The 144179-nt window shown below is 38.0% G+C and overlaps 3 protein-coding genes and 1 non-coding gene across 15 annotated transcripts; 1 reads left to right on the plus strand and 3 right to left on the minus strand.

Moving 5' to 3' along the window:
• Positions 1-4199: 4199 nt before the first annotated feature.
• Positions 4200-39327, plus strand: LOC104596337 (uncharacterized). 8 transcript variants are annotated; one of them, XM_088895332.1, is made up of 5 exons: positions 4200-4611; positions 4731-4760; positions 4916-5086; positions 19435-19522; positions 39140-39327. In XM_088895332.1, the coding sequence occupies exons 1-5, from the start codon at positions 4327-4329 to the stop codon at positions 39310-39312; spliced, it is 747 nt and encodes a 248-aa protein (XP_088751458.1). In that variant the 5' UTR covers positions 4200-4326; the 3' UTR covers positions 39313-39327. The 8 variants fall into 8 exon arrangements, with proteins under 8 accessions (XP_088751458.1, XP_088751459.1, XP_010255727.1 ...); XM_088895333.1 differs by lacking the exon at positions 39140-39327 and adding an exon at positions 22419-22629; XM_010257425.3 differs by lacking the exon at positions 39140-39327 and adding an exon at positions 36797-36946 and having other exon boundaries at positions 4202-4611.
• Positions 27125-27231, minus strand: LOC148804184 (small nucleolar RNA R71). Its single transcript, XR_016081633.1, has one exon. It is a non-coding gene; the product is annotated as a small nucleolar RNA R71 (small nucleolar RNA).
• A 4954-nt stretch (positions 39328-44281) lies between the features above and the next one.
• Positions 44282-47273, minus strand: LOC104596336 (uncharacterized). Of its 2 annotated transcripts, XM_010257423.3 has the most exons (6): positions 47103-47273; positions 46605-46955; positions 45791-46292; positions 45479-45680; positions 44944-45360; positions 44282-44782 (listed from the first exon to the last, which is right to left on the minus strand). In XM_010257423.3, the coding sequence occupies exons 1-6, from the start codon at positions 47119-47121 to the stop codon at positions 44402-44404; spliced, it is 1872 nt and encodes a 623-aa protein (XP_010255725.1). In that variant the 5' UTR covers positions 47122-47273; the 3' UTR covers positions 44282-44401. The 2 variants fall into 2 exon arrangements, with proteins under 2 accessions (XP_010255725.1, XP_010255724.1); XM_010257422.3 differs by lacking the exon at positions 47103-47273 and having other exon boundaries at positions 46605-47070.
• Positions 47274-56494: 9221 nt separating this feature from the next.
• Positions 56495-120420, minus strand: HGL1 (heteroglycan glucosidase 1). 4 transcript variants are annotated; one of them, XM_088895335.1, is made up of 24 exons: positions 120083-120352; positions 116654-116713; positions 112569-112860; positions 112365-112433; positions 112152-112289; positions 111916-112033; positions 111020-111102; positions 108739-108834; positions 104331-104499; positions 104102-104244; positions 103935-104021; positions 103564-103749; positions 102860-103027; positions 101032-101152; positions 100860-100929; positions 96492-96579; positions 96273-96393; positions 93189-93382; positions 92948-93056; positions 78744-78896; positions 59579-59681; positions 58945-59118; positions 57717-57862; positions 56495-57028 (listed from the first exon to the last, which is right to left on the minus strand). In XM_088895335.1, exons 1-24 carry the CDS (start codon positions 120232-120234, stop codon positions 56835-56837), a joined length of 3234 nt encoding a protein of 1077 aa, XP_088751461.1. In that variant the 5' UTR covers positions 120235-120352; the 3' UTR covers positions 56495-56834. The 4 variants fall into 4 exon arrangements, with proteins under 4 accessions (XP_088751461.1, XP_010255722.1, XP_010255723.1 ...); XM_010257420.3 differs by lacking the exon at positions 116654-116713 and having other exon boundaries at positions 120083-120420; XM_010257421.2 differs by lacking the exon at positions 116654-116713 and having other exon boundaries at positions 112569-112907; positions 120083-120337.
• Between the last annotated feature and the right edge of the window lie 23759 nt (positions 120421-144179).

The following is a 144179-nucleotide window of genomic DNA, read 5'->3' on the forward strand; positions in this document are numbered from 1 at the left end:
TTATAACATTTAAATAGTTTTGATTTTTTTTTAATTGAAACTTTCTTTATATAAAAAGTGGGGGAGAGGATAAATAGGAATTAGAGGTAGTTTAGGAGAGAATCTCTCCACTAAATTAGAGATAATTTAAGAGATAAATAGGAGTTAGAGATAATTTCGGTGATAAATAGGAATTAGGGACAATTTAGGAGGAAGTGGGGGAAGGTGGTGCCACTTGGCTAAACATTAGAAAAGCAAATGTTGTTAGAAATAGTTAAGCATATGTGATTTTCTTATTGGTTTAATGGGTAATTATGTGGAATTAAAAAAATCAAAAAACAAAAAATTAGGAAGGGGGTTTGAAGCAATGAGAGGTATGGTGATGTGGACAGACCAAATTTAATATATATATATATATATATAGCAGGGACCCGTGCGATGCATGGGAAAATCTAAAAGATTTAATAATTTTGTTTTTCATTTAATGTTGATTTATAAAAAAAATAATTATTGTTAATTGAATATGAATAAATATTTTTTAATAAATTGAGTTTTATTAATAAATTGTAGTAATTTTAATAATTTTTATTCTTTTTATTATTTTTAAATGAAATTTTGATTAATTTGAAATAAATAAAAATAATTATAAAAGCTAACATTTTTATTAATTCCACTAATAATTAACAATTATATAGGAATGACAACAAGGTGGGTTCAGGGTAGGGCACCTCATCCCTTTCCCTGCCCCATAGGCCCATAGTCAAGACACTCTACCCCATCCCCGCCCCGTCCCCAGTATTGGGCGAGCTCAAGTAGAGGTGTAAAGGCATGACACGACCTACATGTGGCCCACACAAAGTGCGAGTCGTGACGTGCTAGTCCACAAGGCATCCCGAGCTGTGCCTCCCTCCTCTAGGATAATTGGGGGGTCAGTTCGGCACGGCCCACGGCTCGAGCCCGTACGGGCCCGTGCCGTGCTGTGGGTTGGGCTGGTCCATGGGCCGGGCCTTGGGCCAGGCCATGTCACATACCAAGCCAAGCTCAAGGCAAGGCACCCACTCCCCATCCAAGGTTTTTAAAATTGGGCCGGATAAGGAACTGTTTTTGGGGTCGAACGATTTGAATGTTCGGTCTGAACAGATGACCCACTTTGACAAAAAAAAAAAATAGAAAAAACACAAAAAAGGCCAAAAACTATTGTCCAGGTTGACGGTTCGATTGCCCAGGTTAGCGGTTGGCTAACCAAATAAACGGTTTTTGGACAACAAGTGGTTTTGAGGTAAAACGGTGTCCGGTTTCCAATTTTTCTGGTCTAACCATTTGGTTTGATCCAGTTTTGAAAACACTGTCCCCGTCAAACCAAATATTCAATTTGATGATAGAAATGATCAAAATGATATATTGAGTATCAACCACATGGTAAATTTATGAAAAAATTGGAAAATTTATTATACTTGTGTAATTTTGAAAATTTATTCAAATTTATTTAAAATTTTATTAAATAATTTATTTTCTTTTTAAATGCTTTACTTACAGAATTATACTAATTTATCTTATAATTTATAATATAAACTAACCAATAATTTCCTTTTTCCAATATTATACTAATTTATCTTAATAATTTGTGTAATTATTTGTTCAAATTATAGTTTTCCATTTACCATAGTCATTTATCTTTACTAATTTTCAATAATTTGCAATGAAAATTACATAATTTTTCAATGGTTTTCCAAAATCTATCAAATGTAATAAATTTTCCTAAAATTTCCAAAACATTCTAGTAATTTTCAATAAATATTTAATGCATTTTATATAAAATTTCAAATACTTTATATCTTTTAATTTCAAAAATGTTATTTTACGAAAATGTAGTTTTATGAAAATTTTTAAATAATTTATTACATTTGTATAACTATGGGATTTATTGATTTTTTTAAATTGTTATTAAATATATTTTTTTATTTGGTAGTTTACTAACAAAATTACACTAATTTATTTTTATTTTTTAATATAAATTAATTAATAATTTCATTTTCTAACATTATAATATTTTGTTCCCCCATTTGTATTTGGTTATTAATTATAATAATAACAATAACTAAAATTTTATACTTTTTGATATTTATTAAATATAATTCTCAATTTTATAGAAATTAGTTAAAGAATTTTCAATTTCTATAAAATGTTGTTAATGAGTTATTTAATAACAGTTTATTAATTTTTGGTAATTTATTAACCGTATTTATTAACTTTTGTTAATAACACTATTTAATAGTCATGAATATGGGTGAGATTAAATATTAATATGAATATTTTAAATGAGAGAGAGTGGATATAGATTGGGAGGGATGCATTTTAGGAATTGATTAATTAGAGAGTGGGACAACATGATACTTTCCTATTGGTTTAAATGAGATACCTTAGGAGAGAGATTATAGGAATATTTTTAGATAGTTGGGTGACATGGCTTAATGGGTGTGGTGGGAAGGGGAGATGAGAGAAAGTCAAAGAGAATGTAGGGTGGGGAAAATGGAGCAAGGAGATGCATGGTGACGAGGACTCGTGCTTTGTTAACCCGAGTTGGTGGGTTTTTGGTAATGGTCAATTGGTTTCGAGTGACAAACTGCGGACTTGATCAGATTGATTTGGTTGGTGAAATAGCCTACAAATGAACTGAATCAGTCATTGAACACTCCTAATTTCAACTAAATTTATAGTTTAATCTCTAATAAATAACAATAGTTTAATCTCCAATAATTATTAAAAATTTATAGCAAACGTACACAATCATTGAAAATATAATAGATATATAATAAAAATACAATAATTACAAAAATATAATAAATACTAAATTAGTCAATAAATAGTGTACTCTTAAATAATAGTTTAATCTCTAATAAGTATTGATCTATAAATTATAAAAAATATATAATTACTAAAAATAAATTTATAACAAATGTACAATAAATACGATAAGTTAAATTTCAAAAGTTAAATAATAGTTGTTTAATCTCCAATAATTATTGATAATTTTCTATTAAACAACAAAAAAATAGATTTATAAATAATTATTGAAAGCATATTTATAAAAACAATAAATAATTATTGAAAATAAAATAAATATTAAATATAGTATATATAAATATATTATTGTAAAATTATTACTAATAAATATAATTTTGTTGATAGTTATTTTTGTAATTATTAATTGATATAAGTGAAATTATTTATTTACAATATTATTTAGTTATTGAAATAATATTGTTATTTAAATTCTTAAAATATTAATTAATTATTAATTTAATAATCCATAAAATTATAATTGTACTATTATTCCATAATTCGTTATTAATTTTGTAAAATATTAAAGTATTATTAATATGAATATTATGAATTCTATTATAATTATTTTTGTACTTTTAAGATTTTTTGTAAATTTATTACATAATTTCTTATTTTAACTATTTAAAATTTTGTCATGTTAAATATTTTGTTATTGAAATATTTAAATAATATGTAAAATGTTTAAAAATTTTCATTATTTACTTTTATTTATTTTAATGTTATTATGTGATATTAAATATGAATATTATTAAATCTATTAATTTTCTAGTGTTTTGAATAAATATTTTAAATTTAGTATACAATTTTGTTATAACATTTAAATAGTTCTGATTTTTTTAATTGAAACTTTATTTAGATAAATATAAATAAAAAGTGGGGGAGAGGATAAATAGGAATTAGAGGTAGTTTAGGAGAGAATCTCTCTACTAAATTAGAGATAATTTAAGAGATAATTTGGAGTTAGAGATAATTTAGTAGATAAATAGAAATTAGAGACAATTTAGGAAGAAGTGGGGGAAAGTGCTGTCACTTGACTAAACATTAGAAAAGAAAATCCTTCTTTCCTTATAGTTGTTAGAAATAATTAAATATACGTGATTTTCTTATTGGTTTAATGGGTAATTATGTGAAATTAAAAAAAAATTAAAAAAATTAAAAAAAGGGGTTTGAAGCAAAAAGAGGGCTGGTGACATGGCAGGACCAATTTTAATATATATAGATTGACATGGTGAGTTTTAAACATTTTATGAAAGGTGAATTTTGAAAAATAAGAAGTTAGTGAAATGGTGAATTTTAGACATTTTGAAAAGTTAATGGTATGTTTAAGAGAAATATTAGACACTTTCCCAAAATTTATTAATTAATTATGTTTATGGTGTCATCACCTGTCCGTTGTCCACCGAGGATGCCAGACATGAGACATGGAAATGCAGCAGAAGATAGGCAATCCTCACTCTTCTGTTTCTGAAGAAAAGACACAGACGGCCATCCGTCCCGGCGACAATGTCGATCGTCGCCGCTTCTGTCGTCCCGTGGACTCGAACCCCACTATTTCCTTGTGTCGCCAATAACAATAGCTTCATCACCCTCCATAGAGATAGTAGTATTTCTTGCCGTTTCACTGTTATTTGGCCAGAAAACCATTTTGTCTGCAAATCATCTACATTTCGTCCGACAGGTTACAGGAAATCCCTAATCTCTAACCGCCGTGCGGCTTCTCTTAACTGTTCTGCTAGTGAGGCAGCGTCACCAGGTGAAAACCGTCCGGAGGATAACCAGTACGACGAGGTTTGTTTCATTTCCCGCCAATTTTCTTTTAACTTTTGAGCTTCTTAATGTTCCTGATTGTTCTTCTTTAATTTTTCTTCTTAATGTTTATTTCTGTTTACTCTATTCGATGGAGTCAGCAAAACAAGGGTTTCTGGGCAAAGTGGAAGGTGAGTTTTTCCTCCTGGTTTGTGTTTCACAAGGGTACCCTTTTCTTCTTCTTTTCCTTTCCTCCAGTTTTGTGGTTCTAATAACTAGATCGCAGCAAGGAAAGAAGTAGTGAAGGTTCATGTTAACTTTTCTGATTAACTGCTTGTACAACCAGAGAGATACGGCAGAAATGAGTTCAAAGCTTGCAAAGCTAGGACTTGCTGCTGTTCTGGCATATGGTTTGTTTGACGGTGTCACATATACGACCTTCTTCATCCTCGCCTTTCTTGGATATGAGAAGAGTACGGGAAAGAATCCTGCTGCAAACCTCAAAGCGCTTTTAGGGGTATGAAAATCCTCCATTAATTTCACAATACTTGATAATCAAATTCTGTTACTTTCTTGTCTCATTGTCTGTGGTGTTAGAATTGGTTTTACTTTTCATTTTGAGTTTTTTTTTTCCAATTATTTTTACATTTTTTTGCGAGTTCTTTGTTACTGGATTTTTGGATTTAATTGAAGATTGGGATTACTATGTGCCAACCAAACTAACACTGAGAATTAAGAACGTTCTAGTTACTGTCATTACATACCGGTGTAGATTGTCATGCTGGGGATATTGAAGTCTGCCAATACTCTTTAGGATTTAGTGGTGGATTTCAAAACATTCCTTTGTATATTATTGATGCATGCTTTTGGAAATTATGTTGGCAATTGAACTTAATTCAAGAATGGGGGAAGGTTTGTAATATAATATCACCCTTTTCCTGTTCTCTATGTATAGAATGGGGGAAGGTTTGGATGGAAAGTAATGCATTATGAAGGTGTAATGTGTTTTTTCTTTGGTTGATTAGTTTCTTTTTTTTCTGTTCCATTCTCTAGCCCTCCCTCTTATCCTTTCTCTTTTTTAAGATTTAAGGCAGGCCTGATCAACTTAAAAAGGTAGTTACCACAAGAGCCGATATTTGCACCCTCTTCAATAATACACAGAAGACTAGGCAATTGAGCAATTCATAAGAAAAATATCATTTTTTTTTCTATTACAAAAAGATGACATGAAACAAGATTACTTTCTGTCCTAAGTTATCTAATTTCTTACCTCTCAAATCTTTGAAGTTCTCAGTCACTCTGTATGTCAATCACTTCAGCTTTCTGAAGGTTCTTGTTGGGCTACATAATGCTAGGAATCACTTCTTGAGAATCTGAAACAATAATGAGCCTTTAAATACCATCATTCTTGGTACCCATGGCAGCAATTTTCTACACTTAGAGAGAGTAGCTGTTATAGGAAACCCAAGCCTCTGTGCATCACCATTGCAGACAAATTGCTCAGAGGATGTTGTAGCAGAACCTAGCAAAAATAACATAGATCAAGAAGGAAAAGAATTTGGAATTGCTGATAATCCTTCAATTTTTGAACTAATGCATTGGCATCACATATGTGTTGGGGTTTTGGGTTGTCATTTTTCCTCCTCTTCTTCTGTGAGTGGGACAGAAATTCCTTCCTACCATAGGTGGATCTGTTGTATAAGCTCTGTCAGGACAAATGCTGCTTGAAAAGATATTGATGTAACTGGTAATAAGGGTTTAGCACTGTCTGTCATGGTTGTATGATGTCTCTAGTGGAAAGAATTTACCCCATGTTTGGTGCAAGGTGCCAACCAGCAGGTTGGTAAGGTCTCCTGCTGGTCATAGCGGAGACTTGGGTTGAATCCCGCCTGCACCTGTGTTGGGGGGGGGGATTATGGGTTGGGGGATGGGCTACCCCCCATTGTGTAATCCTTCAAAAGACATAAAAAAAAAAAGAATTTACCCCATGTTTGGATATAGAACCTGCTCCTTCTTGGTGGTTATGTTTTTGTTATCTTTTGAGGGAATCTCTCCTTAGTCTCTTCTTTTGAGTAATGAAATATACCTTATTTATCAAAAAAAACAAAATATATACAATATCAGAATTTCTTTTAAACTCCATTTTAGCAATGAGAAGAAGGGATCTACCATTTAACATTTGTATGGTAGATACAGTTTACAGTGTTAGATATTAATTGGGTGAGTGCCACTGAAATAGGAGGGCCATTGCCCAATGGTTGGCTTGGCTATCCAGGAATTCTGGGAGAGACAGATAGAATTCATATGGATTTGGCAAATCCTTTCATAAAGAAACATACAAACACATTCAAAGGAGAATTCTAGAGATTATTTCTGTTCTACTTTGACAAGAAATGCACTGGTGGAGGCAACTGAACTCTCTTGGACATATATTAAGCTAAAGCATGATTTAGTGTCTGCAAATGTCAATTGGATCTCATCATCCTATGCAAGTCTAGTAAATTACCATTCAGAGATTGGGAGATTGGGGGAAATAAACCAATTCACCACCCAAGACATACTCTGCCCCATTTATTTTGTTTTATTTTATTTTTTGGAAAGAAAATAGATAGTTGCTAAATAAAATATTGATATGCATGTATATATATTAGGGATGATTATGGGCCAGGCTGGAGGGATGCTCACGGCATAGTTTTCAAGGTGCCAAGGCGAGGCTGGGCATCAGGGGGGCACCTTGTCACCTAGTCGCCTAGGCGATGGATTTTTTTTTTTTTATATAGAAAGCATGGATTTTTTTAAGTTCTTCCTTACTTATTGGTTCAGGTTTTAAAGTCTTTGAGGGTTCAATACAGCATTTAGCAGTGTTTGTATTGATTAAATCCTAACAAATAAGAAAATAATAAAAACAAATTAGTATATAAAGAATAAAAAAGTATTTTACAATACATGGTACAAAACTGCTTGGCGATTAGGCGAGGCAAGCCTCAAAGGGCACCTTGTCGCCTAGGCGTCGCCTTGACAACTATGATTAACCGAACCATGGGCTTATTTTTGGAATCGAACTTGTATCACCGGTTTCTGGAAAACTGGGAATCAAAACCGAACTGAAGCCGATCGGTTAACTGGGTTCAGTTTGTCGGTTTTTTAGATTTACAATATATTATAAAAAATATATAAAGATATAATAAAAAATCAGAAATATATATAACATTATATTTGAAATAATAAATAATAAATAATATATTATATATTATAAATATATATTTATATATAATGCACATTTATTAAGTTATAATATATAGAAAATATAAAATATATATATATATATATACCTAAAATATTTAGAATTATATGTATACCGGTTAATTTGGTTAACCACCAGTTTTCTATATTGGTTAATCGAAACTGAACCGGTACCTTTGGCTTTTTAAAAATACCGAACTGATCAGTTTGGTTAACGAAAATTTCAGTTCGGTTTCCCGGTTTGATTCGGTTTTTCTTGCTTACCCCTAGTTTTTTCTAGGGTGTTAATGGCCTTGAGGCCTATTTGGGTCCAAACAGCATCCTGGGCTTGATAATACATGCCCAGGCCCAGTCCTGGGCCGGGCTAGGCTGGACATCTAGGATGGCCCATATGAATCAACAATATCTATATTTTTAAAAAAGTTAAAGTTCTAATTTAACTTTATAATCAAAATTATAGAAAATATATTTATAAATTTATTGTGTGTGTGTGTGTGTGTGTATATATATATATATATATATATATATATATATATATTATTTCTGGGTTGGGCCTAGAGCTTGCTTGGCCTGGGCCTGGACTTGGCTTGCATTCTGTGGGGGCCTGGAAATTTGCGGGTCGAGCAGGCTGGGCTGTGTCATAAATGATCATCCCTAATATATGTACATACATATGAAAAAAGTTCACTAATTGGGTCAAATAGTGAACATCCCCATACTACCAACCCTATTTCTACTACCATGTGGTGGGATCTTGTGGTCAATCGAGATTGTCCATCAGATAGAGGACTCACTGGCTGGCCATATGTTCAATCCCACAGTCCATATCAGTCCACTCAATACTGATTTTTATTTTTTTTTGTTTTTTTGATAAATGGTGTTTGTAAGCTCTACACTGAAAATTGAAGCTCATAAAAATGGGCATAAAATCCATTTGAAGCGCTCAATACTGTTTTTTTTTTTTTTTTGATAAATGGTACTTGTAAGCTCTACACTGAAAATTGAAGTGCATAACATGGGCATAAAACCCTTTTGAAGATTGAAGCGCTCATGTAACACTGCCACCGTGACATCACTATTTTGGACTTTAATTTCCATCAAAACCTAATAGCAACCCAGGCAACTCTAGTTTTCTAATTGCTGATGCTTATATTTAGTATTAATGGGGCCTTCTTCCAAATTTTCCTAGAGAATTTGCACTTAGATTACATTCATATTTCATGTTTCATACCCATGCATACATTCATATATCTTCATACTTATCAAAGTAACATTCAAATATCTTCATGGTAACAGATCAAAGCACATTTTTCCATGGTCTACAATTCTCATTCCTATAGTGTTTTGCTTGATACAAGAACCTCCTGTAGTTAGAGAACAGCAGAAAATGTTCCTAGGTATCCTGCCAACAAATCACACAGATTATCCCATCACTTTCTGTCCGATTTTGGATATTCTTCCAGTTTAAAGTGACTCTTTGCAACACAATCTTCATTCCCTCTTAAATGGTTAATCTTACCTTTATGAGCTTCTCCCAAATGTCATCTGTGCATATAAAGGTTGCAGATGGAAGGTTCGTCAGTTCCACTCAAATCATTTAGGATGAAATATCTGATCTGATTTCTCCTTTTCATCATTAGATCAATTCACAGTTCAATTCATTTCAACTATTTGCAGCTGATTTCCATAATTGGAGAAAGCTGATCCATTTTGGGACCATGGTTTGAACACATATTTGTAGAACATCAATCAAAACTTTGTCAGGAATCTTGACTACATCATTCTCATGCATATGGCCCTTAATTTTGGGACCATGGTTTAAACACAAATTTCTAGAACATCAATCAATACTTTGTCAGGAATATTGACAATACTCCATCATTCTCATGCATATGGCCCTTAATTTTGTATTCTGCCATATTTTGTACTTTAGGCACATACAGGACACCCACTTTGCACAAAATCAGTCCTTAGAAGCAATTTTGCAAAGCAACTTTACAAATTCAGCAGCATTCCAGTTTAACAATTATCATCATCGTTATCTAAGCCTTACCAACTATATGGGGTTGGCTACATGAATCCTGTCACCATTCCATTCTGTTTAATGCATTCTAGTTTAACAATCAATAAAAGAAATCAGCAGCATTCCAGTCCTTTAAAGAATGAGGAAAAGTCCACATTCATGTAATAGCAAAACAGACTTCACCAACAGATTGCATGAAATTCTCTGTCCAGGTCAGTCCCAAGAATAGGAAATCTCAAGATAATCTTTAGTTTATGTGGTATTAACAATAACATGAAAGCTGTATAGCATTGTCTTCACTAGTTCAAGCTGACCCGTATATGACATCAATTTGGATTTCCAGAGCAGCTTGTTCCTGACACCATCTTCACCGGTTCAACTGATTTTTGATAATAAAAAAATCATTTGATGGAAAAACTGAAAAGGAAAAAAAAACTTTTGAAAGTAGGTTCTGAGCTAACACCTGCATACAATTCCTGTGTATCTTTTTCTGTTAAACTTTTTTTTTGATCGATTCTTTTGCTCTTGACCTTCATCTTTAATCTTTTTTTTTTTATCAATAACTTTGAAAAAATTTCATTAATTATAAAACTGTAGAGAACACTGATGTGGGCCCCACTGGCTCCACTGCAGTGGTCCCCACTGTGTTCGTAGGACAGCATGTGTAGTTATTTGTTCCAGTTATAGTAGTGTCAGTTTGAGTCAGTTTGTTAATTCAGTTGTTATTTATTTCAGCTTTTATTTACTTTATTTATTATGTAAGTACTAAGGGCAGATGTGTCCTTTCCATTATGTACTAAACATAACCTATAAATAATAAGAAAGTGGCGGCGGCAGATTAGTAAGAATCTGTCATTCCTTTCAACCACTTGTGTTCTCCTGTTTCTCTTCTATTCTCTCTCCTTTTCTCTCCTTTTCTTCTGTTTTGTAAACCTAAAACCTATTAGGATTCAAGACTGATTACAGTCTTGATCTTCTACTTGGTATTAGAGCCTATCTAGGGCTTCTCATGTGTGTCTAGTCCAGCTGACCACATGAGGACTAGCTAGGCTTGGAAGCTTTGAAGAAGTATTCGGTGGCTGAATCTTGGAGATTTCCAGGAGAGGTTCACAGCAGTTGAAGACTTGCCGCAGCTTGCAGAGAGTTGGTAATCAGGAAGAAGCAGCGAAGGTTAGGGTTCAGGTAACCCTAGAAGACAGTAAACCGAGGTACATAAGTAAGTTTTTTTTTATTGAGTTTCAGAGACTGCAATCAGTCGAGATAGGTTGGACCTATCTAGAAGTAGGGGCCGAACTGTGTTCAAGTTTGTTTCTAGGGTTTGACTTGACGAACTGTGTTTAAGTCTGTTTCTAGGGTTTGACTGTTGGGCCGAACCCCTTCCCTCTCAGAGGTGATTAGTTTTTAGGGTTTCATATTGCCCTACGACAAGTCCCACTTGTGCGGATTGCTTGGAGAGTGCAGCTGAGCACTTATTTCAGACCCATAGTTGAAACCCTAATTTTGCTCTCGCAGCAGTGGGCCCCACAGTAGTGATTTTAGAAAATAGCATCTCAGATTGACAGGCTGCCTGGTACTGTGCATGCCGATTGATTTCAGATCAGATTTGAGTTGATTCCTTGCCTATACTGTGATAGGCGATTGATTTCAGATCTGATTTGGGTTGGTTTCAGATCAGATTTCAGATCAGATCAGATTTGTGTTGGTTTCGGATCAGTTTTCAGACCTGCTTGTTTGACTCTGTTTTCTGGTATAGTGACTCTAACAGTTTGTAGCCACTGAATCTTGATCAAAGATGGAGTTTAAGGGTCAGGGAGAAAGTAGTTTTGGAAACCACAGTTATGGTAGTGTATCTGAAACCGGGTTTCAGATTACAACTATGAGATTTGATGGGTCAAATTATTTGGAGTGGGCTCAATCAGCCATGATGGCTATTGGAGGAAGGGGAAAACTGGGTTACCTCTTGGGAGATGTGAAAGAACCTTCCAAGGAGGACCCAACATACACCAAGTGGGTTCAAGAGAATTATTTGGTTATGGCGTGGCTATGTAATTCTATGCAGCCACATATAAGCCGAAATTACTTGTGGGCAAAGACAGCCAAAGAGATATGGGATGTTGTGAAAGAAACCTATTCCCAACCCCTTAATGTTGCCAGAGCCTATGAACTGAAGTGTGAGGTGAACAACCTTAAACAAGGAGAGAAGCCAGTTTCTGTCTACTTCTCTACCTTGAAATCCTTGTGGCATGAGATTGACCATCTAGAGACCCTTGAGTGGGAGAGTCCCAAAGATGCACAGATTCACAGAAAGCAAGTCGAGACGAATAGGGTATTTGAGTTTCTGGCTGGTTTGAATTCAGAATATGACATTGTGCGACAACAGATATTGATAAGAGATAGTGTGACCCTTTCTCAAGCATACTCCCTGGTGCATAGTGAAGAGACTAGGAGGAAAGTCATGATGCAGCCTCAGCCTTCTTTCCCAGCCTTGACAGCTATTAAACCTAAGCCAGGGGGTGACTCAGAAAGGGACCGGAAGAAGGAAGATAAACGGGATCTGGTATGTGAACATTGCAAGAAACCCAAGCACACAAAAGATACTTGTTGGAAGCTACATCCTCACTTGGTCCCAGCAAAACTAAGAAATAAGAAGGGTAATGCTCATGTGGCCATGAACACTGATTCAACATCCTCATCAGGCACATCCCTAGAGACTTTAGCTGCTGTTCGGGCTGCCCTCATACAGTTGGAAAAGGAAGTTGAGAGTTCATCTCAGCCATCTCAGTCACCATCAGCTCCTGCCACATCTGCATTTGCACATTCAGGTACTCGAGCCTTAGCTTACCATGCTTCAGCTCCAGGTAATACTGATCACTGCTGGGTAATAGATTCAGGTGCATCTGACCATATGACTAGCTTGCCATCTTTGTTCACTTCTTATCACTTGTCCTCTGGCCGAGATAGAGTATCCATTGCTGTTGGCTCTCTTGTTTCCATTTCGGGCAAGGGGGACATCAAGCTATCGGATACTATCTCTTTATCTTCTGTCTTGCATGTTCCTAAGCTTGATACTAACCTGCTTTCAGTTAGTAGTATTACCAAACACATGAACTGTTCAGTAACCTTTTTCCCTGACCGATGTGTTTTTCAAGATTTGGAGACGAGGAGGGTGATTGGGACTGGCCGTGAGACGAACGGGATCTATCTTCTTGGAGAGAGTTCTCGTCAGGAGGAGTCAGTGGATAAGAAGTCTTTTGTTTCCCAGTCTGTGAGTTCGGTTATGCCAAAGCATAACCGATTAGATCATTTGTCTTTTAAGTCTTTGAAGAGTTTGTTTCCTGCTTTATTTGAGTCTGTTGAGTTATCAAAGTTGAGGTGTGAGTTTGCCAAACATTGTAAAACCTCTTATTCTTTAAGTAATAAAATGAGTAATTCCTCTTTTGATATTGTGCATACTGATGTTTGGGGGCCATATCATATCTCTTCTATGGGTGGGTACATATATTTTCTACTGTTTGTTGATGACCATACCCGTTTTTCTTGGGTCTATCTTATGCGTTCTCGGGATGAGGTTCCTGCTCTGACCCAAAACTTCCATCAGATGGTTCTCACTCAGTTTGGGACCAAAATCAAAGTCCTTAGATCTGATAATGCAAATGAATGCTTTGCTCAGCCATTGACCTCCTACCTTCTTAGCCATGAGTTATTCACTAGAGCACTTGCCCTTATACACCACAGTAGAACGGTGTTGCCGAAAGGAAGAATAGGCATATCTTGGAGGTGGCTAGAAGCATTATGTTTACCTCCAATGTACCTATTCGCTTATGGGGTGATGCTATCCTCACGGCAGTTTATCTCATTAATCGAGTTCCTTCCCGGGTTTTTGATATGAGAACCCCCTTTTCCCTTCTATACCCAGACGAGGAGTTGTTCATTGTTCCCCTTAAAACCTTTGGTTGTACCTGTTTTGTTCAGCTTCTCGGGCCTCATCATTCTAAGTTTGAACCTAAGGCCTCCAAATGCATTTTCCTTGGTTATGCACAAACTCAAAAGGGTTATTGCTGCTATGATCCGGTTTTAGGGAAACGGTTTGTCTCCATGGATGTCACCTTCTTTGAGGAGACACCCTATTATCCTAGGGTTTCTCCTCAGGGGGAGAGCAGTGAGAGTGGAAGTGGGGCTGGTAGAAGTGGGGCTGTTCCTTTACCTATTCCACTAGATAATGAAGGCTGTAGTGGTGAGGGTGGTCAGAGGGAGCCGGAGTTGAGAGTCTATCACAGGCGATGCAGGCAGGTTGATCCTAGTCATCGGCAGTCCCGGCCAGCTCCAGTTCCTTCTGCGGCTCCAGATCCAGAGCCTACTGAGATACCTCTTACTGTTGCCACTTCCCCTCTTGTGGATGACCTTGATCTCCCTATTGCCATTCGCAAAGGGAAACGACATTGCACCACCAGGTACAAAGCCGGTGGGATGCAGATGGGTGTTCATTGTGAAGCATAATGCTGATGGCTCTATTGAAAGGTACAAAGCCCGACTGGTTGCAAAGGGGTTCACTCAGACTTATGGTATAGACTACTTGGAGACCTTTGCCCCCGTAGCCAAGATGACCACCATCCGAGTTCTGTTATCCCTTGCAGCAAATCATTCTTGGCCCCTGTTTCAGATGGATGTTAAAAATGCCTTTCTGAATGGAGACTTACAGGAAGAGGTTTACATGCAGTTGCCTCCTGGATTCTATGATACAGAGACATGTAAGAAGGTTTGCCGACTGAACAAGGCATTGTATGGTTTGAAGCAGTCACCTAGAGCTTGGTTTGATAGGTTCAGATTAGCCCTTGGAAAGTTTGGTTATGTACAGGCCTAGTCAGATCATACACTATTCATCAAAAGGGTGAAGTCCTCTCTGACACTACTTGCAGTATATGTTGATGATATTGTGGTGACAGGAAATGACAGTCATGAGATTGAGTCCCTCAAACAGCTCCTTCATCAAGAGTTTGAGGTGAAAAATCTTGGTGCACTACGGTACTTTTTGGGTATTGAGGTTGCTAGATCCAAGCAGGGGATTTTTATCTCTCAGAGAAAATATGTTCTAGATCTGTTGGCGGAAACTGGAAAGTTGGGTGTTAAGCCGGCTGATACACCCATCGAACAAAATCACAAGATTAGTGCAGAGGGCGGGGAGCCTCTTGAAGGCAAAGTTATGTTCCAACGGTTGGTTGGAAAGCTCCTATATCTCTGCCTCACTCGGCCGGATATCAGCTATGCAGTTAGTGTTGTTAGCCAGTACATGCACTCCCCTAGAACTTCTCATCTTCTTGCGGCAGAGAGAATATTAGCATACTTGAAGAGATGCCCGGGTAGAGGTATACTGCTCAAGAATAATAATCACATGAGGGTGGAAGTCTATACAGATGCCGATTGGGCTAGGAGTGTTGATGACAGAAGGTCTACCTCTGGATATTGTGCCCTTGTGGGAGGTAACCTTGTCTCTTGGAGGAGTAAGAAGCAGAGTATTGTTTCCCGCTCCAATGCTGAAGTGGAATACAGATCAATGGCTAATGGAGTGGCTGAAATCTTGTGGCTGAGGTCACTACTTGAAGAGTTGGGTATTGACTATGAAAAGCCCTTAATGCTGTTGATGACAGAAGGTCTACCTCTGGATATTGTGCCCTTGTGGGAGGTAACCTTGTCTCTTGGAGGAGTAAGAAGCAGAGTGTTGTTTCCCGCTCCAATGTTGAAGCGGAATACAGATCAATGGTTAATGGAGTGGCTGAAATCTTGTGGCTGAGGTCACTACTTGAAGAGTTGGGTATTGACTATGAAAAACCCTTAATGCTGTATTGTGATAATCAGGCAGTTATTAATATAGCCCACAACCCAGTGCAGCATGACAGAACTAAACATATCGAAGTTGATCGACATTTTGTGCGAGAAAGGGTCACATCACAAGAAGTGTGTCTTCCGTACATCACATCTAATATGCAACTCACGGATATCCTTACCAAGGCTGTACCAAGGAAGAAGTTAGAGACAGACCTATCCAAGTTGGGAATGATAGATATCTACTCCCAACTTGAGGGGGTGTGTAGAGAACACTGATGTGGGCCCCATTGGCTCCATTGCAGTGGTCCCCACTGTGTTCGTAGGACAACATGTGTAGTTATTTGTTCCAGTTATAGTAGTGTCAGTTTGAGTCAGTTTGTTAATTCAGTTGTTATTTATTTCAGCTTTTATTTACTTTATTTATTATGTAAGTACTAAGGGCAGATGTGTCCTTTCCATTATGTACTAAACATAACCTATAAATAATAAGAAAGTGGCGGCGGCAGATTAGTAAGAATCTGTCATTCCTTTCAACCACTTGTGTTCTCCTGTTTCTCTTCTATTCACTCTCCTTTTCTCTCATTTTCTTCTGTTTTGTAAACCTAAAACCTATTAGGATTCAAGACTGATTACAGTCTTGATCTTCTACTAAAACTTTAGGATACAACAAGAAGTTGTGAAAGAAATCAGCTTTAGTAAGCTGACCCAGGACAGAATTACAAATGTGCCCAAAACATGTGTTTTTTGAACCCCTTGCTTTGCTAAACTATCTGCCAAATTGTTGGCAGATCTCCTAACCCATCCCACCTGGATCGACATGTTCCTTGACATCCATTTAAATCTTCGGAAATCATTCTTCAACTTCCATGTCACCCCTTCCCCTTTCTGCAACTGTTTAATCACAGTTTTTGAGTCTCCCTCGATGATCAGTCTATTAATACCCAACTCTTTAGCCTTCTCAACCCCATATGCTGCAGCTAGAAGCTCTGCCCTTGCCACATCACCCTCCTCCACAGGACCGGAGTATAGAGCAATAATGAGTCCATTTTCATCTCTAATGCCCCCCCAATGCCTAAAGGACCTGGGTTACCCACACAACTCCCATCAAAGTTCTGCTTCTTCCAACCATCTGTTGGAGGAGACCAAGCCTCAAAAAACTGTTGTCTTGTGGATGATGAGGCAGCAACAAGTCCCCAAACCCTGAAAAAGTCTTCGACCTTAAAAGCTGAAAACAGCTTCAAGCTTTTTACCCAATGTGCCACCCTCAATGTTATCGTTTCAATTAAAGCTTCCTTGCATTTTTCTTTTCCTTCAAATATTCTATCATTTCTTTCCACCCAAACGGTCCAAAGTATTGCTGCTCTAGTATACCTCCATAGAATCCTACCCCTCCTTTTCATGCCACTGATACCATTTGGGCTGAATAAACCTTCCACCCTGTCAAGAGAAGACCACTTGTACCCAAAAAGGGAAGTAAACCAATTCCAAATAAAACTGACAAAAGGGCAAGATATTACCTTCATCTTTATGAGATGCAAATGCATGACATTGGTTATCAATTCAGTTTAGTCCTAAAATCATTATCATACCTAATAAGGGCTTGCTGATTGACCTTTTCCTTGCAAGAATTAGCCTTCAAAGGCTTAATGGGGTTCTCATCAATAAGTTTTATGAGACACAAATTTATGAAATTGGGAGTACATTACATCTAAGAAAGAAATCATTCAAATGCAATCTTGAGATCCCTGTTCTCTACATTGAACTCCTTGTTCCATTGGCTTCCGAGACCATCGAATTCTACCATGGATTTTCTTGCTAGAGAGGGAATGCATACAGATAATCTTGTATGGACTGCTATCACCATGATAGAGGTGATTCCTTTGAATATTCTGTGTAGGGGCCAATTTTATTGTGTATATTGATACTTTATGTGCAGCTTAAACTATCTTTGGAAGTTACTATAATTTTATTACTGATCCGGGGGGGGGGGGTTCTCTATAAAACTGGATCATTCCTTCAAAATATCACCCTTTATTGATGTAAGTTTTCGTAGTATTAAGGTTTCCACCTGTGTAGCCAAAATTTGGTTTAGATGTCATTTTTTATTTTTTGAAGTTCCCACTGATAGGCTTTATGCCTTGGGGCTTAAAAGGGTTTTCGGTTAGATGATAATGTTTTTAAAAGCAGATCTTACCAAACACTCAGAGCACTTTTTGGCTCAATTTTGTTTTCCACAGCCCAAAGCTCAAGAGCAAAAGCTTATCCAAATGGAGCCTAAATTTCTTCTGAAAAACGTGGAAAATCATCATATCTAAAAGGAAAAAATATTTTAAATAACAACGACATCATTGTCATCATTATCACCCAAGCCTTATCCCAACTATATGGCATTGACTACATGAATCCTGTTTCACAATTCCATTCTGTTTAATGCCATATCCATTGTTAAATTATTGGCGCTTAAATCAGTTCTTACCAATTCAATCCATACCCATTTTGGTCTAACCATGCCCCTTCTATTCCCTTCAACCTGCAACAGATCACTTCTTCTTATGGATGCTGTCAAAGGTCTTCTATGCATGTTACCAAACCATCTTAGTCTACTATATTAGTTTTCATATTTTCAAAAATAATACTAATATAATAAATATTTGATAGAGTAATTTCATATCAATTAGCAACTAAAGAAGGCTGTAACTTTATATGATAAAAATTCAAGATGGTAAGTAGAAGAGAAAAAGAACAAGGCTGGAGCTGCTGTTTTATCTAATGTAAGAGAGAGAGAATAGAAAAAAAAACTCTCTTTATGGGTCTTTTCTTTCTTTTTCTCAAAACTGTTTGATCTTATAAATTTCAATAGTAAAATTTTAAAACAAATAGAATGTATTAATACACATATTAGTAAGATGTGGCAATATGAATGATATTACAGTACGACATCGACCTTGTAATTTTTTGTCAGCTAGGCTGGTTCAGTATCTAGGTTTTCTTGGTAATTTCTTATCACCGTTTGTTTTAATAAATTTCATCTTTATTCTAGAAAAAAGAATTTCTATTGAGTGGGATTGTCTTTTTATCTATTGCCCAGGCATGAGAATTAATAGATTTTTAGAAAGAAAAATATTTCTGTTTATTGTTGAATAATAATGAGTGGAAGGAGACTCCAAGCTGGTAATAGGGTGGATGCAATCTAGAAACCTGGGAGTGTGGCATCTTAGATAGCCTCTAAGAGAGATTGTAAACTTAGCAAGGGAGCTTGGGGTGCAGTTTAAGTGGGTAAGAAGGTCAGCAAATGGAATGGCTGATACTTTAGCTAAGCAAGGAGTAAATAGGGAGGCTTTGTTTTGGGCTTGTTTATTTATTTTGGGTTTCTCCACCCATCCTATGGGTGGTGTCATTTGTAGTTTTTATTTAAATTCATCAATGAAAGTTACCGTTTCCTATAAAAAAAAAGAAAAAAGAGTTGCACACTATTTCTTTCATGAAATCACATGCCAAAAAACTTTTGGACTTTGTGATGATGGTTGATGCTTTTAAGTTGCATGGCATTAATGAAACCACATGCTTTTGTATATCAACATACATCCTATCATGTCCATATGTTTTCCATCTGCACACACACACAAAAAAAACATAATAATGAACAACTTCACCAGTGGGCTTTGCGGTTCTTTACCTTTCATGTCACTGTTTTTAACTTGGTGAGTCTTTGTTTCTTTCCTTCATATGCATGGATCTGTGCTTTTCATTAATAAAGTTTCCTTGAAAACCACCAGATTGTGATCTTAATGTGGACGGGAAACAATGTTACAAGACCATTTCGAGTAGCAGGGGCAGCTGCACTGGCACCGATTATTGACAAAGGTTTGAAGAGGATTCAGAAATATTTCAACTTTCCTAGTCTTGTTTATGCATTTGCACTAGTTGTATCTTTAGTTGCTGCATCATGTCTCACTGTTGTTGGCCTGCTTATCCTCTCAAGATGGGGAAAATGAATTTTAAAAGGAAACCTGTCGTTTGAGGTCTAGAATTTATTCTTGGTTCCTACTTTCTAGATGTGGATGCAGAATAAAGCAGGTTCTATAGTGTTGTACATGTATCTTCTGTTTTTTGGTTGGTTTCTGAAGATGCTACTGACTGTTTACTTGTACCATGTAGGCATGTACTACATTATTGGAAAATATACTACCTAAGGCAATTCTTGAAAGATGCTCAACCAATTGGTTTAACTCTGCTGGCCTGCCAAATTTTGAATTTATCTTTTTTTTGTTTATTTCCATTACTACCTGGGGGATGAAAAGATACATGAAGCCTATTGCAAGCCACATTGGGGATGAAAATATACTACCTAGGGTAATTCTTGAAATGGTTTAACTCTGCTGGCTTGCCAAAATGTGAATTTATCTTATTTTTGTTTACTGCCGTTCTTCAACCCCCCGAGAGAGAGAGAGAGAGAGATGAATGAAAAGATACATGGAGCCTATTAGAAATCACATTGTCACTGTCTTGGGGATGAAAAGATACATGAAGCCTATTGTAAACCATTGTCACTGTCTTGGGATTCTCCGATTCCCCACTCAAAGGTCTTTTCTTCTCATCTGATTGTCTCAACTTCTGTATGTATATGTAGAGAAAGGTTTTAATGGGTCAAGTAGCAACCATACCTCCTTTTGCTCTATCTTGTAACCATTATACTAGGGGGCTATCTGGACTAGCCACATGTTTCCATCTCTATTCTGCTTCAGCTCTATGTTGCACTTGGTATTGGTTTGTAGTGTAGGTGTTAGGGGGTGGTAAGGCAAAAGATTTAAGAATCTTTTCCTCATCTTTTTGATACATTGTTGACATGTCAATGATATTTGAAATTTTATTAATGAATATATCTAACATTTAAAATTTTAGAATATTACTGAAACTTTTTTTTTTATATTCTATTAAAATTTATTGAAATCTTTTGGACATATTTTTCTTGGAACAAATGGGGATTTAGTGATTAGATGATGGACTTGTTATTTTGAACATGATTAATTTACTAGGTCACTATAATTAAAAAAGGAAAAAAAAATATATGAACCATGAAAGAGAATGCTCGATCCAATCAAAACATACAATGACAAAAGAAATCAAAATGGCAAGTAAATAACATAAGTAAAAAAAGGTGGCCAGAGGATTGAAAGGGAGATGGGGAGAGGTACCTATTCAAGTTTCTTAATATTCTCTTGTTTAATATGTATAGTATTTTGCTATGATTTGTGAGTATGTGCAATTATACCTCTTTCAAGTTTCAACAATCCATGGAATTTTATTGACAAATTCCATGTTTTTAGTACTCTTTCCTGATTTATTTAAATTTTTCAAATGGCTTAATAAAATTAACTAAATATCCCCAAAATTTTCCAATAAAGCTTCCATGTTGAAATTGCGAACCATATTCAATAGCTCCCCTTGGAGGAAAAGAACTGTCAAAACTGAAAAGTTTTAATTAAAAAAAGTCCCAAAAGAATGGCTTGTTTTAGTGATGGGCAAAGCGTTTTAACCATCATTGATCAAGAATAGGGTTTTAACCATTGCCCATGAATAGTGAACGGTGGGAGGAAAATATAGGGCCATTCTGGCCTTAAACATGCAAAGGGTGGCTACTTGGGCATATAGCTATGCTGAAGGATTGAAGATGTAGCCAATCCACTGTATTTTCTATTTGGTGGATGGTTTGGATAAGAAACATTATCTCTCCATGTGGCAGAAATAGGCTACCTCAGTAAAAAACTCTTTAATTGGCTCAATTAGGAAATTTTTATCTAGAATATATTGGGGACATACAGTGAATGGATCCATATAATAAAAAACTTCAATCAGGTTAAGTGAGGGGACCTCCATGAACACACCCATTTCTGCCACATGGAGGGACCTTGTGGTTGATCCAAACTATCTGTCAGATATGGTACCCATTGGATTGGCCATATGTTCAATCTCAGAGTCCATACCATCCATATTCTCCACCTAGTTCTTGATGGTTTTCAGAATTAGTGTTATTATGGTTGTTCGAAGTTTTATTTTAGTATATGAAACCAACCCATAAATTGGCTTTATTTTGCACACATGGAAAGGTGTTTTAGGCTGAACTTTTTCCTATGAGCACAGGACAGGGGTTGGAATTAGAAGTTAGAACTCCTTTTGAGCTGCAAACTGATTTTCCACATGTAAGATTACTTTAATCTCTTTTAGTCTGGAAGGTTGATCAATTGATGCATACAACTTAGGATACTGTTTTCAATGAAAATTTGCATTTCAGTGGCACTCACCTGATTAATACCTAACAGTATTCTATCTATCATGCAAATATTAAATGGTAAATCATATCTCCTCATTCATATAATATATTACTATTATATGAAGATAATTTGCTATATTAATATAAGAACATGACTGTCAAGTGTCAAGAAAGAACTGGTTCTACATCCAATCAAAATATGGGGAATTCATACAACTATGAGGGAATTACATTACAACTTTATCAATTACGCTTGCTTATTTTCAAGCAGCATCTGGCTTGATAGAGCTTGTCCAAACAGAAGGCAAAGCATCCCTCCATGGTGCTGAAGTATTTCTGTCTCCATTTCTGGATGAAGAGAAGAGGGGCAATGACAATTGACACCCCAAAACCCCAACACGTAGGCAATACCAATGCATGAGTAAAAAAATAAGGGATTATCAGCAATTCTTGATTCTTCTCCTTCTTGATCTTCGTTGCTTTGGGTAGGTTCAGGTGGGGCATCCTCTGAGCAATTTGTATGCAATGGTGGTCCACAGAGGCTTGGATTTCCTATGAAGTCGCTCTCTCTAAATGTAGAAAATTGTTGGCCAGAAGGGATCTTGCCTGAGAGATTGTTGTAAGCAATAATGAAAGTAGAAAGAAAGTGGAGCTGATTCATTTCATGAGGGATTGGCCCAGTTAACCTGTTGTATGAAAGATCCAAGCTCTCCAAGCTTTCTAGGTTTTTGAAGGAGACAGGAAAAGAACCAATGAGGGCATTGTTGGATAAGTTAAACAAGCGAAGCATTCTCAAGTCTCCCATCTCACTTGGAATGGTACCAGACAATTGATTTGATGGTCAATACTCAACATCAAGTAAACGGGTTCACCTCTGGAAGAGTATTCCATGCTTTTTGTGGTGAAAACAATTGAGTCTCTTATCGTCATTTTCGAGGTAGTCATTACCTCTTGTATAGAAATTGTATGTTTCCCAATACACTGTAAGGTACATGGAAGAGCCTGAAGCATTTCCATAGTCTTCCTTCCAAAAGGATGTGTTATTAACACAACGAGGGATGCCCCATGAAAGAGAATTACTAGATAAATCTAAGACCCCAAGCTTCTGCATTTCACACAACTGACTTGGGATATGGCCTTCAAAATGATTTCCTCCAAGGAGAAGTGCTCCCAAATTAGAGAATTTGGATATCCAACTTGGGATGATTCCTCTCAATTTGTTCTTTCTGATGTTTAGGATCTTCAAATTGAAACTGTATGATAAGCTAGATAGGATCATTCCTGTGAAGCCATTGTTGTTAAGCTCCATACATTCCAGTGATGACATATTGAACTCGAATGAAAGAATCTCCCCATGCAAGTTATTGTATGAGAGGCTCAAGTATTGCAAAGATGCATCACTTCTGGTCAAGGTACTTGGTATTTCTCCAGTAAGGTTGTTATTTGACAGGTCCAGTATTACTGAAGTAAAAGGTGTAACTTGACCAAATGACCAAGGGATGCTGCCTTGCAAAGCATTAGAAGACATGTTAAAAATCTGCATATTTGGAAAAAGAACACCAATGTTTGCTGGAAGTGGCCCATAAAATTGGTTATCTGAGATGTCAAGACCATAGAGTTTGAAGGTTGTATTCAGCTGTGATTGGAGGAATGGACCAGATGACTTATTGCTCTCCAAGTGAAGGATTTCTAATGTATTGTTGAACAACCAAAACAAGTGAGTTATGGGACAAATCTAGGTACTTTAAGCTGTAATAGGTGGAGATAAAGCTGGGGATACGACTACCATTGTGTTTGTTCACGTTGCAATAATTTTTTAAAAACAATTCCGTTAGCTTGAAAGATAGAATCCAAGTTGGTGATTCAGTTTCAACCTCCAGATTGTAATTGTTTGAGAGGTCAAGATAGTCAAGATTTGAGAGATTGGAAAAAGTGGAAAAGGAAAGCATGCCTTCTAACAGATTGTTGGAAACGTCAATTCTCTCGATCTTCGTTAAGTTGTTAAAAGTTGAAGGAATGCTCCCATCTAATATATATATATATATATATATATATATATATATATATATAATATCAAAGGAATGGTTTCAGGCCAAAGTCCCCTTAGAGTCAGACACTTAGCACTCATATTAAGACATTTGTCCTTCCAGTAACTTGCAAATTCATACCAAGACCACTAACTTGCAAATTCAAACTTGCCTCTATGCAAGTGTCGTGTGTTATTTAAAGTACATGAGAAGTGGAAAGTTCCCACTCTCAATCAGTTCCTAAACAATGGAAGGAGAAGTGGGAAGTTCTCACTCTCAATCAGTTTACACATAGAACTGAATGTTTTGAAATCTACAACTCACTTTGCAACTTAGAGAATTTTTGGAACTTTAGGAACTCAGAGAACGTTGGGAACTCACGAAGCTGAGGTTTGATTGCTTCTTCAGCTTCAGATAAGTTTGGAACTTCAGAGAAGTCACTGAAGTGTGCTATTCACTCAGCCCTGCAATCTAAGGGAATTGTGCAACTCTTCAACTCAGAGAAAACTGGAAATTAGATTCTTTTGAAACTTCACAGAAATCTTACAAGCGAATTGTACATCTCTTAAAGTTACAGAGGTGTTCTATTCATTCAACCCTGCAATCTGAGAATCGGGTCAGTTTAATTTTTTTTTTGGAAAAAGGTAAAATAATTTTATTCAATGAGAAAGCCAAATACAACAAGACTCGGGCCAACTAGGCCTTCCTGAGCCCAAAACATATTACAAGAACATCCATGATTTAGTACAAAGAAGAAGAGAATGTCCTAGATTGAAGTACAAACAAGTTAGTTTCTCTAGATGGATAGGTAAACAATCTTAAAGGGTGTTTGGTATCATGGTGATTGGTGACGCAGGGGAGTTGAGTTTGAACCTAATGCAAGCATTGGAAATCGGAAAAAAAAACGGTTTGGGCCTATAATTGTTTGTTGTTGTTTAATACACTTAAGTTTCACTAAACGCCAGTAAGTGCCACATGGGACACTTGAAGAGCTGAAATGGAAACACCCCCTTGAGCATAAAACATCCAAATGGTGTTTTTTTTTTCCAAGAGAATTTCATTTGACCCAAGGTAATGAACAGTACAAATAGTTGTAATTGAATCAGCCCAACCAAATTTGATTTGGCAAAGTCAAAATGCTTAGTGATGCTTATGTTGCAACAAAAAGGCTCCACAAAATTATGATGCCAAACACACCCTTAATTCACTTGTAAGCTGTAATAGATTACTACTCTTGTTTTGGCTCAAAAAATCATACACCTAACATTTTTTTAGACTTGGCTACAGCCTGCAACCTGGTTAGCGCAGTTGACCCAACTAAGAGATGGATTCAATCACATCTTCCCACGACTTAGGATGGGTTGTGGAAACACTACTTGACTACTATCAAGTAGTCATCTATAGATGAATAATAAGGTGTGGAGAAGAAGATTATGTACCATCAAAATTCACCAGTCTATAGATGCTACTTGAACTTAGATCCAGACTTTTCAGCTGCTTCAATTCGGCAAATAAACTCATTGGGATACCACTTTCCAAATTCAAGTTGTCGATTGCTTAAATCGAAACTAGCTAGTCACTCTTGATGTAAATTTGTCATACCCCTATCTCTTCCCATTGGCAGTAGTCCCCTAATCTTCTGATGTGTGCGCAAGCTATATATCATTCTATTGTTTTATACATGGTTTTGATGATTATTTGCATGATTTCTTACCCTAATTGAGAATGATTTCAGGAATTCAAGAGTGTGGACCAGATTAGGGGGAAGATAGCATGAAACCATGTTGAAAGGGCAAAATGGAAGAAATTCGGCCCATTTAGAAGACAGACTAGTTGGAAATCATAAGGAGGGCACTTTCGGCCCATAAAGAAGCAACAACCCATGCTACACTCCATGGGGGAACCCAAGGAGAGAGCCCAACCAAAGCTCTCCAAGGGAAACCTTTCGGCCCACCAAGTGGGAGGCCCAATTGCAGCCTAAGGGGTCCTAAAAGCAGCTACCTTTTAGAGTTGAGAGGGCTGAAGAGAAAAGTATAAAAGGATAAGAAAAAGGGGAGAAAAGGGTTCAAACCCCCAAAAAGGAGAAAGGAGAGAAGAGAGGCGCGAGAAAGGAGAAAAGAGAAGATCTAGAAGAAGAAGAAGGTTGTTGAATGCGAATTAGAGGAGAATCACATCCAAGAAATCGAAGATTGAAGCAAGAATTCTAGGTTGTCTTCTTCTTTGGTTCTGCGCAATTGTTAACCGAATTCATCTAGGGTTTCATGCAATTTTGTCAATTAATTTTTCTTTCTTGCTTGAATTTGAACCATGTTTAATGATGTTCCAGACCTGTAATTAGTTCTCTAGGGTTATTCGATTGATTGGATTCATTATTGATGTTTATTGGTTAGGGTTTTAATTGCTAGAATAGTTTTGGCCAAATGGTTCTTGATTCTTGGATTGTCTGAATTGCTTGAGAAAGAATTTAGAAAATCAGATATGCTAATCAAGAAATCGAATCCAACACATCTTAGAGATAATTTGTGTGATTCGGTTGGTGTTCATTAAAATCTGAATTGATGCCCTTCGAATTGCTTGTTCATAATGCATCCATGGGGATTAAATTCTTGATAGAGATATAAGAATTGTCACCCATGGATAGGATGAGTTGTGCTCGAGAGAGGCTGCTCATGCCATTAGGGTTTCACCAAACCATGGCTGAATACCAATTCAATTGAATACCTTAGTGATTTAATTGCTGGACCGAATAGGTTAGTGTTCGCATACAACTTTGCGTCTCTTTATATGAAGGTGGCCAAACCAAGAACCATGATGGACTATGTCAAACCAACCCTCACCGGGGCTGCTTCAAGCATTGTGAGACCAGCTATAGCTGCCAATAACTTTGAGATCAAACCAGCCATCATTCAGATGATACAAAACATGGTTTAGTTCTGCGGCATGGCTCATGAAGACCCGAACACTCACATCGCCAACTTCTTGGAAATTTGTGATACATTTAAGCACAATGGGGTTAGTGACGATGCGGTGAGGCTCAGGTTGTTCCCATTATCATTGAAGGACAAAGCCAAGACTTGGCTGAATTCTTTGCCGGCTGGATCTATAGCAACATGGGATGAAATGGCTAGCTGATTCCTCTCCAAGTATTTTCCTCCGTCCAAGACAGCAAAGATGAGGAATGATATCACCACTTTCTTTCAGTAGGATGGAGAGTCATTGTATGAGTCATGGGAGCGTTACAAGGAGCTGTTGAGGAAGGTCCCTCATCATGGACTTCCCGTATGGCTGCAAGTTCAAACTTTCTATAATGGGCTAACCGAAGCCAACAAGACCATTATGGATGCTGCAGCTGGGGCTTCCATCAATAACAAAACCCCTGAAGTTGCCCATGCACTCGTAGAGGAGATGGTTGCTAACAACTACCAATGGCACTCCGATAGTGCACAAGTTAGGAGACAGTTCGGACTTCACATTGTGGACACCTATACAACCCTGTCTACGCAAATCGGTGCACTCAACAAGAAGATAGATGAGATGCAGATAGCAACCATGCATGTTCAGACCGTGACTTGTGAATGGTGTGGGGGAGGTCATATCGGCACTGAATGTCAAGTTGGAAATCAGTTTGTGCAATCCCCCAAGCAGGTAGACTTTGTTGGTAACTTGCAAAGGCAACAAGGTAATCAGTACCCTCGTGCCTTTAACCCCGGATGGAGGAACCACCCGAATTAGTCTTGGCCAAATCAAAATGTGATGTAACCCTTCCCCCAAACTTTCAATCAGCCGAAAAAGAAAACAAACCTAGAGGAGCTGATGACCAAGTTCATAGCAAGTGCAGAAACAAGATTTCAAAATGAAGAAGCATCAATTAAGAACTTAGAGAATCAAGTCGGGCAGTTGGCACAAATGATATCTGCTAGAGTACCGGGCACTCTACCCAACAATACCGAAGTAAATCCAAGAGAGCAAGTGCAGGCTATCACTTTGAGAAGTGGTAAGGAGCTGCAAGAGGTGGAGAAGAAAGCAAGGGCTGAAGACAAGGTGGATGCAACCATAGAAATCGAAAAGGAGGAAGAGCAATCTGAACCAAAGAAAGAGAAAAACCAACAGCCGCAAGTACCATTTCCGAATAGGTTAAAGCAACACAAATTGGAAAAGGAATTCGGTAAGTTTCTTGAAGTATTTAAGAGTTTACATATTAATATTCCTTTTGCTGAGGCTTTAGCCCAGATGCCACACTATGCAAAGTTATTGAAGGAGATATGGGCAAACAAAAGGAAACTGGGAGATGTGGCTACAATTGCACTCAATGAAGAATGCTCGGCTATCCTCCTTAACAAGCTGCCCCAAAAACTGAAAGATCCAGGGAGTTTCACTATCCCTTGCACTATAGGTAGTTTGAAAATTAATAAGGCATTGTGTGATTTAGGAGCGAATATAAACTTAATGCCATATTCGGTTTTTAAGAAATTGGGATTGGGGGAACCCCAACCCACTAGAGTTGCATTGCAATTAGCTGATAGATCCATCAAGCATCCTAAGGGAATCATAGAAGATGTACTTGTTAAAGTTGATAAATTCATCTTTCCAGTTGATTTCATTGTATTAGACATGCAAGAGGACATTGATGTCCCTCTTATCTTAGGGCGACCTTTCCTAGCCACGAGGAAGGCAATGATTGATGTCCAACAAGGGCAACTCAGCCTTAGGATTCAAGATGAGGAAATAATTTTTAAAATGTCTAATGCTATGAAACATGCACCTTCTAGCGGTGATTCTTGTTACATGATTGAAGTTATTGATTATGAGGTTGATGATTGCTTTCAGGTTGGTAGGTTGGCCGATCCCCTTGAGCTATGCATACAAGATGGAGAAGCTACAAGGGAAGAAAATGAAGAGATTCAAAACATGGCAGCATACCTGAATGCCAATCCACAGTTTCAAGGGAAAGGGTTCCTCAAGTTGGAGAGCTTGGACAGACTACCAATGCCAAAAAGCAAGCCTTCAATCCAAGAGCCACCCACCATTGAGCTGAAGCAACTCCCACCGCACTTGGAATATGCTTTCTTAGAGGCACCATCAGCCCTACCGGTGATCATATCAACAGTCTTGACCCAATTGCAAAAAGAAAAACTATTGCAGGTGTTACGGGAACACAAGACAGCTTTGGCTTGGAAGGTAGCAGACATCAAGGGCATCAACCCATCTATATGCATGCACAGAATTCTAATGGAAGATGGAAGCAAGCCCTCGGTTTAGCCCCAAAGATGCCTGAACCCGAATATGAAAGAGGTGGTGAAGGCTGAAGTCATCAAGTTGCTAGGTGCTGGTATCATTTATCCTATCTCTAATAGCTCATTGGTGAGCCCCGTGCAAGTAGTGTCGAAGAAAGGTGGCATGACTGTAGTCCCGAATGCAAGGAATGAGCTCATACCGACTAGGACCGTCACCGGGTGGCGAGTGTGCATTGATTACAGAAAATTGAATGAAGCCACATGCAAGGATCATTTCCCTCTCCCTTTCATTGACCAAATGCTAGAGAGGCTGGCCGGACATGAGTATTATTGTTTATTGGACGGGTATTCAGGTTATAATCAGATTCCGATTTCACCGGAAGATCAAGAGAAGACCACCTTTACTTGTCCCTATGGTACCTTTGCCTACAGGAGGATGCCATTCGGGTTATGCAATGCTCTAGCAACTTTTTAGAGGTGTATGATGGCAAAATTTTCTGATATGGTTGAAAAGTTTATGGAAGTCTTCATGGGCGATTTCTTAGTCTTTGGTTCTTCCTTTGATGCATGTTTGAACAACTTGGAGAAGGTACTAAAGCGGTGTAAGGACACACATCTAATGCTGAATTGGGAGAAGTGTCATTTCATGGTGCAAGAAGGCATTGTGCTTGGGCATAAGATTTCACAAAGAGGTATTGAGGTTGACAGAGCAAAGGTGGAGACAATTGAGAAGTTGCCACTACCAACATCCGTCCGATCTGTGAGAAGCTTCTTGGGACATGCCGGGTTCTACAGAAGATTTATCAAAGATTTCTCCAAGATAGCTAAGCCATTGTCCACTTTGCTTAAGAAAGATGTGCCCTTCAAGTTCACAAACGAATGCCTACAAGCGTTCAACATTCTAAAGGATAAGCTGATCAATGCCCCGATCATTATAGCACCGGATTGGACACTTCCTTTTGAGCTGATGTGTGATGCGAGTGATTCAGTAGTGGGAGCTGTTCGAGGGCAAAGAATGAACAAACACTTTCAGCCGATCTATTATGCTAGCAGAACCTTGAATGGAGCTCAACAGAATTACACCACAACCGAAAAGGAACTACTAGCGGTAATCTTTGATTTTGATAAGTTTCGTTCATATCTGATTTTGTCCAAAGTCATTGTGTATACAGACCACTCGACATTAAGACACCTACTCGCAAAGAAGGATGCAAAATCAAGGTTGATTAGGTGGATCCTATTGCTGCAAGAGTTTGATGTAGAGATCTGTGACAAGAAAGGTATCGAGAACCTAGCTGTTGATCATCTTTCCCGATTAGAGTGTGGATTTAGAAGGGAGGACCATCAGCACCATCCGAGAGGAGTTCTGGATGGTGCTGATGAAGCGGGACCAAATCATAAGGAGGATCCCTTTTTGTATAAGCTATGTGCAGATCAAATCATAAGGAGGTGTGTACCCGAGGAGGAGATGGAGTCGGTGCTCCGGTACTGCCATGATAGGGAAGCGGGAGACTACTTCGGAGCCAACCACACTGCATCCAAGGTTTTGCAACCAGGTTTCTATTGGCCAACCTTGTTCAAGGATGCTCACAGGTATGTGTCCGCATGTGACCAATGCCAAAGAACAGGTAATATCTCCCGACAGAATGAAATGCCCCTCACCAATATTTTAATTTGTAAAATTTTTGATGTATGGGGTATAGACTTCATGGGACCCTTCCCGAATTCTTTTGGTAACAAGTACATCATAGTTGTTGTTGATTATGTGTTCAAATGGGTGGAAGCCATGGCTTTACCCACAAATGACTCTAGGAGGGTAGTACACTTCCTTAAAAAGCTATTCACTTGATTCGGCACACCTCGAGCTATAATTAATGATAGGGGACTCATTTCTACAACACCCAACTTGAGTGGCTTATGCGAAAATATGGTGTTACACACAAATTAGCAACCCCATATCACCCTTAAACTAGTGGCCAAGTCGAATTAGCTAATAGGGAACTCAAAAGAATCTTGGAGAATACGGTAGACTCTTCTAGGAAGGACTGGGCAATCAAGCTAGATGATGCATTGTGGGCATATCGGACTGCATACAAAACACCCATCGGCATGTCCCCATATAGGCTAGTCTTTGGTAAGGCATGTCATTTACCTGTTGAGCTGAAACATAAGGCATATTGGGCACTAAAGTTATTGAATTTTGATTTGCAGGCCACAGGAGCCGAGAGACGACTGTAGCTGAATGAGATGGATGAATTCAGACTTGCAGCCTATGAGAATGCCAAGATTTACAAGGAAAGAACTAAAAGATGGCATGATAATAACTTGTTGATACGTGATTTTCATGTGGGCCAGCAAGTGTTGTATAATTCACGTCTCCGGTTGTTCCCGGGCAAGCTAAAATCGAGATGGTCTGGACCCTTCACCATCACACAAGTTTTTCCTCATGGAGCCGTAGAGGTCACTCACCCGACACAAGGCACATTTAAAGTCAATGGTCAGCGCCTCAAGCCATATATAGTGGGTGGAACATTGCCTACTCAATCCACTGTATACCTAGACGATTGTTGATCTTACTGGAAGGTCGAGCTTCAGACTGAAAACAAGCGCTTATTGGGAGGCAACCCAATACTGATAAGTAGTTTTTATTTTCATTTGTTTCTTTTCTGCTTTTCTTTTCAGTATCATTCGAGTTTCTTTTCTAGGATGATAATTTGGTAGATTGTTAATCTCTCCGAGTGTTTATCATTCTCTTCTCCTAGTTTCTTGTGGTTCTTAGCAACTAGAGTTTCCAAACAACGAAGCCATTCCAGATTTTAGAATGCTCTTCAGGGAAGTCCTCTAAGCCCCGCTCATTACTTGATAATGCCCTTCAGGAAAATACCCTCATTGTTGGATTCATCATCACTAAGAACATTGACGGCAATGTTCATGTTAAGTGTGGGGGAGTTAGGCTGTAGCTATGCACCTCAATCACCCCAATACATACATGCATTGATAGGCCGAACAAACTGAAAATTCCCTCAAGATTATTGTTGTTTATAAGGTGAATTCCAAGAGGGAATGTGATGAGTTGAGGAAAATCACTGTAAGTGTTAGAATTTATTCTTGTGAGTGGTCCAATTTTATCACATTGCATGAGGTTAAGGAAGTCGAATAGGACTTTCATCATGACCAGCCATAACTTTCTTTATGTGTATAATGCACTTGATTGACATCTTAATAATCACTCGAGCTATTAGTCCACATCTGAACTGTTAATGCATGAAGTTCAATAGTGGCAAAAAAAAAAGAGATAAGAAGAGAAAGGGACAAAGTTCAAATGACTCCGCTGTCATGAACTGAATAGTAAAACTAGCGATTTATGATATGAGTTCAGTCCCTACTCCGTTATTCCAAGTTGAATGGTAAAACTAGCAACTGAGAATATGAGTATTATTATCTGCCTCTAGCCTGTGACCAGTGTGAAATGGAGCATAAAATTCACTCACACAAAAAAAAAAGAAAGTGACTAGTGTGAGATGGAGCAAAAAATGCACTCACACCAAAAAAAAAGGGGGAAAAAAAAAGAATTCGGTGATGGCTGAGGTTTAAAGGGACGAAATATGATTGAATATTCAATAAGGTGCATTGACAGATTTGGGAGCCAAGTTCGAAGTAATGGTTAATATTAGCGGTCATGGAGCTACTATACATATTGAACGAAAGTGAATGTTGGAGCATGAAGAAGCTCATGTTCTCCCCTTCCTTTGCTCTTATGTATGTGATAAGAATGGCTAATCATGGGAATAAATCAGAATACTTGTGCGGGTTTCCCGACCACTTAATGCATTCTCATCCTAAAATTCATCCGATAGATGGTAATAATCCAGGGGCTGATCAGTTTATGAGTGATATCTTTGTTTGAGGACAAACAAAAACTTAAGTGTGGGGGAGTTTGATGTGTGCGCAAGCTACACATCATTTCTATTGTTTTATACATGGTTTTAATGATTATTTGCATGATTTCTTACCCTAATTGAGAATGATTTCAGGAATTCAAGAGTGTAGACCAGATTAGGGGGAAGATAGCATGAAACCATGTTGAGAGGGCAAAATGGAAGCAATTCGGCCCATCTAGAAGACAAACCAGCCGAGAATCATAAGGAGGGCACTTTTGGCCCATAAAGAAGCAACAACCCATGCTACACTCCATGGGGAAACCCAAGGAGAGAGCCCAGCCAAAGCTCTCTAAGGGAGACCTTTCGGCCCACCAAGTGGGAGGCCCAATTGCAACCTAAGGGGTCCTAAAGGCGACTACCTTTTAGAGTTGAGAGGGCTGAAGATAAAAGTATAAAAGGATAAGAAAAAGGGGAGAAAAGGGTTCAAACCCCCAAAAAGGAGAAAAGAGAAAAGAGAGGCGCGAGAAAGGAAAAAAGAGAAGATCTAGAGGAAGAAGAAGGTTGTTGAATGCTAATTGGAGGAGAATCACATCCAAGAAATCGAAGATTGAAGCAAGAATTCTAGGTTGTCTTCTTCTTTGGTTCTGCGCAATTGGTAACCAAATTCAGCTAGGGTTTCATGCAATTTTGTCAATTAATTTCTCTTTCTTGCTTGAATTCGAACCATGTTTAATGATGTTTCAGACCTATAATTAGTTCTTTAGGGTTATTCGATTGATTGGATTCATTCTTGATGTTTCTTAGTTAGGGTTTTAATTGCTAGAATAGTTTTGGCCAAATGGTTCTTGATTCTTGGATTGTCTGAATTGCTTGAGGAAAGAATTTAGAAAATCAGATATGCTAATCAAGAAACCGAATCCAACACATCTTAGAGATAATTTGTGTGATTCAGTTGGTGTTCATTAAAATCTGAATTGATGCCCTTCGAATTGCTTGTTCGTAATGCATCCATGGGAATTAAATTCTTGATAGAGATATAAGAATTGTCACCCATGGATAGGATGAGCTATGCTCGAGAGAGGCTGCTCATGCCATTAGGGTTTCACCAAACCATGGCTGAATCCCAATTCAATTGAATACCTTAGTGATTTAATTATTGAACCGAATAGGTTAGTGTTCGCATACAGTTTTGCGTCTCTTTATATGAAAGTAGTTTGTTCCGAATGGGTTAGGATAGTTTTCTAGTTAGGAATTAAGACTTTGATTAGGTTAATAATTCGGTTTATCAAATAACAATTGACTGATTTATTACTAGTAGTTGTTGGATAAATCCTTGTGGGAACGATACTCTATTCATCATTGTATTATTTAATCGGCTAGTGCACTTGCTAGTGTAAGCAATACTCATTATCTTCTCCCACTCAGTCGGTGGCGGCATTTGGACCTATTAACGACCTCAGTATTTCCTAAAGAGCGACTCTTTCTTCTGTTGGACTTGCACACCCTTGGCACCCATCAAGATAACCAATGCCAACTGAATAAAAAAGCAGCAATAGAGAAAAATACCCACTGAACCTTGATGAAGACATCACCAGACTTTCAGTGCAACGAGGGTTGATAATTGTTATCTGGTGTGCAATGTAAAGGAGAAACAACATTCGTTTCAATTATGAGAGTGTAGAGACTGATCTATGTCTCTTACATCTTCTTTCCTTTTTTGGCCCTTGGAACCACCCTTTTATGTTGTAACTTATGTACAATATCTTTTGTTTTATTATTTCTTATGAGACAATGACATAATTGTCCTTTCCATAACATTGTATTATTTCATTTATAAGTTAAATATTTATGGGCATGTGGTTCAAGACAGAACACACCTTTTTCACTCTCAATTCTTTCCTCTCTGATTTGATCCAAGTTGACATGGTATCAGAGTAGGTTTTTCAACCTGTCCTTGATTGACATCCTTTTAGATCAGTGAGATTGACCCATCTTCTTTAGTTTTGGATTTCGTATGTTGTTGTACTGATATGCACATCTCTATTGTTGTTTCTCTAGAAGCTCGTCATCAAAAATAGGGTTTCTTCATTTTTTTCTCAATCGGCTACTCCAATCACTGTGAAACTTCATATCTGAAGTTGCCCAAGTCATATCTATATAGATCTATAATTTTTTTGGTTTGGATTCCTTTTGAAGAGTGTTCTGCCCCTCTTCTTGTTCGATAGTCTAGGAAACTTAACTTTTTTGGACTGTTATTAGTTCAAGAACTCTGTGTGACTGGTTTCTTTATTGGATTTTGATTCCTCTCTGTGACGTATGGTTGGGCACGCTTATTCCATCGAGTTTTGGACTTTCTTGAACCTTCAACTGCTCTATTTTCTTAGCTTTCCTTGCTTACTTTGCTGAAATGGCCATGGAGAAAAGAGATATTCTACTAGTAAAGTTCAATGGAACAAACTATGCTTTTTGGAAGTTCCATTTCTAGTTCTATCGTTGAAGGAAATGGATAATGGGGATTCGTGGATGGTTCCACCAAACAACTAGATGAGTCTGATTCTAAGGGGCTGAAATAGTGGAAAATCGACAATGCTAAAGTGGTGTCTTGGCTTCTCGGATCTGTTGTAATTGAGATTGCTATTCTAATGAGAAGTTATCGAACTGCTAGTGAGATGTTCACCTACATGTAAAAGGTATATCAATAGTCCAACATCTCGCATCAGTATCAGATAGAGATAGAGATATTTTCTTACAGTCAAGGGGAGAAGAAAATACAAGAGTATTATGCTGGTTTCGTGAACTTGTGGACGAAGTATGAATTAGTTCACATGGGTGAAAACACCTCTGCTTGCTGCATCAAAAATCTGAAAGAACACTTTGATAGGAGGAAAATCATGCATTTTCTGATGCATCTGAGACCTAAATATGAAACAGTAAGATCCAACATTCTCAATAGGGGCACTCCTCCCACACTTGACATAGTTTTGGGGGAACTTATCAGGGAGGAAACTAGACTCATTACTCAATTGACCTTGAGGTCGAAATCTAATTTAGGAACAGAGACAACCTTTCTGATGAATAAATCTAAGCCCAAGAAGGACTTGTCTCGTGTACAGTGCTATGAATGCAAGGAATACGAACATGTTGTTTCACACTATCGGAAGAAAAATTCCTGCACCTACTACAAATAGCATGGACATATTATTCCTGAATGTCCAGCAAACCAGCAAAGGGGAATGGTTCAAGCTCTAAGAAGAAACAACACAAGGTTTTCCAAACAACCACTGAAGGTACAAACATAGGGAGTACAATTTCAGCTGGAATGGATGAAAATTCTGGGACACTTACAGAATAAAGAATGCAGTAGCTAGTACCCTTAGCTATTTCCTTTACATTTTCAGCCATCGGTCTTTCGGGTGAGTCATCCTATTATTGTTCCTCTCCTATCCACTTATGGATCATTGATTTCGGGGCCTCTAACCATATGACAAGGGCTCTGGTCAGTTCGTTAAACTCAAATCCTTGAATAAACACATTATTACTACTAATGGAGAGAAACTAGATATTGTTGGTTGCAATGATTTGTCCTTAACCACATTTGTTAATTCTTGTTTTCTTCTACCTAAAACTTTCTTTGTTCCTAAACTTACAACTAATTTGATTTCAGTCGGTCAGTTAGTTGGGATGGTAATATTGTTTCCTTTTCCCATGATGGTTATTTGATACAGGACTAATGCACTGGGATGGTGAAAGGGAAGGGGTGTAGATTGGGTTGGCTATTTGCCTTAGAATTTGAAAAGACACCGGGGCATTCATCCACATCCTGTTTACTTTCTACCACTCCTAGTACTAAGGTTATTTGCAGAAATAATGTATGGCACTTGTAGCATAAGCGTCTTGGGCGCCCCTATGCAAATAAACTCGAGTCTTTATTTCGTAGTGGTTATTTGTCTTCTAAAGCTACTTTTAATAATGTTGATAAGGTTTGCATTTCTTATTGCTTGAGTAAGAGCCATGTTTAACCATTTCCTTCAGTTGTTGAACATGCTTTTGTTCCTTTTAAAATAATACATAGTGATGTTTGGTCACCTCCAGTTGTTTCTAGATTGGGATTTATATATTTTGTTACATTTATTGATGACTGCACTCGCTTTACATGAATATATTTTTTGAGAAACAAATCTAAAGTTTTTTCTACCTTTAAATCCTTCCTAGCAAGAAACAATGAAATGCAATCCCAGAGATCTTGTCCTGGCACTCCACAACAAAACAGAGTGGTAGAGCGCAAGAACAGACATATCCTGAGTATAGTTCGAACTCTTCTTCATGATTCCCATGCTCCTACTTCATTTTGGGTGGAGGTGGCCAGCACTGTTGTGTACCTTATTAACATTCTTCCATCATATGTCTTGCATAATACATCTTCTTTTTAAAGTTTGTTTCATCGTTCACCTGATTTTTCTATTCTTTATGTCTTTGGTTGTATATGTTTTGTTCATCTTCCTCCACATGAACGCACAAAGCTGACTCTTCAATCAGCAATGTGTGCTTTTGTGGGATATAGCCTTGATCATAAGGGCTTCCTTTGCTATTATCTAAAGTTTCGTCGAGTTTGCATATCCCGCAATGTCATCTTCCTTGAGAACATGTCCTTTTTTGCTCACATTGTTAAGTCGCTTGCTACTTCCATTTTGATACTGTATTCTTTTGAATCTATAGGTTCTTCAGATTCACCTTCCATTCTAGAGTTTCTCCGTGTTTATTTCAGAAAGAGGCTAGCGGCTCTAGCTCCTATCGCTCTGCCCCCTTCATCACCAGAAGTTGATCCATCATCTCTAGCCATGAGTTCTCATCCTTCTCTTGATCTTGTAAGTACACCTACACCTATTAGTGATCCTCAACCATCCTCTAATCCTCCTTTACGTCGCTTTTCTTGAATTTCTTGTCCTCCTGAATTCTATGATTTTCCTTCAAACCATAGCTCCTTTGCTATTTTGTCTGCCATAGATATTCCCACATCATACTCGAAGGCTATGGCTGTCCCGCATTGGAAAGAAGCTATGGATACTGAGCTCCAATCTCTTATGGATAATGATACTTGGGATATGGTTCCAACTCCTCTAGATGCCTCTCTTATTGGAAGCAAGTGGATGTATTTAATGAAACTCTATTCCAATGGAAGTCTTGATAGATACAAGGCACGTTTGGTGGCACAAGGATACAAGTAGGAGTGCGGGATAGATTATGATGAGATATTTGCCCATGTTGCTAAGATGACCATCGTCTGTCTGTTGTTGGCCATATCTGCAATTAAACACTGGGAAATTCATAAGATGGATGTCAAAAATGCTTTCTTGCATGAGGACATCAAGGAAACTGTTTATATGAAGCCTCTATCGGGATACTATGATAGTTCCTCCTTGGTATGTCGACTCAAAAAGTCCTTGTATGGTCTTAAACAAGCCCCTAGGGTTTGGTTTGAGAAATTTCATTCAGTGATCACAAATGTAGGATTCACACAGAGCTCTTCAGATTATTCATTGTTCATATCGAGGAGTCCCCAAGGAATTACATTACTACTCCTTTATGTGGACATTCTTATTATCGGTGATGACAATCAAAGTATTTCTTCTTTGAAATAGCTACTCAGCTAGTCTTTCAAGATGAAGGACCTCGGTCATCTCACTTATTTCTTGGGTCTAGAAGTTACTCTCCCCATGGGTATTTTGTTAATCAACACAAGTATGCGATGGACCTTGAGAAATTTGCAAACCTGAGTGATGACAAACAGGTTGACACACCTCTTGAGATGAATCTGAAACTTTCGAAAGATGATGGGGACCTCCTGGTAGATGCCATTCTTTATTGACAGCTTGTCGGTAGTCTGATCTAGCTCACCATGACACGTCCAGATATCTCTTATGTGGTTCAAGTGGTAAGCCAGTTTGTTTCTTCTCCTCAACAATTGCACATGATTGCAATTCTTTGCATTATCAAATACATCTGTGGAATACTTTTACATGGCATTTTCTTCCCTACATCTCCTTCGCTTAGCTTATCTTTATATGCAGATGCTGATTGGGCAGGATGCCTAGACACTAGATGCTCCACTACTGGTTGGATGCCTTTCTTGGCTACTCTCTTATATCCTGGAAGTGCAAGAAGCAACCAACTATTTCCAAATCATCTACTAAGGCTGAGTATAGGGCTATGTCATCTGTCTGCGGTGAGATTATATGGCTGAGAGCCCTTCTTAATGATCTTGTTATCTCCTTGTCATCCCTAATTCCTATTTATGCTGATAATGTGAGTGCTATCAAGATTACATCCAACTCAATCTTCCATGAGCGCACCAAACATATAGATGTTGACTACCACTTCATTAGAGACCGGTTTTCTACTGGACACATATCTCTGCCACACATGTCTTCTGCCCTACAGCTTGCTGACATATTCACGAAGGCTATGACCCGTGCTCGCCACCGGTTTCTAGTTGTCAAACTGATGGGGGTGTAGAGATTGATCTATGTCTCTTATATCTTCTTTCCTTTTTTGGCCCTTGAGACCACCCTTTTATGTTGTAACTTATGTACAATATCTTTTGTTTTATTATTTCTTGTAAGATAAGGACATAACCATCCTTTCCTTAACATTGTATTATCTCATATATAAGTTAAATATTTCTGGGCGTGTGGTTCAAGACAGAACACACCCTTTTCACTCTCAACTCTTTCTCCTCTGATTTGATCCAAGTTGACAGAGAGAGTTCCGGCGTTAAGTAAACAAGCTAGGAATGCTTCTCTCTAGCCTAGCTTATATATTGAAACAATAAAATTGCAGCACAAACCATAGAGTGTGCAGTTGATGATTTCCAAGTGTGCATTTATTTAATTCCTTCTCATGTCTTCTCCCCTCAAAAGTTAAAAAAAAAAAATCCTTAGACAAAACTCGGTAATTGATTGTGATCCTTCTATTGTCGTCCTAGTTGTTTGACTAACTTCAGTGGAAAGTTTCCAGCTTAGTGGGTCTCAGAAGGAATTAAATAAATTGAATGGATTGTGATCCTTCTTTTGATGACTAACTTGTAAGTCATCAAAAAATACTAACCATTCAATTTGTAGTTTTTGATGACTTACAAAAGGAAAGATCCTCTACACCACTCCTCCATCCATGGTTGATCGCCAAGCTTGAAGTCAACTTTCATTTTAGTCTTTGTGGTCCTCTCTTCTTAGTTTCTAAAACCTCTTAATCAGAACTTGGGAGGAAACTCCCCACTTCTCTTTTGGACAGACTAATGACATGGTTAAACTTATCTAAACAACCAAATTGACCCTTTAGATGGTTAACCTCACACAATAGATGTAATTCTCCACATCATGCATGCAACATGTTTGTAATTAGTGACAGGCTCATAGAGAAGGAAGACCACAAAGATGAAAAGCTCTGAAAGAAATCGTTCTTAGACCACATATTGTATAGAGGGAGGGAGGCCTAAGCATTGGCAATCTATATCTATTACTCTATTAGCTAGGGAGCTCAAGAGTCCTCTTAACTCAATGTTCACCTGAACATCCTTCTCCTCTTTTTTTACAAACCTAGTTATTTTCTTAAATTAAAATATAAAAACCACAATAAAACCCTCTCATCTTATCCTAACTCTCTCTAATAAAATCATTCTTGATTCTCCCTTTCTCCAATAGTCTATGTGTGTGACCTCTATCCTCTCCTCATTAACAGGGTGTTCAACAGTCACATATCAGCATAAATGTATTAATCTGACATGCCAGTTGTTTTTAGGAATGGCAACGGGGCAAGGATCATATTCCCCATCCCCACCCCCGATTCTGAAATTAACCCCATCCCCACCGGGATAAAATTTGTCCTTCGTCCCTGATCCCCAACAGGGATGGGTTCCCTGTAGGGACCCAAATCCCCAAATTTTTTTTTAGATAATATATATATAATCGGGATCGGGGTGGGGTGGGGACCTCAATCCCCGTCCTTGACCCCGATCCCGATCGGGGATTCCTATTAATACCCGTCCCTGCCCCGCCAAAGCAATCCCCATCCCTGACCCCATCGGGTTGGGGGAGTTGGGTTCTCATCAGGGATGAGGAAAATTGCCATCTACAAAATTCACTGTCCAACACCTCGTAAGGTTCATGTTGTTTCTACTTGAAATTGGGTCGCAAATACAAATTGTTGTTTCTACCCTTGAAAACTTCCAAGGTTCAAAATATCGATACGCCCGATACACCGGTAGGGGCGTATCAGGCGAATCGATACTCATTTTTATTGTTTTTTTTTTAATTTTTCACAATCAGTTTAGGGGGGTCGGTTTAGAGCTCCTCTACCCCCTGAACCGGTCAGACCTCCGATACACCCACTGTAGGGACGTATCGGAGGGGTCCCGGAATGATACGTATCAACCGATACGTGTTGATACTTTGAACCCTGGTTTCAACTATAAACATCAATGAGTAGTCCAGCACATGCATTTTTCTAGTTGAAGTATATGTGAGGTGACAATACATATTTCTCATCAATTTGTATTGGCCAATCGCAACACAACTTGGGACTGTGTTATGGTCCCAATGATTAAATGGCTTAGCTCGATGTGCTCCAATAGTAGGCTTCGACCCTTGGACTTATGGCCAAGGTTTTTAAAATTGGACCGGACAAGGAACCATTGTGGGTTTGGTTCTCGGGTTGAATGGTCTGATTATTCGGTTTAAACACATGGCCCACTCTGACAAAAAAAATTTAAAAAGTAAAAAAACAGCTAAAAACCGTTGTTTGAGTTGACAGTTCGACCACTCAGGTCAGCAATTCGCTAACCAAATCAATGGTTTTTGGCCAAAAAGCGATTTTGGGGTGACCGGTTTCTAGTTTTTCCAGTCCGATTTTGAAAATAATGCTTGTGGCTATCATGGAAAGGGTTATCTACCATTGGAGTGAGCTAGAGTTGCTAGGGAAAGGGCTATTTGTTGCCAAAGTGAGAGTTGCCCAGATCAGTGATTTCAAACCATCGATTGAACTGGACTGTTAGACTACTCGACGTAGGAGCCATCCAAGCAATCAGTTCTTTTTTTACCCTAAACCCAGTCCTTGGCCAAAAGCTGTTGAATTGGTTAGTGACCTGCTGATCCAGGTGGTCAAACTATTGACCCATTCAACAGTTTTGGCTTTATTTTATTTTTATTTTTTAAGTTGGAACGGGCCATCCATTCAAACCAGATGGTCAAACTGAAAACCGATGGCCAGAATGGTTCTAGTTTTGCGTCAGTTTTTAAAACCTTGGCCCATATTGATAGCTACTAGGATGTTAGTTGTGAAAGCATGGTGGTATGTTATGATCTTAAAAGGTTAAATAGATTAACTTGACACATCCCACTAGTCTTCAAGTTTTTGAAGTATCGGTCAAATACATAACAATTGAGATCAAAAGAGGGAAAATGAAACTTGCCACTAGAGTGAGAATTGTAATGAAAAGGGCTACAAATCACGAGTAAATTCTTGAATAAAAAGGCTACTTATCACTAGCATGAGAGTTATCATTGAAAGGACTACTTGCTGCTAATGTGAGAGTTGTCATAGAAAAAGTTGCCAATAATAGGAGTAAGAGCTATGGAAGAAAAGACTACTCGTCATTAGAGTGAACTCTCATGGAAAGGGCTACCTACTACTAGTGTGAGAGATGTCATGGAAAGGGTTATCTATAACTGGAATAAGAACTATCAAAAAAAGGACTATTTGCCACTAGGAGAATGCCCAGAGTGAGAAGCATCAAAACATTGACTACAAAAGCGTGATGGTAATTCATAATCCTAAGGCCCCATTCGCTTTTCGGTAAGTTACTTACCCAGGTAAATGCAATTACCTAAGTAAGTTTTTCCTAGGAAACACTTACCTGGGTAAGTGCATTTATCCATTTTCTTTTATTTCTTGTATAAATAAGTGCATTTACCCATCTTCTTTTACTTCTCGTGTAAATAAGGCCCCATTCACTTTTCGGTAAGTTACTTACCCAGGTAAATTCAATTACTAGAGTAAGTTTTTCCTAGGAAACACTTACCTAGGTAAGTGCATTTACCCATCTTTTTTTTTTATTTTTCGTGTAAATAAGGCAATGATCATTTTAGTCATAAAAATTCATTATTAAAAAGGACATTTTTGTCCCATTCAAGTGTTGGCAACTTTCCCCCTAGGTAAGTTATTTACCCACCTAGGAGATGGGTATCAAGTAAGTGATACATAGTAAAATAAACTTTCCCTGGTCCCCATATAAATTTGAAAAAAGAACATGGGATTCTTGGTCAATGAGAACTAAAATCTCATTGACCAACATTCCCCCCTCAAAATCTGAAAAAAGAACGCCCCCTAAAGGTTAAATGGCTTAACTTGAAATATTTCAACAGCCTCAAGGCTTTTGGTGTATTAGTCCAAGTACATAATGAATGGGGACTTATGTGGGTTTAGTTAGTTGGGCTTACGTGGATTATTCATGTTTGAAAGTCTTTTCATCCATGTTTTGAATTTTTATCTTTCATCTTGGTTTCATGATAACATTGGATACCACTACAATTTTTGAAACAATGTTTGTAAGATATGGACTAGTAATAAATTGAAATACTCATTGGACCACAGTTTTTGAAACAATGTTAACTAGGACTCAGAAAAGGTCGTTGGGTCACTAATATAACTGTCCAATTTGCTCCAAGTTTTTGAACACTATAAAATCAGAGCAAGGCTATCCGGGAAATGTTTTTGTTTTTTTTTTCATTTTCTATTTATTTTAATATAAATATTGGTTATATCATCATTTGTTTCACGTCTTTTATCTTGTAATTAATTTAACACTGTAAAACAATCGTTGAAAGAGAACTCTTATATAATATTATCAGGTCTTAAAATACTAAAAGGATAAATTTGTTTTGAAGGAAAATGAATTACTATAGCCAAATCTTTCATCTTTATCATAAAATAGTGATAGGCCTTATAAGTTCTCTCTCTCTCTCTCTCTCTCTCTCTCTCTCTCCATCCGTCCGTCCATCTATCTATCTATATCCCTCTGTGGTTGGTTGTAATTCACTAATTTGAGTATTCATCTATATATTATATAAATGGGTCTAAGAACTGTGGCCCATCCCATAAGTGGGCCTTGTATGCCAATTACGAAATGATAACTAATTGATGTGCTGATTGGAGGCCCATTACCATGAAAAAGAATAATGCATGGGTTTATTTTTCTCATTTGGATTTGACTATACATAAATAAATTACATTTATTAAGGGTAGGCCCATAAGGAAGATGCATTGCAAGTTTGCAACTACTAGATCATGAACGTAACCAGCTCAGGATCAATATAGTCTGGTAGTTGATATGGCTCCTCCCTTGAATCTGGTAAAGCGTTAGCGACTTGTTTGGCAACAGCCATGTACTCTATGTAACGTTCTTTATCTGTGCAAGTGCAACCACCTTTTGTATTCGTATTCGATTCTGTTAATAATCCATTAATGGCGTCCTGGTAAGTCCTGTTTGTTTTATCAAAAGACCAATCTCCTGTTCGCCAGTCAAACTTATACAGTGGAAGGAATCTGTGACCGTACTTGCCAACGAACTCGACTGCATCAGCCACAAATTCCATCTCGTCCATTGATGTGTAGTAGCTGAAGCTCACCCTCGTCCATCCTGGTTTCACTCCCTCGTATCCCTGTACAGTATTAAAATAAGATATTTTAGCACAGAATAAAATCTCTTTCGTCAGTCGTCTACTCGTCTCTATTCATCAAACCACCGACGGGCCGGCCATTTAGTGGCCCATATTTGGACTATGAGCTCAAGCCCCTTAACACTGAAAAGTGAAAACATTACCTTCTCAACAGTGGACCGGATTAGTTCGGCTCGAGCTCTACTGATATGAAGAAGCACGTGACCGTAGGGCCCAGCACATGCACAGCCCCCACGTGCTTGGATCCCAAACACATCGTTGAGCAGCTTGGTGACGAAGCGGCAATGCAGGTGTTTCCCACGTGCGACATTTGGATAGATCAAGAAAGAAACAATAGGCTGGCGTTGGATCCTTATATTACCCAGGATGTGTACATTTGGGCTCTCTAAGAGCCTATTCAAGGCCTTTTCTATTAGTTTGGACTCTTGACAGCATATAAGTCCACCATAGCCCATGAAGTAATCCTTCACACGGAACGCTAGGGCTGCACGTATCTTCTGCACGATCCCAGGTGTGCCTGCATCTTCCCTCTCTTCCAAGTCCTCAGAGTAGAGTGTGTGCTGTCATGTCAGATAGAGAGAGGCACATTTATCAGTACAACCGTTTTATGGACCACACCATTCAAATGGGCCTTAGCCCAAGAAGAACCCAACTTCCAAGTTCCAACTCCCAACTCACCTTGTCATCATAACCATTGACGTAGCGTACAGTTCCACCGCCGCTTGTGGAAGGAGGGCAGCCCTTCAGACGATACAGCTCCTTGCTCATTACTAGGATACCTGGGCTTCCTGGGCCTCCGATGAACTTGTGGGGGCTCAAGAAAACTGCATCGTACCCATCTACTTCACCGGTTCTCATTTGAATATCAACATAAGGCCCACTGCAATTTTAGGCCCAATTAGAAACAATTGCGAACTGTGTATTACAAATACTACTGTATTTGAATATTTGTTTTGGGTGGATCATGGATGTCGATCGACGGTGACATACCTGCAAGCGAAGTCGAAGCAGGCGTATGCGCCATGCTCGTGCAAGACGCGAGCGAGTTCCCGAGTATCGGCGTATATTCCGGTGACGTTGCTACAGGCAGAGAAGGACCCGAGCTTAGGCCTTCCGGCGTACTGGGGGGACTTGAGTGCATCAACCAAGGAAGCAATGTCTACAAGGCCGGACTCGTCCACCCCGATCTCGACCACGTCGGCCAGGCTCTGGCGCCAGGAGAGCAGGTTGGAGTGGTGTTCGTAGGGTCCCGTGAAGACTACCCATCTCTCGGAGTCTGCTAGACAGCTTACGAACCTCGAGCGCAAGACCGACGGCACGGCGATGCCCATCACCTCCTGCAACCGCTTCACGGCGGCGGTGGTGCCGGAGCCACAGAAGAGCAGAGCATCCTGAGGCCCGGCACCCATGCAATGCTTGATGTATTGGGCAGCCTGGTGAACTAGCTCGCTTGTGTGGAGACCGACATAGCTATCTACGGTGTGAGTGTTGCCTGAGAGAGACCGAACACCCGTCGACAACAACAAATCGATCAGTAAGACGTATAGTATTAGCAGCATGACCGGACCACCGGTCAGACCAAACCGATTGTGTTTATTCGGGTACCATTACATCCAGGCACAGCCTGTAATGTGGACCCGGACCCACCTAATCGGATGCGATGGATCTATATACACTGTGACTCTATAGTCTATAGGCTATAGCAAGTGTTATGAATCGGGTATTCGGAGTACCCGATTTGGTGATCAAGGGGCATGTTATATCCTAAACCTGTATCAGAAGTAAAGGCAAAAGGAGGACTCACCGTAAAATGGAAGAACCTCCCTCTCGAGAAACTCCTCGACAAACCGGAGTAACCTTCCTGAAGCTGTGTGATCGGAATACGTGATTCGGCGGCGACCAAAAGGGGACTCGAATTCAGCCTTGTCTCCGATTATCTGCGACTTCAACCAAGCACACATGTTTGAGATATTGCCTTTGATAATAGGACCGATTCTCAGAGATCCGAATATGTTGAAGTCATCCATGTTGGACTCAAGCGTCCTGTCATCCTTCTTTTCTCTGCCGGGCAGGACGACTCTTCCGGTAGGGTCCGAAACGTCGGCGGGCCGGATGGAAACATGTCCCTGTTGCTGTGTGTGGTGGTGGATGATGCCTGGCATGGTGGAAGGAGGAAGTAGAAGAGGCATCGCACAAAAAAGAAGAAAGAATGGTGAGAAAGAAATGGGATAAAATTGATGGAAATGGAGATGGAGAGAGATTTATATAAAATATGGATGGGAGGAGAGAAAAACAGGGTTACCTCTGAATCTGAAATACATGGGCGTTGTTGTCAGCTCTTGTTGGTTTGTGAAGGAAAGAGAAGCAGGAGCCAGGAAACGAAGCGCGTCTCTCTCTTAATGGAGACCAGGCCCCAGGGGACGTATCACGTAGGCCGGTGGCCTCACCGCCTCAGTTTTGGGTTTAAATCGGTGAACTCAGTGAAACAAATGGCAAATTATATGGGCGAATAGGAAGTAAAAACTAACTGTTCCAGCGCCTATTTATTATTTTATTCTTTATTAAGGATATGGGTTTGAGGGGTACATTGCACCTATGGTAAAATGACAACAATATCCTTGTGGTATAAAAGTATATTTTTGTTATACAAGGGTATTTTTGTATTCCAAATTAGCTTATGACCACTTTCCTGGAGTAATTCACGAAAGAAAACAGAGTGTGCCCAAAAACGGGGAGTGCAGCAACCAGCAATTATTTATTTATTCTGTGTATTTGAGACTGAGGGGTGACATAGTTTGTTCAATCATCTACTGCCAACTCAGCAAAAGTGTTCTAAAGTACGCGGAAAATAATCCAATCCCCCTCTCCCCTTGTGTTTTAGGGAAACTACTTTGACTGGCACTGGCACACCGTTTTAGCTGCTTAATTTTAAGTCACAAAACGTGGTGGTTCATTCCAGTGGAGCTTTTACGAGTTACGACCAGAAAGCTACCCAAACAGCATGTGGGAGTTACGAATTCACATAATCACATCTGCGCCCCACAGGATACCCACTGTACAGCATTTCTCAATAACAAGTACGGGAAATGTTTGAGATATGCTGTGGGGCGTTTGTAAGGCACACACTGTAGAGATCAAATCAGCCCCCACAAGACTGCGCCCCACAATGTCTCACAATACATTCTCGCCATGTATTGGAAACATTTCCTTATGATAGTATCAGAAATGATGGTATTATCTCTGGAGATGTTTCTAATACACGCAGAGATATATTGTGAGAAATTATGGGGTGTAGTCTTGTGGGGGGCTGATTTGAATTGCACATCATCCCAATAGCCTCTTGCAACTATGCATCCGGATTACCTCCCCATGAAATAAAGTATATATAAATAAAGAGATTCTCAATGTTAAAGGCTGTTTTTAAATGGGCGTTGCCTTGATGGAAGAAGTCAAACTCTTAGAGGGTGTTTGGTACCATTTACATTTTATTCAGTAAAGGTTTATTGATGATGCCACATAGGCGTTATCTCAGCAGTTTCTCTCTCTTGTCTTTTATATATATTAAAAATGTAAAAAGTGAACTTTGGTTTATATACATGTCAACTGTTTGTAGAAATTATTTTTTGAAACTTCCATAAACGGTCAGACGTTTATTCACTGTTATGCTGAAGTGATGTCTAATTGTCATAAACGATTACAATTGTTGTATTTTTCGATTCTACCAGCAAATAAAGAACAAACATTTATTCAATAAATATAAACAGAACCAAATACACACTTAATCGAACTGCTGATGCGTTCTGCCATTAGGAGGGAAGGGTTGATGATGTGGCTGGGTTTGCCATACTGGTTACGGAGCACCAACAGCGTGGTCATGGGGGCCATACTGGCAACTTGTCCAAGGAATACCTTGGAGTTTTCATAATACCTAAAATATGGTTTTGGGATCGGAACTTGCCGGATGTCTAAAATCACAGATTTCCATAGGATAAATGGATAATGATTGACTGAGAAACCTCAGCCCCTAACTTCGTAGGGTATGGTAGGACCTGGTGCATAATGGGTTGCGTAGTCACAATTCATTTCCATAGAAATTTCTCATATTAGCATTTTGCTTTTAACATGTGCAAGTAAGTATTTTTTTTTATAACAGTGCAAGTAAAGTATATGATCTATGGTATTGGGATTTAATTTTTATATAGCTTGTACAAAATCAAGGCAAATATTTACTTTATATAATATTGATTTTTTTTTTATATTCTCTTTATTTTTATATATTAGATTTTTATTGTATATATATTATAGTATGCGGTCGCTTTCATGCAATGTGTAAGAAATCTCGGCCTCTAACTTTGTGGATTCAGTGGGACCAATGTCATAAAGGAGAAGGCATGCCAATAGGTAGAGGTGTAAAGTGGGTCGTGCCGAGCTGGCACAGCACAGCCCGCGGGCCGCCACAGGCCATGCCATCATCCCCGGTGGAACTTTTGGGGGTCGGCTCGGCACCGCCCATGGCCTATGCCCGGGCGGGCCTGTGCCGTGCTGTGCCGGCATGCAGGCCGTGCCGGGTTGGGCCATAGGGCGGGCCTTGGGCTTGGGTAGAACCGGGCTGCACTATTTTTTTTTTGTTTTTTTGAAAATTTTGATTTCTTTTCTAAGTAAAATTGTAAAACTAAAATATTTAATTTTCCTATGAACTTTGGGAATTGGGAATTATTTAAAAAATTAAGAAATGAGAAATCTAAGTTTTTTAACACATAAATGAAAAAAATACTTAAACAAATTGAAATAAGAATGATGGAATAACAAATTGGAAGAAAAATAGGAATTTTATTTCATTTAAATTTGAATGGTACAAATTAGTGAATTACAAATACAATGATTAGATCATTGCATACTTAGATGAATGAAATATAAAAATGGAACAAATTAATAAAATATAAAAAATACAATATGGTTACAAATTGAAAATACAAAATTACATTGTTAAAATTAAAAAAAATATATATCAAATAAATTAAATAAAACTAAAAAAATTACAATAATTTGAAATAATGAAAAATTCTATACAAGTAATCAAATTGATGAATCATCATTCATGACTTTCATCATCTGCTTCGGATGAAATGTTCGGTGTTGTATCATGCCCTCCCTTGTCTCTCATTGTTCATGCAGCTTCTTTTGTCATCCAGCACCCTGGTACATGCACTAAAACAAGACTCTGATGGAACTGTAGACACCGAAGGGGTTATTAGATCACGTGCCATGGCGGCAAAAATCGGATAATTTTTCGAGTGTTCACTCCATCAGGCTAAAATATCAAAATTATTTGATACTTCACCTAAATTAGAAAAATTTGCTTGTAAATAAAAATTAAGTTCAGTAAATGAACTTGTTGTAGAACTAGCAGATTTCTGCCTTCTACTTATTAAATAAAAAAGTTTTTCTCTTCCACTACTGGGCTCAAGGCCAGAAGTAGAAGAAGAAGATGATGAGCAAGTTGTAGGAATCCTACAACTTCAGATTCATATAAATTGTACATTTCAAATAATAAATTATTAATTTCTTCTTTTTTATTTCCTATATCAATATTCATATTTTCACAATATGTTTCAAGTAAAATATCTAAACCATCTTTCCTAATCTTAGGGTCTAATATTGTAGCTAAACAATAAAGGGGAGAAATGTTCTCCTAATATTTTTTAAATTTATTTTCCATAATTTCAACATTACATTGAAATTGTGGATTATTTCTATATTTAGCAAAACAATCGTTAATTACCATTAAATGATATGGTAAATTACAACTAATTGGATAATAAATTCCAGATAATTCATTTGTTGCATCATAAAAATGTTTTAAAAAATCTCTTATACAAACTGACGTTTCCTAGTCTTCCTCAAATATCATATCATTAGGCATTTTTGAATTATAAAAATCAGAAAGAATTTGTTTATGAGATATACAACTTTCTAACATAGCATAGGTAGAATTCCACCTATGCTTTACATCTAATATAAAATGTTTATATTTTAAACCATAATTTTGGTATAAATATTTAAATTCTTATTTTCTTGCCCCTAAACTTTATATATATATAATACAATTTCTAATTTTTGAAATATGATTTGAAATAATATTCAAGGCATCTTGAATACATAAATTTAAGATGTCACATGCACATCTAATATGAAATAATTTACCATTTAAGCATGGTCTTAATTGAGATTTTAAAATATTTATTGCAGAGTCATTTCTGTTGGCATTATCAAAACTAATAGAAAATAATTTATTTTCTATTCCATAAGCATGCAAAGTATTTAAAATACTTGCAACAATAGCTGGGCCACTATGTGGCCATTCAAGCCTAGTAAAACTTAAAATTCTTTTATTCAAAAACCAATTTTCATCAATGAAATGGTCGACAATACAAATATAACTAATATTAAATTTGGATGTCCAAACATCCGAAGTAATTGCAATTTTAGAATTAAGATTTGCTAACAAAGAAATTAAATTTTGTTTATATGAATAAAAAAATTTTTAAGCATTAGTTCTTATAGTATTCCTAGAAACTTTTTTAAATTGTGGATTTACATAACTATGCAACCATTTTTCTAGCTTTGAATCTCCAGCTAATATAAATGGTTGTTCTGCATGTACAATATATTTAGCAAGTTCTTGTTTCATTTTTTTTTTGTGAATATTTAAAAGTACCAAAACTAGTCCCCTTCTCAATCTGTGTTTGGATTGTTTCTCTCCCTTCATCTACTTCTTACTCATGTATGAGCAGATGTCTACTCAAATGACCAGTACCACCCTTGCTACAATAATTAAAGTCTTTCCTACATTTTTGGCAAATGACCCTTTTTCCCTTCCCATTAATATCCTCTACTTTGAAAACTTTCCAAACCAAGCTACTCAGCTTAGAAGCCCTCATTTTTCCCCTAGTATCACTACTACCAGGGGTGAAAGTTCCACTTCCATCGACATCAATCGCATCAGTGCTAACACTATTGTAATGCGATTAAATGTAACCCATGGTGAACATGTTGGGGAATCGGTTTTCAGAAGAGCCAGCCATTTTTTTTTAATTCTAAAAAGATAAAAATTAATCTAATTTGACTTACCCGGATTGTCGTTCAAAATCCCAACTTGGTTTCAATGGTTGAAGCCTTTCAATGTCCAAGCCTCCCGAATTGAGATACTTGAGCTGGTTGAGCAAGCCTTCTTCTTGTTGAAAGTCGAAACTTCGGTAAAGTTGAGACTTGAGAATTGGAGAATGCAGAATCAAACAATCAACTAATCAGAATTTCTCAGATTGCAAATAATTGAGAATGTATGAGTATGAGAGAGAGAGAGAAAGAGAGAGAAGAGATTAAGAGAATTGTTGAATTGGTGTGATGAGAATGGTGGAGGATAAGGCTATTTATAGGAATTGAACATATTCAATTGCCCAAAATACCCAAAAAACTATCTATTATTTAGTTGTTGGGAGGGGTATTTTGGTCATTGTAAAGTTACTTTTAACTTTACCCAAAATGCCCCCCTAAACTAGCTGTTATATAACTGTTGGGGGGCATTTATGTCATTTTTCAACCCTCATAAGCAAAACACACAAATACCCCCTAATATGGTTGTTTATAGCTGTTGGGGGGTATTTCTATAAAAAAACCCCAAAAAATTGAAACTAGCCGTTGCGGCCCGTGCTTCATTCCGGCACGTTGGCTGCGAGCAGCACGGCATGCCCACAAGCCTCGAACCCCCGGCCTAGCATGGCATGGACCTCCGTGTCGGGCCTGGCATGGTCCGGCCCGATTTACACCTCTACCAATAGGGGAGGGGGTGTTGTGTGATCATAATTCACTCATATGTCAAAGTATACAATGATTTCCGCATATTAGCTTTTAACATACACAATTATAATCAGGAAAACAATTAATTAAATAAACAAAGATAAATAAAAAGAAAAAGAAAATATATTTTTTGGGAAGAAGAAAATAAAAAAAAAGCAATAGAAAATGATATTGATTGTTCAAAAGCCAATTTAGAAGTAATTGGGTAGAGGGACCCTGGACCCTATGGGCACAAGAAGGAAAATATTTGTAAAGATTTTTCCCCACATTCTTCGGTTCTAGTAGACCTATCAATGATAATTGGATCAGATTTGGATGTTACAATCTACATCCGATTAATAATTGCAATGGGTTCGGATTTGACTCATCTGATCCGATTAAAATCCGAATCCAATTATATTATAATATTTATTAATTCAATATATAAGTTTTATATAATTATATTTATAATTATAAAAAAATATATAATGTATATACATTATATTTTATATGAATTTATATATATAATAAATTCAATATGTTATATTTATATTAATTTATAATATATAAAAGTTGAAAAGTAATTAAATATTTTTTATATTTAAAAAAAAATTAAAGCAGAATCCAATTGAATTTGAATCTGATTCAAGTCCATTAAGATTCAAATTCGAATATAAAATTCAATTGAATTTCGGATTAGATTAAGATGCAAATTTTTAATAATCAAATTGGATCCAAATTAAATACGACTACAGCCCTAATATTTGTAAGTGAAACAGACATGTAAACATGTCCGTGTCCGGTGAGTGCCCACGGTAGTTGGTTGAAACAGACATGGGAACATTAGAATGGAATTTTAACAATTCATAGGGAGGAAGAGGAATGGGAGGGGGACAAAAATCAAATTTTTGTTGGAGTTCAAGTTCCAATAAGTTGGGTTTTTTTAAAAAAAAGGCCATTTACTAAAACACCCATATAGTTTTATAGATTTACTTAAACCTAGCCTATAGTTTATGTTTTATTAAAACACCCCTTATAGCTTATACTTTACAACCTAGTTATTTAATCAACCTTTCATTAAGAACTATTTGTTTTGTCATATGAAAAAAGTAACATGATCACGTAAACTAAGTGGAAAATGTTTAATGGCATGGGTCCATGGTTTTTTATTCCAAAAGCACCCCTAAACTGAGGGCAAAGGCTGTATTTGGTTGCAATGCAAATAAGTTTGCAGTGTTGTAAAACTATGGCAGTGCAAATGATTTGAGTGTAAATTCTGATCTATTTGTGTTTTAAATTTTAGTTTATTTTTTTTATTACAGTACAGTTGAATTTAATTAAGACATGAAGTAAAATAAAGTAAAACCTAAAAAAATCAAACAAGAATTTGCATTTTTTTTCATTTGCACTCCCATGCATTTGTATTAGTGCAAATAAAATTGCACTGCAATCAAACACATCCAAAATGTTCAACTTCAAGAGTATGGATCCATGGTTGTTTATTCCAATAGTACCCCTAACACTTTTTTTTGTAGGAAATAAAATTGACCATAGAGAAAAATAAAGTGGTTTTCTGTGTTTTATTAGGGGCAAAATTATCATTTTTGTTTTTAGTGTCTTTTGTTTAAATTTATTTGAATGGATGCTAGTATTAAAACTATGATTTTTCACTTTCATTCAATGGAAGGTCGATTAAGTAAATTGATTGCAAATTATAGGGAATGTTTTAATAAAACATAAACTTATAAGGTAGGTTTTTTAATAAATTTATAAAACTAGAGGGGTGTTTTAGTAAATGACCTAAGAAAAAAAATAAGACTGACATGGGAATTTCATATTCGTGGTTGCAGATGATGCGATTTCCATTCAAGGGGTTGTCTTGGATTGAGGGCATAGGATGTAGAGTTGCATATTTGTGTTTCAGCTGGTTAGTTCGGTATGGATCCATGTATTATATATAGGGGTGCTCATTGTTCAGTGAATCGAACCGTGGGGCTTTTTTTTGAACCAAACCGGTACTACCAGTTTTTGGAAAACCGGTAACTGAAACCAACCGAAGCCAGTCGGTTAACCGATTGACCAGTTTGATTAACCGTCGGTTCGGTTCGTCAGTTTTTCAATTTTTTTAATTTTTACAAGATATATTATAAAAATATATTAAAATATATAATAAAAAATATAAATATATATAAAACATTACATTTTAAATAATAAATAATATATCATATATTTTAAACATATATATATATATATATATTTATATATATAATGCATATTTATTAATTTATAATATATAAAAAATATATTATATATAATATATAGAAATATATGTATACCGATCGGTTTGATTAACCGCCGATTTTCTATATTGGTTAACCAAAACCAAACCGGTACCTTCAATTTTTTAAAAACACCAAACCAAAACCGAACCGATCGATTCAGTTAACCGATTTTTCGATTTTTTTTCTCACCCCTAACTGTATATCTAGTCCTAGACCCTATTATACGCATCAAATCGGGTTCAACCCAGTTTGGCGTAGGTTGACGGAGTAGTGACCAACAATTTAATACATCCCATGCAGCCAAGGTTTGACGGTCCTGTATGTATGGACACTCCAGAATCTCAGATGGTATAAACGGTTACAAGTCATGCTCAACTATTGCAAACCATATTTGTGCCTCATTAAGCTATATTATTAGGGGCGTCAATTGGATCGGATTTGGTCCAATCCAATTCAATCCGGTCCAAATGAATCTATTACAGATGGACCAGATACAAACCAATTTAATGAATACTTGAATCATTTTGGAATGATCCAATTCAATATCTGGATCATCCAATCTGTTCAAATTGAATTTAATTTAGATTGATTTCAACCCAAACCTGGTCCATTAACACTTATTCTTATCTTGTATCAATGAACCGGATACAAATCCAATAAATACTTCAGATCATCAAGTCTGGACTGGCCCAATTCATGCCTCTTATTGTCCCATCCAGTTTGTCCAAATTGATTTTGATTTGGACGGGATCCTGCCCAAAACCAGTCCATTGACACCCCTTTATTCTTGCCGCAATTTGTTTAATGGCATGTGCTTTGATAAATTTCCAAGCCATCTTTATCAACTTTTCTTATTAATACCATATCAATTAGAATTTAGCACATCAAAAGACACAAATAAATTATTAAAATTAATAACTTTTCCTTATTTGAATATTTTTACCAGCTCGAGTTAACCTCCCAACCCGCCTTTTGGTAAAATCCGTTGATTAGGTTAGGGATCCAATGATCAAGGCAGTGGAATTGTTGACCCAATCAACTGAAACAACAGATCACAAGTTGACCACTTTCAAATTAATTCAATAATTGTATTTATTTATAGGATTTTTAAATTATATTTTTTTTTATTTTTTCTTGAATAATAAATTTTCAAAAAAAACAAAAACAAAAAACTTGCGTCTATTACCCCCCTTGAATGAGAGAGGGAGATGAGAGAGAAGTTAAAGAAATGAGGTAGAGGGAGGAGAAAGGCTGAAGAATAAGAGACTTACTGGTTTCCTCTCAAACCCACCATCGACCTAAATGGTCAAATCATTCAAACCATCACTCAACCCTTTTTCCAAGCCTGATTTTCTGAAAATCCAAAAATTGACCAAAAACCATTAAAGTGGTAAAAGCCATAGCTTTACACTCAGATGTCTGCTATTTTTGCAAAAAAAATAAAAAAAACTCTTTTTTGGCCTCAAATCCTAATTGTCATGGTCCGATGGTTGTTGATCACTGGCCCATGACCGAGAGGCAAAAAAGTTCAGCCTCAGGGTAGTCACCAAAAACGATAGTATCTTATAAATTCCTGTATCTCAAAAACTAAATAGATAGATAGAATTCAAATATATATAGTGGTCAAGTGCAAGTCAATCGCACAGCGTTCACGGGACCCCCACAAACTCGTGCAATGACAAAAACTCCAAGGAGGTTTCGTTAATCACAATCGAAGAGAAAACAAGGGGGGGGGGGGGGGGGGGGCAAAACTGTGAAGACTGAAAATGAAATAAAGTCAAACAAAACCAAACATCCGAAAAATCAGTTCCAGTTAACAGCACCTTGAAAAAGCGCCGCGTTTTATCATCAGTGACCAATCACCAATGTTACGGGTGAGTTGCAAAATTCCCAAGTAGATCCTCCAAAATCATCAGCTATGGGATTTCTATCACCTCGTATTCATGGGAAATTTTAAGTGGAGTCACTTTCGAAACTGGTCTCTCTTCAGACCACAGCTCCAAATTAACCGTTCCTGTGCCCCAGTGGATCAGACATTTGAATACCTCGTTAACATTAAACCGGTTCACCAGACCCACACGCAAACATCTATCCACCAGCATCCATTCCCCTGTCAAATGGAAAATCACAAACATTAGTACTAACACGGGAAAAGTTAAAAGTTGGGGAAAAAGCGGCAAGGTCGATAAAAAAGTTCATATTATAATGTAAACTTTCTCAAAACTGATTCTTAGCAACCCCCTCAAGGAAAACTTGATTATTCTATAGCATGAGAAAAAAAAAAAAAATTAAAAACATGACAAATAGAAGCTTGACCATCAGAACAATGCTAATCATCCTATTAGGTATACAATCCCGATTAGATGAGCATAACCCTTGACATCCAGGAAAATGTATATATCCTGGCTTGTAATGATCTTTGGACCAGTATTTGAGTCTCTTGGGCAAACCCTCATAAAGCCTGTTTGAAGCAAGGTTCAAAATATTGATACGCCCGATACGCCGGTATGGGCATATCGGGCGAATCAATATTATTTTCTTTTTTAGTTTTTTTTATTTTTTTTTCTGAAACCGGTTCAGAGGGGCTGGTTTAGGTCTCCTCCATCCCCTGAACCGGTCAGACCCCCGATACAGCCACTATAGGGGTGTATCGGTGGGGTCTCGAAACGATACGTATCGGCCGATATGGACCGATACTTTGAACCTTGGTTTGAAGTTTGAACTACCCATCTGCAAAAATATCAATTTGTTATAACAATGGAAGATCATACAGAACATAAGATTAAAAAAAGGATTACCATTAGGCCGATCGTTCCCTTCAAGAAGTGTCTCACCAGATTCTGGCCACACCTCATGCTTGGACCCATCAATGGAGACAAAAGAAACAAAAACTTCCGTAGGGTGTAGGAGAGTGAACATTGGATGTACTCGCAAGCAAACCAACCTACAATATGAAAAATTTATATTTTTCTGATCAGTAATCTTCTATCAGAATGAAAAACAAGGATAAGCATGGTTTGGCTACTGGGGCTACTCCTATAGTCATTTGTAGGAACATTGGAATAAAATGAGAGAAAGTGGACTTAGATGGTTTGGCCACATGCATGGAAGACCATGAACAACACCCATAAGAAGTAAACCATTTCAAGTTGAAGGGGCTAGAAGGACTAGGGGTAGACCGAAAAGGACTTGGGTAGTAGCCATCTCCATATAGTTGGGGTAAAGCTTGGAAGATGAAGATAATGATACTCTAGCTTTCTCAGCAGCTCTGAGCATAATCATGCCCTTAAAGAAAAGCAACTAAAAGTCAGACAAACAAGGTTTGAATTCATAATCAGGATAAATGTCAAAAATTAGGGTTACAAACAAGGCTTGGTCATAAAATTTTTTGATCCCTACCTTCTCCATTCACTTTCAACCCTTGTTAAAACTTTATTACTCTAAAGAGAAAACAAAATGTCAAAGACACATTCCCAATTTCTAGAAAAAGAACAAGTAACATGCATGATGCACTATAAATTAGATGCAGAAACTAGAACCAGAAACATCTTTCTGTTGGACCAATGTCAAATGTGCAAATCATCTACTGCCTGGACTCTTTCTTCTGTAGATGACTACACTCTGGAATGGTATGGGATTGGATTCTTCAAGAACCTCCATTGCATTACTAGCTGGTAACAAGAAATGGCTATCTTGAATATGTTTCACTTAACTAAATTACCTTACTGAGAAAAACAAAATATTCAACACATGCCCAGGTGAACTAGATTCTAACAAAGAATTGATTCATTTTCATCCCAACTCAATGGAGAAGCTAACCAGAAGATCTTGCAAATAGGTCAGGCCAACATAGAGAATTTTAGTCATCAAAAGATTTGTTCACTGCATTCAAAGACCATATAGCTTGTTTTAACTAAGCCATGCTTTTCGGGCCACAAAAGTTTCTTCAAGAAGTAAAATCATTTCATTTTGAGTAATCAATTACAGTCTCAGAAGTGATTTCCAACAAAATTAGATGAGAAAGACCTTGAAAATCCACCAGAACCAGCACCAACTTTTCGGGCCACAATTCCAGAGTCAATTCGAAGAACCATAGGTATATCTTTTGGAATAGATATATGACGTTCAAGAACTAAACCACCACCAACATCTCCTTCTAAGATAAGGGATTCCTCTTCTCCTGCATGTTCAAGATTCCGCCTGCAACAATAGAAGATTCCACAGGATTAGCAAGAGTAAAAATCAGAAACATAAACAAACAGGCAAATAAAATTCTACCACTTCTCACATTTCCCTTTAGTGGAGAAGTTCTGAGAAAATAGTGGCTCGATTTATTGCATAGTGGCTTCTTAAGAAAGATAAAGCCGATGCATGCAGCTAGTATGCATAAATTGTTAATCAGACGCAATGGTTACAGAAAATTCATTCATTATAATTTATTAATCAAATTACAGTAGGGAGATTATTTAAAAAACAAATGGTTAGCAAATTCAGATTTAGTGATTCAGTTGTGTAGCAATTTGAAATGTATTGACAGGTGTATTTAGTAGTATTTATTATTGGTAATATACATGCAGGTATAGTATTAAGGGTATTTATGTTTATGTACCTCTATTTTCTCATAAAAAATAAAAGCATAGACGATGTGTTCAGCACTCACTGAATGACAGTGTATTCCTCAGAACATCCAGCAGACCGGTATTCTACACCACTATATTCTTCATACCCATTGATGTCAACCCTGCTGTGAAGCCATTGTGTCCCTGGCATGACAAAAGAATCAACTCATTAGGTGTGTTTGATGGTACATAAACACAACACAATATCATATATACCTTTACTTCCTTCTTGATTGATATATGGAAGATGCCTTTTCATTTAGTATAAGAAAATTTTAACCTCTTTGTTTAAAACACAAAGCTAGAATGATTAGTCCATCAATAAATGCTTTTCTGAGAAAAGAAAATTCTCTTCATTGTTTATTGGGGAAAAACTTCAACTGTCATCTTTCCAGCAACCAGTATACTATAACTTAGTAGTGGTGTACAGAATATAGAGGATCATAAGGAACTTCCTGTTGACCCTGGGGAAACAAACAGAAATCCTCTAGTTAAATCATTTTAAACTTCTTTTTGTTTACACAAGGCTAGATTGATCAGTCCAATGTACACTTATCTGATAAGAAAATTTTCTTATTGTTTATTGGGGAATTTTTTTTAACTGGCACCTTTTCAGCAACCAATATGCTATAAGATATTGATGGCGAACAAAATAGAGAGGACCAGGAACCTCTTATTGCTTGAAATATGGTGAACAGAAATCCTCCAGTGAATTGGAATATAGTCGGTATCATCATCATCTAAGCCTTAATCCTAACTATATGGGGTTGGCTATATGAATCTTGTTTAGCTATTCTGTTCTGTTTAGTGTCATATTAAATTATGAGTGCTTAAATCATTTCTTTTCAATCCATGTCCTTTTTGGTCTGTCTCTAGCCCTTTTAGACCCTTCAACTTATGGATTTTCTTGGAGAAGAAAATCCAAAGTCTACTATATTAAGAATAGACAGATATATAGGAAAAGTTGAACCGTTGCATTAAAGCAGAAGATCAAAGATGAACAGAACAGAATGGCAAAACAGGATTCATGTAGCCACACTGACCCAACCCTATTAGGTTAGGCCTGTTAGGGTCAGGTCAGCCATAATTGGGTTTCAGGTTTGGATTGCGGTGAACCCATGCTGAACCCAACCCATTAACATTGCAGCATTAGAACATATACCTTGGTTGAATATAGTGTACTATATATGAGACAGGGCGGGGTAGGGCAGGTTCAGTACCCTTCCTCACCAGGTTGAGACTTGAGATGGGTAGGAGTTGTTTCGGACTGAGACAAAACCCTGTACTGGATCAAGAATGTTGATGAGATAACACGTGATCATGGGTTACTTTACTTCCATCCTAATATTTGTAACCTACTTAATGTAGTTGTTGGTATAGATTTACAAGTTAAAATTGACTATAAAGGTATATGTGATTATTATCATTGTTAACAATTGTTTATTAGATATTGAGTGGGTCCACTACATTTTTTATAGTTGGTAGTATGGATTCAATTTAAAAAATAAAATTCTTATAAAATCATAATTTTAAACTATATCACATGTGGGTCCATTATAATTAAATCAAATTGTGTAGTCCCATGGGACCCACCAATGTAGTTTTGGAACTAAGTAACATGAACCAAATGCATTATCATCATCCAAGAGTCAACCACATGAATCCTGTTTCACCACTCATTTTGTTTAGTGTCGTATCAATTGTTAAATTGTTAGCACTTAAATAATTTCTTAGTACTTCAACCCATGTCCTTTTTGGTCTGCCCCTAGCCCTTTATAGCCCCTTCAACTTGCAGTATATCACTTCTTACAGGTGTGTAAGACAGTCTTTTATGCATGTGACTAAACAACATGAACCTAATACATTTCTCAAAAATACTTCCATTTCTATTACGGAATTTACGTTTCTTGTTAAATTGAACCAAACGACACTTTCCATTTTTTCCAAACTATTTTCTTCCCTCCCATTTCTAGCAATACATGGTAATGGCATGGCAGAATTTGACAGCAAACCGCACATGACCTTAGGGTACAATAATTGATAGGGGGCCCTAAACCGCAAAATTTCGGTCAGAATGAGGTTAATCAACTAGGCTGAAGTGAGAAGTGCATCTCCCCAAAACTTTTTTGGTATGTTCATCTAAAGAATCAAACTACAAGCTACCTCCAATAGATGTTGTTCTTTCTTTCAGTAACACAACTTTGTTGTGGTGTCATGGGACAAAAATTCTGGTATAAAGTGCCACTTTTCACAAAAAAAATATTGAGTCAAATATCTAGTAAAATATTCTCAAATTGTCTAATTGGGAAATTTGAATTATCCATAAAAAATGAATCTCCACACAAAATTGTGTGAGAACAATTTGATGAAAATGTTGTATCATTTTTAGAACTTCTCTGGATACCTAACTGGCCCATATAAATTTGATTGCACCCAAGTGAAACCATCCCTTACATTCTTGAATTTTATAGACACTAGGAATTGACCAATTACCTCTTCTATAGATTCCAAATCTTCATTTCTCAACATTGTAAGTAAGTCACCGGAAGCTCCCCAAGACGGCACCACCACCCAACTTATCCCTCTAGAACTCCACACACTTCTGACCCACCTCCTATCTATATCCGCCACTTTTGTTTCCTGCAACATCACTATATCTGGCTTTTCCTTTTGAAGCAAGTCTTTAATAACCCTTCTCTTCCTAGCGCTCCCCAACCTTCTTACATTCTAACTTATTATTTTCATTTACCACTCTTTTATAACCCCCAAAACTTTTCCTTCCGCTAATTCTGCCCTTTCCTTCTTTCCCCTCTTGCACTAAACTTAATGTCACCTTCTACATCAGATCTCACCCTCTTACTCTGCTACCAATCTCTCTCTTACCTTCTACCTTCCTCCCTCATACTCGCTACCATCTCGTTCACCCACCTCCCCAGGATCATAAATTAAATCTTCAACATAGCCTTCTTGGATCTCAAGTTCATCTAGAAATTCAAACACCAACATAGCCTTCTTTCCTTTCTCCATGCAATCCACCCCCTTCACACTATCCTTCCCTTTTTCTTTCCCTTCTCTCAACTTCCCTTTTGGCTCTACTTCAGGCAATGGTTGGCAATCTGGGGTATTTGCAATCACAGGGAGAGCATCATTATCCTTAACCGAATTGACGATTTTACCTGTAGAGATAGGTTTCTCAACAGAGAAGGGGACAAGACCCTCTGGACTGGAAGGCAATCACCGTAGATCAGTTTCGGCTGGAGAGGACTGCAAACAGGCTTTGCCGGTAATACCCAATGGACGCTGATCAAAGACGTCTACTAGAGTACCTTCGTTTTGCCCGGAGAAAGACTATTAACTCCCCCTTGGATATCCTACACTAGTTTTTTTTTTTATCAATAACAGAAACTTTTATTAAGAGGAATAGAAGAGAGAAAGATACAACAAGGGAGGGGTAAAATCTCTTAACCCTCCCTAAAAGTAGAGATCAAATTACAACAATGCCCAAAAGAAATTAGCTCTTCCCACCCCTTGTTTGGCCAAAGAGTCTACCAAAGAATTAGCACTCCTCTTGGACCACTGAACCTGAATTTGCATGTTTTGAGTTAGCTGGTTAATTTTCTTTTATTTTTTTCATTTGAGAACTTCCACAGACTGAAATCTTCCTTCTGCAGGCAACTAACAGCCAGCCTAGAGTCACCTTCCACCAGCAGTTTTCTAATATTCAGCTGCTGGGCTCTTTTAATCCCTTCCAGAACTGCCAAAATTTCAGCTCTCAAAGAATCCCCCCAACCTATAGGGCCTGAAAACATGGCATAATTCAACCTTCTTCATCCCTGAACACTCCACCTATACCTGAAGGACCTGGGTTTCCTTTGCTTCTGCCATCAAAGTTCAATTTAGTGAACCCCAAAGTTTGAGGAGTCCAAGCTGGAATAGGGGAAGTATTCGAGGGAGCAGACCAAAACACTTCTTTCCAATTTCTAATGATATCTCCTGCTGAATAACCTTCAAAGAGCTTCATAGTCTTGACCCAATGTACCACCCTAACATAGACTAATTCAATGATGGCTTCCTTGTTTTTTTTTTCTTTTTCATGGGAGGTTCTTTGATTTCTTTCCTCCCACACTGTCCAGCATACAGCTGCTCTTACACATCTCCTACACTAGTTGACCCTCTAAGTTCGGACTTGGACTTATTGGCCTTAGGTTTTGCTCCCTACCAATGGAACTCTCTTCTCCCCTTCGAACTACTAGTTTAGCTCCAAAGTTTTAAGTAATAGGCGTGAGAGACACTACTGCAACAACTTCCTCCTCTAAAAACAGTTGTTCTGTATTAAAGCTCTCTATTTCTTGTTGTAAAGAACTCTTCCCCAAAGAGACACTGCCAATACTTGAAGTTTCAGTTTCGTCGGAATCACTTTCCTGCTCACTAAAAAAACCTTCCTTCTCCAGCTGGTCTTCCACCTTTTCCAGCATCGATCTTTTACTCCTAGGGCTCCGGCGCTCTGGCAACATACGGTCAGCCCTGGACAGTTGCACCACTGTAGGATATACTCGAACTCCTGTTCTGCCCCTGAAATTTGGAACAGGTAGGACCTCTCGAGTCTCGATGGGGACAATGATGGATCTAATTAGCCATCTATCGTCGCCCCTGTTAAGACCCCCACGTGACTTTTAATGAAGTCACATGACCCAGTCTTCTCTTCTAAGAGGTCCAGCCATTTCGTTGGCCCACCCCATTCCTTCTTTTGACTTGGATAAACCAAGGCCCACTCCTTCGCTGGTCTCTTGGGCCCTATTCCTCTTTTCCACAGGCCCACTTTGACCTGCTAGCCCAGAATGGTTTGTTCTCCCCTGGAAAGTCTCCATTTGGCCATTTAATCGTGCCCCTTCCTCGCTAGTGCCCACATGTTCTTTCATTTTAAATTCTGAACCATCAAGTTCCACCTGTCTTGATCTATTGACAGGGGCCTGATTTCCTCCTTTTTCTTATCAAACTTCCCCTTTAAGGTAACCGTCTGTGTATATCCAAATACCTTGTTGCTTTTCTTTCAATGTTTCCTTCTCAAGGATTTCCTTGTAAGTTTCTGAGGAGTCAGAGCTAGCCTTTCCCAGTTTGCCATGTAGCCAGTCTCTTTCTACCCCTTCGTCTTCTCTTCCTCGAGCTTCAACCTAGAAAGCAGCTTCAATGGTTGTCATTAGCCATACTGAGAACACACCACCATCGGCCACTTTAATCATCTTGGGAATTTCTTCAAATCAACGCAACTGAGACTTATACCTGCAGAACGTAGATCCTTAACAAAGAATCCATCTAAACATGCCTTGCACAGGACAGCAATTGATTCAAACACTTCAGCCTTCCAGAGATGAAAAGGCAGACCCAACAGCCAAACTATAACCGAGTCTTCTACAAAACTTTCCTTTGCATTATCCGAAGGAGACCACCTAGAAACTGTAACTGCACCACACTCCATCTGGAAACAGATTGCCTCAATCTCTAGCTCAACATCTGATGCCTCCAAGAGTGCTCTATAATTCTCAAATGGAGTTAAAATAGCTATATCCTTTTCCAGTCCCTTGGTGGCCTACTTGTTTTCACAACTAGCCGCTTTTCCCAATCCTCCTTTGAAGCATTGACCACCATCCTCCTTTCACAGGAAGCTCTCCCTTCTACCAGGGTCCCTGCTGCCTCCTTTGTATTTTGTAGATGCTTCTCTTCTGACTTCAGCGATTCTGGAGCCTGTGAACCAGTTGCGAATGTTAGGAAGTCTTTTAAGGTGTATGAAATCTCCTTCCACCCCTCACCTTTTCTACCTTCCGGGAAGCACATCATCTGCTTTTTCCTTGAGCCAAAATATTCCACCAACGCCAAGAATCTGTCTTTGGCATTTTTTTCTCCCTTCTGCCACATACCTCCTGTTTCCTTCTACTATAGAGTCCTTACAATCCTCCTTCCATTCCATTGTTTCTTCAGTGCTTTGTCCAGGAACTCCCCAAACCAACCCAACACTTCCTCACCTACCAGAAACACCATAGCAATCTTCAATTCTCTGATTTTCAGAGCTGTTTTCCCCTGCACCTTACAGCTCTCAAACAAAAATTGCTTTGCCTCAGCTTTGATTACTCTTCTCCATTCCACTCTTCTCTATCCTTGGTTCCATAGTTCAGATTATGTAAGGTGGGTGTATATATATATATATATATATATATATATATATATATATTCAATAATATGTGTATATATATAATAATATATTAATATATAAACATATATGTATGTAAAATTTTATTCCAAATTTATTATACTATTTTATTCTAATTTTAATGTATTTTTTTTTTCAATTTCTTGTCTATCTTGTTAGTTTATTTTAATTTTTTCATTATTTTTTTCAAGTTTTCTAAAAGAAAATCTTGTCACCCTTGGCTCAACACAACCTGCTACAGTACAGGCGGCCTGCGAAAGTGGGCCATACACCTCTATGTAAGGGTAGTGTCATAATATGTAAGGAGAGTTTTGTCACCTTGCTTACAGGTTTAAAATTCCTCCTGTAATGGATACATTTTGGCATAATGGCTTTGTTTAGACTAAGTAGCTTTTGCTTGATCCCTTTAGAACAGGGGTATTTTGGTTTATCTAATTAGAAGTGAAAGGTCTATTTTATTCAAGTTTAAGTTATGTGTCCCATCACTTGTAAGGAACAATACTGTGTAACTCAATTTATTCAATATAAATACAAAGTGAGTCGACTAGAGGGGTGACTTTTATTCAAGTCTAGCTCAACATCTGATGCCTCCAAGAGGGCTTTATAATTCTTTACATGGCATCAGAGCAACAAGACACCAGTTTTTTTTTCCTTTTTTCTTCTTTTCTCATCGCCCTTTCTTCTTCCTGAGTTTGCTGCCGGCCATATCAGTTTTTTTTATTTTTCTCCTAGACTGATTGGAAGTTCGACAAGAGGCCAAAAAGGAGTGGTCGTTTTTTGATTTTGGAGGTAAATATGCCTCCAGTTGCTTTGGTGGTGGTCGTTGAGGTGGTGTACTAGATACCCTCTATTCAGTGATATGAAGAGGGCTGTTTGTGGACAGGTATGAACAGAATTTTTTTCGCCCAGTAGTGGGCTGCGGCTGTGTTCTTTTGGTCTAGAATACATTTCTGTGGTGGTGTGAATCGATAGGTATGCATAACAGCCTCTTTTCATTCTGTTTATACCTGGATATGTGCGCTGAAAGTAGGTTTTTCGATTGCTGAGTTCATGACAGCAGTAGTGTGGTGATAATTATATTCTGTTGAGTAGTATGTGGTGTGGTGCTGAATAGTCGAAGGTGAATACCTTGTCTATAACAGTGATTCCTTTGTGAAGTGAGGAGAATTAGTTAAGATGGCATCAACCGGAGATGGGAGTGACAATAAAACAGGTGTTATGATTTCTCCAGATTACTTAAATGTTCAAATGGCATCTATTAAGTTGAATGGTGAGAACTATGTGCCGTGGGCCAAATTGGTGGAGGTGTTCTTAAAGGCCAAGAAAAAGGTAAAGCATGTGAGAAAGGAAAAACCCACCTCTGATTCTCTAGGGTTCAGTGATTGGGAATAGGAGGATGCTCAAATCATGACCTAGTTGTGGAATAGCATGGAACCTAAAACCAATGTGAATTTTATGTTCCTAGATACAGCTAAAGAAATCTGGGACCATGCTAAGAAACTTTATTCCGGCCAAGATAATACTACTAGGGTATATCAATTGTACCAAGTGTACTTTAATCTGAAGCAAGGTAACCAAAGCTTGGAGGAATACTATGCAAGTATGAGAAATATCCAAAATGAGCTTAATGTATATCATCCTCTGACACCGGATGTTCAGGTTCAGCAACAACAGCGCGAATAACTTGATGTGTCAAGGTTTTTGGTGGGTCTGAAAGCTGAATATGAACCTATTCGAGCACAAATACTAGGGGGGGGGGGTCTACTCTCCCCTCACTTGAAGAAGTTTTTCCCGCCTTAGGAGGATATCTATTGAGTCTACAGAGTCCTCTTTTCTCTCGGACAGATTTGGTTTTGTGGTGACTAGAGGGGGAGGTCGTGGAAATAGAGGTGGTGGCCGTGGATTTCCAAGAAACCAAGGTGGTTCTATGTCTAACCGTGCAAGTGGCCGGAGTGGAGGTCGAGACTCAGGGGAAGGTCGTGGTAAAGGAAGGAGTAATGTACCTAGAAAGTGTACAAACTATGGATTAGAGGGACACACTTTTAATTTCTGCAATGATTTACATGGTCTACCCAACACTTGGGCTAACCATGCTGTGACTAGTGGCAATGGTACAGTTAGTGAAAATCAGCAAACTGACTAGACTCCCTCCACATCTACTGGTGCTTCTGGGAAGACAGTGAGTGTACCACGTGAGGTATATGAGAAGTTCCTTCAAACATCCTGTCAGCACAACACAGCTACTCTTGCCCATTCAGGTATGGGTTGCTTGGCATCCAAACCTTCACATTGGATCATTGACTCTGGAGCCTCGGATCATATGTCTGGGACACCAAATGTATTATCTTCACTTTCTCCTTCTTCCACATCCCAAACAGTTACCCTTGCTAATGGTTCTACATCTCCCATTTGTGGTGTTGGTGATGTTGATCTTTCCTCCTTATCTTTATCATCTGTTTTATATGTTCCCAAGTTCCCTTTTAACCTTATGTCTGTCTGTTAGTAGATTAACCAAGTCACTTAATTGTTCCATAACCTTTTATCCCTCTTCTTGTGTGTTTCAGGATCTCAAGACAGGGATGAAGATTGGTGGAGGGCATGAGGCAGGTGGATTGTATTACCTTGATGGTGGTGGCCCGCCAGTAGCATTTCAATCGTTTCTTACACCTCTTCAGTGGCACTGCAGACTTGGTCATCCATCTCTCAAGGCCCTGAAGTTGTTGGTTCCGTCCTTAAGTCATCTTTCATCATTGGATTGTGCGTCGTGTCAGCTTGGGAAACATCATAGAGTCTCTTTTAGTCCAAAAGTTGATAGTCGTGTCTTGAGTCCTTTTTCTTTAGTTCATTTTGATGTTTGAAGTTCAAATAAAGTAGGGACATACAATGGTTATAAGTATTTTGTAATTTTTGTTGATGACTTTTCAAGGATGCCATGGCTCTATCTTATGAAAGATCGCAGTGAATTTTTCTCTATTTTTCAAAAATTTTATGCTGAAATACGTACCCAATTTGGAGTTCATATTAAAATTCTTTGCTCCGATAATGCAAAAGAGCACACCTCAACACCATTTCAGCAATACTTAGAGCACCATGGGATAATTCATCAAACTTCTTGTTCCTACACCCCACAATAGAACGGTGTAGCTAAACGGAAAAATCGATACCTACTTGAAACTGCTCGGTCCATGATGCTTAATATGAATGTCCCAAAGCGTTTTTGGAGTGATGCTATCCTAACATCATGTTTTCTCATCAATCGGATGCCCACGTCCAACCTTGGAATGTCCCTAAGCATTTTTGGAGTCATGTTCTCCCTCGGACCTTGATCTTCCTATTGCATTGCGGAAAGATAAATGTAGTTGTACATTTCATCCTATTTCACATTATGTTTCAGTTGCTCACCTTTCTGCTTTCCATCGCCACTTTATATCCTTGCTATCCTCTATTTCCACTCCCAAAACTATCCAGGAAGCCCTTACCTCTCCAGGGTGGTGACAAGCAATGGAAGAGAAATTGTTTGCTTTACAACACAATCACACGTGGGAACTTACTACTCTCCCTCCCGATAAGCATGTTGTTGGGTGTAAGTGGGTCTACACAGTGTTAGTGGCCAAGGACTATTCTCAGTTGTATGGTGTGGACTATATGGAGACATTTTTTCCTGTGGCTAAAATTGGCTCAGTTCGGGTATTGATTTCATTAGCAGCAATGTATGGCTGGCCTCTCTTGTAGCTTGACATCAAGAATGCCTTCCTGCATGGTGATCTAATTGAAGAGGTATATATGGAACAACCACCAGGGTTTGTTGCTCAGGGGGAGGATAATAAGGTTTGTAGACTTAAAAAGGCAATTTATGGGCTGAAACAATCTCCATGTGCGTGGTTTGGTAGATTCAGTGAAGTAGTGAAGAACTTTGGGATGAAACAGTGTCAGGTAGATCATTCCGTGTTCATCCATGACTCAAAAGATGGGAAAATCTTGCTAGTGGTGTATGTGGACGATATTGTCATAACCGGGAGTGACAGTAATGGGATTGACAAGTTGAAGAAATTCCTACAGGACCACTTCAATAAGAAAGATTTGGGTAAGCTGAAGTACTTCCTGGGAATAGAAGTCGCAAGGTCAAGGCATGGAATTAACTTATGTCAAAGGAAATATGTCATTGACCAACTTGAAGAAATAGGGTTGTTAGGTGCTAAACCAGCCGAGACACTTATGGAACCAAATGCTAAGTTGAGTATTGATGTAGGTGAATAATTTGATGATCCTAGAAGGTACCAGAGGTTGGTGGGAAAAATGAACTATCTGACTATTACACGACCAGATATATCATTTGTTGTAAGTATGGTGAGTCAGTTTATGCAACATCCTCGGATTCCTCATTAGGAAGCAGTTCTAAGAATTGTTAGGTATTTAAAAGATGCTCGAAGTCGTGGTTTGCTATACAAAAGTGGAGGATCTCTTGAGATAGAAGGGTATACAGATGCTGATTGGGCTGGTTCTGTATCAGACAGATCAACTACAGGGTATTGTATCCTTGGTGGCAATCTGGTAACTTGGAAGACCAAGAAACAAACAGTGGTGCAAGAAGCAGTGCAGAAGCTGAGTACAAGGCTATGGCTCATACCACATGTGAACTAGTATGGTTGAAGAAATTGTTATAGGAAATGGGGTTCTCAGTTGACAAACCCATGAGGTTATACTGTGATAATCAAGCTGTTGTACACATCTCTTCTAATCCAGTTTTCCATGAGAGAACAAAGCATATTGAAGTCAATTGCCACTTTGTAAGAGAAAAAGTGATTAGTGGAGTGATAACTACATCTCATGTGAGCTCAGGAAACCAGTGGGCAGACTCTTTACAAAGGGGTTGTCTTGGGGCAGAGTAGATTATATATGTGACAAGCTGGGACTATATGACATATACTCTCCAGCTTGAGGGGGAGTGTTAGAGTCGACAGAACAAGGGTATTTTGGTCTTTTGGTTTATCTAATTAGAAGTGAAAGGCATGTTTTATTTAAGTTATGTGTCCCATCACTTGTAAGGGACAATATTGTCTTTCTTGTCACATCACTTCTTCGAACCTAGAACTAAATAGGATTGTTTACAATCCCAAATCTCTCCTTTGCAATTTCAGCCAATTTCTTCCAAGAGAAGGTTGCATTGATGATAACAACCAAGACATGATCATGTGCAGATCCACTCTCTTGATGTTCAACAACTTTTCTTGTCAAATTCCTGAGCTTTCCTCTCCTCGTCTTTTTTTTATGAATAAAGATGATATTTTATTAACTTTAAGATAAAACTTTACAAGCATCCCTTAGAGAGGCACAGGATGCTACCTCTCTATAAACAGCAAAGAAATGTTACAAAGGAGCCCAAAACAACAAATCCCTATTCACCCCTTGATTAGCCAATGCATCTGCCATCCCATTTGCAGATCTCCTTACCCATTGTATTCTGAGATTCATGTTCCTAGTAAGCCACTTAAACTTCTTTATTTCATTGTTGTAGCACCAGATTATAGAGTCTGGGTCCTTTAGCCACCCCACCACCACTTTTGAATCCCCCCTTCTATCACAACATTTGCTAAACGTAACTCATTGGCAATCTGCACCCCTTGTATTGCTGTGAGCAATTCTACTTTGAGAGAGTCACCCAAACCCACAGGGCTGGAGAACAAAGCTATAAATTTACCTTCCGAGTCTCTCAATATGCCTCCTATACCCGAGGGACCTGGATTACCATGACTGCCCCCGTCAAAATTCAGTTTCACAAAACCTTCCGCTGGAGGTAGCCAATGCATCTCCACGCTTCCCTTCTTGAAGAACTTTTGGCAGTTGCTTCCCCATTCCTCCAGACATCGTCAAAGGAGAATTGGGAGAACAACTCCAAAGTCTTTATCCAACGGATCACCCTGATCATTACACAATCCCTAACAGCTTCTTTTGGGCCACGTAATGATGGAAGAGAGGAAAAGCATATTGACCTCCGATGGTGAAATCCACTTGCACCCAAATATAGAGAAAAACCAAGACCAAATCTCTGCAACAGAAGGACAAGAGATCAGTAAGTGATAGCAAATGTCATTATGGGATTTACACAAGATGCACCAGTTAGGAGAGAGACAGGAATTGAATTTTCCTCTCCCCATCAACAAACAATTTCACACCTTTAGCCCACTCTAAAAAGTTTAGTCCATCTAGAGGTGTTATGGAGATGGAAATAAACATGTTTCAGCACCATGGCTTTAATAGATTGAGTTTCCAAGATACTAGATGTGGCTGAATCATCAGTCACCATATTCACAATCACAACCAATGTTTTAAAACATGGAGGCATGACGCGAGGCGTTCCACTACGGTACTACCTAGAGGCGTGAGGCATAGTTCAGAACATAAGAGGTGTAAGCCTCCCGAACACAAGGAGGTGTAAGCCTCCTTAAGAGGAGAGGGATCAAGAGGAAAGAGGAAGGGGGATCTCATTTTTTCATTATTTTTAATAAAAAACTTTTATATTACGAAGAATAAAGACGCACAACACTTGCCCCCCAGCCGAAGGAGCCAAGGGCAGACCACTTTCTTTCCCCTTATCTTTTCTTCCCTTCTCTTTCCTTTTCTTTTCTTTCCTTTTCTTTTTTTTTTTCTTCTCTTTCTTTCTTTTTCTTTCCCTTCCCTTTTTTTTCTTTTCCTTTCCTTTTTTTCTTTTTTCTTTTTTTTTGTCTTTTTATATGAGGTGTGCATGAGGCACATGAGGCATACGCCTCTAGCACGCCTCGTAAAAAAAAAGCGTATGAGGCATATGCCTCTTGCACCTAAGGTGTATGCCTCAGAGGTATCAATGCCTCTAGCATACGCCTCTGTGTCACAGGGGTAATCGTTGGGGCCCCGTGCGGCACTCAAAATGGGCGAGTAAGCCTACGAAACAAAGCAAACACACACACAAAGGCAACAAGATGGCACACGAATTAGCAAAAGGCTATTTGTATTGCATTAATCAGTGGTAAGCACAAGCACACAGTACAGTGTCGAGGGGATCTCGTGCTTAACCTTTACATGCTTATGAGCTCACTCGACTACCTACCTCCCCTCAAAGAGTACGTTAAGCTTTTGGGGGAGTGACAATAGGAAACATCAAAATTATGAAAAAACATACTAAGTAATTACAATAACGCCATTGGCGGTCCCCTTACAAAATACAAGCAAAGCCCACCCATGACACACATGTTGACACCATGAAGGCACGCGGTTGGCACTTTGATGGCTCACTGTAGGTGCTTGATGGCGCGACGAAGGAGTCACCTGTGACATTCTCCCCCACTCAATTCGATCTACGTCCTCGGAGATCAGCTTCGGCTGGTCCCTTAGAGTCACTGTTGCGGAAGGAGGGTTCTTTTGCTGCTCCCCGAACCGGCTGTCGTCCAAGGCCGAGGTGTATATTTTGGTGGCATGGTTGGGTTGGCTCATTCTGTTGGGGTTTCCTATGGCTAAGTCCTTTCTTGGCAGCCTCAAGGTAAGTTAGTGGCTGGTTCTGTTTGGCTAAGGGGTAGGTTTGGGCCAGGTAAGGATCAAAATGGTGTTTTGGATTATTAAGGTGTGGATTCCCATGCATTTTTCCCCAAGGGTAACTCACAGGGCTACTACGGGAACTAGCCTTAAGGATGATGTGAATGTGGTCCCTAGATGGCTTGGGTGGCACTCGCTCTCCCCGGTGGTTGTGGTAGTAGATGTGGTCAAGGTTTGGCACGGCCTTGGGTCTTCTTCTGTTGGGCCCACCAATTGCGGGCACTTGCGGCTTCTGCTGTGAAGTCGACTTCTGATGATGTGGTTGGTGTTGAAGCTGATGCTGCTGCTGGTGTTGACTTGGGCGCTGGCATTGGTGTTGGCGCTGGAAATGGAACTGTCTTGGGGGTGACTTCTTCTTGGTGACGACTTCCCAACCAGTTCCAGTGTCGATGTGAGGTACTTGACAGGGGTTCTTCCTTGTTGACGCAGAGCTGTCTTCATGGTTGATAGTTTCTTGGTACAACTGCAAGGCTGAAAGCTGCTTCCCAAGTATCTGCAAGGCTGATGAGGCAGGAACCATGCAAGGGGAGTGTTCGTCCAGAATAAGCAAACTGTTGATGTGTGGCATAAGTGCTGCTTCCGCCTGCTTGAGGAACTCCACTCCAAGAACCACCTGAAAATCATCCAAGGGAACCACAGATAGATTGATGGGTCCTTTCCATGGTCCAACTCAGAGTTCTACTCCACAGGCCGTGCCCTCTACTGCTTTGGCCCCGGAGTTGACAGCCTTGACCCACCCAGTTTGTTTGGTGGTGATCAAGCCGAGTCGCTTTGCCTCCGCAAGCAAAATGAAGTTGTGGGTGGCCCCAGTGTCCACCAAGGCTTGGGTCGGCCTCCCGCCAAGGGTGATGTCTACATAACTCAGCCCCTTGTGGGCTTTGGTGGGCCGCTTTGATGTGGCCTCTTTCTTGACCATGGCATTGATGAGTTGGAGGGCGCCTACTCTTGGCGCCGCTGTGGGTTTCTCCTCATCGCTCTCTTCACTATCGCTGAGTTTGGCGATGAGGGCAGTTATTTTCTTTCGGGTTGGACAGTCACTCGTCCAATGCTTCCCGTTGCAAAGGTAACAAGGCGCAGGAGGAGGTCTCCTAGTGGATTGGTGGCACTGGTTTCTCCTTTGTAGGGGTTGATTGTGGATCTCCCCCACTCAGACTCATGGTACCTGGGCTGGATGGTCTTTGCACATCTTCCTTAGGTGTTCTCAGATCAACAAGCTGCTCAGCTATGGCCATGGCGGTGGCGAGGTCCTCAACCCCACGTCGCTGGAGTTCGAGCTCAGCCCATGGCCTGAGACCGTCCATAAAATTGAACAGAAGATCCTTGTCTAACATGTCAGTGATCTCCAGCGTCAAGGCCGAAAACTCCTTGACGTAGTCATGTAGTGATTCTTGATGTCTGAGATTCTTCATTCTTCGGCACGCCAAGTACTCCACATTTTTTGGGTAGAACTGCCGCTTGATCTCACGCTTGAATCCAACCCAAGTGTCGATGGTATGGGTTCCACGTTCAATGTCTTGGCAACACCTACGCCACCATAACATTGCGATATCAGTCAAATACATAGCAGTTGTACGTACCTGAGTTTGGTTGTCAATGATGCTAGTGGCAGAGAAATATTGCTCCAATTGCCACAAGAAGTTGTCAAGCTCCCTAGCATCCCGAGCACCCGAGTAAGGTGTTGGCTCTCGGATCTTGATGTTCATGGAAGCTAGGGTGGAGGGAGTGCCAGGTGCGTTGGCCACTGCCCTCTTTAGGAGAGTCATCTCATCTCTCATCTCATCCAATTGCGCTTGGAATCTGTCTAGCAAGCCCTGTAGGCTGCTTTGGGAAGGCCTAGCTCCCGAATTCTGTATGGTGGTGTGCATGTCTCTGAAGGCGCCATTGAAACGTCCTTCTAGTTCCACCACTGCATTCTCAACCGTCTCTAGGTTGAGGTGGAGTTCATCAACCCGATCTCGGGTTTCTCCCACAGTCACCTCGCAACGTAGGAGGCGCATGTCCACGGTAGCTAGTTGGTCGACTGATTTGTCGTGCTTGCTAGCTTTAGTTGTACGCCCCTTTGGGGCTTGTGTCTTGGTAGGTTCGTCAAGTGGAGCTTCATCAGTGTCGTGGGCTTGAATCCGCCCATGTGGTGTGTCATCGGCAATGCCTCGATTGCTCTTCATTGGGTTGATGTAAGGACGAAGACAAGGTCCAGAGTGTTTGTAGGAGCTCCTGCTCTGATACCAACTGTCACGGGGTTAGTTCTACAGCGGAAGAAACCCGTAAGGACGAAGACAAGCCTTTATGCGCTTAGAGGCTAGGAGTTGCCCGATGGGATGGCTCCACCAAAGTCAGTAGCACTGGATCATGACCTCAAGTCCAATGGCCGGGGCACTTTCCTGGCTCAGACCGGTCCATGGGAGGCGCCGCTTACGTGCTAAAGGGGGACAACCATAATGGAAGGCGACCATGCGCCGATGAGGTGACTTGGCACCGATGTGAAGGGTCTCCTGTATGCCGATGATGATAGGCACCTGTGTGCCATGATGATAGGCAACCGCTTGGGCCGGAACACACCCGTGCGCTAGGGGCCACGGGATAGCTCAATCAGCTTGGGCAAGGGGCTGGCGAGGTGAAGGAACATGCTTGAGCCAGGCCCGCATGCCAAGCCTCCCTTGAGTATCGGTAGCACAGTGCCGGTCCAACACTATCCCCATGAGCAAGTGTGCGCCCATGAGGAACCCTGGTAGCCATGCTAGCCGTTAACCAGGGCCGCCCCGCAAGGGGATGAAGGTCTAGGAGTGCCAAGGTTAGGCACCCAAGGAGGTCGACCACCCCTCCTCAAAGAGTACGTTAAGCTTTTGGTGGTCTGCCTGAAGATGACATCAGTTCTCCCAAAAATCTTACAGGCGAAAATGACGGGCATGTCCCTAACGTAAGCCTGCCAAGCGTAGGCAAGGCTAAGCCTGTGCTGAACCGTCACATCTGGGCGTTTTGGGAGCACCTTGCCTGGAGGCACATCCACACCTTTTAAAACACTGATCACAACTAACAGGTCTTAAAACACACATTTTAGGGGTGCTCACGGTTCGGTTAACCACTGGTTTGGTTCATCGGTTTTCAGTTTTACAATATTATACATAATAAATATAAAACATTACATTATTTTATTTTATAAATAATAAATAATATATATTCATTTATAACGTATAGATAATATAAAATATATATGAAAAATACATATCATATACATAAATATATAATATATATAAATATATGCATATCGGTCAGTTCAGTTAATCGGAACTTTCAGTTCGTTCTCATCGGTTCAGTTTGGTTCAGTTTTTCGGTTTTTCTTGCTCACCCCTATCACAAGTCGATCCAAGTGCTGTTCTGTCAACACAGACCGCATCGCTACACACTTAATGCAGAGATGGAAGTCTTCCTACGTGACAATCAGATGTTCACACACCTGTACACCATCAACAGCCAACACACAAACATGTGAACTTCATTACCAAGCCAAAAATATTAAGTTGAATGCCTGCCAAACCAGGTAACACCATTTTCTCAGGTCTGTCCGTGGTTTATTCAATCCAAAAGGCATTGATAATCAGTAAATATTATTTTGGTAATAAATAAAAAAGAAAAGATATTACAAAAAAGGTGATAAGAAATCACCCCCAATGAAAGAGAAAGGCATAGACCCCCACCACCCAGCCTCCCCATCCGAACTCCCCACCAACCAAAACCAAGATTTTCATCAAAAGCAAGAACAAAAAGTAAAAAACCCAGCCTGGACCAAAATAGACCCCTACATAACAACATATTGATATTTAGACCCCCATACACCCTGAAAGAAACTGTCTGAGCCTTTTTTCTTCCCAAATCCAACCACCCCAAATCCCTTCAAAGAAGCCACAGCCATTGTTCAATTAGTTTATTACTCTTATATCTGTAACAGCAACCTCTCTACTTCTTTTGGCACACCTCTGCCTTCTTTCCCTTCTTATGGAATCCAATCCCAAATAATCCCCCCTTTCAGTCTTGCAAATACTTTTGACACTTGGATGGTTTGGACATTCTTTCAACTTCTGAACTGTTTAGATGGATCCTGAAAAGTCTCAGAAATTTTAGCACCTCTGGAGTAGTCATTTATCCTTTCCCAACTCTAAAACCACTTTCTTCTCGAAAATCTGATATGCTACCAACTCACTTATTTAAGGTTCTCCCCATCAATTTCATCAGGATCTTAACACATCCCTACCACCCATGTTGCTAACATTGTCCCTCATCCCTGCAGAACTCAAATCATCCTTCTCTTTATCCTTCAAAGGCATAGGGTACTTCTCCAACTTCTCAAAAATTTTTCCAGCGTAAACCTCCCCCCTCCCTCCCCAATAAAACGCAAACCCAAATTCTTGCTTGCCTCCACCTCCATATTCACCACAATAATCAGTAATATAGGCAACACTTCAGTGCGGAAAGAATATGATCCAGCCTTCAAGCAACATTTCAAACCAGCCAACCTATCAGAAACATAGAAACACCCTTACCAACTCTCAACACATATAGGTATACAGCCTTGGCTGATAATCCGATTTAATAAAATTCCAAATATTGTCCTACATCGCCCAGTTTCAATGTTCAGATCTGAAAAGAATCTCCTTGCTATTACAACCAAGGAAAAAAGAACAAAAGAGGGAGACAAAATGCTACCTTCAATCAGTCCAAGTAAATCTGAACATCTCTTCTCTTTAACCACGCAAACAAATAGAATAAAAAAGAAAAAGAAAAATCACATAAACAAGGAAAAAATGAACCAATAAGAGACAAATTGATCAAACTCCTGCTCTGATACCATGATGGCAGTCTTGGAATAAGAGAAAATAGAGAAGAGAAGACAAAAGAATGAAGAGCCAAAAGTTTAGAGTAGTGGTGCCCACTCCTTATTTTATTAGACTGAACGTAATTAAAGGTAAAAGAACATAGTACCCTACATGACTAAAAGTACAAATTACAACACTATCAAAATATAAATATAAAAGGAATCAATACCGCTGAACTCTATGTGCAAAGAAATAGGAGAAAACGGAAAAAAGGAGCACTACAAGCATTTTCTTCCAATGGGATGTCTACATTTCCATACTTATTAAAAAATGTCATACAGAAAATAAATAATAATTGTTTATTAGAGTATCAAATTTACATCTTGTATCCATCTGTCCATATACGTCAGAACACAATTCTTTTAATGCTATACACAATTTAAAAACATTAATTGGTAAAGAAAAAAAGGGTGCACATGAGCAGATAAATGACCAGATAAAAAACAAAACTGCAGATTAACTTGGCTATTCTTCCCAAGTAAAAAATCCGAGGACCCATTCAATATGACTAACCATCCTTCATAGTTGAAAAGAAGAATGTAATATCAAGAGAACAAATCTTACCAGAAGGAACATGCATCATAGAGATTATCCTACCCCCGATCCAAGGAACCACTTTGAGAGCCCAATCACCACTTTTCAGGTCAATGGGAATCTTTGAAAGATCTATTCCCTTCTTTCCTGAAACTTCTACATCTGGAATACGCTTAGCACATTCTGCATTTAACAGGTTTTCTTTGTCAGATGAGAACATCAATGGAAATCAACAGAATACATGCACAGAAGTCCGTCAACAGACATGACCTTTAGGCCTCATTAGCTTGTGTTGATAAATAAAACAAAATTTGTTGAATTGATTGTTACAGTAGAAAACAGGTTAGAATTCCAAATGAGTACACAATAACTAATGTGGATTGCAACATATGACAAGATTCTAAAAACCAAGCATCTTGTAACTAGAGGAAGAGTTCTGGAAAATAGTTGGTTGCTATGTAAAATCTTAGAGGAGTCAGTTAAAAATTTACCATTGTAATGCCTTTCTTTACTGTTACACTTTGCCATCTTTCTTAATCAAGTCTGGAAGGGGCCATTGCTTGGTGCAATGGGAAAATCTCAGGCTGATAAGCATCAGAACATGGGATCGAGTCTGATAGTGAATGCTTTGTACAAAAGAAGTGCCAAAGATTACGTTCATATCCAGTCCACCCCTCCCAAGATGCACAAGGGCAGCAGCGGTATGGTGCATATGAGAGGAAAGAGATGCTAGATTTTTTTAGATGAATAGGAAAGAAATGCAAGATTGTTCAGGACAGAAAAGAAGTCCAGAGAAAATCATTTAAAATAACTTAGATTGCACACAACTGATGGCATTTTAAGAAATTGGAACTGTTAAAACAGTTAGTTCTTTTATGTATTGTAGGCCACAGGGGTACTGTGGTCTTTTTACTCTTTTTTGTGTTGCCCTATTATATAAGAAAAAGCTGGCACCGCCAGCACAACTTTTGCCTCTCTATTTTCTGTTTCTCTCTTCTTCCTTTCTCTTCTTTCCTCTCTCTCTTCCTGTCTCTGCTTCTTCCCTTCTGTTCTTCTTTTTCTACCCAGAAAACATGGTATCAGAGCGGGTTCCGTGGGCCTGAAGACAGATCGAACCTTGTTTCTCTTCCTCCTTTGCCTTTTTTTCTAGATCAATCAAAGGAAATCAGACGAAACTGATCTGAGAGGTGTTTTTTACCTTTTTTTTATTTTCTTCTTGGTGGTGTGCCAAGACAGCTGTTTGCTCGTGGTGACAGAATGCTGTGAAGATTTTGGGTGGTGTTTTTACACCTGTAAGGATCGTGTGATCCTTCCTGTACCCATATGGGAGATGTTCACTGGTCAAGAATGATTGGTGGTGACTGCAACAACAGAGGTAAGTCCAGTTTGGTGGCTTTGGTCATTGTGTGACCTTTCTTGAATGAATAATTGTGACTGAAGGACCTTCTCCTTTGTTCTGTGGCGTTTTCTTTTGGGAGGATAACCTGGCACTGTGGTTGCTCTCTTTTCTGGTGTTGGATTGTTGTCAGATGTGTGTTGGATTGTTGCCAGATGTGTGAATTTTTTTCTGGTAAAGTTTGTCTCAGTGCTGTCGAATACCAGAACCTACTTTTGTGTGTTTGAGACATCTGATCTGTAGTTGGAAGTGCTTTCCGGTTGTCCTTTTTTCCATGACCTCTGAAGATACAGCCACTTCGGGTATGTCTTCCAGCTATAGTGAACTAGGTGGGAGTGTTGACATGACCTTCCCCATGGCTGTTGTTCCATTAGATGGCCTCAATTATTTGGAGTGGTCAAGAGGGATTAAGCTTTACATTACAGCAAGGGGAAAAATAGGGTACATCAATGACAGAATTAAAGAACCAAGATCTGGGAGTTCTGAATACGACAAATGGAACCAAGAGAATAGTATGGTAATGTCATGGTTACTTGTATCAATGCTCCCACAAGTAAGGAGAAACTTTATGTGGGCTGAGACTGCTGCTGAAATTTGTTTACAAGCAAAAACAACATATTCAGAACAGAGACACTATGTGAAAATATATCAACTGCAAGCTGCGTCTACTACATGTAAGCAAGGGGAAAGAAGTATTTCCATATATTACTCGGACCTGACTTCAATTTGGAAGGAGCTGGATCACTACCAGAATATGAATTGGGAAGTGTGAAGATGATGCCAAAGCCTACAAGGACTCTAGTCTCCCAACAGAGGGTGTTTTCCTTTCTACTGGGACTGAACCCTATGTATGAATCTATTAGGGCTCAAATCCTTGGAAGTAAAGACCTCCCTTCAGTCCAAGAAGTTTACGCTTTAGTGCAGTTAGAAGAAAGTAGAAGAAATGTGATGAATACTTCTAGGGGGGGAGCCAGTTGCTTTGATAGCTAGGGGTGGTACTAATGTGAATGGCAACAACCTTTTTAAGAAGGGTGATTCCCAAAAAAGGGTGGCAGATAAGGACAAACTATGGTGCACTCATTGTCAACGGCCTAAGCACACTAGAGAGACCTGTTGGAGTCTTCATGGGAAGCCGAAGTGGGCTATGGAGTTGAGCAAAAAATCAACTGATCAAAATAAGAAGAGAGAGACCTGTTGGAATCTTCATGGGAAGCCAAAGTGGGCTATGGAGTTGAGCAAAAAATCAACTGATCAAAATAAGAAGCCAATACAACAAAGCCAAAAGAAGTACAATTCAGAAAATGTGGCAACTCAAGAGACTTCATCCCCCACTGTACCTCATGATCGCCCTACTAGTTCTGATCCGAAGGAAGAGATTATCAATTCCTTCCGTGATCATTTGGAACTGTATGGTAGGACACTTCGTCAAATGGACTCAGGTCCTACACCATCTACCTCTTTTGCATCTACATCAGGTAACTCTGCTACTGCCTTCCATGTGTCATCTCACTCATCGAGTCTCCTTGGATCATTGACTCTGGAGCCTCAAATCACATGACAGGTAAGTCCAATTTGTTTCAGGCATATAACCTCCTCTGGGAGAGACAAGGTGAGACTAGCTGATGGGTCCCTCTCTACCATTACTAGTCAAGGAACCATCTCTCTTCCTTTTGGCCTCTCTCTCTAATGTGTTGCATGTTCCTCAACAAAACGGTGTTGTTGAACGAAAGAACCGGCATCTTCTTGAAGTTGCTTGTGGTTTGTTATTGTGCATGAATGTTCCTAAACATTTCTGGATGGAAGCTGTTATGTCTGTTGCATATCTTATCAATCGTATGCCATCTCGGGTGTTAGGGTACAAGGTGTCGGCAAGATATGATTTGCGGAAAATTAAGAAAGATATGATTTGCTGCAAATTTAGAAAGATTTGATTTGATTGATTACAGATTTGAATAAATTTAGGAAAGATTAGATTTAAATAAAATTAGGAAAGTCATATCCTAGGATTAAGGGAAAGATTTAATCAATCCCTAATTGAGAGAGATTCTAGGAGTTTGTCTCTCCTATCTTTTCTTATTTAAGTTGTATGTTCAACATGTTTTATAAACACATTATCAATACAGAAGTTTTTCTTCTTCTCTCCCTCTTTATTTCTTCTTCTCTTCCTCTTTATTTTACAACACAAGGCTCCACATCAGTTGTTATTTACCAAGGCCTATTGGTTCTCCATTACTATGCGTGTTTCTACTGTAGCTATAGTAGTCCGAACCAGTAAGGAGAAGAAGAAAGAGAAGGAGAAGAAGAAGAAGAAGAAGAGAAGAAGAAGAAGAAGATGAAAGAACTGTCGAACCTGATAGCTAAACCTTATCAGTCGACCTCTTAATAGTGATTAGGCTTCTAATTAAATGTACAAAGACTACTGCCCCTACTTAAGTATGGGACAGAGAACCTCTAATAAGACTGCCACATAAGCTCATAACTTAACCAAGGTGAGTTGACTAATCTACCCTTATTCGGCCAACTCTAACACTCCCCCTCAAGCTGGAGAATATATGTCATATAATCCCAGCTTGTTACATATATAGTTCACTCTCCTTGAGCTTAAGGCTTTTGTAAACAAATCTGCCCACTGATCACCTGAGCTTACATGTTCTGTGCTTATCTCTCTAATAAGAACCTTCTCCCTCACAAAGTGGCAATCAATCTCTATGTGCTTTGTTCTCTCATGAAAAACAGGGTTGGATGAGATATGGAGCAGCTTGATTCTCACAGTACAACTTCATAGGTTTATCCATGTGGAACCCGATTTCTTGTAGGAGATTCCTCAACCACACTAATTCACATGTAGTGTGTGCCATGGCTCTGTACTCGGCTTCAGCACTGCTTCTAGCCACAACCGTCTGCTTTTTACTCTTCCACGTCACAAGATTTCCTCCAAGAAATGTGCAGTAACTTGTAGTAGATCTTCTATCAGACACAGAGCCCGCCCAATTTGCATCCGTGTACCCAACTACTTCAAGTCTTCCTCCTGGTTTATACAATAGCCCACGGCCCGGAGCTCCCTTCAAATATCTTACAATTCTAAGAACTGCATCCCAGTGAGATATACGAGGGTTCTGCATAAATTGGCTCACCACACTGACTGCAAAGGAGATGTCTGCTCTCGTGATAGTCAAATAGTTCAGCTTCCCCACTAGTCGTCTATACCTTCCAGGATCATCAAATATTTCCCCTGTATCACTGCTCAACTTAACATTTGGTTCCATAGGAGTCTCAGCCGGTTTTGCACCTAACAGTCCTGTTTCGTCCAATAGATCGAGAACATATTTTCTTTGGCACAGGTTTACACCTTGTCTTGATCTAGCAACTTCTATACCCAAGAAATACTTCAATGTCCCAAGGTCTTTTGTTTGAAAATGATTTTGCAGAAAGACCTTGAGTTTGTCGATCCCCAATTTGTCACTGCCAATTATGACAATATCATCCACATAGACCACTAATAAAATCTTTCCAGCTTCTAAGTCATAGCTGAACACTGAGTGATCAACCTGGCATTGTTTCATTCCAAAATTCTTCACCACTTCACTAAACCTCCCGAACCAAGCATGAGGCGATTGTTTCAACCCAGAAATTGCCTTTTTCAGTCTGCACACCTTACTAGCCTCCCCTTGAGCAACAAACCCAGGTGGTTGCTCCATATATACCTCCTCTATAAGGTCACCATGAAGGAAGGCATTTTTTATGTCAAGTTGAAATAAGAGCCAATCATACATAACTGCCAGAGAAATTAACACACGGACAGAGCTAATCTTAGCCACTGGAGAGAAGGTCTCCATATAGTCCACTCCATACAACTGTGAATACCCTTTAGCAACAAGTCTGGCTTTCAGACGCTCCACACTACCATCTGGCAAGTATTTAACAGTATACACCCATTTACAACCCACAACATGCTTACCAGGAGAAAGAGTATTGAGCTCCCACGTGTGAATATGCTGAAGAGCAGAGAGTTCCTCCTCCATTGCCTGCCTCCACCCAGGTGAACTAAGAGCCTCTTGGACATTGTTAGGTATGGAAATAGATGACAATAGTGAAACAAACTGGCGATGTGAGGCGGAAAGGCGAGATACTGAAACAAAATTGGAAATGGGATGGAGAGTAGAACTACGTTTACCTTTCCGTAAGGCAATGGGTAGGTCAAGTCCTAAAGGTTCAGCAACAGGAGCAATGACAGGATCCGCGGACAAGGTAGAAGCTGGAGGAGGGACCGGTGTCGTTCGACGTGTATACACTTGCCGAATTGGTGGTCGTTCAGTAGGGATCTGCACTGGATGAGGTGACGAGTCAACTCCAACAAGAACACCCGGAACGGGATCACTGACCGGAAGAGGAAGAGGAAGTAAAGGTGGAGACGAAGATGCTTCAGTTTCTGAGAAGAAGGGAACAGACTCAAAAAAGGTGACATCAAGACAGACATAGCACTTCCGAGTAATGGGATTGTAACACTTGTACCCTTTTTGAGTCCGAGAGTAGCCAAGAAAGACACACTTAATGGAGCGTGCATCCAACTTGTCTATTCCAGGACTCAGATTGTGAACAAAGCACACACAGCCAAAGATACGAGGTGTTAATGGAAAGGGAGACAAGGTGGGGAACAAGATAGAGAAGGGAGACCGACCATGAAGAATAAAGGAGGGCATCCGATTAATGAGGAAACACGCAGTAAGTACAGCATCACTCCAAAACCGTTTAGGAACACTCATATGATGAAGAATAGACCGAGCTGTTTCAAGGAGATGACGGTTCTTCCGTTCAGCCACCCCATTTTGTTGAGGAGTGGATGCACAAAAAGTTTGATGAATGATGCCATGCTGTTCTAAATACTGTTGAAAGGAAGTTAGAAAATATTCACGACCATTATCTGAACGAAGAACTTTGATTGGAACACCAAATTGTGTACGTATTTCAGCATGGAATTTTTGAAAAATGGAAAATAATTCACTCCTTTCTTTCATTAAATAAATCCATGTCATTCTTGAACAATCATCAATAAAAGTGACAAAATACTTGTAACCATTATAAGACTCTATTTTGATCGGGCCCCAAACATCTGAATGAACCAAAGCAAAAGGACTCAACATACGACTTTCAACTCTAAAACTGAAGGAAACACGACGATGTTTCCCAAACTAACACGACTCACACTGTAACACTGGCAAATGACTCAAAGACGGAACTAGTATCTTGAGTGCCTTGAGAGAAGGATGTCCCAGTCGACAATGCCACTGTAGAGGAGTGAGTGAAGTCTGAAGTGCAACTGACGATCCACCACCGTCAAGGTAATACAATCCACCAGCTTCATGCCCCCCACCAATCTTCTTCCCCGTCCTGAGATCCTGAAAAACACAAGAGGAAGGGAAAAAAGTAACAGAGCAGTTAAGAGTCTTGGTTAATTTACTAACAGACATAAGATTGAATGGAAACTTAGGGACATATAGAACAGATGATAAAGAAAGAGAAGCCATGTCAACATTGCCAACACCACAAATGGGAGAGGAGGAGCCATTGGCAAGGGTAACAGTTTGAGATGTGGAAGTTTCAGAGAGAGAAGAGAACACACCTGGAGTCCCGGTTATGTGATCAGAGGCTCCAAAGTCAATAATCCAAGGAGAGGTTTTAGATGACAGGCAAGCTATACCTGAGTGGGCAAGAGTAGCAGTAGTGTGTTGTGAAGTGGACTGAAGGAACCGCTCATACTCATCACGCGGTACTCACCATCTCCCTTCCGGAAACAGATGTAGATGTGGAAGGAGTTAGGTCTGCTTGTTGATTATCACTGACATCAACCCCACCAGCAACAGCATGATTGGCCCATTTAGAGGGAGGGCGGCCATGAAGATCATAACAGAAATTTACGGAATGTCCTTCCCTGCCACAGTGGGTAAACTTCCTTGTAGAGCTGCCTTTTTCTTTGCCACGGCCTCCCCCTGAGTCACGACCACCACCACGGCCAAATATGGAACCACCACAACCTCCTCGGGAGGCATGTCCTCCCCCTTTCGTACCACGTCCACCTCCTCTGGCTGTCACAAAAGCTGATCTATCAGACTGTGTGAGATTCTTTGTATGTCCCAAAGAAATCCTGCGAAGCCGAGCAAACACTTCCTCAAGTGTAGGAAGGGTAGAGCCCCCCAATATTTGGGCCCTAATTGGTTCATACTCTGATTTCAACCCCACTAAGAACCTTGTGACATCTAGTTGTTCCCTCTGTTGTTGCTGAACCTTAACATCTGGAGTGAGAGGATGATAGACATTGAGTTCATTTCTGAGGTTCTTCATACTGGCATAGTACTCTTCTAGGGTTTTATTTCCTTGTTGCAGACCAAAGTACTCCTGATAGAGCTGATATGCCCTTGTAGTATTATCTTGCCCAGAATACAGCTTCTTGGCATGTTCCCATATGTCCTTAGTTGCATCTAAGAACATGAAGTTGGCACTTATTTTGGGTTCCATACTGTTCCATAGCCATGTCATGATTTGAGCATCCTCCTATTCCCAATCATCAAACCCTAGAGAGTCAGCCGGTGGTTTATCTTCTTTCAGATGCTTCACTTTTCTCTTTGCCTTGAGAAAAACTTCCACCGACTTGGCCCATGGAACATAGTTCTCACCATTCAGTTTAATTGAGGTCATTTGTACACCTAGATAGTCAGAGTAAACCACCACACTAGGTTTCTGATCACTACAGCCATCTCCCATTGCTGTCATGATACTCTTTCAATGCAGCCTCTAATCTGAATTCCCAATCACCAACTAAGTGTTGCTGTCAAGAGTTTGATGTTCCAGAACCTACAGCAGTCCCTAAACACAATGATAGATACACACGCCTGTGTTCTTATCCACACCACTACTGATTTCACAAAAAAAAAACACAGACTACACCGACATTAATTCAGCACTTACTAACCACATGCAAGCTCTCTTACAACTACTCAACAGAGTTTGTGCATCACAAGCACCACCACACAGCCATAGCTGTCACACACAATACATTGCAGTACACCTTGCATTACACCTTGCATTACACCTTGCACCATTCGGCCACCTACAGTAGCAGCCCTTACACCATTTGGTCACTGTAAACACAGCCTGTTCTTGGAAGTTTTCCAAGAACCAGGGCAACAACCAACCTAGTTCTCTAGGTTCTGATCAGTCCTCTCAAGTTCTTGAAGATTTTCAACCCAGAAATACCAACAGCACACAGAGGAGAGATAACCAACCTTCGTTTGAGAGCTTCAGCCAACCATTCACTGCTGAAGTTGTTTTCTTAGGAAAGGAGGTTCTGTGCACCAGAAAAAAGAAGAGCTGTGATGTTTCAGCCTGGGACGAACCACTTTTCTCCATTGACAGCCCAGAGAAGAAAATGAGAGAACTGAAGCACGAACTGAAGTTGTCACACTCTGATACCATGTTTCTACTGTAGCTACAGTAGACCGAACCAGTAAGGAGAAGAAAGAGAAGGAGAAGAAGAAGAAGAAGAGAAGAAGAAGAAGATGAAAGAACTGTCGAACCTGATAGCTAAACCTTATCAGTCGACCTCTTAATAGTGATTAGGCTTCTAATTAAATGTACAAGGACTAAACTGCCCCTACTTAAGTATGGGACAGAGAACCTCTAATAAGACTGTCACATAAGCTCATAACTTAACCAAGGTGAGTTGACTAATCTACCCTTATTCGGCTAACTCTAACAGCGGCAAATTAAGAAAGATATGATTTGCTGCAAATTTAGAAAGATTTGATTTGATTGATTACAGATTTGAATAAATTTAGGAAAGATTAGATTTAAATAAAATTAGGAAAGTCATATCCTAGGATTAAGGAAAAGGTTTAATCAATCCCTAATTGAGAGAGATTCTAGGAGTTTGTCTCTCCTATCTTTTCTTATTTAAGTTGTATGCTCAACATGTTTTATCAACACATTATCAATACAGAAGTTTTTCTTCTTCTCTCCCTCTTTATTTCTTCTTCTCTTCCTCTTTATTTTACAACACAAGGCTCCACATCAGTTGTTATTTTCCAAGGCCTATTGGTTCTCCATTACTATGCGTGTTTTTGGTTGTCGATGCTTTGTCCATAACTTATCTCCTACTTGTGGTAAACTTGACCCCCGTGCTATCCCATGTGTCTTCTTGGGTTATCCTTCCTCTTAAAAGGGCTATCGGTGCTTTGATCCGGTTTCTCATAAGTATCATGTTTCCATGGATGTATCCTTTTTTGAGAATGTTCCTTTTTTCCTGTTTTTCCTCGGGGGAAGAGTAGGGTGGAGGAGAAACATGCTCAAGCACAAGTTCAGCTCCATCCTCTTCCTAATCCTCCTCCATTTGGTGTCTTCTTCCGTCGTAATAAGGGTCAACAAAGTTCAACAATTGCAGAATAACCTGAACCTATGCCACCAATACCATCAGACTCTCTAGAGGCAGATCTTCCTCACCCAGGTATTCTTGTTCTTATTGATATATTTGATCCTATTGATGTTGATGATTCTACTATTAATAATTTGGATGTTCCTATTGCAAAGAGAAAGGGTGTTAGATCTTGTACTACTAAGCATCCTATCTCCCATTTTGTTTCTTATGATCATGTTTCACCCTCCTTTCATGCTTTTCTTACCTCCATTAACAGTGTTTCTATCCCTAAGAATGTGGCAAAAGCCTTATCTATACCTGAATGGACAGATGCGATGAAGGAATAAATTGATGCCTTACATAAAAATGACACTTGGGAGTTGGTTGATCTTCCTAGAGGAAAAGAACCAGTGGGGTGTAAGTGGGTGTCACAGTTAAACATAAGGCTGATGGTACAGTGGAAGCTACAAGGCGAGATTGGTAGCAAAGGGTTTACTCAAGTGTACGGTGTGGACTATGCAAAGACTTTTGCGCCTGTTGCCAAGATGAATTCCATTAGAGTCCTCCTATCTTTGACGGCTAATTTTGATTGGGATCTTCATCAACTAGACATTAAAAATGCTTTCTTGAATGGTGATTTAGAAGAAGTGTACATGATTCAGCCCCCAGGATTTTGTGCAAAAGGTAGTGAGCAGAAGGTATGCAGGTTGAAAAAATCTTTGTATGGGCTAAAGCAGTCACCGCGGGCCTGGTTTAGCAAGTTTCATTTAGCTATTCAACAAATGGGGTTTAAATAGTGCCAATCAGACCACACATTATTTGTGAAGAAAGGTGAAGGAAAAATTGAAGCCCTAATTGTGTATGTTGATGACATAGTAGTCACCGATGACTGGACAGCAAAAATACAGAAATTGAAAGAATTCTTGGCCACGCAATTTGAGGTGAAAGATCTAGGTCCCTTGCGCTATTTCCTTGGAATTGAAGTTGCTCGCTCCAAAAGGGGGATATTCATCTCTCAAAGGAAATATGTTCTTGATCTATTGGAGGACACTGGGAAGTTAGGGGTGAAGCCGGTTGATTCACCTATTGATCAAAATCACAGGTTGGACGACAATCAGGGAGAACCTATAAAAGATGTAAAGAAATTCCAAAGACTTGTTGGCAGGCTCTTATATTTGTCCATGACCGAACCTGACATCGCTTATGCTGTGAGTGTTCTTAGTCAATTTATGCATAATCCCAAGACAACACATCTTGAGGCTGCTGAAAGGATTCTTAGATACCTAAAAAAGTTCCCAGGTGCTGGTTTGTTGTTCTAGAAACATGAGCATTTAAAAGTTGAAGTTTACACAAATGCTGATTGGGCAGGGGCAGTAGATGACAGGAAGTCTACAAGTGGATATTGCACGTATGTAGGAGAAAACTTAGCCACATGGAGAAGCAAAAAACAAAATGTGGTAGCTAGATCCAATGCGGAAGCGGAATATAGAGCTATGTCCCATGGAGTTGCTGAGGTTATGTGGATAAAAAGCTTGTTAGGTGAACTGGGATTTACTGTTGATAATCCCATGTCACTTTATTGTGACAATAAGGCTGCTATCAACATTGCAGCCAACCCTGTTCTCCATGGTAGAAATAAACATATTGAGGTTGACAAGCATTTCATCAGGGATAAGATCATAAGTGGAGAAGTGTGTACTCCCTATGTTAGCTTTGAAGAACAACTTGCAGATATCTTCGCAAAGGGCCTTCATCATCTGTGGCACAAGTTGGGCATGATTGACATCTATGTCCCAACTTGAGGGGGAGTGTTAAAACAGTTGGTTCTTTTATGTATTATGGGCCACAGGGGTACTGTGGTCTTTTTACTCTTTTTTGTGTTGCCCTATTATATAAGAAAAAGCTGGCGCCGCAAGCACAACTTTTGCCTCTCTATTCTCTATTTCTCTCTTCTTCCTTTCTCTTCTTTTCTCTCTCTCTTCCTGTCTCTGCTTCTTCCCTTCTGTTCTTTTTCTACCCAGAAAACAGGAACTTAGTGGCAGAATCTTCATCTTAATGGGGTTAGACAAAGGGGGTGGTAGCCCATCCCCCATCCCCAATGGCAGAATATTCATCAAGGAGAACCTAAGTGACAAAGAGTAGGAGAGTCCTGCTGAATTCATTAAGATGAATTTTGATGGGTGCAGCTAGGGTAAACTAGGTCAATCTGGAAGACTGGAACTGTGGGTGTTTTTAGAAACACAGAGGGACATATTTTAGCATTATTTTCTGGACCTGCAGAGGTTGGAGATTCAACTAGAGCAAAACCATGGGCAGTGATGGAAGGTGCAAGAAGATCCAAGTCTATGAACTTCACACATATCATAATTAAAGGTGATTCGAAAGTTCTAACAGGTTGGGTAACAAGAAATCATTAAGGCCCATGGAAATATAGGCATGTAATAAGGGAGGATAAAGATACTTTGAGTGTTCTCAATGTCACAGTAGTTCGGGTTCCAAGGTCTGCAAATGCTTTGGCAGATTCTCTAGTGAAGCAAGAGGCAATTAGAAATCAACTGTATTGGGAACTAGTCCCCCAAGGGGGGAGTTGTAATTCATGCAATGAATGTTAGTGATGATTAACTTGGTCCGTTCTCCTTAAGCTGGTGCCATTTGAAGAAGCAAAAGAGTTGCATCTTCAATAGGAGAAGCAGCCACTTTGAAATATTGATTGGGAAGGTAAAACGGCATTTGGTGTGGTCTTTCATTCTAATAATTTTTATTGGCATTTGATCATATATTTATTATTATTAGAATAAAGATTTAAGCACTTAAGGTTTTAACCATCCTCAAGAATGAATACAGATCTAGCTTAGTGCTACTCTCCCTGCAATTTCTGCCAGCCACAAAATACAGCAATAAAACCTTTAACCGAGCAAATCTGTGCCCAAATATAGTGACTCAGCAAGAGTGTTTTTGATGATCATGGGATCCAGAAGAAACTTGTTTCAATAGTGAGAGACACATATCCCGCTTCGTATGTTGTGTCTTGGAAGCTAGGGACCTACAGCTCCATTGTTTAGCCAACTAATGATGCTCTATGAGCCCCTATCTAGTATCAGATTCTCATATATCCTAAAGACCTTCCTAATCATAAATCTTAAAGGACAGCTTAAATCCCTTCTCTGATTGAATTTCTGGCACCTCTCAGGACTGAGAATACTACCAGCACATCTTCCATGTGATTAAAACAAGGCAAGAATGCTGCCATCATGGTCTCTGAAGACTCCCTTTATTCCTGAAATTCCTAGGCTAACCAAACTATACCTGTCAAAGTTTAATTTTATGGGATGGGAGGAGACCAAGTTATACAAAAAAGAATTCCTTGTTAAAAAAAGCATGCCACATACCCCAATTCTCGATTATGTCATTAGTGGAAAAATTAGAAAACACATCCATTGATTTTACCATTGTGGGCCACCTTAATATAAATGCTCTCAATGATAGCCTCCTTGGGTTTAGACTTTTTTTTAAATATTTAAGCATTTTTGTCTTCTCAAAAACTCAACAATGTTGCTTTCTTAGTACATCCCCACGTAATTTTACAACTTCTTCAATAGTAAGAGAATGGAGGCACTAACAAGGTTTACACCGTCTCCTGGAGAATTCTACCTACACTGATAAAGAGAAAAAGAAAAGCTCCCAAACACAAGATACAAGTGCAGCAGCATTAATAAGTGGAGAGTAGCTTCACAACTTGCTCTACAATGAAAATACATGTTAAGTAAAAGATACCATGAAGACATCTTTTGAAGATTCCCATGAGTGTTGACCTCCTAACAAAGAGCCCTTGTTAGAAGCTATGAAGGCCAAAAAGTATTCAAGGGTAAAGACAAAGAGCCCTTGATTTTCATGTCAAAGGTGCAAGAAACAAGCCAATCCAGATGACAATCATAAATGGGTTACCAAATCCTGACACCAAAATTAGAGGAGTCAAACAACATGCCCTCCAAAGAATCAAAAAGAGAAAAACACGGGAACTTCAACTTCCCTTTATCCTCTCCCAAGTCCCAAGTCCCAATCTAACGACAATCATAAATGGTCACACAATGGAGATCAACTTGTCTTTATAAGCAGAAAGAGAACTCCAAGTCTTTACCAAGCCAAGCCAGATGACCTTTTACTCTTTTTCTGTTCTGGGCTTCACATAGCAAGTTTGTTCTCATTAAATTTGTAAAGCACTTGTTTCTTTTGGAGCTTTGGCCCTATTTCCATTTCTACTAGCACAACACATAGATATACTTACCTATTAACAAGGATAACATCAGAGTTGTCCAGTTTGATAAATGCACATAATAATTGCTTCACATCCGTAGTTGAATTAAAAGGGAAATTTTGAAGAAAAAAGATGTTGCAACCAACAAAAGTGAGACAGGAACTAATGAATAATACCTATGCGACTCTTGTACTCTTTCTCAGTTTTACATATGAGATTCAATACATCAGGTTTGGAGGGCATTACAATTTCCAGTTCATATCCATCAGCACCCCATGCATCAAGCTGTTAAAAAAAAAGAAACTCTAATTCATAAAACAGAAAACAAAAGAAGAGGCATGTCCAATGAGTATAAGCAGTTACATAGGTTAAACATTTCAGTTCAGAAACGTCTGCCCTTGTTGCAAGTAGACATACCATGGCACCTCCACCAAGCAATAACTGTACATGCAACTGACGCTTCGGCCTATTCCATGATCCTTCAGTTCTGGAGACTTTTACTGTAACAACTGAAGATTGAAGTTCAGCAACATAATATGTTAACAGGTATCCACCTTGACTGAATTCATATCCATCACCAGAATCCTCAAAAAGAACACCTTCAGCTTTTCCTGCAAGGCAAGTAAGTTATGCTCCTGCTGCTGCTGTTGTCAATTACAGACGCATGCCCACACATGACCAGATATTTCTATAACCACATCTCATATGGCTCACAATAAACTCACATGCACACCAGAAAAAAAAATCATGCAGCACTTCATAACGAAAATTAATCCATGTGGGCATTGAAATGCCAATTTATTTCATTATGTTTTGAATGAAACCTATCAACACTACAGGATTTTTTTGATGGATAACAGAACAGTTTTATTAAATTAAACAAAGAAGAGTACAAGGTCTGACATCCCAGAGGTTGGGATGCCCAAATCAAAGAAAATATACATTAATGTGTGCTCCCATCCCCCAAAAAAGAGTTACCTCTCTCCACCCTGCTCTTTTTAGCTCTTCTATCCCCTTCATGATATTATTACACCACCAAGACACTTTTCTTCATCCTCCCTGCAATACTACTAATACTTCAGCTCTTGTTGACTTTTCATGGCCTGCTGGTCCTCAAAATTGTAGAGACTGGGCCGAATGGGCCCTAGTATCTATTCTTTTATTTTTTGTAGTGTGTTATTTATTTGTTTGTCAATGGGCCTGTTACTTTTTCATAAGTTTATTTTTTGTTCTTGCTAAGCTGGCCGCCCACTTAAGGGCATACTTGTAATTAACTTAGTGAATGAAGATTAACAAAAGGATTAGAGAGGGGAGAGAGGAGATTATCGAACTCTTCTTCTTCCTCTTCTTTTCTCCATCTTCTTCCTTTGTACTGATGTCTTCTACCTCTCTTTCACCTTTCTCTCTAATTTTAATCAAGTTTATATTAGTTTTATAGGACTGATTTACTTCTTGGTATCAGAGCAGGCTTATCCCTTCTCTTTTTTCTTTTTTTTTATCTTTTACCATACACCCTTTGATTAGGAGAGAGTATGGAGAGATAAATTCCCTATAGTTCAGAGGATCTTTTGCCTAGTTGGTAGAAGGTTTGGAGAGTTGAAGTCTAGCCGAAAACCGCCAAGAAGTGATGCTGTATTTTTTCTGCCCAAAACCTTAGCCGATTAGAGATTTTTGAAGTTACAGGTAAAGAAGAAGCTTTTGGTGTGGCGCTCAGTGCTTGGGAGGTGTATTTTGACTTCTATAAGTGTGTGGTTAAGTCTTGAAAGAGGTTGGAAAGCTCTGGTAGGAGCGGCTGCATCTTCTCTCTTTCTCCCCGACAGCCGAGTGCAATGAAACCCAAGTTGTTAAGTATTCGGGTACTGTTTTGACTTCAAGTAAGTTTATAAAGACTAAAAATCTAGTTTTTTTATTTTCGTTTGATCAATGGAGTAATACGGAAGTGAGTCCAAGAAGATGTCGGTATCTGAGCTTGGCTTGGTAGATTCCGTTTTGACTGGAGTGACCACAATTAAGTTGGATGGAACCAATTACCTAGCTTGGGCACAATCTATATGGATTTATGTCTATAGTAGAGGTAAATTAGGGTATCTCACAAGCAGTAAGGTGAAACCCACAGAGACAAACCCTACATTTGAGAAATGGATGCAAGAAACTATACAGTAATCAGATGGTTGGTCAACTCTATGCAGCCCCATATAAGTCAGCATTATCTTTGGATGTCTTCGGCCAAGGAGATCTGGGGTAGTGTTACAGAAACCTATTCACAAAAGTTGAATGTGGCAAGAGCCTATAAGCTAAAGAGTGATGTGAAAAATCTTAGGGAGAGAAGAGTGTGGCAATTTACTACTCTATGCTGAAATCACTATGGTAGGAAATTGATGTTATGGAGACAGTTGTATGGAAGAGTGCAAAAGATGCAGAGACTTTTAGGAAATTGGTGGAACGAAATAGGGTGTTTGAGTTTCTTACGGGACTCAACCCTAAGTTTGACATTATTAGGCAGAATATTCTGGCCAAGGATGAGGTAACTCTAGCAAGGGGGATATCAAGACCTCTGACACCATTGTTTTATCCTCTGTCCTTCATGTACCCAAGCTTAATACCAATCTTTTATCTGTTAGTAGCTTAACTAAATCCATGAACTGTAGCATAACCTTCTTTCTTACCCATCATGTTTTGACTGTGAACTTTCCTGTCTTGTCCCATTGCCAAACTCTAGTCGGCCCTCCCAAATTCTACTTCTGTGCTGTATAGCAAATGCATCATTTCCATCAATGTATCCACCTCCCAGTCATTTAAATTTCTTCTAAAATGAGGAAGCCATACCACATTTCCATATTGCAGCTGCATACAGTCGGCTGTTTTGGATTCTTTGTCAATTTCAATAAACCTTCCACATATATCATCAATCACTCTCAAAATATCTTCTCTCCAAAGGTTAAAAGGTAGCGTACGGATGCCTATCTCTATCACCTTCGAAAAATGATCACTTGGAACAGAATTTGTTATTGGAACCCATTTACACAGAGATACATGACCCTATGTAGGGGTGCAAGTCAGGCGTGCTGGGCTGGGTTCAACTCAACCTAGGCCCAACAACTCTTAGAGTTGGGCCAAAGGCTTTTGAGGCACTTGGGTTGGACTCAGGTATAAATGTATGCGTATATACATAAGTGACCTGTTTTCAAAGGAAACTACGATATGATGAAAGTCTTTAAGTCACATGTCACAATGACCTGGTAAAGGACATTTTCTTGACCCAAATGGCACCTGAATTCTGATTACTGAGTTCTGTTTGTGGACCAGAAAGGGTGCATCTCAAGCTTTTTCCTTCTCAAGATTTTGACAGCAGCTTAATCCAAGAGAATACACCCAAGCATGAATAAAAAAGACAAGAATAGGAGGAAGAGAAGATGGAGCCAACAAAGAGTTCTAAATTAACTGATATTTGAAGAACTAAATTCATCCATGGGTTGAGAAATGTAACCACAAAAATGTTACCATGTTCATCTAAAGCCACAATGAGTGTTAAGTCATCCGTAGGACTTGCTTCACCAACATGTTGAAGTGGAGGACCCACAGGAATGATTGAACCACCTTGCAAATATAGTGTGGGTAGGTCCTAAATAATCCAATGCAACAATAAAAAAACAACCAATTAACTTCAGCACCAAAATGAAATCTTCAAGGAACCAAATGTAGGTGGGCAAACATGGATACCGGATGTGAGTCATTAAAATCAAAGGGCAGCCAAATTCCCTTGGGCAACAGAGGCTGCAACTCATCTGATCCCTGGCCAGGCAAAGTGCTAACAACCAAAGAAAAGAAGATATTAGTACAAATATAAACCCATGAAAATAATTTACAGGCCTCAACAAAATGTCCCCTAAAAAAGCCATAGTCCTTTTGTAGGACTTTAAAACATTAAAACATCGATTTATTTTATTAAATTATGTCTAATTAAAAATATTTCATAAAGGAAAATAAGAAGGAAAGAGAAACCTATAATGATAAGCTTGAAAATATAAATGGACTTGAAGACAACAGAATCATATCAAAACAAACTATTTAGATGATATTTAAATAGTTTTGGACCTTTGGTAAACATAATTATACAAAAGTGCACAAAAGTTTTAATTCTTTTTTTATAAGTACTGAAAGAAAAAGGCAATAGGAAATATTGTTGCTTTAAATCTGAACAAAACCACCAGGAAGAACCCCCCCCCCATCATGTTAAGCAGGCTACTTTCTAGGAACCATGCAAAAGGTGGCTTGTTATTGATCAATAAAGCCATAATTCAAGATTTCAATAAATTATACATGCATACATGCACTGTATTTTATAGAAAAAAATGTATGTAACAATATATCAGGCTTATGGACAACATCGGAATTTTATAACTTGATTGATAATTGGGGTTCTAGAATTTTAAAACTTGCCAAAATATATCTTCTGACCATTTCAATTTTTGAAACCATTGCTTCATGCAATAGTAAAATCTGTTGACAGTTGTTTGTGTATTCAGGTTTAGTACCACAAGGGTACTGTTGTAATTTCTCTTTTGTTTATATTGTTCGACTGGACTAGTATAAATAATAATTTCTTTCATTCGCCCCCTAAGTTCTGGAGGGCTTTCAGTCACTCGACTCACCTCTCTTCTCTCTTCTCCTCTCCTCTCTTCTCTTGCTCTTGCTCAACACGGTATCAGAGCAAGTCGTCCAGGCCTGAAGGGTGGTGTCAAGCAAACTGTTGTTGCATCCAGTGCTGTCTCCAATCGAACTCCTAATCTGGTGAAATCAGTTCGACCCAGAAGTTACAGAGTCTTTTCATCTTCCAGCCCAGAAGTTGCACCTCTTGTCTGCTCGACTGTAGAGAGACTATTGTTTGAGGTTTGTAGAGGGTGTTCTGTCTTCAGAAAGGCTATCATCGGAAACTAAAAGAAGTACTGGTCATCTTCTGTTCGGCTGCCTATTGTTTGAGGTTCGTAGAAGGAGTTCTGGTTTACAGGGAGACTGTCATCTGAAACTAAAAGAGGTACTATCATCCTTGTCTGTTCGACTGCCTATTGTTTGATGAACTGTTCGGCTGCCCTACTGTTGTTTGTTCGGCTACCTATTGTTTGATGAACTGTTTGGATGCCCTACTGTTAAGTGACTGTATTCCTTAACACAGTAATTGTATTCAATCTTTTTTTTTTTTTATTTGTATTGTGGACTGTTGATTGTCTGTTCAGCCAATTGATTGTCTGCTCAATATTAATCTTATTGATTGATTGTTCGGCTACCCTATTGATCTCCTCGACTGGTTAGCTATCAGGCCTACTAATTAGGTCATTCAGACCTGCTCTTGTACTGCAACAGCAGTGTTCAGACTTGTTTCAGTGAAACCGTAGGTCAGAAGGACCTATTTCAGTACTGCAACAGCAGTGTTCAGTTTTTTGTTTGTTCTCAGTGAAACTGTAGGTCAGAAGGGCCTGTTCTTGTACTGCAACAGCAGTGTTCTGCTTTTTGTTCTCAGTGAAACCGGAGGTCAGAAGAACCTATTTCTGCAATAGCCTTGTACGGCTGTACTTTTTTGTTTGTTGTTTCATTTTTTATTATGATATCATGGGCAGTGAAGATTCAGCCACATCTGGAGTTTCCTCAATGCTGAATGGAATGGGTGGGGGTGACCTATCCTTTCCTATGGCTGTTGTCCCTCTTGATGGTTTAAATTACCTGGAGTGGTCAAGAGGGATCAAATTATACATCACTGCGAGGGGGAAGATAGGCTATTAATGGGAGGATAAAAGAACCATCCTCTGGGAGTGCTGAATATGATAGACGGAATCAGGAGAATAGTATTGTTATGTCCTGACTCTTGGTTTCAATGCAACCTCAAATAAGGAAGAATTTCATGTGGGCTGAAACTGCAAATGAAATCTGGGAACAAGCAAAGTCTACATATTTAGAATTGCGACACTATGCCAAAATTTATCAACTGTCAACAAATCTATTGAAAATGGCTCCCAATTTTGTTCAGTGACATCGAAGTTGACAAGCATTTTATCAGAGAGAAAGTTATCACAGGTGAAGTGTACCCCCTATGTCACTTCTGAGAACCAGCTTGCAGACATCTTTACAAAAGGTTTAAACCTTTCCAGACATCATGATCTTTGTGACAAGTTGGGCATGATTGATATCTATGCTCCAACTTGAGGGGGAGTGTTGACAGTTGTTTGTGTATTCAGGTTTAGTACCACAAGGGTACTATTGTAATTTCTCTTCTATTTATATTGTTCGATTGGACTAGTATAAATAATAATTTCTTTCATTCGCCCCCTAAGTTCTGGAGGGCTTTCAGTCACTCGATTCACCTCTCTTCTCTCTTCTCCTCTCCTCTCTTCTCTTGCTCTTGCTCAACAAAATCTATGGCTGTAAAGTGTAAGATTATGGAATCAAGTTTGAGAGAAGCCACTTTATGCAAAAGAAAAATCAAAGACTATGCCTGTATCCAATGTATTCGTCCAAAGGCCCCAGATAGCCAGGACCAACTATGGATGGTTGGATGGAACCCTTTTTTTGGGGAGGGGGCATGAGAGAGAGAGAAAGATGATGAGTGATGGCAAAGATTAAAAAAAACAATTAGAAACTCAACAGAGAGAACCAATATATAAGTTGCAACTTCTTGAACATGCAAGCAAAATTTGAAACAGGTGTAGAACTCCATAGTAGGCTCATCTTAAAATTTGAAACCAGAAGATTAAGGACAAGAGAGTTAATCTTTTTGAAAATGGCAGGGATCGTTCACAAGATCAAAGAGAAGCTGCATATAGGAAGGGCATGAGGAGAAGAAGCAAAAGCAACCAGAAAATCACTAGCAGGCTTTACCTCACCATGAGGAACAGTTATCACTGCAAGTACAGAAAACAAGTTGACCATGAAGTCTTTGGATATTTTGAAGATATCTCTGCATATGCTTTGAATAAAAATTGGAAGTGACCAATTCAGCCCCTCTTAAAACTATGATCAGCCCCCTTTGGTCTCCACCAGCTAATGGGTTCACTAAGTTCAATTTTTGTTCAGGGATGAGGAAGGGTAGATTGTTGCCTTATTTTCAGGCGCTGTTGGTGTAGGTATTCATTTAGATCTGAGATTTTGGCGGTAGTGGAAGCTGTACAAAGGACAAAGGAGCTGAATATTAGAAAGCCAATCATTGGATATGATTTAAAACTGATAATAGGCTATCTACAAAAGGTGGAAGATGGGTTTAGGAGCTACATTAATGAAAGAAGGAAGTTTAAGTAGCTGACCCAAGTTATGGAACCAAGAACACAGTTGGTGAAAAGAAGTGCTAAACAAGGGGTGGGAAGGAATCATTTGTTTTGGCATTGTTGTAATCTTGAGTATCTTTATGAGGAGAGTTAAGAGAGTTTATCTATCCCCTTTTTCTTCTTGTATTTGTATGTTTAATGATATTTAATAAAATGTTTCCGTTATTGGTCAAGAAAAAAACATGAGAGAACAAGACAGATGAATCTGTCAACAAGATCAAGGATAAAATTCACGAGGAGAACAATGAAGGGGAGAAGGGAAAAAGCACAAGCATGGCCATCTGCATAGCGACAGAAGCTTCAACAACCAAGATTAAATGGATCTGCCATCATCATTGTCAAATAGATGGAGTATGGATTAAGGGACTAGGAGTAGTTAGGCACTGCCTTTCTTTTATCGCTGCGTGAAGCTTGTTTATGTAAATACTGTTCCCATGTGCAAAGGAACAATATAAAAATATCAATAAAAAATAGGCTATATTTATGTTTTGTCAATATTATGCCCATAATACCCTCATTAACTATTAAATTAGTCTATCTGTAAGACGAGAAAAAAGCTGCATGCTGAATAATCATAAGGTGATCTCTTGCTATATAACATTTATCCACCATCCCCCATGACATTTCTATATTCCATGAGCCAAAGAAAATGAACTTAAGAAGTACCAGTATGTCAAAAAAAAAAACAAGTTTACTTGACCTTCACAAAGCTATGTATTTAAGTGCAAGTGAATCATGCATACTCCTAGTACTTTACTTCCAGAAAAAGTAATACCTTGCATGTACAAGAAGTGGCCCCAGAAGAAAGGAATTCTCAATAGTCCTTAAGCTGGGATCTTTTGGATCTGCATAGACCAAGAAACCACCCAAAAAAGTCTCATTACACCAATATCCATTCTTCTAACTCCAACAAATATGAGCAAAATTCTGAAAACAGGAAAGCATACCAGCAAAAAAGGTCGGAGATGCAACAGGAGTACCCTTTGTGTGAGCCATATAGAAAAGAGTATATATGTGAGGAATAAGGCGATAGCGTCTCAGCAATGCTAGCCGGCAAACTTCTTCGCACTAATGGACACATTTCAAGTTAGATTAATCAAAAAGCTTCACAATCTAGAAAAACAAAAATAAAACTTTAAGCAGAAAACAATCATAACCAAGAAAACCAAGTTGAAAACTGAAATTAACTAATATTCAATTCTACAAGTACATAAGGACATATCAAATGAATGGACTACACAATCTGGCATGTATGAACATAACATATTCTCCAAATATCAGTAATGCAAAAAAATCACCAAAATGCAGTATAGGCATTACATAGTGGTATTTAGCTAATAAGATGTGAACAATGAATTTGCAGTGAGCATAGTATTTAAAATTTAGAATGTCATTCAAAACCTGAGGGTGGCCACTTTGTCCAAAAAAATGCCAAAGATTAGGACCATACCAAGTCTACCCCTCCCAAGGCCCCAGATAGCTGGGAATAACATTGGATAATGGCCCTTTTAGTAAATATTTTCCTAAAAGAACAAATGGGGGTTAACGATTGGATGGTTGGTGTTGAGGATTTAATCCGTTTTGTGCAGATTTAGCAATAATCTTTTATATGTTTATTGTTTAGATAGGAAGTGGGGACCACAGTACTCTTGTTGGGCCCTTTGTTGATTGCCTTTTAAGTGTTTTATGCAGTTTTAGATGCTTGCCGCCCTATATGGGCATATTTGTCATTGTACTCCACTTTATATTTTTAATATAAATACTAGTGAAGGGGGCGGCCAGATAACGAGCTCTCTTCTCTCTCTCAAACCTCTTCCTCTTCTTCTTCTTCTCTCTTCTCTTCTTCCAGAAAACATCTTTTCTTTTACAGATTTTTTAATTCAGCAAGATTTCTACTGCTGGTTTACTATTCCAAGTATGATTCACTTACTAAGTCACTATAATTCAAAAAAAAAAAAGAAACAAAAAAAAGATATACAACTATAAAAGAGAAATGGATAAAAAACTAAAGGGACAGATAGAGAAGCCTAGTTAAGTCTCTTTATCTTCTCTGATTTGATATACATAGTTGTTTACTACAGTTTTTTGAGTCGTAAATGAAAAAGTATACTTGTTCTAACAATCCATGAAGTTCTATTAATAAATTCCTTCTTTTTCAGTAATTTTCCCTGATTTCAAAACATGAACTGATATAATTATATATGCCCTTTTATAATTATTAACGCATTTTCATAAATTAATATCAATAATTTTAAAAATTTTTACAATAGTTCAACATAAAATTTCCTATATTTTTGGCAAATTTATTGTTTTAAATGGTTGACATTTTCTCCAAAACTGGCATTTTAAAACATGGTCATCCCATTAGAGGTGATATCCCTTCTTCTCTGGCAGCCAATAAATCACCTGTTCTAGTGGACTTTAATGTCTGTAAAATCTTTCCCTTATGGACACGTTTTGCCATCTTTGCAAGCACAGGGACCTATGCTTGCATTATTTTGTTTTGTTCTACTTATCTAGGCTTTGGCCCTCATCTTTCCTTTTAGGCCTTTCCACTACTTGAGGCTTTCAGTCTTGTGTCTTCCTTTTATTAATGAATTTCCTTTCTTGTGTATTCTTGTACTACAACTTTAAAAACCAAATTAGGAAATGAAGAATTTCATTAGGATCAAGGGTTTCTTTTTTCATAGTAAGGTAAAATATCATGCGAATCATGATTTATGAGTTGGAAACCTGAATGACCATGTTCTTCTGCAGGAAACAAAAATGGCATACCTCTTTCCCAAAGGACCATGGTTCGTGGTCAATAGTATCAGTCTCAGAATGCCCACGACAGAATGGAAACATTACACCAACACCCATCCACCTTCCAAAGAGCTTTGGCGTAGCATTTCCAGCAAACCCACCAATATCTGGTCCTGATAATGGCTGACCACTGAGCCCCTGAAAAAATAAAATGATACTTAGAGTAGTGTTATACAGAAACTGAATAAACTCATTAAAAGAAATGTTTAATACCAGCATATTATGAAGGAAGCAACGCTCCAGAGATAACTTAGAAAATAAAGTGAAAAAGGTTAAGTAATTACCAAGAATATCATCATACCAAACCAACAGAAGTTAAGGAGTCCCCTAGGATACATGCTACCCATGGTTCAAAGTATCAACACTCTTTATACACAAATTTTATGTATCGAGAGTTTCAACCGACTCAAACCCTTTTTTTAACTTTTTGGTTCTAATAATTTGTCAGGGGATAAAGTCACATTACTATTTCACATTTAAAACATATCAACCCGGCCAGTTATTAATATATAGTGTATCAATGCCCTTGAAAATTGACAGGATATGCCCCGTATTGGGACGTATCGTATCAATATGCCCCTTTTTAGGGAAGCATGCACTACATCTGTCATGCATTTGTCATACGATAAAATAACATTAATCTTTAGTTGCATCAAAAGAAAATTCACACTTACCAACTGAAGTACCATGGAAATACTCATGTGCAAATGCTCCCAATTTGAAAGGTTATCCCCAGTCCATGTTGCAGCATACCTTTGGCTACCTATAAACCCAGCTCGGGTGAGAACAAAAGGGCGTTTATTCTCATCAGCCATTTTCATTCCTTCATATGTTGACCTCGCCATAAGCATGCCATACACCTAAAAGGTGCAAGCAATATAAAAGGGTTCAAGTTAAGAATTTCAATAAGACTGCCACCAACAACTACTTTCACAAAATAGTAGCTCAGACGAGTCTGACACAAAAACCATGTTAATTACATAAAAGAATTAACACTGTAAGCCGCATTAAGCAGAAAAGGCACCATTCTATTAAAGAATATTACATTGTGATAATGTCTGTGATTTTGATAACCTCCAAGTGCATCATCTCCTCTGTGAATGTTGCTCTCTGGCATAGTCTTAGTCACAGTCTGTGAAGAAATAAAATTAAGAACAACCAATAGGAGGAACTTCAGGTACTGAGTAAGATTCAACTGATTTGTAGATTTACCTTGAAAATAGCTGGTTCATTCATATCATTCCATATACCATCAACACCATTAGAAATAAATTCTTTTACTAACTTGGACCACCAAAGACGAGCTTTTTCTTGTGTAAAGTCAGGAAAAACACAAGGCCCAGGCCATACCTCACCTAAGATTGACAAGTAAGACTTAACACAGTTAAGAATAGAAAAAATGAGTATCAAGTATCAGGGTAAAAGAAACAAGAAAACAGACCAACAAAAGGTTTTCCATCTGCTTTTTGAATCCAAATGTCATTTTCAGAGCCACTATCATAAACAAAATAACCCTCTTCATGTTTAATTCCTGGATCAAGCATCCAGATTGCTTTGAAACCATTGCGGTGAAGATCATTCACCAATGACTTTGGATCAGAGAAACGCTCCTGAAAGAAAAATGTCCCATCATTTATTTGCAGTGAAAGGCAACCTCAGAGAGAGAGCACTCGATAGATAAGCCACTATGAACCAAATATAGATTTTTGCGTAAACTACATGAAATATGCATGTGGATGTACATGCATAGAAAGTACACAGATAGAAAGTGTTAATCATGCATACAGAGTCTAAAGATAGAACATAATAGATTTATCTGATGGAGAAACACTAGTTATTGACTTATTACAATACATGCTAAGTATAGTAAACAAAAAAAAGGATGACAAGCACTAGGTATTGCACCAATGGGCTGGATGAATTAGTTACAAGAGTATCTCTGGCTACAGGTCACTCTTTCAGGCATTGACTAGTCATCTAGTCAACTGACAAGTCAGTTGAGATCCATACCAACTGCACCACTAACTAGTCAATCTGATACTCATGATGCAGTTCCTAGGAAAGCTAGGTCAACTAGTTGATCAACAACTACACAACCACAAAGTTGTTTCAAAGTTTTATTTGTTTGTTTGTATTTATAATAGATTATGTTTGCATTCTGTTACATTCATGCTGTTCCCTTAAATAGTTGTAATGGAACATGATTAGCAGATGCTGTACAAAATAGAAAAGGGGCATAAAACAGAAGGCGGCAGATGAGGAACTTTTTACATTTAGTACCAATGAGCAGTTCGCTGGTACAGAGTAGCCACAACAAAGAGCAGATCAAATAGTCAATGTTGCACTCTTTCATTGGAAAACAAAGACTATAAGTCCCAATCCCAGCCTATCCAGTCTAACATATTTATTTTTGTAAAATAAAGACTCCAAACTAATTGTTCAATACCATTCTTTTATTGTACAGTTTAGTCTGTATTAACTTATTTATGAGATTGCATGAATATCATAAATTTAGAACATATCATTTTCCTATCCACTAATCAATGCCTAGGTTCTCACTAGTCATTGTATTTAAAAAGAGACGCTGAAACCAACCAGTCGTCGCCTACCATTAGTGGGGCAAAAGAACATTAAAAGAAATTTACCCTAGCCTATTTTCTTTATCCACCTACAAAGCTAGACTTCTCCCCTTTCTTGCTTTGCACACTTCGTCTAGGATATCCTATTCCCATCCTAGGACTTAGGTCTGAAGAGAAATCTTAGAAACTTCGAAGTCTTTGTAGGCCTTGCAGTTGATCAGTTGTTTTGATAATGTGATAGTTGATAACTTTAAAGTCTAAACCAGACCAAGAATCTGGACCTCCTCTACCTCAGGGGCTTTTTTATGCACATCTTTCTTCAAAGCTATCTCCCTCTTGCTGAATTCATAGCAGCCTTTCCCAGCAAAAGAAATTAGGAGGTATATCAAGGATTAACACCTGTGAAACTTTGCAAAGAGAAGGCCTACTAGGTGTTTATCCCCTCACAATTTTCTCACTCTGTTTGGTCACAGATGGACTCCTATTAAGGTGGTGAATCCTTTTAAAGCTTCATTTTTCACTTTGCCTAAAATAAGAGGAAAGTTATGTGGAAGTCTACTAGGACAGTAATTCTTTGGACAATTTAGGAAGAAAGAAATGGAAAATTTTTCAAGGGCATTGAGAGGTCTAAGGAATCCATCATTGAAACCATATCAGTACTGGTGGTGCATTGGATCAAAATTGTAAGGATTTTTTAGCACTTCTCTATGGATGCTATCTTTGGGAACTAGTAGTAGGTGGTCTTTTCCATTCCAATTAGAAATGTGACAATTTGTCAATAAAACCCACTTTGTCAAACCATATAAAACTTTGAAAAATGTACTTTGGGTAATCATAGACCCTCAAGTATTGAAGGGGTTTTACAGATTACCAATGACATATCATAGCAATGTAACTCAGGATCCATTAACCATGGAAGCTCCATAAGGGGTGAATTGATGGCAATGATTCAAGGACTGTGTTTGGCAAAGTCTCTAAGTGTTAATTATTTGACAGTGGAATGGGATCCAAGAGCTGCAGTGGCCTAGTTTAAAGACAATAGTAAAAGCTCCTGGCACTACAAGAAGACATTTAAGGAGATAAGTATGTTAACAAGAGGGACTGGAAGTGTATTTATGATTGGAAGTGTGTTGACAAAGAATAGATAATACTCATATAAGCCTTAACATCTAAGCCTTATCCCAACTATTATGGAGTCAACTCCATTAATCTTCTCCCACCATACCGTCCTGTTTAGTGCCATATCTGTTGTTAAATTATAAGTACTTATTTTTTTTGAACAAAAACATAAGGTATTGTATTAATATCTTTAAGTGATGTAAGAATGTACAGATATAGTTATGTACAGTGCTTAAATTACAAGCACTTAAATCATTTCTTACTACTTAAACCCATGTCCTTGTTGGTCTGCCCCTAGCCCTCCTAGCCCCTTCAACTTGCAATATCACTTCTTTTATGGGTTTTAATGCTAATGAGCAAGGTTCAAAATTTCGCAACGTATCAGCCTGTATCAGCTGATACGTATCGTTCTGTTAAATGCCCGATACACGGAACATATAGAAACCAATTGCTCGTTCCTTTTCACCTGTATCAGGCCGTTCCGGGTCTGTATCGACTGATACAGACCTGATACGAGCCAATACTCTAATGTATTGATTGATACATTGCAAATTAATTACTCTCCCTCTCATTAATTACTCTCTCATTAGTCTTCCTTTTATTGCTAATCCTTCTAATTAATTTCTTTCCCTCTCTCATTAATTACTATAATTACATTAATTACTCCCTCCCTCTCTCTTTAATTTTAAGACAAGTTTGAATTTGAATTTTGAAATTGGCACACCATTCTAATGCCTAATGCACATAATCTCAAGTGTAGAAGCTAAAGTAGGCCATAAGAAGATTTGAACCTTGGTCACACGTTTACAATGCCCATGATTCTACCACCACACCCAAATCCATTTTGGTGTTCAAATGTTATCCATTTTCATCCTTAAATAAACTTTTTTTCTTTTTAGTGGATGTTTATTGGGGTGATTATGGGTCAGGTCACGCCTAAGTCTTTTATGTATAAAATATTATATATAATATTTTATATTAAATAACGTATAGTATGCATATAATTTTTTTATATAAAATTTTATAGGTCAAGCCTAAACATGAAACCCAACTCCAAACCTGGAATTTCCGAGTTGGGTCGGGCCAAGGTGATCACCCCTAGATGTTTGTTAATAAATGCTAAAATTGATTATTAAAATTTTTATATTAACAAATATTAAGACATTATTTTGATTTTCTAAAAATCAAGGTATATATGCACACATTTTAGTTTTTCCATCATTTTCAACGGTTACCGATTATTTATTGTCATATATACCTTGTACTTTATTGATATTACTATATTTTTTAGAATTTATTTGAGTTTCATAGTGTATCCATGCGTATCTTTTTTTTCATCCGTATTTATGCATATCCAAAGCGTATCCCGATACATTTCTTAAAATCGCCTTTTCGATACACTTTGCGTTTCTAGTACTTTAAGCCTTGCTAATGAGAATTCAAAATGATTAGTAATTGACATTTATAGAGGAAATCCTACATTCTGTATAATCATTTTGTAATTTATAAAAGATAGGACAAAATAAAAATCAATGTTTTAAAAAATGACTTGGAATCGGAACCGTTCTGGCCATCGATTTCCAAGTCGACGATCCAATCGTCTAGTTCAAACGGACAACCCGTTTTGACAAAAAAAGTTTAAAATTTAAAAAATAATTAAAATAAAAAACAGCCAAAAACCGTTGAACAGGTCGACGGTTTGACCGCCCGGGTCAACGAGTCATTGACCGATTCAACAATTTATGGCCAGGGACTGGGTTTGGGGTAAAACGGAACTAGTTGCCTGGATGGTTCCCAGGGCGAACAGTCCAACCGTCTGGGCCAACAACGGTTCGAAAACCATGATAAAAATTGAAATACAATTCAATAGAGAGCAAAAGCAATGAATTATTTTACCTCAAGATTAAATTCTAAAGATCTCTATCTATGAGTTTGATGGGAACTAGGATCCAATTACCAGTCTCACAATGGTGCTTTCTATCTAGTTATTTCATTCATTTCCTAAACAAAATAATTCACAATCAATTAGGAATAAAAGAATGTCTAAAACAACTTAATGGCAAGCAATTGGATGAAACCTGGTTATAATGAGTATGAAATCCATATCAAAAGGGGGGGGGGGGCAAGATCAAAAACTAGAAAATAACACACCTTGTCAAAGGTGAAACAACGAAAACCATCCATGTAGTCTATATCCATCCATATCACATCACAAGGTATGCCCTTTTCCCGAAATGTCCTGGCAATCTAAACATGTTTGTGTAAGTCAATGTTAAATAAAACAAGGAAAATTAATAATGTTATAAATGACAAGAAAAAAGCAAATTGAAGGTCAAAACTGACATTGCAAATAATAAATCCGAGGAATTTGTGATTTGGGCATCAAGTCAACAGAAAGCAAGAAATCTGTAATTTTACCTCCCATTTTAGTAGTTATAGATACTTGGGGAACTACATAGAGGGCATATTATTCAATTCTTTTTGATGTATCTAGTACAGGGATTATACATGGGTGTATGCATGACTTATTCTCTTTAACCATGTAGGGCTCTTGTATCTATGGAGCTTTTTGTGAATTAGTAATATAATAAAATATGTTTTGCCCTCTCTCAAAAATTAATACAATACCATACCATTTAGCTAAAGAGTATTTTGGTCTTTTAGAAGTTCATTAGCTCCAAGCCTCCAACCATGCTATTTGTCTAGGTCTTGTTTAATGTCATCTAAGTTCTATGGTTGGGTTAGTTACATTAGTATATGGTGACTTTTCTTCTTGCAATTTTTATCAAGTACAGTGGCAGTTTTGTAATTATAGTCAACTGTTCTACCTTCCCTAGCTCACACATATATCTGCTCTACGTTCATGTTATGGCATCACACTGTGCACTCTGGGCAGAAATTCCTGCCCTGAGCAGATAGCTAAGTTTTTCTCCCTTGGATCCATAGTCAACCTTTGATAAAAAAAAATAGTAACATAAATCTGAAAAGAGTAATAATATGATGACCTGGACAAGGTGTCAAAGATTGAAGAAAAACTGTTCTGTAGTGTAGATCCAATCAGTCACAGAAAATAAAAACAATGTACATATTAACAATTGTTCTTGAAAGGAAGAAATACATGGTAAAAGTGGTTTTTTTAGGCAGACATGAACAAAACCCATTCTCACTGCCAAGATGGAGGAAGAATATCAGAGTTGAATTGAAAGAGTTCTTGCTAGAGGAGTTGCTGCACCAAGGGGAGCTCTCAGTAAAACCGAGAGAAGGAAGAAGGGCCACAGTGTTATTGATTGGTGAGGTTGTACCCTGGTTCCAAAACTTTCTGGAAGGATCAGCGAATGTGAGCTGGAGGCTGATGTTGAAGGAAACACTCAAGACACGGAGGTAAGAATATATTGCAGAAAGAAGAAGAAACCTTAAAGGCTGGTTTGTAACATTAGAAGAGAAATCTGAAAGACGAAAGAAACAACTCATCGTTATACTGGAAGGGAAGAAGTCTGAGGAATGGAAAAGCATTGCAAATGAACTATACCAGATGGTATATAAAAGATCAGAATGCAAGGAAGATAAGGTGGAAGTAAGAGATGAAACAGAGGAATGGATGGAAGAATAATCACCAAACATGGTGAAGACAAGAATTCTTAAAATAATGCTACAAGAAAACAAAGAGGATTGAGAAAAGAAGCTGGTGATTACAGAAAACAGGCAGATTGACTGCTTGGAGGAGTTGTCATAATACGTGAAAGAAGGGCTGAATCAGTGTTTTAAAAGTGCAAGGTGCAAAAAAGCGCAAGAGGCAATTTGCACATGAGGAGCAAGGTGAGGCATGCACCATTTCAAAGCAAGGTGCAAAAAAGAAAAAAAATGTCAAAATGCAAAAAAAGCAAAAATAAAATAAAATATTAAACATAATATAAATTAAAAATATAAACTTAAATTTTAAAATAAATGCCTTAAAAAACCTATTATCTCAAATTAAAATACATAAGTATATATTTTTTATCAATATTACTTTTTATATTTAAATAATTAAAATACATAAATATAACATGCAAAACACATTCAAAATGGAAATTTAAAAATAAAATCAAACATAACATATGAAACATATTCAAGCATGTAAAATTTTGAATCTCTATATTTTTTCCCAATTGCATTATTTCAAATAGCCAATGTGATGTTAAATAGCAAGACTAGAAGAGAATAGAGAGATGGGAGGGCAATGATATGAGAAAAGATAATGGATGGGGCTGGTGTGCCCTCTATATAGAATGAAAAGGCATAATACTCTTGACTGTACTACTCTCTATACTGTGTGTCACAAAGAAACAAAAAGGAAGAAAAGCATATTTAGATGTCCATCTTCGTGGAAAAAAGACAAAAAGGGAGGAAAACAAAATATCAAGCAAGTTTGAAATGGCAAGAAACTAATTACCTTGAGAACTTTTGCATCTGAATCATAACTCCAACGGCATTGATGATATCCTAGAGACCATTTAGGAGGCATAAATACAGTTCCTGAAACAAAATAGAAGAGAATCATGAATAAAATTCCCTAAAATATTATTATTGTTTTAAATACATCTCTTTAGGTTTCTGTGATTATTATTAATAGAATTCAGAATCATTGCTCATTAAAAAAAGAAAGTCATTAAAAGAAGCCCCACACTGTATCTATGGAATCAAGGATATGCGTTTTGAATATTGTTTTGAACTAGAAGATAACTAACAGCCCATTTGGGAGGGCTGGAGCGTTGATAAAGCAGATTTGGAGAAACCATTGAAAAAATCTTTAAGCAGAAAGCCATGTTTTTTGGCTTTCAGACATTCATTTTTTGATCTCCAGGGTTTTCACCAAACATGGCTTACAGGCTGTCTGGGAGGGAGGGGCCCACCTTGCAAAGCCAGAAGCCACTGCATGAAAGCCCTCCCAATCGGGCACTAAGAAGTCTAGGACTCTTTTTGGGGACTTATGAAATTAAATCTTAGAGCTTCTAGGGAAATGGGTAAAATTAAGTCATTAAGGTCCAGAATATCCTCAATAGCTTATAAAAGTGTTAGTTGGGATTAGGTAAGGAGCTGGTTGTTGGGTTTCTTCCTTGCCTCTGGTGTTGTTTAAAGCAATGGCCTAGGACTTCTATTGTAACTGCACTTCATTGTTTCTGTCATTTCTCTTAATTACGTTCTATTTCTATGTTCCTTGCAAGCTACTTCAAGGTTCTTAGCTGTTCATAATTTCTTTTGAACAAAATATCTAACAGAAGGCATGCATTAAAATTAGAGAAACCAAAAGTCACAGGAATAGAAGCTCAAAAAGCTCTAAGAAATAACCAATTGCATGGGATAGAGATATCAGCACTGCAGTTGGTGAAGCAAAAGGACCAAATGTAATGACAGGATAGGAGGCTGATGCTGCAAACTTTATTATTGACTCCTTCCGCAAGTCTATCTGTTAAAGAAATTTTTTGAGCACTAAAATAGTCATATATCTTACATTTATCATGGATTTTTGTGAAAGGCAAAAAAACATTCAATGCCATCTATAATTAATTAGGAAATAAATAAACCTCGCAACGTCGTGTTGTGTCTGCAAGAACCCCAAGTGCCTCTCCACTAGGAAGAAGAGCTAGCACCCAAGGATGCGACTGGTACAAGGATGTAGTTCCTGAGCCATAACCCCATGCATCTGTGTTCCATGTAAACACCTGTAATAAATGGACATGCTTAATATCTGGATCAAATGTCAAGTTCAATGGGTGAAACACCAAATAAACACTTACTCTCTTCCCTGTTCTCTCAAGCATTCCACTAACTTCTCCTGTTCCATAAAAAGAGGTTCCAGTAGGAAACTAATGAAGAGAAATTGACATGGAGTTAAAAATAATATTAAGGATTACAAAAATGTGAAATTAAAAAAAAAAAGAAGCATAACAGGAAGTATAATAAACTAAGGAAATTCCTAATGAAAACGTCATAAAACTAACCTCAACACTAACAATCTGTTGGTCTTGCACACATTTAAACGTTGGAATATACATAGGCACCTTTTGACTAGCAATTGTTGTGTCCCTTTTTTTCCTATCAGAAAAAGAAAGACTTGGAAATGCTGCATCCCTGTCATTTTCAGAACAATCAAACCGGAAAACCCCCTCCTCTAAAACAGGCTCAAAAACCATAGTTCCAAAGGACACATCTGCAGTGACTGCCTCCCCATCATATTCAGCCATTGTGGATAGAGACCTCTCAGCAATCAAATTATTCTTATACCTCTGCCTTCTGCATGTCAAAATTTGTATTAGGAAGTTTCTCTTCGGTCAACTTTCCTGTTATTAGATCATCCAAATATCAGAAAAAGGAAGCTGATCTTTATTAGAATAAAAAGATTCCTTTATAAATGACAATCCACATAATGAAAATTCCAAGTAAAGCTAAAAGCAAGATCTGTGAAACATACAAAACACCATACACGTAGATCTGAAGGCTGAAATAGCACATCAGGTCCCCAGCTAGTGGAAATTCTAGATCCTTAAAAATGCTCCATATACATAGAAATGGATTCATTTAAAGATTAGATTATTTTTGCAGAATTCAAACTTTATATTATTGAATTTGGACTCTTGCCATAATTGAAAATTTCCCATACCATAAACTTTGCCAACACTATTTACCCTTCAACCTGGCCCTACCTAAACCCAACCATTCAACAATACTTTCAGTTCTTCAAAAATCTTAAGCTTATTTCCTAAGCTTAGTTAATTATTTCTCATACACTATGCCCTAAATACTCAACCACTTGTTCCATCATTCTTCTATTTCCAAATTTTATTTAATATTTAAGCCCACTATGTTAACTAATATACTACAAAAACCTTTTCTATAAATTATTGCTGCCTTTGTTTGATCTGTATCAAATATATTTGTTAAGATGTGCCGAATAGGGGTAGTTTAGTCTTCTTCTGTTTATTAAGTAACTTGCTTATGTGGCTGTGTTATTAGAGTTACTCTGCCCCACACTTAAGTAAGGGCATTTCTGTCTTTGTAAACATGATTAGAATCTAATATAGATTAAGGGGGTCGACTGGATGGGTTAACCATCAGATTTTCGACAAACCCTTCTTCTTCTCTTCCTCTTCTTCTTCTTCTTCTTCTTCTTCTTCTTCTTCTTCTTCTTCTCCTCTTCCTGTTCGGACTACTGTAGCAGCAGTCGAAACATGGTATCAAAGCAAGGTTCCTGATCTAAGTCAGTTGGTAAAGCACCTCAGCATTGTTCGTGACTCTTCACCTTCGTTTCTGGTCAGTCGATGGAGAGGACTGGTTTGCCCTAGGTCAGAAACATTACAGCTTGTTTCTCTGCTGCGCATAACCCTCTTCAACAAGGAAAGTGACTTCAGCAGTGAATGATTGATTGATATTCTCAAAGGAAGGTCGGTTCTCTCTTCTTCTAGTGTCACTTATATTTCTGGGTAGAAACCCTACAAGAAGCTGTTAGTATTGAGTAGAACCTAGAGAACTAGGTTCATTGTTGCCCTAGGAAGGGCTGTGTGTGCAGTAGCCGAATGGTGTAGGGCTGCTATAAGTTGTTGAATGGTGTTAGGGCTGCTGTAAGTGGCTGAGTGGTGTAAGGTAGAATGCAGTGACCTTACCGAACTCCTTGTGGTTGTGTAATGCCCTCTTAAGTGTGTTAAACAAGTCTGAACTGGGTGCAGCAGATTTGGCTGTGTTGTGGTGCTTGAGTGGTTGTAAGAGGGCCTCTACTTGTGATTAGTGAATGGTAAACTGATGCTTATGTGGGACGTAAGTGTGTGAAGTCAGCAGTAGTGTGAATAAGAACAAGTGTGTGCTTCCACTGTGGTGTTTAGAGACTGCAATAGGTGCTGAAATATCAAACTGTGAACAACATCAATCAGCTTGTAGCTGAGAAGTAAAGTTAGAGACAACTGTGAAAGAGTACAATGGCAACAATAGGAGATGGCTACAATGATCAGAAACCTAGTGTAGTAATTTCCTCCGACTACCTAGGGGTACAAATGACCTCAATTAAGCTAAATGGAGAGAACTATGTTCCATGGGCTAAATCAGTGAAAGTTTTTCTCAAGGCAAAGAAGAAAGTAAAGCATGTAAGAGATGAGAAGCCACCGGTTGACTCTCTAGGGTTTGATGATTGGGAACAAGAAGATGCTCAAATCATGACTTGGCTGTGGAATAGTATGGAACCCAAAATCAGTGCCAACTTCATGTTCCTTGATACGGCTAAGGATCATGCTAAGAAGCTATATTCTGGACAAGACAACACAACAAGAGTATATCAGCTGTATCAGGAGTACTTTGATCTACAACAAGGAACCAAAACACTAGAAAAGTACTATGCCTGTATGAAGAATATAAGGAATGAACTCAATGTCTATCATCCCCTTACTCCAGATATTCAAGTTCAGCAACAGCAAAAGGAGCAACTTGATGTTACAAGATTTTTAGTGGGGCTGAAGTCAGAATATGAACCAGTTAGAGCTCAAATATTGGGGGGCTCTACTCTTCCTACACTTGAGGAAGTATTCTCAAGACTTCGTAGAATTTCTTTGGGCCAGACAGAGAACCCCACACAGTATGATAGATCAACACTTGTGACAGCTAGAGGTGGTGGACATAGTACAAGAGGAGGAGGTCATTCCAGAGGGAGCCGTGGCAATTCCATGATTGGTCGGGGTGGCCGTGATTCAGGGGGAGGCCGTGGTAGAGGAAAAAATAACTCTACAAGGAAATGTACTCATTGTGGTAGGGATGGACACACAGTGAATTTCTGTTAAGACCTACATGGCCCTCCCTCTAAATGGACTAATCATGCTGTAGCAGGCGAGGTTGCTATTAGTGACAGTAAACTGGCAGACCGAACACCTCCCACATCTACATCTACTTCTGGGAGGGAGATGGTGAGTGTTCCGCGTGATGAGTATGAACGGTTCCTTCAAACTACTTCACAGCATACCACTACCACATATGCCCAATCAGGTATTGCTTGCATGTCATCTAAAACTCCTTCCTGGATTATTGACTCTGGAGCCTCAGATCATATGACCGGGACTCCAGGTGTGTTCTCTTCTCTTTCTGAAACCTCCACATCACAAACTGTTACACTTGCCAATGGGTCCTCATCTCCCATTTGTGGTGTTGGTAATGTTGACTTGGTTTCTGTCCCCTTATCATCTGTTTTATATGTACCTAAGTTTCCATTCAATCTTATGTCTGTTAGTAAAATAACCAAAGCTCTTAACTGTTCTGTTACCTTCTTTCCTTCCACTTGTGTTTTTCAGGATCTCAAGACGGGGAAGAAGATTGGTGGGGGGCATGAAGCTGGTGGATTGTATTACCTTGACGGCGGTGGATCTTCAATTGCACTTCAGACCTCCCTTACTCCTCTACAATGGCATTGCCGACTGGGACATCCATCTCTCAAGGTTCTCAAGATGTTGGTTCCATCATTGAGTCAGTTGTCAGTTTTACAATGTGAGTCATGTCAGTTTGGTAAACACCGTCGTGTGTCCTTTAGTCCAAGAGTTGAGAGTCGCATGTTGAGTCCTTTTTCTTTGGTTCATTCAGATGTTTGGGGTCCAATCAAAATTGAGTCTTACAATGGGTACAAGTATTTTGTCTCCTTTATTGATGATTGTTCAAGAATGACATGGATTTACTTAATGAAAGAAAGAAGTGAATTATTTTCCATTTTTCAAAAATTTCTTGCCGGAGAGATAAATACAGAACATGTAGGCTCCAATGACCAGTGGGCAGATTTGTTTACAAAAGCTCTAAGCTCAGGGAAAGTGAACTATCTATGTAACAAGCTGGGATTATATGACATATATTCTCCAGCTTGAGGGGGAGTGTTAAAATGTGCCGAATAGGGGTAGTTTAGTCTTCTTCTGTTTATTAAGTAACTTGCTTATGTGGCTGTGTTATTAGAGTTACTCTGCCCCACACTTAAGTAAGGGCATTTCTGTCTTTGTAAACATGATTAGAATCTAATATAGATTAAGGGGGTCGACTGGATGGGTTAACCATCAGATTTTCGACAGACCCTTCTTCTTCTCTTCCTCTTCTTCTTCTTCTTCTTCTTCTTCTCCTCTTCCTGTTCGGACTGCTGTAGCAGCAGTCGAAACAATATTAATATGAGAATTCTAAAACAAATTACAATTTATTGAAATAACTCATTAACCGAAATGAATTCTATTTAAAATTCGACAGATCTAAAAGTAGAAATTTCTACGATGAACAATCATGTCAAGCTTCAATATATGGAACTATGAACACCATATTTCTGTGGTAATTCAACAAAATCATGTCAAGTCCTTTTGGTTTGGACTCATTGGATAGTTAATTGAATATGCTCCCTAACATATCAAAATCACAGAAGTTTTTGGCAAGCACTAACATGCAAGATTAAAGCCACAGTAATTGACAGACACATAAGCCTTTTTTAATTATAAGTCAGGTCCGTCAGGATAAGAACCAATAAACTAGCCCATTAATTCAAGTATGAGACTATGTGCTGCTCTGCATTCTCCATCAATAACTTGGTAAAGTAACTCTTTGTGAAGCTTCACTAAACAAGTTCATAAGTTTGATAAATGATCATGGGTACAACTTTGTTTGTCCTCATTAATTCTTACAAACTGATATCATGTTAGTTTTTTCTTCAGCCCCATCATTCTTCTTGATCTTATTCAACAATCAGTCAACAAACATAAGGTCAACTCACACCCAAGCACCTTCAAGCCTCTGTTAAGATACATCAATTCCCAAGCTTTTCCTTCCTTCATCTCTCAAAACTCCTTTTAAATTTATAAACTTAGGTCTTTCTTTTCAAAATGGAAAATATTTACCTATATGCAAAGTTGGGTGAAAACTGTATAAAAAAAGTTAAACAAGAAGTTGTTAAATTTTTATGATCAGTTTTTCAGTGAAAGAAGCATAAAATTATGATATCATCACAAAAATCCAAAAACTGTGATCAATAATGATATATATATATGATATGGGAAAGAGATTCTAAAAGTATAAAAGGATAAGACATCCTGAAAAAGCATTAAAATTTTTTCCAAAATCCAAAAGCTACCAGTAATAACCAAACCTTTTCACAAATCCTCCCCCCCCCCCAAAAAAAAAAAAAACTTCATATGTTTTAAGCCACATTTTTTGTAGTAAAATAAAATAAAATTGGTTTTAAGTCCACAATTATGAAGTTCATTTCTTTCACATAGATGCATATCCAGATCCCAGGAAGACATATAGAGATGGAAGTACTCTTCCATTTATTTCCTTCCAAATTCTCCAGAATAAAAATGAAATGCAAAGGCATCTACCCTATACAGTGAAATACAGTAGTCATTCCTTGTACAAATCCACCATAAAACAAGATTAAAATGAACTTTACAGCTGCAGTTTTGGAAATCCAGGAAATTCAGGGTAAGTGAGCTTCATGCTTCTGGGAGGTGATACCATTATTGCTTTTTCAGGATCAAACAGTATGGAATCTAAATTAGAGAAGAACTACTTGATGTACTTTAAGGACCAACACTTGCAAATAAATCGGGTCTTAGGGATGTGGTCATTGAAGGAGACCGCAAAACCACTATTGCATAATTGAGGTGTCAGACGAATCATCCATGGAGTCTAAGACAACAAATTTTAAAGAGGCCATATTTCTATTCAGGCATTACAAGCTGAGATGGTTTGGGTTCACAGGTCTGCTAATACTCATGGAAACTCTAGCTCAGGAAGTAGGGCTGCAAGTCGGGTTGCCTAATTTGAAGGGTTTTGACTACAACACTCAACAGGCTTGGGTTAGGGTTCAGGCCCATTGAAAATTTAATAACTTCCCAATCCAACCCAACCCAAGTTGCATTCCTATCAGGAAGAGGCCAGCAGACAGACCCCAGTGTGGAAAGCCTGTCCACTAAGAACGCAAAGAAGTTTAGGGAAAACTCTCTAACAGTTAGCAGATTTAGAAGCAAGAGAAAGCATTGAGATGAGACATTTTAGTTTCAAGTATTTTTTGGGTGTTGGTGGCTCATCTCTCAATTTGGGGTTGGGTGTCATCCTAGAGCATTGTCATGAGGCCTATTTACTTAAGGTCAGGATTTTTTGGATGTGGTTGATTTTATTTTCTTTTGGTGGGGAGTTTCAACTCTTGTTGTTTCTTCTTGGGTGACTTTGATTTTACCAAAAAAAATGTTGAAAGGAAAGTGATTCAGGGTTCAATTGGTGTTTGGAGGAGAAGCAATGAGCAGCCAGTCCACTAAGTTGAAAGAAAAGGTCTCCTGAATCTGATTACAGCTCTAGCTGGATTACAACACCATAATCTAGCAAGAAGACATTTCCAACAAGTTAAATATGATCAACTGCCTAAAGAAAACTGTCAACATCAATTTCTCTTGATATATAAACTAGACTTCCAATTTTCATGGTCAAATAGCACCATCATGGCAGCCCAAGTTCTAAACATGTTAATTCTGCAGAAGGGTGTAGTGAATTCTCAACATGCACTCAACCATACAACTAGATCCAATGACACCTGATTAATAGAGTTAAATTTCATTTTATATATACTTATTTTAATAATTGAGAAACAAAATCCATTTCAGTGGTAAAAAGAAATGACAAGCATGCAACAATGACATGAAATAAAAAAAAAAATGAAAATAATAAATGTTTCATTGTGCTGGGCATTCGACCATCTTCTGCAATCACTTAAGAACCAGATGGTCAGACCTTGACCTACAACCAGGCAGAATAGATTGAACCAAACTACTAAGTACGATTTTCCAAATTGTGTTTCATTGTCCGAATTCCTTTTAGGAGGTAAACTTCTAATAAATAGCAAGTAATGATACCGCGGGCAGTGGACAAAAAAAAAAAAAAAAGCCATTGTGTAATCTACGCATTCATAGATTAGTAACTGCAGATATTGCCAACATCACCGGCTCAACCATCGAAGAGAAAGGTAATTGGACCATTTAATTGGGGCCATCCATCCCAATGACGAGGTTGATATTCCCTTTGGTTTTCAGAACATTGGTTTGCAATTCCATTTTTTCAGAAGGTAAAATAGTAAGAATTATTCTCTGATTTTATTCTTAGGTATAGCGTTTAGTGTAAGTACTTTACAAATACCGCGTCCAAACTCAAGAACATACATTAAAACAGAACCATCACATTATGTAAACCAAGTAAAAATTCCAGCAAGCACAAAAATGATAAGTGAGATCATAATACAGGAGACATGCATTAGTTTCTCATAGAGCACAGAAGAAAAGTAATATAACTAAACAAATAAAGGGAGAAATGCATGATCAGGATGGTCTATCTCTCTAACCATCAGCCCAAATCCCTTGAAACTTGAAAGTTGAAACAAAACCCAGTAAATTCATTAATAGAGAAGGCCATTAAGGAGCAAATGCTCTAAGCAAGTGACTGATAACTGGTAAATCACTTCGATCAAAATCACCTGAAGAGGCAGAACTTAGAGCAATCGATAAGCAAGTCTGGACAGATAGAAGGCCTGAAAGATCTAAGCTTATCAGACTTTCCGGCCAATGAAGAAGATGAAGCCCTGATAAGGTGACTCGGCCTGTACGTGTTACTTAATAATAGTTCCATAGTAGCCAAAAACCCTCTTTATTTATTGCTAAAAAATAAAATAAATAAATGCCAGTGGACAGATGGTTGGGACTTGGGAGGAAAACGGTTCCCGCTTCGTTCCTCTCGTTGCCCTCTCTCTCTCTATATATATGCACAGTCTGCACACTGAATGGAGTCACTGACTGACCAGAGACGCAATGACGCAGTGGCCCGTCATTGCCAAAGCCTTTATAAAGGCTTTACCTAACTCATCTTATCGTAAACCCACAGAATTCTAAGTGCCTTGATGTTACCTGTTAAGTGGGACATGCTGAAAATACATGAGTTAAGATATTAAGATTGAGGAAAAACCAACGGTTGTGATGTAACTGACGATATTGGAACGGTAAAAGGTACCATAACCTCTTTTACCAGTGAGAACTTACCGAAACTCCGACGTCATCACTACGTGGCAGAATTCTGTGGGTTCACGATGAGATGAGTTAGGTAAAGCTTTATAAAGACTTTGGCAATGACGCACGTGCAACCCCACTAGTATTAGTAAAAGATAAAAGTGAGTAGGAAATCTGGGTTCGGAAGAAAAGGGCCGTGATGTTAACTGTTAAGTGGGACATGCTGAAAACACATGAGTTAAGATATTAAGATTGAGGAAAAACCAACGGTTGTGATGTGAGTGACGATATTGGAATGGTAAAAGGTATCATAACCACTTTTACCAGTGAGAACTTGCAAAAACTCCGACGTCATCACTACTTGGCAGAATTCTGTGGATTTACGATGAGATGAATTAGGTAAGCAATGACGCACGTGCACCCCACTAGTATTAGTAAAAGATCAAAGTGAGTAGGAAATCTGAGTTCGGAAGAAAAGGGCCTTGATGTTAACTGTTAAGTGGGACAAGCAGAAAACACACGAGTCAAGATATTAAGATTGAGGAAAAACCAACGGTTGTGATGTGAGTGACGATATTGGAATGGTAAAAAGTACCATAACCACTTTTACCAATGAGAGATTCGGGTAAGGGTCGGGTCGGGATTTTTATCTTTTACTAATATTAGTGAGGGTGCACATGTATGTTTCAGTTGCCAAAATTAGGGTGTTCACGGTCCAATTCAATGCAATTTAGAGAAAATCTCAAACCAAACTAGTAAATTACAGCTTGAGAATTTTCTAAGTCGAATCAAACCGTTTTTAGTATAGAAATCAAACAAAACCGTTTTATTACAGTTTGGTGCGGTTTCTAATACGGTTTAGATACTTTGGATCATTCTATGTTCTTTTGGGCTTAACCCAATTAGAAAAGCCCAAATAGCTCCCCTAAAAAGTAAAACTTAAAACTTTTATTTATTGTTTTATTATAAAATAAAGCATTCATTATATATTTATAATTTTACGAATTCCATTTAGATGTATTATATATAATATTTATATATCATATATTCATATTATATATATAATTTCGATTTACAGTTTACGGTTTGGTTCAGTTTATAAAATTAAAAAAACCAAACCAAAATTGTAAATCATAATTTAGAAAATTCTCAAACCAAACCAATCCATTTATACGTATAAACCAAACCAAACCAATTTGCGGTTTGGTTCGGTTCAATTTTGTGATTTGAACCATATAATGAACACCCCTATCTAGTCAAAATAACATATTTGAATTGAAGTGAGTAAAAAAAGAATTGATTTTCAAGTACCAAAAAAATAATACACAAAAATAACCCAGCAACAATAATAATGACTAAATTCACTATGAATTTATAATCTAACTTTAGCGTTATAATCATTATTTGAACAGTAATCAATCAAAGCTACTAAGCTAGCAAGTGAGCATAACGAAAATGACTCGTAAACACCACCTAACAATTGAGCATGAAAAAATAACACAAATGGAAAATGTAAGTTCAAATATTTTCGATCATTCTCTAATTTAAACTCCTCTTCATTACAAAAAAAAAAAAAAAAAAATTAAACTCCTCTTCTTGTTTTTTTGTTTGATTTATAAATTTAATAGCGGTGTTCCTTCCATCCGAAAGCATTCCTTATAGACAGGCCCAAAATGGCCATGTCAAAACAGAAATAGTAGTCTTCCCAAAGATGTTTAAAAGTGAAGAGTTGAACCACTATCTCAATTGCAAGTTATAGGGTTGTATAATCACCTTTCTCTTCATATAAACTGCTATACACCCAAAACAAATCAACCAAAAAAATAAGCATAAAAGAGAAACCAAAAAAGAGTGCAAGTTCAATCAAAATTTAGAATTTTAGACAAAATTAAAAAAATAATAATAAACAACTACTTTGTTGAGTGAACTCTTATTTTGGATCGTAAATTGATTGTGTATCCAAATAAAATGAAATAGCACTAAAATCCTATAACATACTACACGCCTATATAGGTTCAAATTTGGAGGATTTTTATAAATATGATCACATTTTTATTAAAAATTGGGAGATACCAGGGCTGTTCATGGGGCGGGTTGGGTCGGTTTACTGGCGTTTTTCCAACCGACCCGGCCTGGTCGGTTTACCTAGAAATGAAACCGAAACCGACCCAGTACTAAGTAAAACCGACCTGGTTGGTTTGAATCGGTTTGGGTCGATTTTGTGAATGATTCTCTCGATGTGAACGGTAAAGGATTCAAGTCTAAGAACGCAAAGGCTGGATGCCTGGAAATTAAAAATGATTTGATGGATTAAAACTGATATTTTATATATAATATGTATATTTCTGAAATAAAGCTAAAATATATATATATATATATCCACAAATATATATCTAAAATATATATATAGTAAAACTGAAATATATCAGATATATATATATATAATATCTGAAATATTATATATATAATATATATCTAAGTCGGTTCGGGTTGGTCGGTTTGGGTCTTGTTATATATATATATAATATCTGAAATATTATATATATAATATATATCTAAGTCGGTTCGGGTTGGTCGGTTTGGGTCTTGTTATGAACAACCCTAGGAGATACATCCATTCAACTTATCAATTAAGTTTATCCTCGAAGGAGAAATTTTGAACTTATCATGATGATTCGGTTCCATTTAATGTCATGAAAACAATCCAGAGTAATTATAGAGTTGTTTAGCCCAAGGTTTTTAAAATTGACCCGGACAATGAACTGATCAAGGGTCCAGTTCCTGAGTCGAACGGTCTGACCGTTCGAACCGAATGAACGACCAGTTCTGACAAAAAAATAAAAAAAATAAAAAAATGGCCAAACTGTTGAATGGTTCGAATGGTTTGACCGCCCGAGTCAGCGGTTTGCTGACCAAATCTATTGTTTTGGGGCTACTTGTTGAGTGAACTCTTATTTTGGATTCTAAATTGATTGTGTACCCAAGTAAAATGAAATAGCATTCAAATCCTATAACATACTACACCCCTATTTAAGTTCAAATTTAGAGGATTTTTATAAATATGATCACATTTTTATTAAAAATGGGGAGATACATTGATTCAACTTATCAATTAAGTTTATCCTTGAAGGAGAAATTTTGAACTTATCATGATGATTTGATTCCATTTAATATCATGAAACAATCCATAGTAATGTGAGAGTTGTTCAGCCCAAGGTTTTTAAAACCAACCCGGACAACGAACCGATCAGGGGTCCAGTTCCCAGGTCAAACGGTTAAACCGTTCGAATCGAACGAATGACCCGTTATGACAAAAAAAACGACCAAACCGTTGAATGGTTTGAACGGTTTGACCGCCCGGGTCAGCGGTTTACTGACCAAATCTATGGTTTTGGGGCTACTTTGTTGAGTGAACTCTTATTTTGGATTCTAAATTGATTGTGTATCCAAATAAAACGAAATAGCATTCAAATCCTATAACATACTACACCCCTGTTTAGATTCAAATTTGGAGGACTTTTATAAATATGATCACATTTTTGTTAAAAATGGGGAAATACATCCACTCAACTTATCAATTAAAAGTTTATCCTTAAAGGAAAAATTTTGAACTTATCATGATGATTTGATTCCATTTAATATCATGAAAATAATCCAGAGTAATGTGAGAGTTGTTTAGCCCAAGGTTTTTAAAATCAACTTGAACAATGAACCGGTTAGTGGTCTAGTTCCCAGGTCAAACGGTCTGACCGTTCAAACCGAATGAGCGACCCATTCTGACAAAAAAAAATAAAAACCAGCCAAACCGTTGAATAGTTCGACCGCCTAGGTTAGCGGTTTGCTAACCAAATATATGGTTTTGGGGGAAATAACGGTTATGGGGTAAAACTGAACCAGTCACTTAACTGATTCCTGATTTTTCCAGTCCAATAACCATGGTTCAACCACATTGATATTTGATAAAAATTTAACCAACATTATGACTACCTTAATAGGGTAACCATTACGTGGAGAATTTGGATGTCCACGTATTCATCTTTTTAGGGCACTTGTCTCTCTTGTATATAAGGGTAAAATAGAAACATGTGAATTTGCTAGATTGGTTGTTAACCCATTCAAAGTTGTATTATTAATAGGGGTAAATTTGTAAATAAAAATCAAGGTGTTCTACAAAAAAAATGATCATTTTCTTATTTTTAAAATTTTTAAATAATGGGGTATATGTTAGTTTGGTTGTTTTGTATTATTAATAGGAGTAAATTTGGAAATAAAAATCAGGGTGTTCAACGAAGAACCATTGATCATTTTCATTTTTAATAATGATGAAAAATGAAAAATAATGAGATGAGATAATAAATTTGTGTTATTAATAGGGGTAAATTAGGAAATAAAAATTAGTGTGTTCAATGAAGAGCCATTAATGTGAGAATTGTTTGGCCCAAGGTTTTTAAAATCGACACAGACAACGAACTAGTCAGGGGTCTGGTTCTTAGGTCGAACAGTCCGACCGTTCGAACCGAACAAATGACCCATTTTGACAAAAAAATAAAAAATAAAAAAAACTGGCCAAACCGTTGAATGGTTCGACCACCTGGGTTAGTGGTTTGCTAACCAAATATATGGTTTTGGGGGAAATGATGGTTCTGGGGTAAAACATAATTGGTCACTTGACTGATTCCCGATTTTTCTGGTCCGACAACTATGGTTCAGCCACATTGATATTTGATAAAAATTTAACCAACATTATGACTACCTTAATAGGGCAACTATTACGTGAAGAATTTGGATGTCCACGTATTCGTCTTTTTAGGGCACTTGTCTCTCCTGTATATAAGGGTGAAATAGAAACATGTGAATTTGCTAGATTGGTTGTCAACCCATTCGAAGTTGCATTATTAATAGGGGTAAATTTGTAAATAAAAATTAGGGTGTTCAACGAAGAGCCATTAAAATGAAAAATGAAAAATAATGAGATAATAAATTTGTATTATTAATAGGGGTAAATTTGGAAATAAAAATCAGTGTGTTCAACGAAGAGCCATTAATCATTCTCATTTTTAATAGTGGCAATAGATATTAGGTCTAGCTCGAGTTTGATACGAACATCGGATTCAAATATTGAGCCTAGGGCTGTAATTAAATCGGATTCAACAAAATTTAATTCTGATCTAATTATTAACAATATGTATCTCAGATAGGATTTGAAGATCTTGGATTTAAATTCGATAGATCCGATTATTGTAACATCTAAATCGAATCTGATTATATAAATATATCATTCAAATCCAAAATAATCATTTAGATGTCAGATCGGGTCTCAAATTTTTGAATATCATTGATAGGCATACTTGAACCTCAAACCCAAGTCTAAATATAAAATCCAATCTAAATATTATATCAATAAATGCTAATATATGTCATTATTTATTAATATATTTTTTAATCCTTATAGTATTATTAGGCTAGGCTTATATATATAGAAAAGCTCGAATCCCATCCAAAAAATAATTAGGTTTGATACTTTTTATTTATTTATTTATTTTTGTTCCAAGGGGCTACACAACAGGGGATAACCCATCCCTAAACTCAAACCACCCCCCAACCCAGGTGTAAACGAGATTCAATCTCAAGTATCCACCACAACTTACTAATCAACGGATTGGCATCTTGTTAATCGTGTTTGATACTTCAATCCCAATGGGCAATAAACTCAGCCAGATTATGCATCTTTGCCCATAAACAGATCTACATATAGGTTGAAACTTTTTAGGAAAAGTAATGAATGGAGATGGGATTCAGTCCATACACAACCTTATTCATACCATCCCCACAACCGTTGTTTGTGCATTCGTGTATTAAGAATATCTCAATATGTGTATATTATTATTTATAGGGAGATATTCTCAATGCACATTAATGATGATGTTAGCACGGCGATTGAATTTGAGTTGATACAAAAATCACATCAACAAACCTCCGTGAATTTGATAAATAACTAACTTTTCGTTACCAACTTTATTATAACGACTGATTGGTTAAACTTTTTTTCGGAGTCAGAACTTTTTATTACCGTGGGCGTTGTAGCACTTTAGTGAAATTTGATGGTAAATTTCAAATTTTTAGTCGTGTTAGAATATCCCATATCATAGTCAAACCCAACTTTATTATTGTGGGGGCACCGTGGAAAGGAATTTTAGTGGGATCTGACGGTGTATTTCAAATTTTCAATTGTGTTAGAATCGTTGGTTATATGACCCAATTCATTACGTGCCTTTATAAAAAGGTAAAATTCCCGATATCTTACAATTTGTAGCAATTCAGTACCTGGTATTAATTCATCGTTACTCGTAACATCAAATGAATTTAAATATTTTTATAATGTCAAAACTAACTTTTATGATAATATTTGGATCATTTTATCCTTTGTAATAATAATAACCCACATGACGGTGCCTATACATCTAACACATCGACTGAATTTCTCCTCTCGGAGAATTAACTATTAAGCATCCAAACCCAAAGAGAGTAGCCATGTCGTGTGCTTTTGATTCGATAGCTTGTGAGATATCATTTTAATATTGTGCATGAGCAATGCCCTATCGTTCGATCATTTTTTAGACGATATTTGACTTATGATATAAGGTTTTGACTAATTTGAGAGCAGAGCTGTCCTCGTCCAATACTAAGTGGGTGAATAGTGGTTTCCCACTTGCTGATAAAGGATGTTATAGCTGAGGTTGTTTTTGTCATTTCAAAATACATTAGTCAGAAATGCAGGTGGGTAGTTATGTATTTTTGCATTATAGTGAGTTAATGCCAAGTATTGGATTGTCACAAATTAAAAGTTCGGGTACTAGACTATTGCATTTTAAAGTTTGGGTACTAGATTGAGACTAGGACAAGAGTACAAGGTACTTATCGATGGTTATCTTGGAAGGGTGAGTAGGTGAGCATTCGATTTATTCGATTAAAAAATGAATAGAATAAATTAAAATTTTAAAAATTAAATTAAGAAAATAAAAATCGAATTGAAACTGAATTATAGAAAAACCAAAATTTTTTATTCTGACTTTTGGTTATTGATGATGGGTGATTTGGCTTGACCTAGTGAGCAGAGGACACATGGACAGGATTTTCCAACTAGACTATGAATTAGCATTTATTGCCACCTCAGCACTACGTACCACCTTGGCGGGCAAGACCACTTTGGGTATCTCGGGCACTTCGGCGATGACCGAGGTTCGAGTAGCTCAGGATTACCTAACTTGCCGAAGCGATACGTCAAACTTCTAGGAGCCTACCAGCTGTCTCCGAGCTCTTCGAGATCGTGCCGCATAACCATAGGACTTATCCTTATCCTGCCCAGATCGGACAGACACGATGGGTCTTATCGGTTCGCTTGTTATCCACCTCACAAGGTAGAATGGACTCCTAAAGGAGTGGACTGAGGATCTCGGAGGAGTTTCGTGAGACCCACGGTAGTCTAGCTATATAAGGGCATCAGCCCTTGAGACCCAGGTATGCGCGATTTAGTGCATTCTAGCTCTCATATTCATTTACTTTAAGCTCGCAACCAACCCAGTACTAACTTAAGCATCAGAGTGACCGCATCGGGTTAGTCACCCTAGGTTCTCTGAATACTCCTTTCTTGCAATTCGACCAGCAAGCTAGGTAAGCTACCCTCCAGCTAGGAGCTACCAGATCGCACACCATCAATTGGTGTCGTCTGTGGGAGCACGACAAGAAAGTCAAGTTTTCTACCTTACCTAAATCACACCTTTCAGCATCTCATCAATGGCATCAATTAGTAACACTGGAAAGAGCGTCGAGATGACCGTCACTGGGGGGTAGGAACAAACCTTCATCAATCCAGAGTTCCCCACAGTTTGCATTGGCTAGTTCACCAGGCGTTTACATGCAGCCGTTGCACACTCCATTTCCTCAAGTGAGCACCACCATCTCGTTTGTAGAGCCCTCGGTGGTTCCTCTCGGGATTGGGTCCCAGCAGTTTGACAAACTGGTCCAGAGTGTACGGGTCATGCAGCTCCAGATACAGCAGATCCACCAGTTCCAGCAATACCAACAATACTATTTCCATCAGCATTTTCCACCACTTTAGAACTAGAACCAGAATCAGAACATCCCTCCAAACCGGAGCCAGAACCAGCAATAGAATGTGCACCGATCTCCTCCCCAGGGCACGAGGACATCTCGGGTCCCAGCCCCTCCTCGGGGTCGGACCCCACCTCGGGACCGGGCAGCAAGTCAGCGCACACCACCACCTTCCTAGGTGGAGAATCAAAAAGATCGACCCCAGGACAGCCGCTAGACCAAGACTGATCAGTAGCAGCACTCGTGGCGTGAAAATCGCAAGCCCCAAGTTAGCAGTCGTCAGCCCAGGGCAAGAGGCGCGGACTCACATCGAGACCCCTCGATCCCCAACAACTGCTAGTATCCAGTTCGCATTCGTGAGGACGTGAGTAACAGGAACCAGCTCCCGCCTTGTGACAACATTCAAGAATGGGAGCGCACTAGAGTCAAGGTGTCGGACAACACCAAAGGGAACAACACCAACAACGAGGCCGCGAGGAAGCAACGTTGTCGCAGAGCGCGCCGAACATCAGCAAGGAGCAGCCCGCCAACAGTAACAAACAAAATGAGGGAGGAAGTGAGCTTAGTAGTTGCACAACCGGCTCCAGTATTGTTGAGTCGGCCCTCCCCTTGGCACCAGAGATTCTTTCAGCCCCAAGGCCCCAAGAGTTCATGACACCAGCACTGGAAACGTACAACTCGAAGTCTGACCCCAACGAACACGCCGACAGCTTCCAGTCCTTAATTCTACTCGCCGGAGCCAATGAAGCAAGCTTGTGCGTGGCATTCTCGATGACTTTCAGGGACATAGTCAGGACATGGTACAGGAACCTAACCCCGGGCTCGATCAAGAGTTGGTCACAATTCGTGGATCTATTCACCATGCATTTTATCACAAGTAAGAAGTGCCCAAAGTTTGCAGTGAGCCTTCTGAACATTGTCTAACGGGAGAATGAGTCAATCAGGAGTTACATCAACATGTTCAATACCGAGTGCTTACAAGTACCCAACTTCGACTGATTTGTGCAGCTCACTACAACCCAAAAGGGAGTTCGCCATGTTGAGTTCTCTTGGCATCTCTGGCTAAACCCTCCCAAAACAATGGAGAAGTTCTTCGAGGACGCCGACAAGTTCATCCAGGCGAAAGAAGCCCATGGGTCTAAGTTGGAGCTCCAGCAAGGCAAGAAGAGAAAGAGAGAAGATGAAGGCACCAGTAGTAGCAAGCACCGACGACGGAAGAGCAAATCACCAAAGTGAAGCAAGTCCCTGCACAGGCGGAGCAAATCATCGGAGAAATCACCATCTCGGGGTTCTAGGTCAGGTTGGCGATCTAGGACCCCTTCAATCTAGAGGTCCACCTACACCCCCCTCAATTCCAAACGGGGTGAAATTCTTATGGCGATCAAGGATACCGGCTATGTCAAGTGGCCGCCCAGGATGCGAGGAGACCTGGAAACCAGAAACCCAAACGTCTACTATCATGTTCACCGTGATGTTGGGCACAACACAGAAGATTGCTGAAACCTCAAGGACAAGATTGAAGAATTGATTCGCCGTAGATATCTAAAGAAATTCATCAAGCATGAGGATATGGAAATAGTGGACCGACAGGCCGACCAGCGAAGAAAAGCTCTGGAGTTGAGTAGAAGGAATGACCAGTAGCCACCTCGGCAACCGCCGCCACTAGAGGACAAGCCGATCCATGGGGTAATCAACATGATCACTGGTGGAACAATCGTTGCAGGGTGCAACACAGCAACGGGAAAGACGTTGGGTCGGGAGCTCGAGCATGATGGTGAGAACCCACCAAAGCGACCTCGGGTGGAGGAGGCAATCTACTTCACCGAGTATGATGCACGCAGGATTCAGAATCCGCATGATGACGCCCTCATGGTTGAGCTAGTGATCAACGATTTCGAGGTAAAGTAGGTACTAGTAGATTCCGAGAGCTCAGCAGACATCTTGTTCCTTGAGGCATTTGACAAGTTACAGCTGGAGCAGAAGGATCTGAAGCAAGTAGACACGCCCTTTGCCGGGTTCAGTTGTGATGTGGTGAGGCCCCTCGGCCGAGTTACAGTTCCAATCGCAGTAGGAGCATGGCCTAACTCAGTGTGCTTCGAGCACACGTTCTTGGTGGTTGCGACTCCATCCCCCTACAATGCCATTCTAGGTCAGCCCATCTTGCATGCCTTACGTGTGGTGGTGTCGTCCTATTACTTGTCCATGAAGTTTTCGATGACCTACGGAGTAGGGGTAGTACGAGGCGACTAGCTTGAGTCATGCAAGTGCTACGTAACTGCATTGAAGGGCAAGGCGAAGTTGGTGAACAACGTCGAGAGGAGCGAGCTGCCCCAATGGAGGAGACAGTCCAAGTCCCGATCTTTAATGTCGAGCCGATGAAGACCCTCCAGATCGGTGCTCTACTAAGTGAACCACTTTGGTCACAACTAGTAAGTTTCTTACTCAGCAATTTAGATGTTTTTGCTTGGTCCGCGACAGAAATGTCCGACATTGACCCTAGTATTATAACTCATAAACTTAATGTTGATCCCTTAGTCAGGCCAGTTAGACAAAGAAAACGGAACCTCACCCCAGAGCGGTGGAGGGTAGTTAATGAGGAGGTCGGGAAGCTCTTCGCAGCAGATGGCATTAAAGAGGTCCAATACCCGAGCTGGGTGGCCAACCCAGTACTCGTGAAAAAGGCTAACGGAAAGTGGTGCATGTGCGTCGACTACACTGACCTCAACAGAGCCTGCCCAAAGGACTGCTTCCCCCTTCCCAGAATAGATCGCCTGGTAGATGGACCTGAGGGCACAAGTTGCTGAGCTTCATGGACGCCTACTCCGACTACAACTAGATTAGGATGGACCTAGCTAACCAAGAGAAAACTGCTTTTGTAACCGAACTAGGCTTATACTATTATAAAGAGAAGCCCTTTGGATTAAAAAATGCTGGAGTGACCTTCCAACGACTTGTAAACAAAGTTTTTGAACCTTTGATCGGAAATAAAGTAGAATGTTATATTGATGACATGGTTGTCAAAACCCAGTTTTCAAATTCTTTAATCGATGATTTAAACTCTGCTTTTTAAATTCTAAGAAAATATAACATGAAGCTCAACTCGAACAAATGTGTCTTTGGAGTCGCATCAGGCAATATCCTTGGCTACATAGTGAACCAATGTGGCATCGAGTCCAACCTGGGTAAAATAAAGGCTATACTGGATATGAGACTGCCCCAGAAAGTAAAAGAAGTACAAATGTTAACTGGTCGGGTAGCTGCCCTAAGCCGGTTTATGTCTAAATCGGTGGGTCGGTGCTTACCCTTCTTCAAAGCAATTAAAAAGAATGAGGACTTCGAATGCTCTAATGAGTGCCATCTCATGCTTGATGAGCTGAAGAAATACCTAAGTACACCACCGATTTTAACCCGACCTGAAGTAGGAGACGAGCTTCGACTTTACCTCTCTACAAGTGACGAGGTGGTAAGTTTGAGACTAATTTGAGAGGTAGACCGGGTCCAAAGTCCGTCTACTACATAAGCAAAGCTTTGTAGGAAGCAGAGACGAGGTACCCCGACATCAAGAAGCTGGCCTACGCCCTAGTGATCGTAGCTCGGAAGCTGCGCCCTTACTTCCAAGTTCACTCTATCGTCATTTTCATCGACAGACCCCTGAGGCATGTCTTGCAAAAGCCTGAGGTCTTAGGAAGATTGACGAAGTGGGCCATCGAGTTGATCGAGTACGACATCTGGTTCAAGCTGCGCCTAGCAAATAAAGCCCAAGTCTTGGCGGATTTCGTTATGGAGTGCACGTTCAGCACGCCGGTCCCTGAGGTGGCCGAGCCAATTAGTACGTTGAAGGTGTTAACCAGTGTGGCACCGGTTCTGGTCAGGGAGGGCCCGACGTGGGATGCGGAGGTCTGGATCCTCCACGTTGATGGCTCATCCAATCAGCAAAGAAGCAATGCTGGACTCATACTGTACAGGCTGAGCGAGGTGAAGCTGGAGTACTCTCTCCGGTTTAGATTCGAAGCATCGAACAATGAAGCAGAGTATGAGGCATTGATAGCCAGGCTAAACTTGGCGAAGGAGGTCAGCGCGAAGCACATCGTGGTATGTAGTGATTCGCAGCTAGTTGTGAATCAGGTAAACGGTGAGTACGAGGCTCGGGAACCTATCATGATGGCTTACTTGGACAAAGTGAGGGAACTATTGCCCGGCTTCCTTTCCTAGTTCATCCATCTAGTATTGAGGTCAGAGAATGTCGAGGTTGACGCACTATCAAAGTTGGCCAACACTAGCGACAACACGATGAGGACGGTGTACATAGAAGACCTGCCCCGACCCAGCATTCTCGTGGGGGCAGAAGAGGTCGCTCCTGTGTTACAATTAGAACCGAGCTAGGTTGACCCGCTTGTTGATTATCTGCTCCACGAGACCCTACCAACAGATTATAATGCAGCTCGGAGGGTCGAGCGTTAGTCAGCTCGGTACGTTATTATCGACGGGCGACTGTATAGGAAGTCCTTCACGCTCCCCTACTTGCATTGCTTGCGGCCTTCAGAAGCAGACCAGGTACTCCACGAGATCCATGAAGGTCTTTGTAGAGGACACTTGGGGGGTAGGGCGTTCGCCCAAAAAGCACTAAGGCAAGGGTACTACTGGCCTACAATGAAAGCGGATGCACTTGAGTTTGTCAAGAAATGCGACAATTGCTAGAGGAATGCCAACATCCTTCATCAACCTACCACCGATCTAAAGTACTTGACTAGCCCATGGCCTTTTGCTTAGTGGGGAATAGATATCCTCAGTCCATTCCCACCGGAAACCGGGCAGAGAAAATTTTTGTTCATGGCAGTGGACTACTTCAAGAAGTGGGTGGAAGCCAAGCCGCTAGTGACGATCACAGCCGGAACGTGCAAAACTTTTTCTGGAAGAACATAGTCTACCGCTTTGGACTACCCAAAGTGTTGATATCAGACAACGGGAAGCAGCTCGAGGATATCAAGTTCCAGAACTGGTGTGCCGAGATGGGGATCCAACATAATTTCACACCCGCAAGCGAATAGACAGGCCAAGGTGACGAATAGGGCCATCCTCCGTGGACTGAAAGCTCGTGTCAAGGTTTGTGGGTGGACGAGCTGCCTAGTGTCCTTTGGGCCTACAGAATGACCATCAAGACCGCAACAGGTGAGACACTATTTAATTTGACATATGGTACGGAGGCCGTCATCCCAGCTAAGATAGAAGTACCGACCCTATGACTTGAGGACTATGATGAAGAGGCCAACGATGACGAACTACAGACGAACCTCGACTTGATCGAAGAAGTACGCGACCTGGCCTACATCCGGACTGTGGCCTACCAACAACGGGTAGCTCAATAATACAATGCCCGGGTCAAGTGACGCCAATTCCGAATTGGCGACCTAGTACTTTGGAAGGTGATGGTACCTGAGCCTGATGTGGGTAAGTTCGGTCCAAACTGGGAGGGTCTGTACAGGGTGAGACGGGTTTTCGGTGAAGGCATGTATGAGCTCGAGACATTGAAAGGGAAGTAGGTACCCCGTGCTTGGAACATTGCAATTTGAAGAGGTACTACCTATGAGCTCAAGAGTAAGACATCCACAAGATTTCTCTAAGTCCATAAGACCAGCGAGCTGGTCAGGGCAATGGAGAGTGGACTATGAGTCGCTCCCAAAGCCTAAGGGCCGCAGCGCCGAGCTAATAAGAGACAACGACACTAAATAAGACCCAATCGCCTCATCGGTGTGCAGGCAGGTCGGGCACATACCCTACAGTGTCTGTTCACCACGACATACATTGACTTCGGGTTATTCCTAACTGTGCCTAGCTCGTCAGCTCGACACCTCGGGGTAATCTATACTTAGAAAATTTTTGTGAGTATATGTTATGGTGCATGAAGTGACAAAATAAAGCAGGAGACTAAGACAGAGCAAGAGACTTACCCAAGACCGAAGAGGGAAAGGAAGCGACCTCAAAGACAAGGGCAAATAACACCAACCTGGAAGCAGACGCGTGACCTTAGAAATTTGAGCACACAATGTAAGGCCAAGAAAACAGGACCCCAAGGCCCCTATTTATAACAACTATGGCTGATCCTGGACAGTCTGGATCAACACAATCTGACAGCTCTCGTAGAAATCAGTTGCACGCCTCCCGAGGCCAAAGTCAGTTGAACGCATGTCTTGACGTCTGTGGAGTTTATCACCTGCGTAACGTCCGCGCATCCCCAACATGCGATCTGGCTTCCCAATCGAGCAGGGCGGGTTATCATGGTCTGACCTAGTGAGCAGAGGACACGTGGACAGGATTTGCCAGCTAGACTATGAATCAACATTTATTGCCACCTCAGCACTACGTACCACCTCGGCGGCAAGGCCACTTCGGGTATCTTGGGCACTTCGGCAATGACCGAGGTCCGAGTAACTCAGGATTGCCTAACTTGCCGAAGCGATACGTCGAACATCTAGGAGCCTGCCAGTTGTCTTCGAGCTCTTCGAGATCATGCCGCATAACCGTAGGACTTATCCTTATCCCGTATGGATTGGACGGACACGATGGGCCTTATCGGCTAGCACGTTATCCACCTCCCAGTGCAGAATGGACTCCTAAAGGAGTGGGCTGAGGATCTCGAAGGAGTTTCATGAGACCCACGACGGTCCATCTATATAAGGGCATCGGCCCCTGAGACCCAGGTACGCGGGATTTAGTGCATTCTAGCTCTCATATTCATTAATTTCAGCTCGCAACCAACCCAGTACTAACTTTAGCATCAAAGTGACCACGCCGGGTTAGCCACCCCGGTTTCTCTGAATACTCCTTTCTTTCAATTCGACCAGCCAGCTAGGCGAGCTACCCTCCAACTAGGAGCTACTAGATTGCGCACCATCAGCTATTTTGGTTAAAACTGAATTTCAATAATATATATATATATATATATATATATATATTGTTATATATATTATAGCATATCTATACTACTAATAAAAGAGCGAATAGCCCCATTTTTTGGACTTTTCATTAGACGTTTTTACCCCTTATCTAAGAAACAGGCATATATATCCTTTACTCTCACTCCAAAAATTGTCCACTTTAACAGTTAAGAAACTGCCCACTGATAATTGTTCAAAAATTGTCCACTTATAATAGTTAAGAAATTGCCCACTTACAACTGTTCAAAAATTGCCTATGAATTGTAAATAGTTTTGTCTTGGAGATACTGTCACATGCAAAATGCACGTACATGTTTACTAGTAATATATATGTTATGAAATTAATTTCATTATTTTATATATTAATATATAAATATATAAATATATTAAATATTAAATGTTATATATTATATATTACACGTTATATAGCAAAGCTCGATTAATTCAGTTTTTTTTAATTAATTGAATTTCTAATTCTAGAAACCAAAGTTGAAAATCAAAATATTCAAAAACCGATTTAACCGAAAACCAAAACCAAAATTTTAGGTTCGTTTTTCGGTTTTAAGTGAATAATGCTCAGCCCTACATGCCATAGTCCATACACCACCGTAGCCAAAGCGAACTCATGGGTCTTTTTGCATAATTGCATATATAGTTAAAAAAACACATAACTTATGTATACATACAAATTAGAAGACATGCCTGATTCAAACTTTTTTGATAGAAAAATGTCATATTCATGGGATCCAGTTGTGCTTATCAAAAAAAGAAAGGTTGGATCCAATTGCAAATAGACATGTTCATGGGCCAAGTACCAGAACGGATTGGCCTAATTTGGCCCATTTTCAGTTGATTTTGGACATGACTTTAGGCCCAAAGGTTTGGGTCGGGCCCAACACTAGGGCTGACTTCTTTTGAGTCAGGTTTGGACTTTCTCAAAAAAGTCTAATCCAAGCCTGAGCCCAATGTGATAATATATTATATAACAAAAAATGTACTTTATATATATATATATATAATATTTTATTTTTTTATTCCTCTTATATTTTTTCAAGACATAGTGAGATCATTCATTATTTTTGGGTTTTGAGACACTTTAATATAAATTTTATCATTACGTAAATTTTTTTTCCCAAATTTCTGGGTTGGACTTTAGGCTTTATATAAAAGACTAGGTTCAGACACAAGATCTAAGCCTGATGGTCAGGATGGGCTTAGGCTCAGCCTTGAATGTGTTGTGGACAAAACTCAACTTGAACCCAGTCTGACCCGTGAACATATCTAGTTGCACAGTTTTAATGTTAATCCAATCAAAAGGTAAATTGGGTTATATTTTACAACTAAAACTTAGACCCATCCCTTTTTAGTTGGATTTAGGTTATTCCAGTAAAAGTAGCTGCCCTAAACACAATATGAGAAAACGACTTCAAAATGTGGGAGTAACTATTTATTCCTGGTAGCAATTATTTGGACAGTGCAAACTTGTATTAGCATGCTTTTGGAAATTCTCAACTAATATATGAAATTAAATTATTAATAACCACTTCTTCATGCTATTTTTCTGGATGAAAATACTCTCTTAGGCTGCATTTGGCATTCCTTATTTTAAAGACTTATCTCCTTTTTGTCATTAAAATGCTCTTATGAACATTGAGTTTTTAACTGCAAAAAGGAGATCTATCTATCAATCTCTCTCTCTCTCTCTCTCTCTCTCTCTCTCTCTCTCTTTATATATATTATATATATATATATATATATATATATATATATATATAATACCCACTATCCCCCACTTTCTCCAAAATTATCTCTAATTCCTATTTATCCTCTCCCCGACTTTTTTTATCTATATCTATCTAAAGATAGCTCGGATTAAAAAATTTAAGACATATTTGAATATTTAAAAAAAATTATATAATAACTTTAAAATATTTATTAAAAATACAAAAAATAATTATATATTTTTACAAAATATATCATAAAATTATGTACTTACAATTTAAATTATGTTTTTCCAGAATATCAATTTAAATGTTTCAAATAATTAATAATATGTAATATCTTTAAATAAATAAAATTTTCAAAGCCTTAAAGAGCGGGTGCTTGAGCAAATAGCAAGAAAATTTAAATATTTTATAGATTACTTAAATATTTAAATAACTAAATATTTATCATAACTATATTTTAAATATTTAAAATAACGAAATTATGTAATAAATTTAAAAAAATTCTTAAAAGTAGAAAAATAATTATAACATAATATTGAAATTAATACTAATTTAATTTATTACAAAATAATGAAATTATGTAATAACAGTATAAATTGTGATTTTAAAGATAATTAAATTCAAAAAATAATTAATATTTTAAATTTCAAATATTTTATATATTATTTAAGTATTTAAACAACTAAATACTTTAAAAAACAAAATTTTTAATATAAATATATTTTATATAGTTAAAATAAAGAAATTATGTAATAAATTGGAAAAAATCTGAAAAGTAGAAACATAATTATAGCATAATGTTGAAATTAATAATAATTTAATATTTTTACATAATATTGTGAATAACTAATTTCACTTATATCAAGTAATAATTTGAGAAAATAATTTTCATAAAATCTAATATTTATTAATAGTAATTTTTAACTCTTAATATGTGTTTATTATATAATTATATATACTAAAAATAATATTTATTATATTTTAATAATTATTTATTATTTTTTGTGATAAATGTATTTTCAATGATTATGTATAAATTTATTTTGTTTTGTTATTTAACAGAAAACTTTCTATAATTGTTGGAGATTAAACTACTATTATTGAAAATTTTAAATTTAATTTATTGTATATATTGTATTTTTTTGTATTTTTGTTATAACTTATTCATTAATATTTATTAGAGATTAAACTATTATTTGAAATTATACTATTTATTGACTAAGTTAATATATTTTTAGTACTTATTGTATTTTTTCATTATCAATATATTTTCAATAATTTTGTATTTTTGCTATAAATTTTTAATAATTATTGGAGATTTAACTATTGTTATTTATCATATATGAAACTATTAATTTAGCTAAAATTATGAGTGTTCATGAGTTGGTTCGGTTCAGTCGTAGGCTATTTGGCCAACCAAATTGACCAGGTTCAGGTTGGAGAGTTGGTTAGCTGAAACCGACTAACCTTTTGTGAAAACCGACCCACTCAAGTTGTATCGGTTTGGGTCGGTTTTCTGGTTTGGTCAGTCGACTCAAAATATTTAAACTTAAAAATTATAGTGCAATTATTAAAAAAATAAATTAAGAATTACATTTATGATATAAAACATTTTAGACTAAGAAATATGAGAAATTTCCCACTTTTCCATATTAAAAATTATATTTAAAATATACTATATTAATATATATCCATAGTAAGATTGTTCGATTTTGGTCGGTTTACAAATGGCCAAAGTGAAGATGATCCAACTTAGTCAAATTGGGAAGTTTTGAACCAAAGATGACCTAAAATACTAATAAACTGACCAACTCGGGTCGAGTTGATTGGGTTGGCCGGTTTCATCAGTTTGATGAATAAACCAAACCGAATTAATTATTGTTATTTTTGTATTATAAAAATTATTAAAAGTAGTATATAAAATATGAATAATTATTAATTATTTAAAAAGTTGAAAACATAAAACAATTGTATACTCTTTTGTGCTTCTATTAGGGTCATTTACTAGAACACACCTTATAGTTTTACATATTTACTTAAACATACCTCATAGTTTTCATTTTACTAAAACATCCCTTGTATTGTACAACTTATTTACTTAATCAACCTTTCATTAAGGAGTGTTTATTTTGCCATTAGGCCCATGATTTTTTATTCCAAAAATACCCAAAACACTTTTTTGTACATAAAACAAAATTGACCAAATATAGCCAATAGAGTGGTTGTCTGTGTCTTATTAAGGGAAAATGTGGTATTTTTATTTTTATTTTTTTTGATTAAATTTATTTAAATGAACATTTGGGTCAATACTGTTATTCTCCACTGTCATCTAATGGAAGTTGATTAAATCCATTGCGAATTATAAGTGGTGTTTTTGTAAAATGCTAAGGGTAGATTTTAGTAAATCCATGAAACTATAAGGGGTATTTTAGTAAATGATCCTTTCTATTATTTAGCTTTCACTTAATAAATCCCGAGCATTCCCCCTAGTATATATATTAAAACAAGGAATTTTAGAAAATTTCTCCTTTTTTGAATTTTTTTATTTTCTTATTCCATGTCATTTTTTAATCATTCTATGAGATGCACTTTCCCAATAATCTAAATAATCTCTTCTCCTAAAATTTCTCCTAAACTACCTCCCCCACTATCCCCCACTTTCTCCTAAATGATCTCTAATTCCTACTTATCTCCAAAATTATCTCTAATACATATTTATCTCCAAAATTATTTCTAATTTAGAAGAGAGTTTCACTCCAAAATGATCTCTAATTCCTATTTATCCTTCCCCACTTTTTACCTATATGTACCTAAAGAAAGTTTGGATTAAAAATTTAAGAATTATTTAAATATTCTAACAAAATTATATAATAACTTTAAAATATTTGTTAAAAACAAAAAAAAATAATTTTATATTTTTATAAAATATACCACAAAATTATGTACTAACAATATAGACTCCATTTTTCCGGATTATCAATTTAAATGTGATTCAAATAATATAAATTTAACATTAAAAAAAGATCTTATTTAAATATTTCAATAAATAAATATATTAAATAACAAAATATTATTAATATCTAAATAATTATATAACAAAAACTTTAATAATATGTAATTGCTTTAAATTAATAAAATTCAAATAACAAAAAAAAATTAAATATTTTAAAAATTATTTAAATATTTAAATAACTAAACACTTAACATAACTAGATTTTAATTAGTTAAAATGACAAAAATATTTAATAAATTTAAAAAATCTTAAAAGTAGAAAAATAATTATAACATAATATTGGAATTATTAATAATTTAACATCTTACAAAATTAATAGTGAAATTATGTATTAATAGTAAAAATTATAATTTTATGGATTATTAAATTCAATTAATAACAAAAAAATTAAATGTTTTATATATTATTTAAATATTTAGCATAACTATATCTTAAATAGTTAAAATCACGAAATTATGTAATAAATATAACAAATTATTAAGAGTAGAAAATAATTATAACATGATATTGAAATTATGTAATAATTTAATATTTTAAAAAATTAATAATGAAATTATGTAATAATAGTATAAATTATAATTTTATGGATTATTAAATTGAATAAATAATTAATATTGTAAAACCTAAATATTTTACATATTATTTAAGTATTTAATTAAAAAAATATTTAACCTAACTAGATTTTAAATTTGTTAAAATAAAGAAATTATGTAATAAGCTAAAAAAGTTGAAAAGTAGAAAATAATTGTAACATTGTATTGAAATTAATAATAATTTTATATTTTTACATAATATTGTAAATAACTAATTTCACTTATATCATTTAATAGTTTGAGAAAATAACTTTCATAAAAAATAATAATTTTAAACTCTTAATATATATTTATTATATAATTATATATACTAATATTAATATTTATTGTATTTCAGTAATTATTTATTGTTTTTTGTGGTAGATGTATTTTCAATAATTATGTGTAAATTTATTTTTGTTTTTTTATTTAATAGAAAACTTTCAATAATTGTTGGTGATTAAACTACTATTGTTGAAATTTTTAAATTTTGTTTATTGTACTTATTGTATTTATTGTATTATTGTTATGACATTGATTAATATTTATTAGAGATTAAACTATTATTTGAGATTATACTATTTATTGACTAGTTTAATATATTTTTAGTACTTATTGTATTTTTTTCATTATCAATATATTTTCAATAATTGTGTATTTTTTGCTTTAAGTTTTCTAATAGAGTGGTTGTGTGTGCTTTATTAGGGGCAAAAATGATATTTTTATTTTTATTTTCTTTTAATCAAATTTATTTAAATGAACATTAGGGTCAACACTGTCATTTAATGTAAGATTGATTAAATCCATTGTAAATTGTAAGTGGTGTTTTAGTAAAATACAAAATATATGATAGATTTTAGAAAGTCCACGAAACTATGGGGAGTGTTAACTTTTGCTTAACAAATCTTGTGCATCGCATGGGTCCCCGGTAGTATATATACTAAAACACAACAGTCTAGTATATATACTAATGAGATGCCCTCCTTTCCCATAAAAAAATTACCTAAAATCTCTCTCTCTCTATCTCCCACACATTCCCAAGAATCTAAATAATATCCTCTCATAAAATTTATCCTAAGTTACATTCCCCACTATACCCCACTTTTTCCTAAATTATTTCTAATTCCTATTTATCTCTTCAATTATCTCTAAGTTAGTAGAGAGTTTCTCTCCTAAATTATCTCCTTTGTATCTATCTAAAGAAAATTTAAACTAAAAATTTAAAAATTATTTAAATATTCTAACAAAACTATATAATAATTTTTAAATATTTATTAAAAACACAAAACATAATTATAATAGATTTAATAATGTTCATATTATTAATAATTTTAAATTTTTACAAAATTCATCACGAGATTATGTACTAACTATATAATTTATGATTTTCCTGATTATTCAATTTAAATTTTATTCAAATAATAAAAACGTGACATTAAAAAATAAAATATTATTAAAATATTTCAATAACTAAACATCTTAAATAAAAAATATTAAAAATAGATAAATATTTATATAACAAAGTATTTAATATTATATAATAACTCTAAAATAAAAAAATTCAAATAATGAAAAAAATTAAATATTTTATATATTTTTTAAATATTTAAATATTTTAAATAATGAAATATTTAACAAAACTAGATGTTAAATAGTTAAAATAACGAAATTATGTAATAAGTTAAAACATTTCTTAAAAGTAGAAAATAATTATAACATAATATTCAAAATAATAATATTTTAATATTTTACAAAATTAAAATATTTAAATATATATGGTCGAGTCTTTCCATTTTGGTCAATTTACAAATGTCTAGAGCAAAACTAATCCAACCTGGTCAGGTTGGGAAATTATTGAACCAAAGTCGATTTGAAATACTAGAAAACCGACCAACTCAACCCTGAGTTGGTCAGGTTGGTCGGCTTAATCGGTTTGATGAACAACCCTAATTGAAATTAATTATTGTTATTTTTGTATTTTTAAAAAATTATTAAAAGTATTATATAAATTATAAATAATTATTAATTATTTAAAAAATTAAGAATATAAAACAATTGTATATTCTTATATGTTTCTATTACTTAGCTTTCACTTAACAAATCCCGTACATCGCACGGGTCCCTGCTAGTAAGTCCTTAAAATAAGGAATGCCAAATGCAGCCTTATTATTCTTTGGTAAGATGAATTTGTCATGCTCTTAGAAACATGTTTGGGCATGAGATATTTATTCACTTTCGCTTGTCTTTTTGATCAAAAGAATGGAAGGCAATTATTCTTTTATCCCACATCCATAGCCATTGTAATGTTTGCTCCCTACTTATCTTTTTGACAATATTCAAAATTTTGATACAACATACCCCCATATCAAGCATATCGTATCATATCAAGAGATGTCCAAAACCCAAAATAAGGGGTATTCTAGACTTTGATAAATTTCCAGAGGGTAGGCATGCTTAAAACCAACCCTTGATGCAATTTTGATTAAAAAACTAAAAAATAGTTATTAAGTAGTGAAACACCTAATCTGCCTGTTTATGCATATCAGTGTACCGATACTTTAAACCATGCTTCATGAAGAAAAGAAAATGGAGGGCAACTATACTTTTTACCCCACATCCACTGTAACATCTCATGCCCAATAACATTTTCAACAACCTAGGCTATTGGTCTCCCAACAATCAGGTGTTCTTTTTTCTGGATTTTGAGAGGGGGAAAGTTAGTCAATGGGGTTCAAAATCCTATTGACCAAGAATTCCATGTTCTTTTTTTTCTTCTAGATTTATGTAGGGATCAAGGAAAGTTTATTTTCCTGGGTATCATTTATCCAGGTAAGCGATACCCATCTCCTAGGTGGGTAAATAACTTTCCCACCTGGGGGAAAGTTGCCAACACTTGAATGGGGCAAAAATGCCCCTTTTAATAATGGATTTTTATGGCTAAAATGGTCATTGCCTTATTTACATGAGAAATAAAAGAACATGGGTAAATGCAGTTACCCGGGTAAGTGTTTCTTAGTAACTTACCGAAAAGTAAACGGGGCCTCAAAGTTTTCTCATGTAACGGTATTGTTTCTCAATTCATGCAGGGAAAGTCCTGCTGACTTCCCTTCTCTCAGCGAGGGATCCCGAGATCTTTGGGCAACTGAACCCCTTATCATTGCTGTTATTGTTCTTTCTTTTCCATGGTGTATCATTGTCAGTGAGATGCTGAG

The sequence above is a fragment of the Nelumbo nucifera genome, chromosome 1, assembly GCF_055504915.1.
Source record: "Nelumbo nucifera cultivar China Antique chromosome 1, China Antique-T2T, whole genome shotgun sequence".
Classification (NCBI taxonomy): domain Eukaryota; kingdom Viridiplantae; phylum Streptophyta; class Magnoliopsida; order Proteales; family Nelumbonaceae; genus Nelumbo; species Nelumbo nucifera.

What these genes read in the sequence shown, in the direction of transcription:
- HGL1 (XM_088895335.1), bottom strand. Translation starts at nt 120,234, where the DNA reads ATGGAACTATTATTAAGTAACACGTACAGGCCGAGTCACCTTATCAGG. An exon ending in AACAGATTGTTAGTGTTGAG is followed by an intron (nt 112,434 to 112,568) that starts GTTAGTTTTATG and finishes TCTCTTCATTAG; the next exon opens with TTTCCTACTGGAACCTCTTT. An exon ending in TGTGGCTTTAGATGAACATG is followed by an intron (nt 93,383 to 96,272) that starts GTAACATTTTTG and finishes CTTGCCTTGCAG; the next exon opens with GAAAAGCTGAAGGTGTTCTT.
- LOC104596336 (XM_010257422.3), bottom strand. Translation starts at nt 46,989, where the DNA reads ATGCCTCTTCTACTTCCTCCTTCCACCATGCCAGGCATCATCCACCAC. An exon ending in TGCTTCGACTTCGCTTGCAG is followed by an intron (nt 45,681 to 45,790) that starts GTATGTCACCGT and finishes CTAAAATTGCAG; the next exon opens with TGGGCCTTATGTTGATATTC. An exon ending in TCCGGTCCACTGTTGAGAAG is followed by an intron (nt 44,783 to 44,943) that starts GTAATGTTTTCA and finishes AATACTGTACAG; the next exon opens with GGATACGAGGGAGTGAAACC.
- LOC104596337 (XM_088895332.1), top strand. Translation starts at nt 4,327, where the DNA reads ATGTCGATCGTCGCCGCTTCTGTCGTCCCGTGGACTCGAACCCCACTA. An exon ending in AGGATAACCAGTACGACGAG is followed by an intron (nt 4,612 to 4,730) that starts GTTTGTTTCATT and finishes CGATGGAGTCAG; the next exon opens with CAAAACAAGGGTTTCTGGGC. An exon ending in ACCTCAAAGCGCTTTTAGGG is followed by an intron (nt 5,087 to 19,434) that starts GTATGAAAATCC and finishes GAAAACCACCAG; the next exon opens with ATTGTGATCTTAATGTGGAC.